Genomic DNA, 144,179 nt, shown 5'->3' on the forward strand with positions numbered 1-144,179 from the left:
GACACATCTGCTACCTTGGTGTGGCACTTTAATGTGACAGCCTTGTCAGACGTGTTCAAGATTCTGACTGGGATCCATCTCTCACCATTTATAGAAGCAACAGATTGACAGACGATGATGTTTTTCTTGTGGATTTGTTCTTCGATGGCTCAACCAGAACAGCGCTGCCTTCAGAGAAGGGTGAGACTCCAGGTAACTTACCCCAAACCAGGTGCTCTTGCACTTGAAGGCGTGGGCCATTTTAGTGAAGTGGACTGTTGCCACTAATACATCCACACTCCTTCCTTTAGCATCCTCTGCAGACCAGAAATCCAGACAGACTAGTTCCAAGGGGCTTGTGGTCTTAATACTTTCAAGCTTGGCTCTTCCTTCAGGTTCCAAGGTCTTACTGACAACACAACGCTTGCAAGTCTTGACGTACTCTCTGACATCACGCTCCATATCAGCCCAAAAGAACCTCTGCCGTACCAGAACAGCGCTGCCTTCAGAGAGGGGTGAGACTCCAGGTAACTTACCCCAAACCAGGTGCTCTTGCTTTGGGAGAAGAGTTACTGCTTGCACCAGCTTGACAGACCCGATAAAATCTGGCATAGTGTCACCTTTCCATCTGTTGATGCCAGACAACATGTTAAGAAACTGCATTATCTCAGGTGCGTTTGTAGACTGAGGTTTGCTCAGAACCTGCCAGAAATGGGGAGACTGTTTAAACTGCTTCAAGAGATATTTAATGACATTTGTGCCCAAAATCAACTGATCTTTCTGCCCCGAAACCACTAAAACAGGTACAATAAATGTACAACCATACACTTCCATCTTCAGGTTGTGAATGGATTTGGGCCTGACTTGGGTTCCACCACAGCCAACAAGCACAACATCAGGATGGGCAGAGTTGGTCTCTGATACTGAACCAACATTCTTAAGCATCTGTTCAGCCTCTTCACTAATGGTGCAAGCCATGGAGCCCGTGTCTAGCAGAGCTTGTAATGACAGTTTATCATCCACCTGTGCACTGGCATAGAATAGGCTGTCAGATTTATTGAGCTGGGTTATGTTCTGGAACAATACAATGGCACCAGGTGGAGCAGATTTTAGGCTTTCTGCATACACTGACTGCATATCTTCACTGGGATTGAGGGTCTCATCAATGTCACTCACACTGTCCCCTCCCATGCGTGAGTGATTTAGTTTCCCTGATCAGGTGAGTTGTTGCCTTGCTGAGTAGCAGTGACCTGGGGGCAATCTTTTCATCTATGTCCTAGTCCTAAGCAGCTCAAACATCTCCATTCTCTCATGAGGTGTGTTCGTGTTGAGTGGGAGCTGTTACCACAAACTCTGCATGAGGCAAACTGAGCTGATGGGATGAACTGAGGTTGATGTTCATCGATGACCTCCTGCTCCTTTGTGAGAGACCAGTTACTTATGGGCCTTCACTTGAAAACACAAGCAAGACTGGGGTCAGGACAGTTTCTAATGAACATCATAGCTATTTCTGCATCCATATTGTCCATTTTGCTCCCTTGGCACTTCAGGTGTCTGTCTGCTGCCTCAGCAGCTGTATTTAGCCTAACCCAATAATCTACTGGTGTTTCTTTTGCCGCTGGCTGTGTGGCATAAAAGTCAGCCAATGGTAAACAAGACCCAGGGGTTTCACTGAAATAACCTCTCAGTATGCTGTAGATTGTCTCGGGATTAACAACTGTGTCAGATGACGAACTGCTCTTCAGTCCTACTTTGACAATACTTTTAGCTTTGCCAAGAAGATGACTCAGAATCTCATCTCTATGTTCGTGGGTCGAGAACTGTTTCTTGTGCAAATACACCTCCATCATATCAATCCACTCCTGAATGGAATATTTTTCATCTCCATCGCCACGATACATGGGAGGTTCCTTCACATCTGATCTGACGACCAGGCTCACCTTGGAAAGGTCAATGGTCGTTTCTTGTGCTTCAACCCTTGCTGAACTAGCTGCAGGGGACTGCTGTGAGGTGAATGGGGACTGACTGGCTAGTAGACGACTGGCTATTGATTCACCTATCTGGCTCCCCAACTCACCAATGAGATCACGTAGCTGTTGGACTGTGTTCTCAGTGTTAGCAGCAGGTGTGGAAAACAAGGGCTCAAGTGGAGGGGTGTCAGTGAAATCATCTGAATCTAAGGGCTCTTCATTAATTAACACTGTAGACTTACTACGAACTACCCCATCTGTGTTGAATAAACCCCTGTTCCTATCAAAAGCTGGCGTAGATACATTAAAGGTATTCTGACCTCTGCCTGCCATATCACACAAATTTAATGCACATATACAATAATGGGAAAAAACCCCTCAGAAATAAGTTTTACAGATATCACAGAAAATGCAACTTGTATCAATATGACTCCTTGGTTAGTTATTGATTTTTTTTCTGAATGCCTGTGTTAAACAGTCTTAGCAAACACTTCAGCAACTAACAGGATCCACAGGTACAGCGATCGGTGGCGGCTGACCAATGGATCCGGGTCACGGCACCAGTCTTATGTAGCAGTTGTGAAATGGTTGCTTATAGGCTGAAGGATGACAACACCAGGGATCGGAGTTTGTTCATTTATTCTGCAAAGGCAGCACAGGGCAGAGTCAGGAAACACACAGTTGCGGGTAGGAACAGGCTGCCTCCACAACAAGAGCAGCCATATTTTTGCCGGGAGTTTGGTCCGACGTCACCCACGTACCCCTATGTGTGTTACCCCAATAAGGCTCCCCCTTGCTACAGGTGAACCCGGAACTTAGAAATAGAACTGATATAAAACAATGCAGGAAATTTGAACTTTTTTTTTTTTTTAGATAATATTAGCATTGACCAGGTTTTGAGAATGTTCACCATAATTAATTAGGAAAATAAATAAATAATGACAATAATAATGATGAATAATGAATGATCAGATGAATAAAACAAAGTAAACATTGACCCAGCTACACATGTAATCATCCATCCATAATAGGGTGACTTGATGCGGGGTCAGAGGTGCACTGACTCCAATGGTCATCGCTATGCCCATCAAGATTTCATTGGGGCGGGGGCGTGTCAACATGGCCACTGTGTAGACACGTCTTTGCCAGCTCCTGTATATTTAATCATTAATAGCACACCAAACGTCATTTTACTGGACTACTTCGGTTGTTTTTTATTTTATGACGATGTATGAAACATTCAGGTATGGCTGGGAAAGCTAACTCTCGCCTAGACCGCTCAAATCGAGCTCAACCTCGGCACGTTAGCGAGAAGGCTAACCACCCGCCGTCACCCAAGCATGGCGACGAGGAGGAGGAGGGGGACCTGTGCCTGTCAGCCGTTATCAAACTTATTGAAACTTTCCGCAGTGAAACCCGCTCTTCGATGAGCACTCTGCAGTCTGTTATAGAGTCATTCGGGGTACGTATGACAGTGGTGGAAACCTCGCTACAGGATTGTGATGACAGGATTACTACACTGGAGGCGAAGTGTGAGACTTTGGAGAAGTGCAACAAGCTGCTAATGACGAAAACCAAGGACCTCGAGTCAAGGAGCCGCCGCCAGAATTTACGCGTGGTTGGTATCCCGGAGGACATGGAGGGGCCTAGAGTCACGACATTCATGACCGACTTCTTCGCTGAGACGCTGGGCATGGATATTCCCGAGGGACCGGAGATGGTGGACGGGGCGCACCGCCTCGCTTCGCGCCCGGCGCGGGCTCCAACACTCCTCCCAGACCAATGATCTTGAAGGTGTACCATTTCGGAGTAAAGCAGCAAATCCTCCAGCTGGCCAGGGAGAAAGGCCCGCTCACATTTCGTGGAAAATCAGTGCATATCTTCCTGGACTTTACTACTGAAGTCGCTAAACGGAGGGCATCTTTTAACAATGTCAAGCAGAAGATCCAGGCTGCCCACATCCGATATGGTCTGCTGTTCCCGGCTCGGCTGCAGGTGACCTTCAACGGCGGGAGATACAGCTTCGCTGCTCCGGACGAGGCAGAGAGATTTTACGCGGAGACCATCGCCCCAACGCTCCCGGCGGGTCGAGCTGACGGCACCACCGACAACGGGTGACTCTTCACGGGCTCACGGTTTGTTTCTCCCCATGACAGCCCCACAGACTATCCAATATGGGTGGCTTAAATCTGTTTCACAACTGTTTAAAACTGTGTTTTCCCATTTAAAGCCGCCATTTCAATTCAATTCAATTTAATATATTATATTAAGTGTGATGAGTGCTGAAAGTATTTCATTTTGAATCTGTATACAGATAATGTCCATGACAAGTTTTCTTTTCTTTTTCTCTAGACGTTTGGTGTTATATATTGTTAGGTTTGGAGCACTGGTTTAGTGCAGTTAGGATACACCGTGTGAGGTGTAGTAGACGCTTCGTTTGGGGAGGCGTTTGGGGTGTAGAGGGTGGGTGGGCTGGGGTTTTGTTCTTCTCCACACTGTTTTCACTGTTTTTATGTCTTATTTTTTGTTTGGTCAGAAGGTTTTCTCCACAGAGTCTTGACATAATATCGGGGGTTTCGGCCAGATTTATTGTACCTTGTTCTCAGATTGGATTGTTGAACCCTCTCTCATTGCTGGCGACTTTAACTGTTACCTAAATCCACGGCTGGATAGATCTAGTAAAAAAGTTCAATCTAATATAGGGCAGGGCCAGTCTTTACTTGGCTGCTGCAATGACATCCATTTTATAGATACGTGGAGGACTCTCCATCCCACCGATAGGCAGTATACATTTTATTCTAAGGTTCATAATTCATCCTCTAGAATTGATTATTTTTTTACTCCTAAATCTGCACTGCAGAATGTGCGCTCCTGTTCGATAGGTAATATTATCATTAGTGATCACTCACCAGTATTTTTAGTCATGTCCAGTAAAGTACAATGCCCCAAGGCACAGTGGCGGTCCCCAAATCATCTTCTGAAAAACCCTAATTTTAAATCGCATCTTACTGAACAGTTCAAATATTTTATCACTGAAAATGACACCCCTGGTGTTTCTCCTAGTCTGCTTTGGGAAACCGCTAAGGCTGTTATCCGTGGTCTTACTGTATCATTCTCAGCAAGCGTAAAGAAAAAACAGAGGGCAGAACAGCAGAAGCTTGAACAACAATTATGTAATCTGCAGGGAGAGTTTAACCTCAACCCGTCAGAGGATTTGAGACTTCAAATTGATGTTACTACTGCAGCTCTGGACACTCTCCTCTCTAAAGAGGCTCAAAGATCCATTTTGTTTGCGAAGCAAAGGATGCATGAATTCGAGAACAAATCAAGTAAATACTTAGCAAATTTAGTTAAGGCAAGGGCTGATTCCTAGGCCATCCCAGTTATAAAAGACAGATCAGGCAAAAAAGTCTATGATAACAAGAATATTAACAACTCATTTTCAGAATTCTATGAAGGTTTATATAATTCTGAATCTGGTAGTAATTTGGAGACCCTGATGAATACATTTTTGTCATCCATCAATCTTCCTCGAGCTTCTGATACACAAAAAGAGCTGCTGAACAAGCCGATTACAAAAGAGGAAGTCATGCAGGCTGCCAAGAATTTACAAAATAACAAGACCCCAGCGCCGGACGGTTTGACTCCTGAATTCTATAAAGCTTTCCAGAACCTGCTGAGTGATCCCTTGCTCAAGATTCTGTCTTACTCCTCTGAATCTGGAGCTCTTCCTAAGACTATGATGGACACAAATATTTCATTAATCCTTAAAAAAAACAAGTCTGCGGATGAATGTGCTTCCTACAGGCCAATTGCTCTGCTGGATGTGGACCGAAAATTACTTGCTAAAATACTGGCCAGAAGGCTTGAAAGTATCCTCCCAGATATTATTTCATTAGACCAGACTGGTTTTATTCTAGGTCGTAAGAAGGGGGTAATGTAAGAAGACTCCTAAATCTTATACAACATAGCACACAGTCAAAAGTCAAATCTCTTGTGATTTCCCTTGACGCAGAGAAGGCCTTCAACAGGATTGAATGGCCTTACCTGTTATATGTTCTCTCTAAATTTAACTTTGGTGATAATTTTATTAAATGGATATCGCTTCTATATGCTGCCCCTCGTGCCTCGGTTATTACAAATGGCATGAGATCCCCTGCATTCACAGTGAGGTGGGGCACTAGACAGGGCTGTCCAATCTCCCCTCTTTTGTTTGCTCTCGCCATGGAGCCCTTGGCAGAGGCCATTAGAACTGATCCATTAGTGACTGGCATACAGGTGGGTCCTCTGCAGCACAAAATTTCGCTTTACGTGGACGACGTCCTTCTCTATCTGTGTAACCCTGAGGCTTCTATTGTAAGAGCAGTGGAGATAATTAGATCTTTCGAAAAAAATTTCAGGCTATAAGGTTAATTACTCTAAATCCGAGGCAATGCCAATGACCCCTTATGTGTCATGGTCTTCAAATTGCTCTGTCCCTTTTCGTTGGTCCCCATCAGGTTTTGTCTACTTGGGCATACATATTACTCCCTCCATCTCTGGCCTGTACAAAGCCAACTTCGTGCCCCTAATTCGTAGGATTAAAGAAGACTTAGCCCGCTGGACGGCTCTTCGACTGTTCTCTTCTGGGGAGAGTAAACCTCTTCAAAATGAACATACTTCCTCGGTTGTAATACCCCTTTCAAATGATCCCGGTTCTTTTAACAAGGAAATCACTTTCAGTTTTAAATAGCTCTCTATCTTCCTTTCTCTGGAGAAATAAACGTGTTAGGCTGAAACTCACCACCCTACATCGCCCTTTCGAGGAAGGGGGTCTGGCGGTGCCGAATATTAAACGTTACCAAATTGCTTGCCTTTGTAGTTATTTATGGCATTGGTTCAGAGGTGACCCTGATTCTACATGGCTCACTCTAGAAGCTACCCCAGTGGCCCCTATTCCTCTCCGTAACATTTTATATGTGTCTAAGAAATGGACACAGCCTAATGTAAAAGGCAACTTTTTGTTACAGAATGCTATAAGGGTCTGGAGACTGGCAAGAAAACTTGAGGGCCAGGAGGGCTTCATTTCTCGCTTTGTACCTATCCGCTTAAATCCAGACTTCCGCCCTGGCTTGATAGACCACGCCTTCTCCTTGTGGTCCAGTAAGGGTATAGAGACTGTGGGTGATTTGTTGATAGATGATGTTGTGGTGTCTTTTGCGCAGCTGAGAGACAAATATAATCTCCCACAGAACCATCATTTTAGATACCTACAAATACGTAGCTTTATTACCTCTATTATTAAACTACACCCTAATGGGTTTTCTCTTTCGGCTGTGGAGGAGGCCATCCAAAACCCAGGCTCCAGAAAACTTATTTCCAGGTTTTATAGGGCCCTATCAAGCCCAAATAACGTATGTACGGCTCATGTTAGGGCTCTTTGGGAAGCCGATTTTGGAGAGGCTATTTCAGATGAGGAGTGGGACCGTGTTTGGTCAGTTTAAGGTTGTACACAGGCTTCAAATTACTCCTGTGAAACATAACAAATTCAATCCTCTGCTTTCAAAATACTGTAATAAATGTAAAATTACCGAAGGTTCATATTTCCACTGTATTTTTGAATGCCCTCTTATTAATGACTTTTGGATCAAAGTGTGTAAAGAAATTGATATTATTTTCAAGAGGAAACTAGCCCTGGAACCTATTTCCTGTATCCTGGGAGTACAACCAGCAGCTTTGAACCTGCTTAAGGTGCTGCTGTTTAATGCAAGGAGATGTATTCTTCTACAGTGGATTTCAGACTCTGCCCCCACAGTCTCACACTGGATCCGGAGTATTATGGAATTTCTCCCCCTAGAAGCTATAAGCTTCTGGCTTAATGATAAACGTTTTTTCAAATCTGGGACCCCTTTCTAGAACATATTGGAGACGATGGGGCCCGGGCTCTCAGGAGTGGTCTCTGTGGTCTGGCATGGACTGAGGTTTCAGGATGCATTCCTAGATCTTGATGTGCTGTCGGCGTACTGCTGTGTTTGATGTGTGACAGTTAAAGTCGCCAGCAATGACAGAGGATTCAACAATCCAATCTGAGAACAAGGAAAACACTCCAGTAAAAAAGACTGAAGAACGGACAGGGGGGGTACCCCTGATAGTACCTGCCTGCACTATCAGCTCTTACCTCCACCCAAGGGGCAAGGACTTATGAACCAGGATGGCCACACCCCTGCTCCTAGTGGTAAAAGAGGAGGTTTGATCTGCTGTGTTTGTGTTTACTTTGACTGTGTAAACCTTCTGTTTTTTTTGTTCTTTTTCGTATGTTTTTGTTTTTTGTTTTTTTTTGCGTGTATGTGTGGAGAGTAAGTTCTAAAAAACAAAAAGAATAAGAGCTATATTTGTCAGGGATGTAAGTATTTGTAGGCATCTGTGTTCATGTGTTTCATGCTGTACTGACAAAGCGAGAAATAAAGAGCTAAATCCTCAAAAAAAAAAAAAAAAAAAAAGATTTCATGGGGGCTAAGTCCCGTTGTGGAGTTTGACGTGCTGCGAATAGCATACAGCACTAGCGGAAGGGCATCAGGCCATTTTAGCCCTGTTGTCATCATAGTCTTTGTTAATGGTGGAGTTCATTCTCTCCACTTGACCTGAGCTCTGTGGGTGATAGGGAACATGCAATCTCCACTGGCTCCCCAGTATTGATGCAAGACTATTTTTTGCAACAAAAGCAGGGCCCCTATCACTATTTATTCTCATAGTTACCTATAAATGCGGGATAAGCTCTTTTATCAAACATTCTACAACTGTTCATGCATCTTCTTTTCTTCTTTTCTTGATGGATACGCTTCCTCCCATTTGGAAAACATATCAGTGATTACAAGCAAGTATTTCTACCCTTGGCAACTAGGCATATGTACAAAATCAATCTGCATATTTACAAAAGGACCTGATGGCAGCGGCAAATGGTTATGGCTGATGGTATTACCTGCTCGTCTTGTCCGTTGACATATCATGCAATTATTCACCAGTGTTTGTGCAACATTTGTAATGCCTGGTGCAAACCACTGCGATCAGATTATGTCATTTATCCCCCCTTTACCCACATGTGTAGGCCTGTGTGCAACGCAGGGTAAAACATGAAGGAGAGAGCGGGGGCAGACCGGCCAGCCATCAGGGTGGAGCCACAAGCCAGACTCCTGTTGAGAACAACCTTTCCTGATCCATGTCTTTTTCTCCTCACCGTCAGCACGGTTTTGTGACACAGTGACATCATCAAAAGAGGGGAGAACAGGAAGTTCAGGAGGTTGAACTGAAGTACATTGATGTGCCACAGAGGATGAGGAAACGGCTGCCTGTTTGGCTGTGGCATCTGAAAAACAAATACAAATAAGAAAATATCAAAAATATATTCTAGTTCATATAGCTCTAGCTGTGATGTTCACATTTGTTAAACTGGAGTTCCCTTACACCAGGAGGGACTTTCACAGCAATCTTGTCCTTCTGTTGGTCAAAAAACTGTTTAAGCATTCTATAGATCTCTTGCTTCAACAGAATAACAATTTTTAATTACTATTTTATGGCATGCACATAAACCACTTTTATCACTTACACACTATCTTAAACCACCTGGGAGGTAAAACTGTTTATTTGGTTTTTAACTATTGGGTCACTAAGAAAAATTAACAGGACAGTTTAATACTGACTGAAACTCTCCACCTGTTCTGAAATTAATTGGTTAGTCTCTTGTAAAAAAGACTGTAAAGTAACTTTTTCAAATATGAATATGTAATATATATAATATATAATAATATGTTCAAGTTTCTATTTCAATAATAAAATCCCCTTTGGGTTAATTTTCTGTGAACTGTTTAATCTCTGTGTGATGTAAAATAATGAGCAGATCAGAGGAAACTGTCAGTTTATTGTTTTGTTTATTGACCTGATGATTTTATAACAGATCAGTAACACATGTTTGTGAATCAGTTTAAACTTGAGTTTAGGAAAGATCCAGACGGTTCAGTTCTTCATGTTTTTATTGTTCAAATTTACACAAAACAGAAAAATGTCAGTGACTAATAACGATACTAAAGAAGTACAAACAATGAGTTAGTGTTGGTTAATGAGTTAAAGTACTGATTAATGACAAAAGTATTCAGCTAACTGATCTAAGATTGCAGGAAATAGTATAAATGATCTCTGGTTATGCCATTGGTTTAGTATAGGTGATGTCAGGGACAGTCATCAGGGCTGGTGTGGCCAGGGCTGTTTGGCATACTGGATGGTGTCGAGTGCAGCTCCGATGTCAGAGTTTTTGGCCAGAAGGTGTCGTGTCACCGGAGCTCGGGTGAGTCCACTCCTCATCAGTCTCTACTCACCTGAAGATGACACAGTCCCAGTCTGGTTACCTACCGGTTTGTACTGGCTCATACTAAGTAACAGATGGTTATTCTAGTCTCACATAGACCTAAGTCAGTATCAGACCAGTCTAATGTGAGTCTGATTCAACATCTGTGATTACACGATAACGTACTGGCATTCTACTGACCCTTTTTTTTCTATATGATATTTTAACTCACTATACTTTGATGTTTCTATCGTTCGATTTAGATTTAGACTCAAAGATTTTTATGTTTTTTAACCGAGTATACTAAACTACGACATTTTTATGACTTCTTATGCCATTTACCATACAACTGACCTTTGACCCCTCTATGGCACCACCCTCACTGTTGCCTCTGTCCATCTCCACATTATCCTCCTCCAGTGCAAAAAGGGGTGTGACACACTGCCTGTCCACCTCAAAAGATCCTGCATGAAGGACAACACTCAAGAGGAACGGGAAGCTGAAGTCAAAAGGGCAAAAGAGTCGCAGAGAGAGTGGACCAGGGTTGGCAGATGCTGGGAATACGAGACTTTGTCCTCCTTGGTTCCAGATAAGGCTTGCCAATCACTGGTCGAACACATGAAAATACATTTTGTCCAGGTGAAGGAAGCTGAACTGCTGCTGGTGAGTTAGTTGTTGTGAGACCATTGAAGTAAAGTAGCTATCAAGTGAGTTTCTGCCAAGCCAGGTGTGTTGAATAGGCTTGTGTTGAATGAGGAGCAAAGGACTCTTTGTGCTCAGTGAAGAAGAGGAGACACCGCAGGTTGCAGAGGGGAGGTTGGTTATGCTTATGATTTATTTGACATTTAAGCTGACTCTTTTTTGATGTGTCAAATCTACATTTCCTATATGAACCTGTGATGCATGTCAGCTCTCAGAGGAAGGAGGAGTCCTGGTCTGAGCACCGGGGTCTGCTGGAGGAGGCCACAGAATGGATCGAGGAAGCTTGCCGTAAGCTGCAAAGTAGCGAGCAGTTATCGGAGAAGCACATGACGATTTACCGGTACTTCTGCATGGCGACCCTGATGATTACGCACCGGAAATCGGAACACACAGCTGTGGATTTCAAGGTAAGCGTGCGCTTATTCTTATGTTGGCTCAGTTTCCCTGCAACTTTGACTCCCGTACATTGAAAGTTGTTTGTGTCCTTGCCTACAAAAATAATCCCCCATCACAGGTGACTGACTGGAACGACAGGCAGGTGGGCGTCGGTGCTGGGGTGTTGCTCCAGTTCAAGGAAAGACACAGTGGTAATCAGTGCAGAAGAGGATAGGGTGAGTTGAGTGTTTTTATTTTAACATTAAAGTCAAAAAAACATTTCCACAAGATGGCAGACTTGAAAAACCAGCTTGGCATTTCCTTTCCCACCGACAGTGGTTTGATGCCTACTTCACGGGCATCAGGCCGCTCTGCCTGAAGAGGCAAGCTCAAGCGCAGGGTGACAAGGGCTGCTTTTTCGTTGGTAAGAAGGGAGGTCCCGTGGCCGATGCCAGGTCCAACTTGGACCACCTCTGGAATCAGTGAGTGTACTTTACATTTCTTAAACCGGGTTGAGGCAATTTCACGTCAGACAAGGCATATTGCAACCATTGAACATCAACAACTCTGACTTAAAACTTCCTTTTCTCTCCCTCTCTCTGTTTTCCTTTTCCCCCTCTCTTCTACGACACAGCTGTAAGAAAATCAGGGAAATCTGCTGTCTGGTACATGCCAGGCCGCGGGGACGTCCTCCAGAGATCAAAGGTAAACATTGCCAGTTTCGGTGCTGTAGCAACTCATAATGTAATAATGGCTAATAATGTAATAACGGCTCATAATGTAATAATTTAAATGTAATAAAAGTTCATAATGTAATAATTGGCTCATAATGTAATGAAATCACGGACGTATAATGTAATAAGGGCTTTGCGCATAATGTAATAATGTAATAACTTATTACATTAAGAGCCTTATTGATACCGCTCATAATGTAATAACAGCTCATAATGTAATAATAGCTCATGTAGTGAGAAAAGTGTTGCATTATCATCATTTTACCTCTCAGATAAAGCTGCAAGTAAAGCAAAAGGCATGGGCTTCAGTGCATTAGTAAACTAAATTAGTGAAACCAAGTATTTAATAGTAATTGCATTCTGACATTTTATTGATGTATAAAGTTGAGCCACTAGGTGGCACCCATGAGAGTTATTTTGGGCCTTTGAGAATGCCGTGCTCACTTCTACTGTGACTATTGCGGGTAAGCAGCACTATTTGTGACCTTTTAAAGTTCAATTAATATCTTTGTTAAACCAAGCCATCCACCTTATCTGTTTAAATATTCTGTGTATTAAGATGTTTGTTGGGATAATGTTGTATGCTTTAGCTAGCGGCTAGGCTCCATCACCTATATTATTTATATTTTTCGTGTGTCAACACAAAATGTTTTCAGCCATTTTTGTAGTATAAAGAGCCAAAAGTCTGGGATAGGCGGATTGGTCGGGCCAAGCCAGGTATTGGCGGGCATACACCTTATCATGAAGCAAGTTTTCTCTGCTCTACCTTTTCAGTCTGCCATCTGCCATCAACCAGCAACACTTAGAGGTACATCAAGGACCTTTGAAGCAGAGGGTGCTTCTTTATAATACTGGCTCTGATGCTGTCCCTGACTCTGACCACCATTCAAACCCTGACTCTGACCATCACTCTGACCCCAACAATGACCCTCATGGTGATTCCAGTGATGTCTTTCATGGTGACTCATGTGATGTCCCTTATGGTGACCCCAGTGATGTCCCACATGGTGACCCCAACGCCGTCCGTCACACTGACCCTGATATTGTTCCTTCTGCATGTCCTACAGTGCCAAAACATATCTTTCATGCTGACCCTGACACTCCCTTCATTGCTAGCCCTAATTTGCCTTTGCGCGTACTGTCACCCATTATCCAGTATTGCCCGTTGATGGATATGACAATGCTGGGCACCTTCAACAGAGTTTCCAACTTGTTCAGAGAGCTAACACTGCCATTCCTATCAAGAATTTATATACGGGATTCTTTGGTGGAATGTTTAAATATTGTGATGGATGAAGACTGCTGCAGTAGGGTTAAGTGTGCTGCAAGTATTTGTAGGTTATATAAATCAGCTGGAATAGTAATAGTGGCCTTGCATCCAACATCAGGCAGCTCTTCAGCCAAAATGCCAGGTGGATTACAGCATGTTTGTGATTCGACACATATCCTTTGGATGGATCCATATTAAAGACATTCATTGGTGCCAGTCCGACATCACAACTACCTGATGGCGACATGTACTTTTCTTTTCTTGCAGTTCTCCATCTGTGAAAGTCCCACCTGAGGACCAATGGGAAGCTTTCATCAAATACTTCCCCGTAACAACAGGAGCCCTCGCCCCCTCCAAAGATGACAGGGTCAGTGCCGGATTCGGAGATGACCGTTCATTTTACTTCAAGTGGAGGTGTATGCAACTTGAACAGCGTTTGCTACATGTCTCAGGTAGGCACCAGCATTGTCTTTGGTACAGGTACTGTATGCTGTCTGTAAAAAATGCTTAGTGTCTTACTTTGATTGCACTCACTCATTGTTTGCAGAGAGGATGCTGCCCTAGCACAAATTATTCACATGTTTGAAAGTGGGATCGACACTGAGACAATGGATATGAGAGCTGAGAAGCCGGAGGTAGCCCTACTCTTACGAGAGCGATCAAAACTACCCTTGATGGATGGCGTGTTGTGCCGCAGGGTTCTCAACCAAAGAGGTGAAGCTTTTCATCAACTTGTCATACCTAGTAGTCACAAGGTGTTCATGATGAAGTGGGGCATGTGGACATTGAAAGAATTTCGGAACTAGCCAGAGCTAGATTCTATTGGCCGATAATGGCTAGGTACATTGAGACAAAATGTAAAAGCTGTGATAGATGTGTTAGACGGAAAGCTAGAGTGCAAAAGGCATCAAAACTGGTTAACATCAAAGTCAGTGGTCCCCTCGAGTTGATTTGTATAGATTTTCTGTCAATAGAACCTGACTCAAGAGACACTAGAAACGTACTGGTCATAACTGATCACTATACAAAATATGCACAGGCATATCCAACAAGAGACCAGACATCCAAAACTGCTGCCACAGTGTTATGGGAGAACCTGTTTTGAGTCAGAAGTTGTAGCAGAGCTTTGTAGGCATGCTGGAATCTCCAAGTCTCGCACAACACCCTACCACCCGAGAGGGAATCCGGTAGAACGATTCAACAGAACGCTTGATCTCTTGGGAACTCTGGAGGAGAAAAAGAAGGAGGAATGGAGGAAATATGTTAGGCCCCTAGTACACGCGTATAATTGTACAAGAAATTATGTGACTGGGGAAGCTCCTTTTCTTCTCATGTTCGGCAGAGAGCCGCGTCTTCCCATTGACCTATGTTTGGGCATCAGCCCTCAAGGCCACAACCCCAAAATGCACTCACAATATGTGCGTGACCTGAAGAAAAGACTGAGACATGCATATGAGCTAGCTTCAAGAAATGCTGAGAAAAGGCAGCTGTTGAACAAATGGCGCTGGGATGCTAAAGTGACTGCTCTGCCTTTGGAAGTGGGGGACAGGGTCCTTGTAAGGACCCTGAGTCTCGGAAAGAAGCACAAAATCTCAGACAAGTGGGAGTCCACTGTTCATGTTGTTGTCAAACAGCCAGATGAGAGTATCCCTGTCTATGTGGTCAAGCCTGAGGATGGAGAGGGCAGAGAACGGGTCCTGCATCATGACATGCTCCTTCCCTGTGGGTTCTTACCTACAATCTTGGAAGCGGATCGTGAAAATACTGAGGATTCCTTTCATTTTGAGTTGAAGACCATCTGGTGTTGAATTGTTCAGAAATGTAAACAATCATTTGTTTCCACAAAGAAAGAAAGAGAGAAATATATTTTGTGTTTTTATTTTTATTTCAATCTAGTGATAAAGATTTAAGGTCATGCAGTTGTGGTTGTGTGTTGATGAAGTGTTGTGAAGATGAAGTTGATGCATTTCAGTTCAGAAGTTAATAGTTGTGAATAAACTGGATAGGTAGTATACTGCTACCATAACCCTGGTAAATCCACTTATTGGTTACATAAACAGTGCGGAATGCAATATGTGGGTTAAACAGGTAAAACAATGCTTACCAGGTTCATCCAACACAGATGTAATATTTCTAAAAAGAAAAACGCACAGACTCTTTTGGTAAAACACTTTGTAGAACACGACTGGTCTTCACTTACCTCCACAGTATTACAGTGTAATCCAAGATGGTCCACAGCCCAGAGAAGGAAAATAGATACAACATAAATATTTATTTTAAAAGCATAAATATGGTTATTTTGTTAAGAAGCATAAATGTGTTTTTGGATTAAAATGCATACATTTCATTAAGAGCCACTTAACACAGATTTGGCAATAATTTAATGGAAATGATTAAAAAAATGCCTTTAAGAAATGTGATGACGCTTCCCCTTTAAGGCACTCGTTGCCCTGTGTTTACGCATGCTCCTGGCAGAGCTGAGCAGCAGAGCCAAGAGCAGAGAGGAAGCGAAGAGAAGCAGAGAAACTAATGAGTGAAATAGTTACAAAGACAGTTGCTTTAACGCCTGGAAAATAATACCCATCTACTTGGTGTTTCATGAGGACCATGTCTGAATAAGCCACAGCGGTTTTGGTGAGTTTCAGCTCGTTTTATGCTTCCTTGTACTGTTTGCACTTGAGTGAGTGACTGGTCGCTAGCAAAGCGCTAATAGCCTTAGCTAAAAAATGTGCGGAGAAAAGTCAAACTAAACTGTTTAGCGGCTAATAGTCTGCGGTTTATCAACCAAAGAGTTTTATTTCATGTAAAAAGAGGAGTTATACGGCCCAGCGGCAGGAGGAAAAGTACCCATGTCACTGTGTGGGGCCCGGTTACACCACGTAACAGTAACATTATGATTTAAACTCGCTGTAAAAGGTTATTTCATTTGCATGGACAGAGTAATTTATTTTGTTTATGGCCTGTTGTACAGGTCAGGTTTTTTTGCTTGCTCCTGAATGAAGTTTGACCAAAGAGAGACACTCTTCCTAGGTGCGGGAGACCACACATACGCACGCAGCCGTGGGACACAAGATGGCGAGCCAAACCCACAGACTTCGTTCGTAAAAGACATCTTCATCTTCACCTTCATATTCATCGCTTCAATGAGGATTTGCCGGATGGATTACTGGTAAACTCGCTGCCGGAGAGGTAGGAGTGTTGGAGATATTTCTTTTGAACTGAACTGAGTTGGAAAAATAACTGAACTGAACTTAAACTTTATTGAACTTGAACTGAAGTGTTACACCCTACTGAAGTGTTACACCCTAACCCATACCTGCAGGATACCTTAGACACTGTCTGAACACTGTTATGTTTATTGTTCTTGTTTACTTTAAGTAAAGTACTGGCTTTAATTTTAAAGAACCTGGTCTCTGGTCTAATTTTAACCTGTCGCCCCACTCCATCAGAACCTAGAACTGGTCCAGTGGCTTTAATAGTGTGTCTGGCGGACACTAGTGCTACACACCTCCCGTGCCTTTTGGGGCGCGGGCTCAGTTCCCCTGCCCAAACCCTAAAATAATAAATCATACTTACCTAAAAAAGTTAACAACAATTCATACATACCTTAAAGACTCTACATTTATCTAAATTCATATGGAGATTATAACATTGGAGGAAAGGGGGAGGGACAAATGAAGTGAAAAGGACAATCTAAGAAGAAACCACTAAAGCTTAAGGGACACAAAATCGGGAGGGTGTAAAAGGAGGCTTGTAGGAGAGAGAGCTCACTTCTGCTCTGACCACAGGAAGAGAAGCACCTCAGTCAGCCAGTCAAGAACAGCCAACTTGTTTTCTTTTTAGTGTACCTTGGCTTGAGGAAGTACTACAGGTCGAAACGTTGCCCTTGGCACACACTTTTTTCATTTATATACTTAAAAACAATTTAATTTCTTTTCATCTTACACACAAATTATTATTTTTCATTTCATAGATCATTTTAGTTAGTTAAAAAATGCATAAATAAATGTATTTTCATTTCTTAGAGACTTAGACTTAGACAGATTTTATTGTCATTCTGTGAGCAACAAATGAACAAAATTTTGTTTCAGAGGCTCAGCATAGAAATTAAAATGAAAGTATATCAAAAAATACCACAATAAGAAATAAATATCAAAAACAGAAACATACTAAAAAGTGCAAATTACTGAAAGCAGTCTGATGACAAGGGGGGAAAAAGCTGTTATAGAACCTTGTGGTCCTGCACTGAAAGCTGCAGAACCTCTTTCCAGAGGCCAGCGCGGAAAACAGTCCATGGTAAGGGTGGGAGGAGTCTCTGATAATATTTCCAGCTCGGGACATGCAGCACTTGGGAGCAATGTCCTGAATGGAGGGGAGAGAAGTCCCAATGATCTTCTCCGCTGTCCTCCACATGGAAATGCAGCTGGTCAGGATGCTCTCTATGCACCTCCCGTTAGTGATGGGAATTCCAGCTGTTATAAGAGAGCCGGTTCTTATGACTCGGCTCACTGAAATGAGCTGGCTCTTTCCCAAGTGGCTCCTCCAATTTTTTGTTGCTTAAATTAATTAATTTATTACAAAAAAATATGTATAAATTTAATTACTAATGTACAAATATTTCACCCATTCTTGAGAATTGGGACAAATCATGTCCTACCAAAAAAACTTAAAATTATTAATTATCAACACACTAATTCCATTTATTTTTTGGTGAAAATTTCCTTTTAAAGGATTTATATATATGAAATAAATGATTTATAAAATGTATTGGTGTGCTTTTTTTTTTTTTTTAACTTGCCATGCCAGAAAACACCGTTGTCCAAGACAGGAATTTACAACTTCAAACGATTAAAAAATTTGTTAAAAGTCTTCAAAATCGGGGAGTCACGTGATGCAGGCAGCAGAGATGGCAGCTTAGTCGGAGGCTCTGCAGTTGAGTAGTTTATTTTATTTAAATGAAGGGTTACACGTTGCTTTATTTTGACATGTGTGTGACACATTTTTACGTTGGAGTATTTTGAAACTACATTCGTTGAGTTACGATGCCTGGCCAGCAGCAAAAGCCCGCAACATGAAGCCAAGAGGCAGCTAGCAAACCCGGCGAAGCTAGTAACACAGCTAAAGCAGGTAACACTGCGGCTATAAACAACTCGCCGTTGCCCTCCAAAACTCCCAGCGACAGAGCTACCCCCCCCCAACCAGATGGTTAAGGACATATCGAGCATCTATGCACTTTTAAAAGAAACCTCAGAGTCTCAAGAGCGCAAGCTTAATGCCATTCAGTCAGCAACTCGGGCTGTGGAGGCCAAGCTGTCTGACATTGCTACACGCCTGAACAATGTTGAGTCTCGCATAGATTTCCTTGAAGACGCTCATCAGGCGCTAGAAACTAATCCTCCCACCACTCAAACTGAGGTGGAAATCTAGCGACAGAAGCTGGACGACCTGGAAAATAGGAGCTGGCGGAACAATCTGCGCTTTGTTGGTTTCCTGCAGGGATGCGAGGGCCCGGACACACTCGTGTTTCTACGCAAAGTTATCCCACAGATGCTGAACATTGATTTTCAGGGGGACCTCAAAATTGACCGCACGCACCGGACCCTTGCCAGATGCAGACCTGACGGCCAGCCTCCTAGACCGATCCTTGCTCGTTTCCTGAGATTCCAGGACAGGGAACGGATCGCTGAAGCTGCGCGGAAGATGGGAAAGGTGCACTGGGACAAGCATCACATCATGGTCTTTCCTGACTACTCCAAACTTGTCACCGAGAAACAGGCTTCTTTTAATCAATGCAAATGCCTGCTTCACGAGCGTCGGATCAAGTTCTCCATGATGTATCCAGCTGTGCTCTCCCTGAGGACGGTGGACGGTAGACGTGAGTTCACAGACCCCAAAAAAGCACTGGAATTCATTCGCTCTCTGCCCCCGTGAAAGCATATTCATATTCTGCCCTTAAGTTACCTAGAACCATCCAGTTGAACTGTACACGTCTCTCATTTACACTGTTAAACACATCTGAATATGAAAGAGATATTTCATTTACTATTTTGGATGGAGGCATTATGGCTTTTATTATACCTATCATTTTTGGTTGTGCTCTGATTCAGATTGTTATTTGTCTATACTGTTGGCATTAGAGTTGCTATAGTAGGGGGAGCATATCTGTAATGTATGTCACTCCCTGAACTTACTGGTGTACCTTTATTTTATTACTCACCCACTTATTATTTCACCTGTTTTTGGGGTGGAGAAATACATTTGTTTTGTTTTGTCTTCTTCCGCTCCGTCCCACCATTTCCATTAGCACTATAGACCAACCCAGAGCTGATAAGGGCATAATGGGGAGACATATGCCTCAGATAGACATTACTAGATGAGTGGAGAGATACTTAAAACTAACTTGTTCAAGTATTTTGGTTATATTTGACTATTTATTGCTTATGACCGTTACACAGTTCTTGTAGCCCTTACTAATTTGTAGCTACATAATTAAAGCTGCATGACTGCCCTCTTCGCGAGCTGTTAGACTGTTCAAAGTCACGGACCAAGTTTTTTGTGTGTTAGGTTTGGTGCTTTTTGAGCACCTGCAGGTGACGACAGTTCACGGTCACCATGTATCAGTATGTATACACGTCTTTTTTTCCTGTCATATTGTTTTCTTTTTTCTTTTTCTTTTTTTCCCAATTCTTTTCCTGCCCATGTACATGATGCTTGTTGCTCAGTGATGGTGGTTCCTAATGATAGGTTACATCCCCTACATGCATCGGTTGCTAGACCTACTCCAATCTAATGATGCAGGCTGATAAAGGAAGGACCTTGAAACTAATGACATGGAACGTGCAAGGTCTTAACCACCCTATCAAAAGGAAAAAAGTCATAACATTTATTAAGCCGAAAAGATGTGATATAGCATTTCTGCAGGAGACTCACTTATTAACTCAGGAATCTAGAAAGCTTTGCAGAGATTGGGTTGGTCATGTCTCCGCCTCGTGCTGGAATGGTCATAGCAGGGGGGTAGCAATTCTAGTCCACAAACAAATGCAATTCAAATGTATTAGGGAAAGTATTGATGATGCTGGATGGGTTTTGTTACTTCTCGCTGAGATTCAGGGCCATAAAGTAATATTAGCTAATGTTTACGCCCCTAATATTGATGATCCCACATTCTTTGGGCAACTAAAGTGTAAACTCAAAGATATGGGAGACTACCCGATTTTGATGGGGAGTGACTTTAATCAGGTTATGGATAACATATTGGATCGTAGCACCCCATCACAGCGTCAATGCAAATCAGCCTCCATTATGCACAAAATGGGCAAAGCTTCTGATCTAGTTGATGTCTGGCGGTTATTAAACCCAACCACAAGAGATTATACTTTCTATTCCCCGCGTCACAATACATTTTCTAGGATCGATTATTTTTTTGTTTCTGGATTTGGTATCGCCTCCATAGTATCTAGCTCTATCGGTAGCATTCTCCTCTCGGATCATGTTCCTGTGTTTCTTTGTGTAACCCCTTTTTGCAATACCCCTAAGTCCCCCAGGTGGAGGCTCAATTCCAGCCTTTTGCTTGACCTAAGTTTCAAAGAATCTTTAAGGACTCAAATTAATCTTTTTATAGAAACTAATTTGGCGTCAGCACCATCTGCTGGTGTGGAATGGGAAGCGTTCAAGGCCTTTATTAGAGGTCATGTAATACAACGTGCTTCTTTCAAAAAGAAATCTAACATAACAAAAAAACTTGATTTGGAGAAGGAGATTTATGCAGCTGAAGCTGTATTTAAGCAAAATATGACCCCCTCAAATCTCACTAATCTGACCAGACTAAAATATGAACTTAACTCCATTCTGACTCAGAAGGCAGAGTTCTCTCTTTTCAGAGCTAGGCAAAAATACTTAGAAGAGGGCGACAAAGCAGGAAGATTGCTGGCTAGATTAAACAGAGAGAGTCTCAGAGCACAATAGCAGCAATTAGGACAGAAGGTGGTGCTGTTGCGCGTGATCCCAAAGAGATAAATAAGATATTCAGAGAGTTTTAGGCAACGCTTTACTCGTCAGAAACGCAAGTTGACCAGCAAGAGATGCATGCATTTCTGACCTCCCTCACTCTCCCCACCTTATCAGTGGACCAGGTAGATTTGCTTGACGCGCCAATCACTAGGGAGGAGATTGTGGATGTTATTAGAGGCCTTCCATCTAGCAAGGTGCCAGGCCTGGGTGGCTTCACAGCAGAATTTTTTAAGGTGTATGCTGAGGAACTCTCCCCTCTACTTCTGCAAATGTATAGTGAAGCACTGGATAAGGGCAGCCTACCCCCCACACTGTCTGAGACTGTAGAAGCTATAGACCAATCAGTTTGATTGGCTGTGACAGTAAAATTCTTGCTAAGATTCTAGCTGTAAGGTTAGATAAGGTGATGACCAACCTGATTCACCCCGACCAAGTTGGCTTTATTTGCACTCGGAGCTCAGCTGATAATATTAGTAATATTAGACCTAGTAATTTCTAATGACTTCCTATGGTAAGCAAGCATACTACATCACAGAAAGTGCTGGGAATAATTAAGTTCTCAGCTTTCCAATGACTTCACTTCATAACGTTCCCAAGGCAACAGGAGGAAAATGGCTGCTCTTGTGTGAAGTAAACGCAACATTTTTCAACTTTCTGCGAAGATGTATGTGACTTTTTTTCAACGAAAATGTGGGGATTATGAAATCATGCAAGCCCCGCATATTTTGTGCATTTTGCGCGGAAATTGGCGATTTATGCGGCCAAAGTGTGGTGTCTTTGAAAAAAAGTGCGGCCCCTGCATAAATGTGCGGACTTTGGCTGATTATGCGTTGAATTATGCGATCGCATAATCGTGTTTTTCTGGAGGGACTGATGTGTGTTAAGACCTTTTGCACAACTTCTGGTGGAAATGGAAGAAGAGCCACCATCAGGCCCTGAGGGCACATCCACAGGAATAACTGCTGAGAGTATTAAACCTGGGGACTGGATGGCAGTAGTTTATGAAGAGCACTGGTGGTTGGCCAGAGCTGTTTCTGTGGATGGTGAAAACCAGGATGTGAGAGTGGAATTCCTGCATCCCCAATTTTCTGACCTATACATGTCCTTACATTTTTGTATTGCAATATTGAATTTAGATATGTCGTCCCATCCCTAGTTGTAATAAATGGTGGCTGTTTAATTCAGGGGAAAATAGGTCTTTCACAGTTATTGTTATTTAGTTTGAAAGTTGATCAGTTTGGTTACAAAGTTTCTCAATCTTCTCAGATTTTTTTAAGGTATCGATGAATTAGCTGATTTCAAGTCAAAATCTGAAACAATCAAAAAGAGAAGATTCATGTTTGGAATGGCTTTCTGTGTGCTTCCAGTTTTTAAGGTTTGTGTACTATTATGTTTCATATGACGTCAACTCCGTCAGTTGGCTGTCAACTCCGTCATAGAGAAGTCACCTCCGTCAAACGGACTTTTTCTGTGATATTCATGAAATATATGTTCATAATGGTTTATAAAATGAGTTCATGTCAATAAAAAGTGTCTTTGGTACACCTAATGTGTGTCCTTTGTGTTATAAATTATATTATATGTTGTTTATCACGAAGACAAATGACATTATTAACAAAAATTGTAAGTTGGCAACATTATAATGGTATTTATTTCTTGAATAAGAAAATATTAAACGTTTTGATTATACAGCTAATTAAATCATCTTGTATTTAATGCAACAAAAATCATTAAACATTTCCTTAATGTTTTATATTATAATACTATGACTTTTTGTGTGCCTGACGGAGTTGACAAAGTTCAAGTCCTCAGCTGCAAAAAATGCTATTTAAGAAAAAATTAAATCACTGGGTGGTTGGCCCATTACAAGGTTTAATAGCCAAGACTTTGATCTTTTAAAATATATCTTCCAAGCATGATTGAAGGTTAAAATAATTTAAAGGTGACATATTATGCTCATTTCTGCTTGTTGACATGGTTCCTTGATGTCTAAATGGAATGAAAGTAACATGCTTTGGTCGAAAAAACCGAAGGATTGAGCACAGCAGGGGTGTTTACACACCAGTTTCACAGCCCTGTTTTAAGCGGCAGGTTTGAGTGACTTTCCCTTTTATGCTAATGAGCTACTGCGTGCGCCGCCCACCTCTTCCTGCCGGGTGGAAGACGTGAGGACAGCATCGCGTGACCATGGCAACGAGCTATACACATTTGCGAAGCAACTTTTCTGTGTCCATGCCTGCATATAACTGATAGTAGCACAGCAGACATGTAGCAGCTAACCCCTGTCTCCGGCTCCAAAACAAAGTAGTGATTGCTTGACTGCAGGTAACGTGCAGGTCACTGTCCTTTAGCACAACATGCTAATGAATTAATGTAGCTCACCATCAGCGAACAACTGAGACATTTCACCCCGTCTCCTCTGCGTGTTCACGGAGGAACAGTACCTCACCGTCCGCTAACAACCGAGACATTTCACCCCGTCTCCTGTGCTTGTTCACGGAGGAACAGTACCTCACCGTCCGCTAACAACCGAGACATTTCACCCCGTCTCCTCTGCGTGTTCACGGAGGAACAGTACCTCACCGTCCGCTAACAACCGAGACGATTTCATACAATCTCCTCTGCTTGTTTACGGCCGAGCAGTGGTTCACCGGCCGGTTAGAAGCGATAAAATCTCAATATCCTAATTCATTTTCTCAATTCACTGTCATGTTTTAAAAGAGTGCTGATATGACAAATCGTGAATCCTACGGCCAGTAAGCCCAACGTTGATAACTTCACGTTAGCCTCATATTTACATCGACGGTTAGCGTTAGCGTTAGCGTTAGCATTAGCGTTAGCGTTAGCTCATGTGCTAAACGGCCAAAGTAACACAAACTACGCTGTTTTTTAAATACTTACAGTTCCATCATTGACAGTGGGTATGGATCCATCTTTTAAGGGACAATCTTGTTGCCAGTCCAGCGTCCAGTCCTGACCCTGGTTGCTGAAGCAGTCCGACGTGAAGTGACTGGCACAGACCGTAATGCTTTGCTCACTGAAGCTGGGACGTTTCCCTGATAAATAAAATGTAGCCGCTTCGCTCTGATATCCTCTTTGATAGGGAGGCCATGTAGCGAAACAGGAGGATCCGTGCATCCGACAACAGAGCAGCAGTGCTCGGCTTTCGGGTTGTACATGGTAGCGGTCAGGCTGTCCCGTAGAAGTTAAGCGAGAACGAGAAAAATGGCGGATCCTCGTCCAGGTAGCTGGCCAAGTGTGGGAGGAGATAGCCAGCGCCAGGACTGGAGTATGCAAAAGACCGGATTGTGACGTCACAATGCGGTCGAAATCCAAACGGCTCGTTTAGAGACCCAATCCCTGACTCCAGTAGTTTACGAAATATTGACTTAGTTGTCGAAAAATCATGCTTAAGGGGTGGGGAGGCACTCCGGATACGCAAATATACATACTAAAGCAAGGAAAAAGTGAGTTTTGCATAATATGTCCCCTTTAAAAAAAAAAAAAAAAAAGGTTTTGTCACAATTCTCAAGAATGGGTGATTTATTATGTATATGGCTTATTATACTCAACATGGAACAGAGTGCTACAAAAAATATTTTTTTAAGTACATAGCCTTTTGCACAAACTGTCTTATAGAGCTCTGGGTTGTGGTGGTGTAGTGTAGACACTGTGTAACCGCTAAGTGGAATTTATCCAGGGTTATGGTAGCAGTTTACTACCTATCCGGTTTTATTCACAATTTTCAATTTCTGAACTGAAATGCTACAAATGCTAGAAGTGGAAACCATAGAAATACACATTACCATCAACATACAACCACAACTGTATGACCTTAACTCTTTATAAATGGATTAAAATAAAAATAAAACACAAATATATTTCCCTCTTTCTTTCTTTCTTTTCTGAAAACAAATGATTGTTTACATTCTCTATAAACAATGAAATTATTATTTTTACTCTTTACAAAGGCACCGGACAAGATGCTCCTTGTCTGTTTGAATTGGGAGTCCCTTTCTCAACCCATGAGAACAATTCAATACCGGACGGTCTTCAATTCAAAATGAAAGGAAGCCTTTGTTTGTCCTTTTAATTGTCGTTAGCAAAAAAAAATATGTTTAGTACTGGCCAGCAAAAAATAAGTTATATAGAGCTCTATATGTGAAGTGCAATGTGATGTTTTGCCTGAAAATATCAGACGGGTCCAAGAGATGGCAGGCGGCAGCTGAACAGCTGCCGCCTGCCATCTCTTGGACCCGTGTGACCTCTTGACACACGTGTGTGACTGGGAGAACTCCCAGTAGCCACATTAAAAGCAGTCTCTGCTCCAATAATGACCCACTAGCAAGGAAACATTGTATTTATAAATGAAGTCAGGCTAATACAGAGCACTGATGAGCAGGACACACGTCAATACACAGCAATAATGATCTACTGGGCCCACGATCCCTACCAGAAGCACCATACTATTGGCTGTCGTAACACTGTCGTAATATGACACCATCTAAAGGGCACTACACAAAACGATACTAACTGAAAACATCAGCTGACTGAAACTACAGCTGGGTTACAACTGCAGCAGCAGCAACAGATGCAGCAGACAAACTGGCACTTTCATTAGTAGCAGGTTCACTTCCAACTGCACTGATGAATGTACAGTTCTAATGTGCCTGTGCAGGTTATTTGTAGAGCCTGCTCGATATGAGATTTTAACCTTGCATACTCTGTTCATACTTACCATAAAAGTTAAAAACAACACTTCATACTTACCTCAAAAAGTTAAAACAACAATTTATTAGTGGTGGGACTCGATTAGAAAAAATAATCTAATTAATTAGAGGCTTTGTAATTAATTAATCTCAATTAATCGCATATCAATATTTGACACAGGAAGCAAAATTTTTAAATTTAAATGGATTTTGGTATATGACTGAATCAATGAATAGACACATAAATGAGCTTAAACAACAAAATCGTGTTTATTTTCACCACTGAGTGTTAACATAAAGTGCAATATGAACAAAGAATAAAAGAATTTTCAGGACTTTTTGTAAACTTTCTATGTCTTAAACACATTTGTTTTTGTTTATTAAAATAAAAAACAGAACTTAGGTTTCCACTTTTCTGGAATGTACTGTACTAACATTGCAAAATAGTTAGAATAATATCCTTGGCATAAAATAAACAGTCCAACAGTTAAACATAAAGTGCCCTTTCTACCATAAATGGTTTTGAAAAACAACACAGAAACAAAAATGATCCATCAACTGATGACAGTCCCTACCTGTCTACCACCGAGAGTGGCTGACAGTCCACTGCAATCCACTTCGCCAGTGCGTTTGTTAATTTGTCATTCGTGGACTTACTCATTTTGGCTCTGAACCCTGTTATCTTGTCGAGTGTGGATTGGCGACACTGCCTGCTTGAACTAGGAGTGTTGTCTGTGCTAGCTGCAACATGTTTGGCATTGAGGTGGTAGCGGAGGCTGGAAGTGCTCTGGTGATAGGCAAATTCTTTCTTGCACAATTTGCACACAACTGGGCTTTTATCCAGGTTTCCACCTGGTAGTTTTTTAAAACTAAAATTTCCACCCACTGAACCCAGCAACGACTTCTCATCGGTTTCCATTTCTTGTGTTGTGTCCTGTGCATCGGTATTACGGGTTTGCCAGAACTTGTGCAACGAGCAATGTTCCACGCTGTTTGGAGTGCAAAAATAAATTGCGATTAAATGCGTTATTTTTTTTGTCGCGTTATTTTTTTTGTCGCGTTATTTTTTCTGTAATTAATTAATCGTAATTAATGTGATAAAGTCCCAGCCCCACAATTTATACTTACGTTAAAAACTTAAAACAACAATTCATACTTACCTTAACCCTCGTGTTGTCCTGGGGTTCTGACCCCAAGTTAAATTTTTTCCCGTCAAAATTTGTTTTTTATTCATCAAATGGTCTGAAAATAATGGGGGTTGTCCGATACTATGCTCTTAATGATTGAAATAAATTTGAAATAATTTGATTGAATTATTGTCCAATCGAATTACTTGTCCTTAATAATTGTCCTCTGGGGTCAAAAAGACCCTGCAGCACAAAGTGGTGCGATGGAGCAAATTGTCACACCATACTGCTTTCCAAAACATCTTTGATCTTGGATGTTTGATGTGTGGGGTCAAGCAATGGTTATTACAAAACAACAAAAAAGGTCTTTTCTCACAGGTGTTGGGGCATTTCACATTTAAGTCTGAGAGAGACAGGCAGCACAATGAGGAGGCAGAGGCGCTATACTGCACAGGAGGCTTGTGAGCTCATTTTTAACCATGTTGTGGAAAAGGGCATCGACACCTGTTCTGTTTGAGGAAATTGAGTCGCTTCCACATTGACAAATCTATCATGACTCTCTTTTACCATGCTTTTATTGAATCAGTTTTATTATTTGCACTAGCAGCCTGGTTTGGGAACCTCTCTTTGAAAAATAAAAGCTCACTCAACCAAATAGTAAAGTGGTCTAGCAGGCTGACTGGTGAGCCTCAGCTCAACGTGGAGACCTTGTATACAAAACAGCTACAGCACATATGTGGTTCAATTTTAAATGACAGTTCCCATCCATTGCACACTGAGTTTCAGCTTCTCCCCTCTGAGCGCAGGTTTACAATCCCTAGGTGTAGTACAAAAAGACACAAAAACAGTTTTGTCCCTGCAGCCATTACACTGAGGAATAAGTCATAGCCATGGATTAAAGTTCTCCATCGCTACGACGGATTTCCATCATTCAAACTTCACAGAGGCAACTTATGAGATCAATGTAGATCGGAGGAGAACAAGTGTTGGCTGATTGTTATTGACGGATTGTCACACTCTACAGCCAATGGTATCGTTAACAGTGTGTGCACGCCTGACCAATGACAGTGTAGTGAACCACACAGGGCGGGATCTCGACACGGAGCGGTGCTAAAGTTTAGCTGCTTAGCTAGCAAGGACTCGTTGCGCTGCTACGTTATCAATTAGTTTTTGAGTTTAGTCAACACGTGAGAACTCGTCTGACATGGAGAGTCTCCTGTTGTGTGCTACATGTGTGAAATAACAACTATAGTCTGGACTTTGTCTGCAGTGTATCTGTGTAAACGGCTTCATTCAGCATCTCTCCCTCCCCTCTGGCACCGTGAGTTACCATGGTTACAGGAACGCCCTGAAACTTTATAATGTGAATGTTGCCTGATTGTAGCTCAATGCTTAAATCTTGTATTATAACATATAGAACAAAGCCTCAGAGCTTCTTTGATTATTAACAGTATGTTAGTGATGACAGAAAGGTGATAACTCGCCATCAGACTGACAAGGCTGCAAAAATTGCTGCTTGTATGATGTATTTTTCTGTTAAACGATAAGAGGCTCACTTTAAACAATATTATTATTATTATTATTATTAATAATAATAATACTAATACTAATAAATAATAATAATAATAATAATAGTAATAATTATGATGATGAGAAAAAGTAGAAAAATAGCGTACTGAAAAGCTCTGTAGATGGTTGATTATTTGGAAGAGTAAAGACAGTTTGATTTCATAGATTGAAAATGACATTGAAAAGACAAAAAAAATTTTTAAGTGTGAATAGAACAGCTGTTCAGATCATCCTCCTGTAAAACACTGTTGGTCAAATATTTAAACTTTATGTCTGCATTAGAGAAAATGGTGTGGGGTGAGGCTGTAAATCTTATCTTATTTTTTAAGCACGTGTCAAGTAACGTGCCCTGTAACATGTTTCACAAATTACAAATTGGGAATATGACTTGGCTACAGCTCGACAATACATTTCAGTCAAAAGTTTTTTTTTTGCTTTAATCCATGCATAGCTGTATTTTGCACAGATGATTATTGCTGCTTTTATTTACTCCTTGCTGTATTTATTTTATTTACTTACTTATTTTCTTTTTACTATTAGTATTTTAGTTTACTTCAATATCTTATATACAATACAATATACAATATCAATATTTAATTTCCACTGTCATAAGTTGGATGATGTGTGATATGTGCCTCTTTTTTTTCGATAGGTGTGTATGAGGACTCTTCTGCAAACAAAATCTACCTCTGCGTACTAATAAAGTAACTTGAACTTGAACTTGAAATAATGATGAGGTGATAGATCCAACATGCTACTTCTTCCTCTGAAGAAGCCCCCACATCGCCTGCTGCAGAAATGGAAGAAGGGTATGAAGTGAAGGAAATGATGAACATGATGATGAGGTAGAACCTGAAGCTGAAATGGAAGAAGTGTCAGAAGTGGAGGACTGCACTTATGATGATGAAGAGGAAAAATCAACTGATGAGAAAGAATCTGAGGAAGAGGACCCAGCTGAGATAGAAGAATATTTCCAGTCAAAGGATGAAACATTGATCTGGTCTTCCATCCCTCCCAGTGACGGAGGATGCATGTTGACAGCAGAGAGAGAGAGAGAGAGACAAACTACCATGGTCCAACCGCATATGCAAGGTCTTGTATTGATGTCATAAAGCCCACTTTTGACCTGTTTCTGCCCAAGCCTATTTAAGAGGTGGTGCTGAACATGACAAACAAGGAGGGGCAACGTGTGTATGGCAACAAGTGGAGAAAGATGGATCGAATGGTCCTGCAGGCATATGTGGGTATGTTGATTCTTGCTGGCGTGTACCGATCCAGTTAAGAAGCTACAGCTAGTTTATGGCAAGCTGAGTCTGGCATGGAAATTTTCCGTGCTACCATGACACTCAAGATGTTTCATAAAATCTCAAGAGTGATTCGATTTGATGATAAAGACACAAGAGAAGATCGCCGTGCACGAGACAAACTTGCTCCCATTCGAGACTTATGGGACAAGTGGGTGTCTCTCTTGCCGTTGATGTATGATCCATGCACTGATGTGACTGTGGATGAGCACCTGGTCGCCCTTCAGAGGTCGTTGTCATTCAAACAGTACATCCCGAGTAAACCAGGGAAATATGGGATAAAAATATGGGCAGCATGCCATGCCAGGTCCAGCTATGCATGGAACATGCATGGAACATGCAGGTATTTACTGGCAAACCTGCTGGTGCGCAATCAGAAATCAGGGCATGCGAATTGTCCCTAACATTACAGAAGGGCTCCAGGGGAAAACAATCACCTGTGACAACTTCTTTACTTCACATGTCCTTGGCCTGCAGCTGCTGAAAAGAAAGCTGTACATGGTGGGAACAGTACTGAGGAATAAGCCCAAGCTACCCCCTGCACTGGTGTCAAAAACAGACAGGGCTCGGTTCTCATCGAAGTTTGCCTTCACCGAGACCCATGCTCTGGTGTCATATCGCCCCAAAAAACAGAAAAATGTTCTTCTGATGAGCACTCTGCATCGGGATGCTGCTGTGAGCAACAGGGATGACAAAAGGCCAAAAATCATCGAAGATTACAATCACAACAAAGGGGGTGTCGATAACCTTGACAAGGTAATGCACATTTATTATTCATAATATTTATATTATATATGGAAAGGAATAATGCATTGAATTTGTGTGTAGGGAAATAAACTTCCTTTCCTGAATATTTTTTGGTATGTTTCAGGTTACCAGTGTGTATACGTGCAAAAGAATGACAGCCCGTTGGTCCCTCGTTGTCTTCTACAACATTCTTGACGCGTCTGCATACAACAGGAGGAGACTGTTCTTGGAGGAGCTCGGGCGACAGCTGGTGATACCTCACAACAAGCGACGCAAGGTGAGCATTAAGCTACATTTCTGTTGCTCTTCCTTCTCCCTAATCTGAAAAGTTAATTTAGAAAAGTTAAATGTTTTGGAAATGAATGTTGACATGTTGTATATGTCAGGTAATGAGTTGGAATAAAGCTGACTAAAAAGTTGAAACACAGAGGTGGGTGATAATTTATACTTTGTTTTATAAACAGTCAAACCAGACGGGGTCATTTTTGACCCGGGATGAGAACAGGTGTGATTATTTGCTGCCATTAAAAGAAATGGTGGTTTAAAAACAGCGTCCTAACTCAACTTTGACATATACCAGTCTGTGATGATCTATCAACACACGTGACTCTGATCGTTAACTATAGTCAGAATTAGTGATGATTTTATTTATTTTTACTCAAAAACAAGGTAAAAGTTCATTTAAATGAGGTCTTATAGGCGTTAAATTTCAAATGGAATAAAGAAATGGTGTTAATGTGTTTGAATGAAGTTGTTATTAAAGGTGTAACACAGTATTGGGTAAAGTATCCACTTTATATTCTTTAAATAACAGTCAAACCAGACAGGGTCAATTTTGACCCCAGAGGACAGCAGGTGTGATTATGTGCTGCCATTAAAAAAAAATTAAAATGATTCAAAAATGGAATCCTCACTAAACTTTGACATATACCACTCTGTGATAAGTCAAATAGTCAAAATGATATAAAGTCAAAATACTTAATTGTTTCATTTTATTTTCACTCAAAAACAGGGTATACTTTTATGTAAACAAGGTATATTGGCCCTAAATACCTTAAAAAGTTAGTCCTTAATTAGATCATTTCATAAATACATAAATTCATACTTACTTTAAAAACCTACATTCAGATTATTTCATGTACAAAAAAGTTTAAATCTGTAGGGGAACTATAGTATTGCTCCGTAATGTAGAAAGGTTGCGGGACCATTGAAACACAAGAGTAGAGGGATATAAAATGATACGCTCAGGAGAAGGAGCTCACCTTCGCTCAGACCACTGAAAGGGAAGCATCTCTCCACAAGTCAGTCAGACAGTTAGCATTTGTTTGCAGGCCTGAAGAAAACCCAGACAGGGTCGAAACAATGCCCCAGGCACTCGCATTTTTTGTTTAAAACATTTAAAAACAATTTCATTTCTTTAGTTTATATCAAAATTTGAGTTTAAAAATATTAATTCAGATAAAACAGTTCATTTCATAAATGAATAACAAACATCTACGTTATTACATATATACCAAAAGGCTACACCAGAATTAAAAAACAATTGAAAAATATTTACCTACAAGGATGGGAAATTTTGATGGAGGGTGGACTGTGGGGGTCGAGTACGACCGGGGGAACGACCGTGCACCTCCTGTCCCCTTCAGGGGGCAGGCTCAGTTCCCTCAGCCTAACCCTATCTAATTTATTTTGAAAGTATGGTTTCACATAGACAGGACATGGAGCTCGGTGGGATGGTTATTTGGCCGGATTTCCCCCTCAGGGTCCTTGAACCTAGCATGCTTTGACTTATTACACCATTTTATTGCACTGGTTTTGTGTGCCTACCTGTTTTATTCGATAATTATTTGCATTCTTATTCATTAACCCTTTCTCATCTCAGGGGGGTGCAACCCACGCCATCCCCCACCCTACCGATCACAAATGAATAGAAAACCCCCCACTCCTATTACCCCTTTCCCCCTCCCTTTTTCTCTGTTTCCTCCACTTCAATCCGGCAATCATTTTACATGCCCCCACAGATTTAATGGCATCATCCCTCGATGGTGCAAGACATAACTTCCCGCTTACCACACGGGGGGACCTGGGTTCGCGTCCATCACTCAACCATGTATATAATCCTTACTGTATTTATATATTGCTCCTCCTGACCAGCACAAGGAGGAACACTCTTCCCAGAAAGACACACGGGTTCGAGTCCCACATCAACCTTCTGAGCACTCCTCCTTATGCTCACATTGACACACACCCACACATTATAGCTGAGTGGACGGGGCTTCGCTCTTCCCTGCTGCCCGTGCAAACAAACCTCCCCAGGTAACTTAACAACACTATTTCCTCTACCTAACCCTAACCCCGCTTCCATGGAAAGACTATTGTCCTAATTATTAACTCTGCCAAGGAGGTTATGTTTTTGCCAGCATTTGTTTGTTTGTCTGTCTGACTGTTAGCAAGATTACTCAAAAAGTTATGGATGGATTTTGGTGAAATTTTCAGGACTGGTAGGTTATGTCCCAAGAAACAATCCATTAAATTTTGGTGCATATCTGGATCCAGGGGAACTAAGCTGACTTGGTGGAGGTTTGTGCTTTGCCAGTAGTTCTAATTAATTTATGTGTCCCTTCTTTGTATTACAGGTTTCTGTCTTTCAGATGGAACACATGACCTCGACAGTGGACATCAAAGAAGAGCATGGTTCACCAGTGAGTACATATTCACACACACAAACACCAAATTTCTGAGTAAAGCAGTCATACTTAACACAGTATAAGATGATAAACCTTCAACTTAAATCCATTCATACTGTTCAGATTGAAGCTGGGTCAACATTTACTCCATGCGAGGAGGAGTCAGAGTGTGAGGGTGTTGAGGTAAAATGCCACACAAGCAATTTTAGTGACTTTAGTATTTAACATGCGCAAATTAAAATTGATGTGACATATACAGTAGTCCTTCAATATACAACAGAATGTGATTATATACTAAATCAAATGTCTGTCAGGCCTGGGCTAGGAAGGAGGACTCAGGAGCAGAATTAGGACAATTAGAGCAGGCTTTTATTGAGAAATTTGTTTTCTTCACTTGAACTCTTGAGCAAGGTGACAAACAAATAGGCTATAAAGCACAATATCTAATCTGCTGGCTAAAAAAAACAAGCAACAGCACTACAACAAAATGAGGCAAAACAACCTCAAAGAAAAAGGAATAAGGAAACCAAAAATCACTCCTGAGGAGGCAAATAAAAGGACTAAGAACTAAACTACTCTGGCTCACTGGCTATGAAAACTTATAACAAAAAATCACTCCAATCGGAGGAAGAAGAAAAGGCTATAAACATAAAACTACTCTCTCGACTGACTATGAAAAAGAATGAAACAAATGAGGCACTCCACCGGAGGCAAACAAATGGCTATAAACCAGACCTGGAATTCACTGAGAAAAATTACAAACAAAAAGTCACTCACTTAAGAGGATCAAGAACAGAAATACAAACTTTGACTCTTGGCGATATCAAGGCTGTGAATGAGGGCTGGGGTGCGTGACGAATACAACACTCTGGCACAGAACAAAGGGAGACGCAGACTATAAGACATCAGGTGATGGAACACAGGTGGAAACAATTAGGGATTAGGGGAGACGTCAGACTGGTGGCACATGAGGAAGGGCAAGTGACCTGAAACGAGAGGAGAGTTACTTTTTAAAATAAAACAGGAAGTTAACGAGACACAAAACCCAGGACAAGACATTCCTCACCATGGTGTGGCAATGTCCAAATTCTTAACAACTATATTCTGATTTACTGTGACAGGGTAGAGTCAGCCAGATTGCTGCAATAGTAGTTCATTGAAGGAGGAGGAGGCTAGCATTTCTAGCAGTTCAGAGGACTTGCCAACATTGGCACCACTGCCTGTGAGTGAAACACACAAATTTATACAATGTCTTTAGCACAACGATCATGGCTAGAAGTACTACAGATAAATAAATAATCCTTGTAGTGATTGTTATATAACAGTATTTTCTTTCTTTTCTCGCACATAACATGTCATTATCCACACTGGGAAAATGCAGAAGACTGACCTATCCGCCAGAGTTTGACAAGTTACTGCGACACCTGTTTGGGAAAGAACTGAAGTGCAAGGACATCAGATGCCAACGGGTAAGTTTTGTTGTTGTATGCTTTAACAACACTGTCTTGCTGCTTTTAAAATGTGTCTCTTCCATTTTATTTACTTTCCACTGTAAAAAAGAAAACTGCCCTCTGAGCTTCAAGGCCTTGGCAGGATTACCTTCAAAACAATGCACATGACAGTGTTTATTTTCCCCCTTTTGTTTGTCCACCTTTTGGATCAAAGAAGTGCTAAAGGAGTCTGCGGAGCTGGTTACAGCGGCAAAGGAGCTAAATCTGCCATTGGACAACATCCGTGGAAGGCTGAGGAAACTGTTTGTATTTGCCAGACTTCTACCAGAAGGACAGCTGGAATTGAGGTACGTTGGGGAAAAAAATGGCATAGCGTAATGTAATAAGCTCACATTACCAATTTTACTTTAAATTGCAAGGTGTAACCCTAACCAGTCCCAATGTAGCATTCCTACTCATTGAAAATATTGCACAGAAATCACTACTGTAATTACAAGGATAACTCATATTCCAAAAGTGAAATCTTAGATGCTAACTCTAATTAAAAATGGGTGAATTTTGCTAATTAGCGATCAGCATTCCCAACAAGCGATCTTTCATGCCAAACTACTTCAAAAAAAAGAGACTTGAGTGACTATTGACAACACTCCCAGAATGCTTCTTGGTACACTATTGGGGAATGTAAACTCTTTCAGACATCAAAGGGTCACAGCCTTCAAAGGAGAATATAATAATCTCTCATTGTTCCATTGAGGCATTGGCAGCCATTCAAATAAAAGATGATGATAAAAGCTTTCGAAAACTGTAATCACAGGCCTGATGGGTTGCCCATTAAGTAATCAGAAAGTGACTGGTTTAGGATATAAATTCAGGAAGTGTCTTGTTCACTGTAGACAGGCCACCAGGATTCACTTCAGAAAACAGTAAGATGAAATGATACAGATAAAATCCCAATTAGTACTGCTTTCAATTTTTGGATTTTAATCGAAAACACAAATTACCGGGGTAAAATGAAAAGCAGTGATTGTTCCAATATTGGCATTATAGCCGCCAATGAAAGGACCCATATATTACAAAATATTGAATAGAAATCTCTAATGAATCCCAATATAGCATCTATTTCCCTTTACATTCCACATATTAATTATTAATGTTATAAAATATGGTATTTTCTCTATTTCAAGGACCGTGTTGGAATGTCTTTCTCACGACCCAATTTGCCACTTAGGGATGCAAGTACGAACTGTGAAGTGAATTTTGTGTTAAATGGTTTGCAACATGTAGCGTGTTGTTGGCTTTGCTGCATATGTACACGGTAGCACTGTTCACACAATTCACAAATGTATTTCCAGCAATCTTCAGATGAAGATGTAGATTCAGGACATTAAGGAGGGAGAGGAGGAGCTAGGCTCACAGTTGACTACACATGATATAATGCGCATGCACACACACGCAACCTTAATTATTTTTTTCTTTTTTAAAGTACTTTACTAAAAGTCTGAATAAAGCAGGAAGAGTAAACAGAAGATGTGTAACTATTGACTGTTTAAATATGTGAATTTTCTTTTTGTATTGCAAGGAGCCTGGTGAGGACAAAGAGCCTGTAAAGGGCGAGTGGACCGTCCAAGTGCCTGGTATGTAACATTCCCCAAATGCCGTTTTGCTTCCTAGTGATTCCAGAGATGGAGACATATTACAAAAGCCCATCCAGCTCCCTAACCCAGTCCAAAATGGGGATAGTAGTGTCTAATTTATTTGATTATTTTGTTACATGTAGTCTCTGCTTATAGTCAGATGCCACAAACAACGATGCAAAGAACCTGGGCAGCAAGAGTCCTTGGCAGGGTGGCTGCCCCGCAAATCCCAGACACCCTTCATTGCCTTGTAAGACCAACATGTTCTTCATTTTCTTGTTAAAGTGTGCTGCATTTTAGACTCATGACATCAGTTGAAACTTAAACACTCTACATTCTCTTCCAGCCCACTGGTGATGTGCCTCCACCTCACTACCCTACTGAAAGTCTACCTCAAGCACACATTGTGGTTGTAAGGACTGGGGTGAGGGTAATACACAACAGCGTTCATGACTGTAGAGTCATACCGCTAGCTCTACGTAAGTATGTAGGGAGCAACCTTCTATTCGAATATTAGAAAGAGTATGGCCTAGACCTGCTTTATATGGAAAATGCCCCAAGATGAATGAAGAACTTATGTTATGGTTTGGCACTATAAACATCAAATAGACTTAACAATGTCCTTAGACTTTACAGGCACCCTTGAGAGACAAGAGCAGTGAGGCGCTCGAGCGTGTGTATGGTTTACTGAGTGGGTATATTGCATGTATCAATGGCCACAGGAAGGGGGTCATCACCAACCTTGCAGTGGAGGAGTTTGCCCAGGCAGAGGAGGATGAGTTGGAACGGAGGATAACTCGAGTAAGAGGATGCACCAAATTACAGCACATAGTGTAGAGTACTTCCCTTTCCACATATTGAATGTCAACTGTCAATGAATTCCAATATATCCTCTAAATTCCTTTATATTCCATGCATGGGTCACAATTTGCTATGCTTCCAAATACAGCATGAAAGTGCTCTACTTTCCACATAATGAATGAAAACTGCTAATTAATCCAAACTTAGCCTCTAACTTCCTTTACATTCCGGATATGGGCAATGATTTGCTATTATTCCACATTTCCACTACATGTCGGCGCTTGCTTGCTTGTTTCCTTCACAGGTTAAAGACCACAAAACCAAAGAGAGCTTTGGTCATGCCCTGATTCCACTTACGAAGAGATAGTACATGTGGTTTTACCGACTAATGTACAACCTACACAACTACCTAAGCGGCAACTCTGAACTGGTATTTTCCAACAACAACGGTGGCCCATATCATGAAATACTCACCGCTTTTCAGAACTGCTGGGAGTCATTTGGCCTTCCAGGGAGGCCAACGCTCTCCCTGCTTCGCAGCAGCATCAGCACGTGTAAGACATTTTCATTATTGTCAGATATTAATGACAAGCGTGCACAATTGTAATTATGCACAACTATTAATGTATTTGTAATCATTCCATTTTCTGTAGGTTGGGCGACGTTTGGAGGAGAGGAAGAAGGGAAACATCCACAGGCTGATGTGCCACTCAACAGCCACAGTAGAGAAATTCTATGAGGCTGACCTGGGCTTTGGCGAAGCTTTCCAGACGCGTGAAGACACAGCCAATCGCGCTTGCAAAGACAAACAAAAACAGGTGCAAGATCTACACCAACACGCAGGGTGAGAGCACAGAAAGAGTTGACAAGGACAACAGTGTTTCCATGACTTAAGAGGGAGCAGACAAGGGCAAGAAATGTGTTGCGAAGGAGACAGGACACAAGGAGGGCACAATGCAGTGTGACAGTGAAGCAGGAACAAGCAAGAACATAACACAGGGCAAAGGAAAGAAAATGACAAAGAGACTTATACGAGACAGTGGCAGCAGCGAAAGCTCAGAAGGAGGCAGCAGCCAAAAGCAAAAAGATGATGACAAAGAGGCTTAGAAAAGACAGAGACAATGACCCCGAGAGACCAGCTGACAATGTGGTAGAGGTTGGCTCATCTTCAGAGGAAGAGGAGGATGTAACAAAGACAACAGGGGCACCAGTTCGGGAAGATGCTGTAAGAAAGACAGTGAAACCGCACAAGGCCAAGAAACGTCCCAAGCTGTCTTGCACCCCAGTGAAGTCTACTGGGAAACATAACGAGGCCAAAAAAATTACCAGGCTTTCCTGCTCCCGAGTGAAGTCTCCTAGGACGAGAAACAAAAGCCCAAGAGCAAAGTACATTTACCTCCAAAAGAAGGTGAATGACTCTCCTCTCAAGAAACTCATCAGCCCTAGACGGCTTTGCCCACAAATGTGCCAGGTAGTGGTAAGGCAGTTGGATACCAAGGCTTTGACCTGAAGAGGCAGAGAGCAGTAAGAGCTAGAAAAGGTCTTTATCTCCAGGAACTTCAGGGGGCACCTTCTGGATCTCCTCCTTGGTCTGCTGCCTGTGCTGCGACGCCTTCTGGACCTCTTTAAGGAACTTTAAAAATGAAAGGACAAAAAAAAATGTCAACAGTTCAATTGTTGCAGTGATTGTACAAAAAAAACCCTGAAAATCACAACAGTTTTTGTTAAAGATTGTATTTGAGTTTTATTTTAATACATTTTTAAAAGATTAATAATTATTTTAGTTAAAAATGTAAAGACGTTATTTTACTTTAAATTAATTCAAAACCTTTTTTTCTATTAATAATTTTCATATGTTCAAATAAAGACTTCTGGAAAGTCAGTGTTTGACAGAAGTATTTCTTCTACAGGGATTAGCTGAAAGCATTGATAACCATTCCAAAATGTGTATTTTTATTTTCTAAACTGCAGTATCACCACAAAACATACTCTCGACTGGACCTTTTCTTTATGCTGAAGCACCATCTTTCCTCTGTGGTTTCCTGGGATATAGGATCCATCCTTATATCGGACCACTCACCAGTCTATCTTCAGCTATCTATCCCCCACCAAACAAGAACTGGAAGTTTAACTCTTCACTTCTTACAAATGTTGAAGCTTGTAACATAACAATAAGACTATGGCTTGACCAATACAGGCAAGATAATGCAGCTTCCCCTGTCGCAGCCAAAGCCGTGATTAGAGGGCAGTTGATGTCATACACATCTGCAAGAAAGAAAAATATTACCAAACAAACTGAACTACTACAAAGGAGCTTGTCAACTTGGAGACACTTCAGTCACCCACAGATGAAAACTTGAAGCTTAATGACGTCAGAAACCATCTCAACCTTACTTAAACCGAACATATAAAAAAAACTCCTGTTCTTTACTAAACAGCAATATCATGAGTATGTAAATAAACCTAGCAGGCTCTTAGCGTACCAGCTCAAAAAAGAAAGCACCGACCGCATACGCAATGCAAAAGGACAGCTAAAATATGACTTGCAGTCAATAGTCTTCTTTTATAGATTTTTATAAGCAATTATACTCATCTGAAAACCCCTCTATGATTGACATTAACATGTTTTTAGAAAATGTATCTCTCCTCTCCATCTCTGAAGAAGATTAACAACACCTGAACTCTCCATTCACCTCAAAAGAAGTTCTACAGGCAATTATGTCTCTGTCTTCTGGGAAAACTCCAGGATTAGATGGATACTGTGCAGAGTTCTATAAGACCTTTTGGCCACAGATTGAACCTCTCCTTATGCCTATGGTTACATATTTCTTTGAAAATGGGACCCTTCCCGAATCAATGAAGACAGCTGTCATATCATTGATACATAAAAAAGATAAAGACATTGCAGAATGTACATCATTCGGTCCAATTTCGTTACTACCAGTTGATTTTAAGATTATTTCTAAATTAATTGCACATAGACTAGAAGACATTCTTCCTCAGCTAATTAACCCCGACCAGGCAGGTTTTGTATAGGCATGATATGCGACATAATATTTGAAGGCTGTTAGACATAGTGTACCACTCGACCCTTTGCAACCAACCAGCTATGATAATATCCCTTGATGCAGAAAAAGTGTTTGATAGGGTCGAGTGGTCATACTTACTTAGGGTTTTGGAGAAGTTTAATTTTGGCGATAGATGTATCAGTTGGGTCAAAGCAATGTACAGTAATCCACAAGCTCAAATATGTGTTAATGGTGCTGTCTCAGAAAAATTTAACTTAAGCAGAGGCTGTCGACAGGGATGTCCCCTATGCCCGTTTTTATTTAATTTAGCGATCGAACCCCTTGCTGAAGTCATAAGGACAAGTGAAGAAATTTCCGGTATTCAGTTTGGGACAACAGATAATAGAATATCATATGCCGATGATATCATTCCGTACCTTGCCGATCCAGAGAGATCAGTCCCAGTAGTTAGATGTTATTGACAAGTTTGGAATATAGTTCACGCGAGTCTCCCTCACAGCGTTTGCACTACGGAAGCCGCACCAGACAAGATCAACGAGACTCGCGATAGATACACACCGGTATTTACATCCTGCTGTGAGTTTCAAAGTTTCAAATCACTAGTGCAGGCAGATCCCTCTTGTGTTTGTGTCAAGTTTCTTTAAGTTTTGCCATGCAATTTCCCCACTTCAAAAAGGGATGGAGTCATCTACTCAGAGGTTTAACTGGAATTCACTTAATGACCAGGCAGCTGTTCCTTTTCTTCCTTTTTATTTTCCAAGTGCCATTAGCCATCAGGCATTAGGTGAAAAACCTTTCAAACAGAACACACAAAAAGAAAACATGTTTAAATTCTGTACATAATGCCAATGATATCTCAAATGACTGTAATAGGAAAGTATACAAAAGACCAGAAAAATACCTAAATAAATCAATACTGTGAAACCCAAAACTGTTTATATTACATTGCAAATTAAGTGCAAATCAAGTTACCCACAGCTGTCAATTGTTTTAGCATGTTGTCAGGTAAGTATGAATTTCACTTTTTTAATGTTTGTTAGTCTTTTTATTTTTTAATGCATTTTAACAAATTGTCTCAATTTCAACTGTATTTTAACATGAATTACTTTTTAACCTCAATCACATTTTATGGTCAGATTTAATAAATAAAGTGAAATTAGTCTTTACACAAGTATGAAATGCTCAAATCATGCTATACTTAAATTGCTTTTGTGATTAACACACAACCCAATCAATTTTCATTTCATAATTTACCAAGTTTCAAGATCAAAGTGAAACCCTCAGATGTGCTCAATACATAAGTACCAGTTAATCTTTACATTCTACATATGGTACATTCTCAACACATTTCATTAGACTCAGGACGTTAACAAACAATCAGCACACGTGGGCATTAAGTGTTTAATAAGCCACGCGTTACTGGGCAACCAACCCCGTGGCTAAGCTAGCGCTAACACAAACAATCAGCAATTGAACCTCCGTAGCAAGAGTCTCTGTTCACGCGTCTTACCGGCTGCCTCTCTGGTGTTTGTAGAAGCTCTCTTCTGCATGGGCTCACTGCAGGGTTCAGGCGACGAGAGAACTGTCTCTTTCCCTGCCGCTGTTTGCGTGTGATTGATTGATGATGATCTGCACCTGCGATGATGTGCGCCGGTTTTTACGGTCCGGCCAGCAACTGTGCAATGGTTCCTCCTTCAGTTTTTTTTGTAGTTCTTTTGCAGTTTTTTTGTAGTTCTTTTTAATTATCACTCGTTTAACTTCAGTTTGACTTGACAGTTTGTGTGTCGCTCGGTCGCTCACAGCAGAATGTAAATACCGGTGTGTGTTTATGGCGGTCTCGTTGATCTTGTCTGGCGCGGCTTCCATAGTGGTCTGGATGTCGCCACTTCAGGACACTTGGATTGCAGCGGACGAGCAGTATGGAGGCATATTATAATCTAAAATACAAAAAGGTAACAAGAACAGAGAAAAAAACAAGATAAATAAATGAAATACAGTATATAAACACCAATGTAAATTGCACAAATCCTTCATCACAGGATCTAATAACCATGCTTGAAAAATTCCTGAAGAAAGCTAAAAAAATATTGTATTGTCATTAGTATACATGTTATTCACAGCATTCATAGCGTTTACAAAAGTAAAAAAATATGCAAAAACACACACAAACACCCACCCACACACACACACACACCTGAGGAGTCCTGCAAGGAACATTACATGTGGCTGAGGAGGTAGATGGCTCCAGGACCATCCCTGAAGAGGCCTGTGTGGCTGCAGAGGTAGATGGCTCCTCATCAGACTCCAGGACCATGTCTGTGGCTGCTGTGGAAGTATCTGACTCCTCATTTTGGCCAGTGGGTGCTCCAGCTCCAAAATACTTCAGAAGTGCCCCTGAATTTACAATTAAGATACAATATGTAAGTTAGATCACACTTACATCACACATGCATCAGTTACCCAATTAAAATGAGTTATTTAACATTTGTTAACATCCTATTAACTAAGCATAACACACTACAAATTATTCAAAAAGCTATATCACATGTAGCTTATGTATGCCATGTCAATGTATATTAGAAGTAATTTAAGTTAGCATATAGCGTATAGCATTACAAATTCCACAAGTGAATTTGCACTTGTTGTGTTGCAAACACAAACTAGCCTAGTTTGCCTATGGGTGAAATTAGTTGCATGGCATGATGCCTCAATTCTAATAGCTGCTAGTTCAGCAAAACTAAAAACCTTCTGTGGCTAAGTAGCAACATATTAGCAAGAGGCTAATAAATAGCCTATAGGCTACTGTCACTAACGTCACTCAGAAATCTGCATACCTTTATCTTTTGCCCGTTTCTCCTCTTCTTCTTTTCTTCTTTTTCTGAACTGGGCACCTGATGGCTTCTTTAGTCTTTTACTTTGATCCATGATGAAGATGAAGACTCGACATCATTACCTTTTTTTATTACCTTTTGCCAACACCGTCCGTTCGCCCGTTAAACAACCGGAGTCACGTGATGTAAACAAATTCATGTAGATGCATGCACAGATTTTTTAAACTTTTTTTTTTTTTTTTTTTTACATTTTTCACATAACCCAATTAATTACATGTAGGTATATGGGTCTATATTAATTTTAGGAATGAAATACAATTTATTTGGAAGCAGTTTGTGTTGTGTGGCCTGGGATCATCAGTCTATCCCTCTCCCCCTCCCCCTTGCTTTGATCCAACCTCTTCAGTTGCAAGTTGATCCCCCGCCCCCTTACCTCTTCTGACACACACAACCTGTGTGACTCTCAGTAGTAAGTTGATGTGACAATGAGGGCGCCCCAGCGCCCACTCCACTGACTTGACATGGAAATGAGTGGTAGTCTAGAAAACTGGCGAGTTTTGTTTTGTCTTTTTTTTTTTTTTTTTTTGAGGGCGCTCGTGCGCCCTCACATAGATTGCACCCTGGGCAGTCGCCCACATTGCCCATAGCAAAAACTAGCCCTGGTCTCGGATGCCATCAACGCTCGTTACATGGATTATTGCTGCCGGAGGGTACCCCCGCGGGTCTCCAGCTGCACTTTGAGGAATAAGAAACTACACCAGACTTCTCATCAGCATGAAGGTGAGTCGATAATGACTGAATTTCGTTCTAGAGTGAACTATTCCTTTAAGGCCTGGCTAGATGTTAAGAGGTTCTGTGGGTCTTCTGCTAGAATTTCTTTGTTAGCTCTTTTATCCTCTAACCCGGACTTGCCATCCTCAACCGGAAAGTCCTTGCTTACAAAATGGAAAGATCATGGTTTACACAATTTTAAAGACATATTCAATGAAGGCTTTGAATTAAGGTCGGAGTTTAAAATCCCTAAACAAGACTTTAATAAATATTTACAAATTTGTCACCTAGTTACTACTCTAGAAAGATCTGGATGGTTGTGTTTGGGGCTAACAAGTCTGGAAGAAATTTTGAATAGTGCTACTTCGTTGAAGGGAAAATCTCTTTGATTTACAATACTCTGCTAGACCATCATAGTTCTTCCTTTACGCCACTTAGAAATATATAGCAAAAAAGTTCTGGGATGCAACCTAAGTAGAGATCAATGGGACGCTATATGTCAAAATGTATTTACATTACTGTTCTGTAATAAAATAATTGAACAGAATTATAAGTTTATGTACAGAATGTACCTTACCCCAGTTCGTTTAAACAAGATATATCCTAATTCTTCCTCTAAATGCCATCGTTGTAAAATATGTATAGGATCTGTCATTCACGTTTTCTTGGAGTGTAGACAAATAAAACGCTTCTGGTCAGAGGTACGTGATCTGACTGTTAAGGTCCTCCAAATCCCACTGGACATCTCTCCAATACGGTACCTCTTCGGAACAGAATTGGACAAGACACTAGACCCCATTTCAGCCAAACAGATTAGCATAATATCATACATAGCAAAGAAATGTATTCTGCTGAACTGGAACAAACAACAACCTCCAACCTTTGATTTGTTTATAAGAATTCTCAACGAGACATTACGATTGGAACAGCGTACTTACTCCTTGAAAAATAAAGGGGATATTTTTCTGAAGACTTGGAAACCTCTTATGGACCTCTGACAACTTCTATACTATGTACTTATTTCAATTACTGTATGTTATGACCATTTGCAGCATGCAATCATCACAATGCAAACTGCGTTTGGAAAAAGATTCTGCGATTTCAGACAGGAAAAAAACACATTATCCTTTCCCGTCACCATCCCTGTTGAATATGACTGCATTTACAGTTGTAAGTCAACCCAGTCTTGAGATCGAACTGGCCGACATAGCTGACAAAGACGTAAGGGTGTCTAAGTTAAGAAGCTTGACAGCTGATCTTGAGGATGTTGCTCATCAGAAGGCCACTCTTGCTCAGAAGAACAAATGGAATGATATTGAAAACCTCCCCAAACCAGACAAACTTGTGTTCGAAGCATGGAATGCCATTCCTGACACTTATATGAACATGAAAAAATATGCATTTGGAGTCCTGTCGATCTTTGGATCCACATACTTATGTGAGCAGGTTTTCACCCAGCATGAACTACATAAAGAGCAAACATCGCTCCCGCCTCACAGATGACAGCTTGCAATCCTGTGTGAAGATCAAAGTGACGTCTTACAGCCCTGATATTGATAAGCTGTGCAGTGAAGTTCGGGAGCAGAAATCACATTAACCAGGTGAAAGAAATCATTCATTGATCAATCATTTAATGAGCTATTATTTTGCAAATATATATTATTATATTGGACCCTGAACTGACGTAGTTGTGTTTTATTTTCATACTCTCATTCATTCTCCTGTTTATACATTCTCTCACTTTCTTTTTATACCTTTCATCCTTTGCTAAACCACCATTCAAACACCACACACCACTCCCCTCCTTTCAATTTGTTGATTTAACCTAAACTCTAACACCATGTGATCGCTGGGCGCTGTGGCTTTATATTCTACCCTACCTATCCTGTCTGCTATGCCCTTTGCTCCCAAAACTAAATCTATCCTGTTTTTTATACTATTTTTTAACACCCCCTCACCTCTTGTCTGTCTAGAAAAACCCCTCCCCTCTGGATTTCTATCTCTCCACATATCAATCAGTCTCTTCTCTCTCATCACCTGTCTCAGCACACCTCTGGATGAATCACTCCTGAAACACACAATTGATGAAGCATCCAACCTTCCCACCACACATTAAAATCACCCACAATCATACAGTTGTCACCACACATTCCTCCTACTCCCACCTTCTCTCTCTTTCCTCATTCGGTGCAAATACATTCATTAGTTAAAACTTTTCCTCCATGTGTTCAAATGTTATTCCAATCACTCATCATCCACACTCTTTCTTACATCCTCAATCACTCCCCTCTTCACCAAAATTGCCACCCCTCTTGATTTAGTTCCTCCATTGTTAACATACACTCACCCATCCATTCTCTCTCAGTCTCTCTCCAACACACTCATCATCCCAGTGAGTCTCTTGTAGGCAAATGATGTCAGCCTCACACACCAGCAAGGTTTGCTGTCTTCTGTCTCTGTCTCGGAGCCCATTCCCATTGAAGGAGGAAATATGGAGCATGATAAGCAATATTGAAAAGAGTGTCTCCATGAGTTCTTTTCACTTGCCGTCTTGTCATGGGTCTTTTCCTCATTTCTCCCACCTTCTCCATGGTACCTCCCTCACTGCCCGTAACATCAGACACCGTCCACTCTAACCCAGTCATTCTCACCCCGGTACCCTCACTTGTCTTTAGACCTGTCCTTACTCCAGCCCCCTCCTCCCGTCTGCTGCTCCGTTTTTGGCCCTGTTTTCCACATTTAAAACATGTGTCTAACAATACGTCCAGGCCGAATGCAAAGTTCCGTCCGTGATCTCCGTCCCTGGCCACATCCGTCTCCTGATTCCAGAAACAGGCTTGACTCCCCAGTCTCTTAATTTCTCCAGTATTGCCATGTCCTCAATATAAGTGGGCAAATTAATAAAAGAGACCACCATTTCGTCTATGCCCAATTCCCTCGCCATGATTATATTGTTTTTGATTTTTAGTCCGTCCATGATTTTTTAGATTTTTTTCTTCTCACCAATACACAAACTTACTACTTCACCAAAGGGGGCGTGTTCAGAGTGGTATGGCCGTAAGCCACACTTGCACCCCAAAAAAGGCCGGTAGTGCAGGTAGGATACGTCCAGAAATAAGGCAAATCCTGTTACCAGGATGAAAAATGAGCCTTCATAACAAGCTCTGCTGTCACCTGTTTTTACATTTCTAAGGCTTTCGCTGTATGAAAAACAGCTATCAGTGGATTGGTAAGCAATGACACATTATTGTCTCAGCAGCATTTTCATTGATGTATTCAATTTGATCAAATAATTACATGTTTAGAGGAGGAAAATGTACCATATTTCCCTCTGAAATGGAATGAAGTAGTAGTATAAAACAGCATACAGTGGAAATAGGAAGTGAAGGACTAGTCATTTACATTTCTCCACCTAAACAGACAGCCTGCATAACCGGAAAACAAGAAACAGGCTGCTGTTTTTTTTCAACCCTCTGTCTCCACTGAAGAAGCTGCAGCGCCCTCTGGTGTCTGTAGAGCAAAGTCAAAAAGCTTAGCACTGGCATTCCCAAGCGATCTCCCATCCAAACTCTCACCAGGACCAACACTTCTTAGCTTCGGAGATCTGGCGTGTTCAAATTGGTATGGGCGTGAGCCACACTTGCACCCCAAAACAAGCCTTTTAAAGATGCCCTCAGATTGCGTTTCATTATTTTGTCTTGGAGTGCAGGTAGGATACGTCCAGAAATGAAGCAAATCCTGTTTCTACTGTCTATTTCTACTGTGTGCTGTGTATTTCTACTGTGTATTTCCACTGTGTGCTCTGTATTTCTACAGTGTATTTCTACTGTGTGATGTGTATTTCTACTGTGTATTTCTACTGTGTGCTGTGTATTTCTACTGTGTATTTCTACTGTGTGCTCTGTATTTCTAGTGTATTTCTACTGTGTGATGTGTATTTCTATAGTGTATTACTACTGTGTGCTCTGTATTTCTACAGTGTATTTCTACTGTGTGATGTGTATTTCTACAGTGTATTATTACTATGTACTGTGTATTTCTACAGTGTATATCTACTATGTACTGTGTATTTCTACAGTGTATTTCTACTGTGATGTGTATTTCTACAGTGCATTTCTACTGTGATGTATATTTCTACTGTGTATTTCGTATTTTGACTGTGGATTTCTACTGTGTGATGTGTATTTCGACTGTGTATTTCAACTGTGTATGTGTATTTATACTCTGTACTGTGTACTGGGTATTCATACTGTGTACTGTGTATGTATACTGTGTACTGTGTGTGTATACCTTGTAATGTGTATTCATACTGCGTACTGTGTATTTATACTGTGTGCTCTGTATTTATACTGTGCAATGTGAATTTAAAGTGTGTATTTATACTTTGTACAGTTTATTTATACTGTTTCTTGTGTATTTATACTGTGTACTGTGTATGTATACTGTGTGCTGTGTATTTTGACTGTGTGATGTGTTTTTCAACTGCGTATTCTACCGTGTGATGTGTGTTTCGACTGTGTATTCCAACTGTGTGATGTGTGTTTCTACTGTGTATTTCTACTATGTGCTGTGTATTTCTACTGTGTATTTCTGCTCTGTGCTGTGTATTTCTACTGTGTATTTCTACTGTACATTTCTACTGTGATGTTTTTTTTGACTGTGTATTTCAACTGTGTGATGTTCATTTCGACTGTGTATTTCTACTGTGTGCTGTGTATTTCTGCTGTGTATTTTTACTGTGTGCTGTGCATTTCAACTGTGTATTTCTATTGTGTGCTCTGTATTTCTACTGTGTATTTCTATGTGATGTGTATTTCTACTGTGTATTTCGACTTTGTGATGTGTATTCCTACTGTGTGATGTGTGCTCTATATTTCTACAGTGTATTTCTACCGTGTGATGTGTATTTCTACTGTGTTTTTCTACTGTGTGCTGTGTGTTACTACTGTGTATTTCTAATGTGTGCTGTGTGTTTCTACTGTGTGTTTCTACTGTCTATTTCTACTGTGTGATGTGTATTTCTGCGGTGTATTAATACTCAGTGCTGTATATTTCTGCTGTGTATTTCTTCTGAGTGCTGTGTATTTCTATAGTGTATTTCTACTGCGTGCTGTGTATTATTCCTGTGCAATGTGTATTTACTGTGTTCTGTGTATATTTACTTTGTATTTCTATTGTGTGCTGTGCGTTTCTACTCTCTCTTTCTACTGTATGATGTGTATTTCTACTGTGTATTTCTACTGTGTCTTGTGTATTTCGACTGTGTGATGTGTATTTCTACTGAGTGATTTGTAAGTCTACTTTGTTTTTCTATTGTATGCTATGTATTTCTACTTTGTATTTCTATTGTGTGCTATGTATGTCTACTGTGTATTTCGACTGTGTGCTGTGCATTTTTCACTGTGTATTTCTACTGTGTGCTTAGTATTTCAACTGTATGTTTCTATTGCATGCTCTGTATTTCTACTGTGTATTTGTACTGTGTATTTCTACTGTGTCTTGTGTATTTCTACTGTGTATTTCTATTGTGTGCTCTGTATTTCTACCTTGTATTCCACATGTGTGCTGTGTATTTCTACAGTGTTTTTCAACTGTGTGATGTGTTTTTCTACTGTGTATTTCTACTGTGTGGTCTGTATTTCTAAAGTGTATTTCTACTGGGTGATGTGTATTTCTTCTGTGTGCTCTGCATTTTTACAGCGTATTTCAACTGTGTGATGTTCATTTCGACTGTGTATTTCTACTGTGTGCTGTGTATTTCTACTGTGTGCTGTGTATTTCTACTGTGTGCTGTTCATTTCGACTGTGCATTTCTACTGTGTGATGTGTATTTCTACTGTGTGCTGTGTATTTCTACTGTGTATTTCTACTGTGTGCCGTGCATTTCAACTGTGTATTTCTATTGTGAGTAAAGTAAAGACAGTGTTTACCTTCAGTGATTACTCAGTACCTTACATGGGTCATAAAACAAGTCATAAAACAAGGTCATAAAACAAAGTCACAGGTTACAGTTCATGTTAAACAGGCTCTTTGAATAGGGCTGTATAAAACTTCAATTCACATTCCTCTACATGAAGTACAAAATTCTCATCACACCACAGGTATTACAAAGTTGATTATACCACTCAAATTCAAACACTTCAATGAAAGTGGTAATCAGCAATTTTATGTGTTCAAGTGCCTCAAAAGAAGTTGGATAAATATTATGCAAAACATGATTCAGATGTTCTTTAATTCATTCTCGGTCAAAACTGGCTTATGGCAATTTTCAGCGTTTCTGAGCGAGATAAGCGTCTTGTTGCATTGTGAAGTGGATCATGCATTTCACTGACAAAAAGGCTTTTCAGGGAAGTTTTCGTACCAGGAATATTTGAAGTTGGATAAACATTCCTTTAATTCGTTTTTGGTCAAAACTCACTTCTGGCAAAATTAAGCTTTTCCCAGTCAAATAAGCGTCTTTTTGCACATGGAAAAAAGATTAAGCTGTATTTCACTGAAGCCTGGACTTGCTGAATTTGAATCTATTTCATGGCAAAGATGGTTTCACCTATCCTTTAATTCATTTTTGGTGAAAAATGGCTCATATCAATTTGTGCATTTTAGAGCGAGAGAAGCTTCTTTTTGCACTGTGCAGTAGAGTAAGCTGTATTTCACTGAAAAAGGGTTTTTCAAGGAAGTTTCCTAGCCTTAAGCTGTATTTCACTGAAAAAAGTTTTTTCAAGCAAGTTTCTTCGCCAGGAATAGTTCAATTTGGATCTATTCATGGCAAAGATGGCTTCACCTATCCTTTAATTCATTTATGGTGAAACCTCACTCATGTCAATTTTGAGTGTTTCAGAGCGAAAGAAGCCTCTTTTTGCACTGTGCAGTAGCATAGGCTGTATTTGACTGAAAAAGGGCTTTTCAAGCAAGTTCCCTAGCCTTAACTGGTTGAATTTGGATCTATTTCATGGCAAACAAGGTTTTTCCTGTCCTTTAATTCATTAAGGGTGAAAACTGGCTTATGTCAATTTTGAGCGTTTCAGAGCAAGAGAAGCCTCTTTTTGCATTGTGCAGTAGCATAAGCTGTATTTGAGTGAAAAAAGGTTTTTCACTGAGGTCTCCTTGCCTGAACTGGTTGAATTTGGATCTATTTGATGGCAAACAAGGTTTTTCCTGTCCTTTAATTCATTAAGGGTGAAAACTGGCTTATGTCAATTTTGACCGTTTCAGAGCAAGAGAAGCCTCTTTTTGCACTGTGCAGTAGCATAAGCTGTATTTGAGTGAAAAAAGGTTTTTCACTGAGGTCTCCTTGCCTGAACTGGTTGAATTTGGATCTATTTGATGGCAAACAAGATTTTTCCTGTCCTTTTATTCATTAAGGGTGAAAACTGGCTTATGTCAATTTTGTGCGTTTCAGAGCGAAAGAAGCCTCTTTTTGCACTGTGCAGTAGCATAAGCTGTATTTGAGTGAAAAAAGGTCTTCCAAGCAAATTTCCTAGCCTGAACTGGTTGAATTTGGATCTATTTCATGGAAAACATGGTCTCACCTGTCCTTTAATTCATTTATGGTGAAAACTGGCTCATGTCAATTGTTTTGCACTGTACAGTAGTGTATGCTGAATTTCACTGACAAAAGGTTTTTCAAGGAAGTTTCCTAGCATGAACTGGTTGAATTTTGATCTATTTCATGGCAAAGAGCATTTCACCTGTCTTTCAATTCATTTATGGTGAAAACTGGCTCACGTCAAACATGGTTTCACTTGTACTTTTTGCCAGTTATATTATGCAGCCCTGTGAGTATTAGCCGACCCCAAGAGTTTTCATGTGTGTGTGTGTTTGCGCGCCTGTGCGTGTGTGTGTGTGTGTGTGAGAGAGAGAGTGTGTGAATCTGTAACCAAGCATTGATCTTTTAAGGGGGAAAAAATGGCATTTTTTGAGGGTTGTGTTTCATGTGTCTTCGAAGAGGTGCTTGAGTAAAAACATGGCCTCTTGCCTTTGCTGTACTCAAAAACAAAAACAACTGTCACTGTGTTTATGCACCTGACTGCTTTCACAGCTAAAGATAAACATACAGCTTGGCTGAGCGTACTTGGGACTTCTCATCCTGGCAGGTGTGTACCGGTCCAAAGGGGACTCTACCCGCAGTCTGTGGGATGACCAGAGTGGGAGAACAGTCGTCAGGACCACTATGTCCCACAAACGATTTCATATGATAAGCGCCAGCCTCCGATTCGATGACCGACATGCTGCTGCCATGGTGGTGAAGTTACAGACCACTGTTGCTGCCCTAGCAGAAACCACCGACACCGCCATTGCCACTGCTGCCACCAGCTCGACCAGAAGGAGAGCTGAATGCTGGTTGTGCACAAGGCTAAAATAGAGGTCTTCTACCACCTGCACCAAGTGTAACAGGTGCATTTGTAGAGAGCACCAGGTCACATGCTGCAGGACCTTCTGGTCCATAAAATATGGATATTTCTGTTTCAAATTTGATCATATTTCATATGTTCTTTTGTGTTCTATTTTGTTGTGGATGGCCAAAGTTGGATTATTGCATTGTTGCAAACATGGTTTCCGTTGGTCTTTAATTCACTTTTTGCACTGTGCAGTAGAGTATGAAGTACTTCATTGAAAAAAGTTTTTTTTCAAGGAAGCTGCCTTGCCAGGAATAGTTGAATTTGGATAAATATCATGGCAAAGATGGTTTCATCTGTCCTTTAATTCATTTATGGTGAAAACTCACTCATGTCAATTTTGAGCGTTCAGAGGGATAGAAGCCTCTTTTTGCACTGTGCAGTATTTCTACTGTGTATTTGTAATGTGATGTGTATTGCTACTGTGTATTTCTACAGTGTATTTGGACTGTGTGATGTGTATTTCTACAATGTATTTCTACTGTGTGCTATGTATTTCTAGTGTATGTGTACTGTGTGCTGTGTATTTCTACTGTGTATTTCTATTGTGATGTGTATTTCGACTGTGATGTGTATTTCTACTGTGTATTTCTATTGTCTTCTCTGTATTTCTGCTGTGTATTTCGACTCTGTGCTGTGTATTTCTACTGTGTATTTCGACTGTGTGATGTTTATTTCTACTGTGTATTTCTACTGTGTATCTCTATTGTGATGTGTATTTCTACTGTGATGTGTATTTCTACTGTGATGTGTATTTCTACTGTGCGATGTTTATTTCTACTGTGAATTTCTACTGTGTATCTCTATTGTGACGTGTATTTCTACTGTGATGTGTATTTCTACTGTGCGATGTTTATTTCTACTGTGAATTTCTACTATGTATCTCTATTGTGACGTGTATTTCTACTGTGATGTGTATTTCTACTGTGCGATGTTTATTTCTACTGTGAATTTCTACTGTGTATCTCTATTGTGACGTGTATTTCTACTGTGATGTGTATTTGTAAGGTGTATTTCTATTGTCTGCTCTGTATTTCTACTGTGTTTTTCAATTGTGATGTGTATTTCTACTGTGATGTGTATTTCTTCTGTGTATTTCTATTGTCTGCTCTGTATTTCTACTGTGTATTTCAATTGTGATGTGTATTTCTACTGTGATGTGTATTTCTACTGTGTATTTCTATTGTCTCCTCTGTATTTCTGCTGTGTATTTTGACTCTGCGCTGTGTATTTCTACTGTGTATTTCAACTGTGTGATGTTTATTTCTACTGTGTATTTCTACTGTGTATCTCTATTGTGATGTGTATTTCTACTGTGATGTTTATTTCTACTGTGTGATGTTTATTTCTACTGTGAATTTCTACTGTGTATCTCTATTGTGATGTGTATTTCTACTGTGATGTGTATTTGTACTGTGTATTTCTATTGTCTGCTCTGTATTTGTACTGTGTATTTCGACTTTGTGCTATGTATTTCTAGTGTATTTGTACTGTGTTCTGTGTATTTCTACTGTGTATTTCTATTGTGATGTGTATTTCTACTGTGTATTTCTATTGTATGCTTAGTATTTCTACGGTGTATTTCGACTGTGTGCTATGTATTTCTAGTGTATTTGTACTGTGTGCTGTGTATTTCTACTGTGTATTTCTACTGTGATGTTTATTTCTAATGTGTATTTCTATTGTCTGCTCTGTATTTCTACTGTCTATTTCGACTGTGTGCTGTGAATTTCTACTGTGTATTTCGAGTGTGTGATGTTTATTTCTACTGTGTATTTCTACTGTGTATCTCTATTGTGATATGTATTTCTACGGTGCGATGTGTATTTCTGCTGTGTATATCTATTGTGATGTGTATTTCTACTGTGATGTGTACTTCTCCTGTGTATTTCGACTGTGATATGTATTTCTAGTGGGTATTTCTATTGTCTTCTCTGTATTTCTGCTGTGTATTTCGACTCTGTGCTGTGTATTTCTACTGTGTATTTTGACTGTGTGATGTTTATTTCTACTGTGTATTTCTACTGTGTATCTCTATTGTGATGTGTATTTCTACTGTGATGTGTATTTCTACTGTGCGATGTTTATTTCTACTGTGAATTTCTACTGTGCATCTCTATTGTGATGTGTATTTCTACTGTGATGTGTATTTGTAAGGTGTATTTCTATTGTCTGCTCTGTATTTGGACTGTGTATTTGGACTGTGTGCTGTGTATTTCTACTGTGTATTTCTATTGTGATGTGTATTTCTACGGTGCGATGTATATTTCTGCTGTGTATCTCTATTGTGATGTGTATTTCTACTGTGATGTGCATTTCTACTGTGTATTAATACTGTGATATGTATTTCTAGTGTATTTGTACTGTGTGCTATGTATTTCTACTGTGTATTTCAATTGTGATGTGTATTTCTACTGTGATGTGTATTTCTACTGTGTATTTCTATTGTCTCCTCTGTATTTCTGCTGTGTATTTTGACTCTGCGCTGTGTATTTCTACTGTGTATTTCAACTGTATGATGTTTATTTCTACTGTGTATTTCTACTGTGTATCTCTATTGTGATGTGTATTTCTACCGTGATGTGTATTTCTACTGTTCGATGTTTATTTCTACTGTGAATTTCTACTGTGTATCTCTATTGTGACGTGTATTTCTACTGTGATGTGTATTTGTAAGGTGTATTTCTATTGTCTGCTCTGTATTTGTACTGTGTATTTGGACTGTGTGCTATGTATTTCTAGTGTATTTGTACTGTGTTCTGTGTATTTCTACAGTGTATTTCTATTGTGATGTGTATTTCTACTGTGATGTGTATTTCTACTGTGTATTTCTATTGTCTGCTCTGTATTTCTACTGTGTATTTCAATTGTGATGTGTATTTCTACTGTGATGTGTATTTCTACTGTGTATTTCTATTGTCTCCTCTGTATTTCTGCTGTGTATTTTGACTCTGTGCTGTGTATTTCTACTGTGTATTTCAATTGTGTGATGTTTATTTCTACTGTGTATTTCTATTGTGGTGTGTATTTCTACTGTGATGTGTATTTCTACTGTGCAATGTTTATTTCTACTGTGAATTTCTACTGTGTATCTCTATTGTGATGTGTATTTCTACTGTGATGTGTATTTGTACTGTGTATTTCTATTGTCTGCTCTGTATTTGTACTGTGTATTTCGACTTTGTGCTATGTATTTCTAGTGTATTTGTACTGTGTTCTGTGTATTTCTACTGTGTATTTCTATTGTGATGTGTATTTCTTCTGTGTATTTCTATTGTATGCTTAGTATTTCTACGGTGTATTTCGACTGTGTGCTATGTATTTCCAGTGTATTTGTACTGTGTGCTGTGTATTTCTACTGTGTATTTCTACTGTGATGTTTATTTCTAATGTGTATTTCTATTGTCTGCTCTGTATTTCTACTGTCTATTTCGACTGTGTGCTGTGAATTTCTACTGTGTATTTCAAGTGTGTGATGTTTATTTCTACTGTGTATTTCTACTGTGTATCTCTATTGTGATATGTATTTCTACGGTGCGATGTGTATTTCTACTGTGTATCTCTATTGTGATGTGTATTTCTACTGTGATGTGTATTTCTCCTGTGTATTTCGACTGTGATATGGATTTGTAGTGTATTTGTACTGTGTGCTATGTATTTCTACTGTGTATTTCTATTGTGATGTGTATTTCTACTGTGATGTGTATTTCTACTGTGTATTTCTACTGTGCACCTCTATTGTGATGTGCATTTCTACTGTGATGTGTATTTGTACTGTGTATTTCTATTGTCTACTCTGTATTTCTACTGTGTATTTCGACTCTGTGCTGTGTATTTCTACTATGTATTTCGACTGTGTGATGTTTATTTCTACTGTGTATTTCTACTGTGTTTTTGTATTGTGATGTGTATTTCTACTGTGATGTGTATTACTACTGTGTATTTCTATTGTCTGCTCTGTATTTCTACGGTGTATTTTGACTGTGTGCTGTGTATTTCTACTGTTTATTTCGACTGTGTGATGTTTATTTCTACTGTGTATTTCTACTGTTTTCTCTGTATTTCTACTGTGTTATGTGTATTTTTACTTTGTGCTCTGTAATTCTACTTTGTATTTCTAATGTGTGCAGTGTATTTCTATTGTGTAATGTGTGTTACTACTGTGTATTTGTACTGTGTACTCTGTATTTCACTGAAAAAAGGTTTTTCAAGCAAGTTTCATAGCCTGGACTGGCTGAATTTGGTTCTATTTCATGACAAACCTGGTCTCACCTGTCCTCTAATTCATTTATGGTGAACACTCACTCATGTCAATTTTGAGTGTTTCAGATCGATAGGAGCACGTTTTGACACTCTGCAGTAGAGTAAGCTGTATTTCAATGAAAAAAGGATTTTCCAAGAAAGTTTCCTAGCCTGGACTTACTGAATTTAGATCTATTTCATGACAAACCTGGTCTCACCTGGTCTCACCTGTCCTTTAATTCATTTATGGTGAAAACTGGCTTATGTCAATTTTGAGCGTTTCAGAGTGATAGAAGCCTCTTTTTACACTGTACAGTAACTAAAGTTGTATTTCACTATAAAAATGTTTTTCACTGAGGTTTCCTAGCCTGAACTGGTTGAATTTGGATCTTCTTGATGGCAAACAAGGTTTTTCCTGCACTTTCATTCATTAAAGGTGCAAACTGGCTTATGTCAATTTTGAGCGTTTCAGAGCGATAGGAGCACGTTTTGGCACTCTGAAGTCGAGTAAGCTGTATTTGACTGAAAAAAGGATTTTCAAGCAAGTTTCCTAGCCTGGACTTGCTGAATTTGGATCCTTTTCATGGCAAACATGGTCTCAGCGGTCCTTTAATTCATTTATGGTGAACACTCACTCATGTCAATTTTGAGCGTTTCAGAGCGATAGAAGCCTCTTTTTGCACTGTACAGTAACTAAAGTTGTATTTCACTATAAAAATGTTTTTCACTGAGGTTTCCTAGCCTGAACTTGCTGAATTTGGATCTTCTTGATGGCAAACAAGGTTTTTCCTGCACTTTCATTCATTAAAGGTGCAAACTGGCTTATGTCAATTTTGAGCGTTTCAGAGCGAGACAAGCGTCTTTTTGGATTGTGTAATAGCATAAGCTGTATTTGACTGAAAAAAGGATTTTCAAGCAAGTTTCCTAGCCTGGACTTGCTGAATTTGGATCTTTTTCATGGCAAACATGGTCTCACCGGTCCTTTAATTCATTTATGGTGAACACTCACTCATGTCAATTTTGAGCGTTTCAGAGCGATAGAAGCCTCTTTTTGCACTGTGCAGTAACTAAAGTTGTATTTCACTACAAAAAGGTTTTTCACTGAGGTTTCCTAGCCTGAACTGGTTGAATTTGGATCTTCTTGATGGCAAACAAGATTTTTCCTGCACTTTCATTCATTAAAGGTGCAAACTGGCTTATGTCAATTTTGAGCGTTTCAGAGGAGACAAGCGTCTTTTTGCATTGTGTGATAGCATAAGCTGTATTGGACTGAAAAAAGGTTTTTCACTGAGGTTTCCTAACCTGACCTGCTTGAATTTGGATCTTCTTGATGGCAAACAAGGTTTTTCCTGAACTTTCATTCATTAAAGGTGCAAACTGGCTTATGTCAATTTTGAGCGTTTCAGAGCGAGACAAGCGTCTTTTTGCATTGTATAATAGCATAAGCTGTATTGGACTGAAAAAAGGTTTTTCACTGAGGTTTCCTAGCCTGAACTGGTTGAATTTGGATCTTCTTGATGGCAAACAAGGTTTTTCCTGCACTTTCATTCATTAAAGGTGCAAACTGGCTTATGTCAATTTTGAGCGTTTCAGAGCGATTGGAGCACGTTTTGGCACTCTGCAGTAGAGTAAGCTGTATTTGAGTGAAAAAAGGATTTTCAAGCAAGTTTCCTAGCCTGGACTTGCTGAATTTGGATCTTTTTCATGGCAAACATGGTCTCACCGGTCCTTTAATTCATTTATGGTGAACACTCACTCATGTCAATTTTGAGCGTTTCAGAGCGATAGAAGCGTCTTTTTGCACTGTGCAGTAACTAAAGTTGTATTTCACTATAAAAAGGTTTTTCACTGAGGTTTCCTAGCCTGAACTGGTTGAATTTGGATCTTCTTGATGGCAAACAAGGTTTTTCCTGCACTTTCATTCATTAAAGGTGCAAACTGGCTTATGTAAATTTTGAGCGTTTCAGAGCAATTGGAGCACTTTTTGGCACTCTGCAGTAGAGTAAGCTGTATTTGACTGAAAAAAGGATTTTCAAGCAAGTTTCCTAGCCTGGACTTGCTGAATTTGGATCTTTTTCATGGCAAACATGGTCTCAGCGGTCCTTTAATTCATTTATGGTGAACACTCACTCATGTCAATTTTGAGCGTTTCAGAGCGATAGAAGCCTCTTTTTGCACTGTGCAGTAACTAAAGTTGTATTTCACTATAAAAAGGTTTTTCACTGAGGTTTCCTAGCCTGAACTGGTTGAATTTGGACCTTCTTGATGGCAAACAAGGTTTTTCCTGCACTTTCATTCATTAAAGGTGCAAACTGGCTTATGTCAATTTTGAGCATTTCAGAGCGATTGGAGCACGTTTTGGCACTCTGCAGTAGAGTAAGCTGTATTTGACTGAAAAAAGGATTTTCAAGCAAGTTTCCTAGCCTGGACTTGCTGAATTTGGATCTTTTTCATGGCAAACATGGTCTCACCGGTCCTTTAATTCATTTATGGTGAACACTCACTCATGTCAATTTTGAGCGTTTCAGAGCGATAGAAGCCTCTTTTTGCACTGTGCAGTAACTAAAGTTGTATTTCACTATAAAAAGGTTTTTCACTGAGGTTTCCTAGCCTGTACTGGTTGAATTTGGATCTTCTTGATGGCAAACAAGGTTTTTCCTGCACTTTCATTCATTAAAGGTGCAAACTGGCTTATGTCAATTTTGAGCGTTTCAGAGCGAGACAAGCGTCTTTTTGCATTGTGTAATAGCATAAGCTGTATGGGACTGAAAAAAGGTTTTTCACTGAGGTTTCCTAGCCTGAACTGGTTGAATTTGGATCTTCTTGATGGCAAACAAGGTTTTTCCTGCACTTTCATTCATTAAAGGTGCAAACTGGCTTATGTCAATTTTGAGCGTTTCAGAGCGATAGGAGCAAGTTTTGGCACTCTGCAGTAGAGTAAGCTGTATTTGACTGAAAAAAGGATTTTCAAGCAAGTTTCCTAGCCTGGACTTGCTGAATTTGGATCTTCTTGAGGGCAAACAAGGTTTTTCCTGCACTTTCATTCATTAAAGGTGCAAACTGGCTTATGTCAATTTTGAGCGTTTCAGAGCGAGACAAGCGTCTTTTTGCATTGTGTAATAGCATAAGCTGTATGGGACTGAAAAAAGGTTTTTCACTGAGGTTTCCTAGCCTAAACTGCTTGAATTTGGATCTTCTTGATGGCAAACAAGGTTTTTCCTGCACTTTCATTCATTAAAGGTGCAAACTGGCTTATGTCAATTTTGAGCGTTTCAGAGCGAGACAAGCGTCTTTTTGCATTGTGTAATAGCATGAGCTGTATTGGACTGAAAAAAGGTTTTTCACTGAGGTTTTCTAGCCTGAACTGGTTGAATTTGGATCTTCTTGATGGCAAACAAGGCTTTTCCTGCACTTTCATTCATTAAAGGTGAAAACTGGCTTATGTCAATTTTGAGCGTTTCAGAGCGAGACAAGCGTCTTTTTGCATTGTGTAATAGCATGAGCTGTATTGGACTGAAAAAAGGTTTTTCACTGAGGTTTCCTAGCCTGAACTGGTTGAATTTGGATCTTCTTGATGGCAAACAAGGCTTTTCCTGCACTTTCATTCATTAAAGGTGCAAACTGGCTTATGTCAATTTTGAGCGTTTCAGAGCGATAGAAGCGTCCTTTTGCACTGTGCAGTAGAGAAAGCTGAATTTTACTGAAAAAAGGATTTTCAAACAAGTTTCCTAGCCTGGACTTGCTGAATTTGGATCTATTTCATGGCAAACATGGTCTCACCTGTCTTTTAATTCATTTATGGTGAACACTCACTCATGTCAATTTTGAGCGTTTCAGAGCGATAGAAGCCTCTTTTTGCACTGTGCAGTAACTAAAGTTGTATTTCACTATAAAAAGGTTTTTCACTGAGGTTTCATAGCCTGAACTGGTTGAATTTGGATCTTCTTGATGGCAAACAAGGCTTTTCCTGCACTTTCATTCATTAAAGGTGAAAACTGGCTTATGTCAATTTTGAGCGTTTCAGAGCGATTGGAGCACGTTTTGGCACTCTGCAGTAGAGTAAGCTGTATTTCACTGAAAAAGGGATTTTCAAGCAAGTTTACTAGCCTGAACTGGTTGAATTTGGATCTTCTTGATGGCAAACAAGGTTTTTCCTGCACTTTCATTCATTAAAGGTGCAAACTGGCTTATGTCAATTTTGAGCGTTTCAGAGCGATAGAAGCGTCCTTTTGCACTGTGCAGTAGAGAAAGCTGAATTTTACTGAAAAAAGGATTTTCAAACAAGTTTCCTAGCCTGGACTTGCTGAATTTGGATCTATTTCATGGCAAACATGGTCTCACCTGTCTTTTAATTCATTTATGGTGAACACTCACTCATGTCAATTTTGAGCGTTTCAGAGCGATAGAAGCCTCTTTTTGCACTGTGCAGTAACTAAAGTTGTATTTCACTATAAAAAGGTTTTTCACTGAGGTTTCCTAGCCTGAACTGGTTGAATTTGGATCTTCTTGATGGCAAACAAGGTTTTTCCTGCACTTTCATTCATTAAAGGTGCAAACTGGCTTATGTCAATTTTGAGCGTTTCAGAGCGATAGAAGCGTCTTTTTGCACTGTGCAGTAGAGAAAGCTGAATTTTACTGAAAAAAGGATTTTCAAACAAGTTTCCTAGCCTGGACTTGCTGAATTTGGATCTATTTCATGGCAAACATGGTCTCACCTGTCTTTTAATTCATTTATGGTGAACACTCACTCATGTCAATTTTGAGCGTTTCAGAGCGATAGAAGCCTCTTTTTGCACTGTGCAGTAGAGAAAGCTGAATTTTACTGAAAAAGGGATTTTCAAGCAAGTTTCCTAGCCTGAACTGGTTGAATTTGGATCTTCTTGATGGCAAACAAGGCTTTTCCTGCACTTTCATTCATTAAAGGTGAAAACTGGCTTATGTCAATTTTGAGCGTTTCAGAGCGATTGGAGCACGTTTTGGCACTCTGCAGTAGAGTAAGCTGTATTTCACTGAAAAAGGGATTTTCAAGCAAGTTTACTAGCCTGAACTGGTTGAATTTGGATCTTCTTGATGGCAAACAAGGTTTTTCCTGCACTTTCATTCATTAAAGGTGCAAACTGGCTTATGTCAATTTTGAGCGTTTCAGAGCGATAGAAGCGTCTTTTTGCACTGTGCAGTAGAGAAAGCTGAATTTTACTGAAAAAAGGATTTTCAAACAAGTTTCCTAGCCTGGACTTGCTGAATTTGGATCTATTTCATGGCAAACATGGTCTCACCTGTCTTTTAATTCATTTATGGTGAACACTCACTCATGTCAATTTTGAGCGTTTCAGAGCGATAGAAGCCTCTTTTTGCACTGTGCAGTAACTAAAGTTGTATTTCACTATAAAAAGGTTTTTCACTGAGGTTTCCTAGCCTGAACTGGTTGAATTTGGATCTTCTTGATGGCAAACAAGGTTTTTCCTGCACTTTCATTCATTAGAGGTGAAAACTGGCTTATGTCAATTTTGAGCGTTTCAGAGCGATAGAAGCGTCTTTTTGCACTGTGCAGTAGAGAAAGCTGAATTTTACTGAAAAAGGGATTTTCAAACAAGTTTCCTAGCCTGAACTGGTTGAATTTGGATCTTCTTGATGGCAAACAAGGCTTTTCCTGCACTTTCATTCATTAAAGGTGAAAACTGGCTTATGTCAATTTTGAGCGTTTCAGAGCGATTGGAGCACGTTTTGGCACTCTGCAGTAGAGTAAGCTGTATTTCACTGAAAAAGGGATTTTCAAGCAAGTTTACTAGCCTGAACTGGTTGAATTTGGATCTTCTTGATGGCAAACAAGGTTTTTCCTGCACTTTCATTCATTAAAGGTGCAAACTGGCTTATGTCAATTTTGAGCGTTTCAGAGCGATAGAAGCGTCTTTTTGCACTGTGCAGTAGAGAAAGCTGAATTTTACTGAAAAAAGGATTTTCAAACAAGTTTCCTAGCCTGGACTTGCTGAATTTGGATCTATTTCATGGCAAACATGGTCTCACCTGTCTTTTAATTCATTTATGGTGAACACTCACTCATGTCAATTTTGAGCGTTTCAGAGCGATAGGAGCAAGTTTTGGCACTCTGCAGTAGAGTAAGCTGTATTTCACTGAAAAAGGGATTTTCAAGCAAGTTTCCTAGCCTGAACTGGTTGAATTTGGATCTTCTTGATGGCAAACAAGGTTTTTCCTGCACTTTCATTCATTAAAGGTGCAAACTGGCTTATGTCAATTTTGAGCGTTTCAGAGCGATAGAAGCGTCTTTTTGCACTGTGCAGTAGAGAAAGCTGAATTTTACTGAAAAAAGGATTTTCAAACAAGTTTCCTAGCCTGGACTTGCTGAATTTGGATCTATTTCATGGCAAACATGGTCTCACCTGTCTTTTAATTCATTTATGGTGAAACCTCACTCATGTCAATTTTGAGTGTTTCAGAGCGAAAGAAGCCTCTTTTTGCACTGTGCAGTAGCATAGGCTGTATTTGACTGAAAAAGGGCTTTTCAAGCAAGTTCCCTAGCCTTAACTGGTTGAATTTGGATCTATTTCATGGCAAACAAGGTTTTTCCTGTCCTTTAATTCATTAAAGGTGCAAACTGGCTTATGTCAATTTTGAGCGTTTCAGAGGAGACAAGCGTCTTTTTGCATTGTGTGATAGCATAAGCTGTATTGGACTGAAAAAAGGTTTTTCACTGAGGTTTCCTAACCTGACCTGCTTGAATTTGGATCTTCTTGATGGCAAACAAGGTTTTTCCTGAACTTTCATTCATTAAAGGTGCAAACTGGCTTATGTCAATTTTGAGCGTTTCAGAGCGAGACAAGCGTCTTTTTGCATTGTATAATAGCATAAGCTGTATTGGACTGAAAAAAGGTTTTTCACTGAGGTTTCCTAGCCTGAACTGGTTGAATTTGGATCTTCTTGATGGCAAACAAGGTTTTTCCTGCACTTTCATTCATTAAAGGTGCAAACTGGCTTATGTCAATTTTGAGCGTTTCAGAGCGAGACAAGCGTCTTTTTGCATTGTGTAATAGCATAAGCTGTATTGGACTGAAAAAAGGTTTTTCACTGAGGTTTCCTAGCCTGAACTGGTTGAATTTGGATATTCTTGATGGCAAACAAGGTTTTTCCTGCATTTTCATTCATTAAAGGTGCAAACTGGCTTATGTCAATTTTGAGCGTTTCAGAGCGATTGGAGCACGTTTTGGCACTCTGCAGTAGAGTAAGCTGTATTTGAGTGAAAAAAGGATTTTCAAGCAAGTTTCCTAGCCTGGACTTGCTGAATTTGGATCTTTTTCATGGCAAACATGGTCTCACCGGTCCTTTAATTCATTTATGGTGAACACTCACTCATGTCAATTTTGAGCGTTTCAGAGCGATAGAAGCGTCTTTTTGCACTGTGCAGTAACTAAAGTTGTATTTCACTATAAAAAGGTTTTTCACTGAGGTTTCCTAGCCTGAACTGGTTGAATTTGGATCTTCTTGATGGCAAACAAGGTTTTTCCTGCACTTTCATTCATTAAAGGTGCAAACTGGCTTATGTAAATTTTGAGCGTTTCAGAGCAATTGGAGCACGTTTTGGCACTCTGCAGTAGAGTAAGCTGTATTTGACTGAAAAAAGGATTTTCAAGCAAGTTTCCTAGCCTGGACTTGCTGAATTTGGATCTTTTTCATGGCAAACATGGTCTCAGCGGTCCTTTAATTCATTTATGGTGAACACTCACTCATGTCAATTTTGAGCGTTTCAGAGCGATAGAAGCCTCTTTTTGCACTGTGCAGTAACTAAAGTTGTATTTCACTATAAAAAGGTTTTTCACTGAGGTTTCCTAGCCTGAACTGGTTGAATTTGGACCTTCTTGATGGCAAACAAGGTTTTTCCTGCACTTTCATTCATTAAAGGTGCAAACTGGCTTATGTCAATTTTGAGCATTTCAGAGCGATTGGAGCACGTTTTGGCACTCTGCAGTAGAGTAAGCTGTATTTGAGTGAAAAAAGGATTTTCAAGCAAGTTTCCTAGCCTGGACTTGCTGAATTTGGATCTTTTTCATGGCAAACATGGTCTCACCGGTCCTTTAATTCATTTATGGTGAACACTCACTCATGTCAATTTTGAGCGTTTCAGAGCGATAGAAGCCTCTTTTTGCACTGTGCAGTAACTAAAGTTGTATTTCACTATAAAAAGGTTTTTCACTGAGGTTTCCTAGCCTGTACTGGTTGAATTTGGATCTTCTTGATGGCAAACAAGGTTTTTCCTGCACTTTCATTCATTAAAGGTGCAAACTGGCTTATGTCAATTTTGAGCGTTTCAGAGCGAGACAAGCGTCTTTTTGCATTGTGTAATAACATAAGCTGTATGGGACTGAAAAAAGGTTTTTCACTGACGTTTCCTAGCCTGAACTGGTTGAATTTGGATCTTCTTGATGGCAAACAAGGTTTTTCCTGCACTTTCATTCATTAAAGGTGCAAACTGGCTTATGTCAATTTTGAGCGTTTCAGAGCGATAGGAGCAAGTTTTGGCACTCTGCAGTAGAGTAAGCTGTATTTGACTGAAAAAAGGATTTTCAAGCAAGTTTCCTAGCCTGGACTTGCTGAATTTGGATCTTCTTGAGGGCAAACAAGGTTTTTCCCGCACTTTCATTCATTAAAGGTGCAAACTGGCTTATGTCAATTTTGAGCGTTTCAGAGCGAGACAAGCGTCTTTTTGCATTGTGTAATAGCATAAGCTGTATGGGACTGAAAAAAGGTTTTTCACTGAGGTTTCCTAGCCTAAACTGCTTGAATTTGGATCTTCTTGATGGCAAACAAGGTTTTTCCTGCACTTTCATTCATTAAAGGTGCAAACTGGCTTATGTCAATTTTGAGCGTTTCAGAGCGAGACAAGCGTCTTTTTGCATTGTGTAATAGCATGAGCTGTATTGGACTGAAAAAAGGTTTTTCACTGAGGTTTCCTAGCCTGAACTGGTTGAATTTGGATCTTCTTGATGGCAAACAAGGCTTTTCCTGCACTTTCATTCATTAAAGGTGCAAACTGGCTTATGTCAATTTTGAGCGTTTCAGAGCGATAGAAGCGTCCTTTTGCACTGTGCAGTAGAGAAAGCTGAATTTTACTGAAAAAAGGATTTTCAAACAAGTTTCCTAGCCTGGACTTGCTGAATTTGGATCTATTTCATGGCAAACATGGTCTCACCTGTCTTTTAATTCATTTATGGTGAACACTCACTCATGTCAATTTTGAGCGTTTCAGAGCGATAGAAGCCTCTTTTTGCACTGTGCAGTAACTAAAGTTGTATTTCACTATAAAAAGGTTTTTCACTGAGGTTTCCTAGCCTGAACTGGTTGAATTTGGATCTTCTTGATGGCAAACAAGGCTTTTCCTGCACTTTCATTCATTAAAGGTGAAAACTGGCTTATGTCAATTTTGAGCGTTTCAGAGCGATTGGAGCACGTTTTGGCACTCTGCAGTAGAGTAAGCTGTATTTCACTGAAAAAGGGATTTTCAAGCAAGTTTACTAGCCTGAACTGGTTGAATTTGGATCTTCTTGATGGCAAACAAGGTTTTTCCTGCACTTTCATTCATTAAAGGTGCAAACTGGCTTATGTCAATTTTGAGCGTTTCAGAGCGATAGAAGCGTCCTTTTGCACTGTGCAGTAGAGAAAGCTGAATTTTACTGAAAAAAGGATTTTCAAACAAGTTTCCTAGCCTGGACTTGCTGAATTTGGATCTATTTCATGGCAAACATGGTCTCACCTGTCTTTTAATTCATTTATGGTGAACACTCACTCATGTCAATTTTGAGCGTTTCAGAGCGATAGAAGCCTCTTTTTGCACTGTGCAGTAACTAAAGTTGTATTTCACTATAAAAAGGTTTTTCACTGAGGTTTCCTAGCCTGAACTGGTTGAATTTGGATCTTCTTGATGGCAAACAAGATTTTTCCTGTACTTTCATTCATTAGAGGTGAAAACTGGCTTATGTCAATTTTGAGCGTTTCAGAGCGATAGAAGCGTCTTTTTGCACTGTGCAGTAGAGAAAGCTGAATTTTACTGAAAAAAGGATTTTCAAACAAGTTTGCTAGCCTAGACTTGCTGAATTTGGATCTATTTCATGGCAAACATGGTCTCACCTGTCTTTTAATTCATTTATGGTGAACACTCACTCATGTCAATTTTGAGCGTTTCAGAGCGATAGAAGCCTCTTTTTGCACTGTGCAGTAACTAAAGTTGTATTTCACTATAAAAAGGTTTTTCACTGAGGTTTCCTAGCCTGAACTGGTTGAATTTGGATCTTCTTGATGGCAAACAAGGCTTTTCCTGCACTTTCATTCATTAAAGGTGAAAACTGGCTTATGTCAATTTTGAGCGTTTCAGAGCGATTGGAGCACGTTTTGGCACTCTGCAGTAGAGTAAGCTGTATTTCACTGAAAAAGGGATTTTCAAGCAAGTTTACTAGCCTGAACTGGTTGAATTTGGATCTTCTTGATGGCAAACAAGGTTTTTCCTGCACTTTCATTCATTAAAGGTGCAAACTGGCTTATGTCAATTTTGAGCGTTTCAGAGCGATAGAAGCGTCTTTTTGCACTGTGCAGTAGAGAAAGCTGAATTTTACTGAAAAAAGGATTTTCAAACAAGTTTCCTAGCCTGGACTTGCTGAATTTGGATCTATTTCATGGCAAACATGGTCTCACCTGTCTTTTAATTCATTTATGGTGAACACTCACTCATGTCAATTTTGAGCGTTTCAGAGCGATAGAAGCCTCTTTTTGCACTGTGCAGTAACTAAAGTTGTATTTCACTATAAAAAGGTTTTTCACTGAGGTTTCCTAGCCTGAACTGGTTGAATTTGGATCTTCTTGATGGCAAACAAGGTTTTTCCTGTACTTTCATTCATTAGAGGTGAAAACTGGCTTATGTCAATTTTGAGCGTTTCAGAGCGATAGAAGCGTCTTTTTGCACTGTGCAGTAGAGAAAGCTGAATTTTACTGAAAAAAGGATTTTCAAACAAGTTTCCTAGCCTGGACTTGCTGAATTTGGATCTATTTCATGGCAAACATGGTCTCACCTGTCTTTTAATTCATTTATGGTGAACACTCACTCATGTCAATTTTGAGCGTTTCAGAGCGATAGAAGCCTCTTTTTGCACTGTGCAGTAACTAAAGTTGTATTTCACTATAAAAAGGTTTTTCACTGAGGTTTCCTAGCCTGAACTGGTTGAATTTGGATCTTCTTGATGGCAAACAAGGTTTTTCCTGCACTTTCATTCATTAAAGGTGTAAACTGGCTTATGTCAATTTTGAGCGTTTCAGAGCGATAGAAGCGTCTTTTTGCACTGTGCAGTAGAGAAAGCTGAATTTTACTGAAAAAAGGATTTTCAAACAAGTTTCCTAGCCTGGACTTGCTGAATTTGGATCTATTTCATGGCAAACATGGTCTCACCTGTCTTTTAATTCATTTATGGTGAACACTCACTCATGTCAATTTTGAGCGTTTCAGAGCGATAGAATCCTCTTTTTGCACTGTGCAGTAACTAAAGTTGTATTTCACTATAAAAAAGGTTTTTCACTGAGGTTTCCTAGCCTGAACTGGTTGAATTTGGATCTTCTTGATGGCAAACAAGGCTTTTCCTGCACTTTCATTCATTAAAGGTGAAAACTGGCTTATGTCAATTTTGAGCGTTTCAGAGCGATTGGAGCACGTTTTGGCACTCTGCAGTAGAGTAAGCTGTATTTCACTGAAAAAGGGATTTTCAAGCAAGTTTACTAGCCTGAACTGGTTGAATTTGGATCTTCTTGATGGCAAACAAGGTTTTTCCTGCACTTTCATTCATTAAAGGTGCAAACTGGCTTATGTCAATTTTGAGCGTTTCAGAGCGATAGAAGCGTCTTTTTGCACTGTGCAGTAGAGAAAGCTGAATTTTACTGAAAAAAGGATTTTCAAACAAGTTTCCTAGCCTGGACTTGCTGAATTTGGATCTATTTCATGGCAAACATGGTCTCACCTGTCTTTTAATTCATTTATGGTGAACACTCACTCATGTCAATTTTGAGCGTTTCAGAGCGATAGAAGCCTCTTTTTGCACTGTGCAGTAACTAAAGTTGTATTTCACTATAAAAAGGTTTTTCACTGAGGTTTCCTAGCCTGAACTGGTTGAATTTGGATCTTCTTGCTGGCAAACAAGGTTTTTCCTGTACTTTCATTCATTAGAGGTGAAAACTGGCTTATGTCAATTTTGAGCGTTTCAGAGCGATAGGAGCAAGTTTTGGCACTCTGCAGTAGAGTAAGCTGTATTTCACTGAAAAAGGGATTTTCAAGCAAGTTTCCTAGCCTGAACTGGTTGAATTTGGATCTTCTTGATGGCAAACAAGGTTTTTCCTGCACTTTCATTCATTAAAGGTGCAAACTGGCTTATGTCAATTTTGAGCATTTCAGAGCGATAGAAGCGTCTTTTTGCACTGTGCAGTAGAGAAAGCTGAATTTTACTGAAAAAAGGATTTTCAAACAAGTTTCCTAGCCTGGACTTGCTGAATTTGGATCTATTTCATGGCAAACATGGTCTCACCTGTCTTTTAATTCATTTATGGTGAACACTCACTCATGTCAATTTTGAGCGTTTCAGAGCGATAGAAGCCTCTTTTTGCACTGTGCAGTAACTAAAGTTGTATTTCACTATAACAAGGTTTTTCACTGAGGTTTCCTAGCCTGAACTGGTTGAATTTGGATCTTCTTGATGGCAAACAAGGTTTTTCCTGCACTTTCATTCATTAAAGGTGAAAACTGGCTTATGTCAATTTTGAGCGTTTCAGAGCGATTGGAGCACGTTTTGGCACTCTGCAGTAGAGTAAGCTGTATTTCACTGAAAAAGGGATTTTCAAGCAAGTTTACTAGCCTGAACTGGTTGAATTTGGATCTTCTTGATGGCAAACAAGGTTTTTCCTGCACTTTCATTCATTAAAGGTGCAAACTGGCTTATGTCAATTTTGAGCGTTTCAGAGCAATTGGAGCACGTTTTGGCACTCTGCAGTAGAGTAAGCTGTATTTGACTGAAAAAAGGATTTTCAAGCAAGTTTCCTAGCCTGGACTTGCTGAATTTGGATCTTTTTCATGGCAAACATGGTCTCAGCGGTCCTTTAATTCATTTATGGTGAACACTCACTCATGTCAATTTTGAGCGTTTCAGAGCGATAGAAGCCTCTTTTTGCACTGTGCAGTAACTAAAGTTGTATTTCACTATAAAAAGGTTTTTCACTGAGGTTTCCTAGCCTGAACTGGTTGAATTTGGATCTTCTTGATGGCAAACAAGGTTTTTCCTGCACTTTCATTCATTAAAGGTGCAAACTGGCTTATGTCAATTTTGAGCATTTCAGAGCGATTGGAGCACGTTTTGGCACTCTGCAGTAGAGTAAGCTGTATTTCACTGAAAAAGGGATTTTCAAGCAAGTTTCCTAGCCTGAACTGGTTGAATTTGGATCTTCTTGATGGCAAACAAGGTTTTTCCTGCACTTTCATTCATTAAAGGTGCAAACTGGCTTATGTCAATTTTGAGCGTTTCAGAGCGATAGAAGCGTCTTTTTGCACTGTGCAGTAGAGAAAGCTGAATTTTACTGAAAAAAGGATTTTCAAACAAGTTTCCTAGCCTGGACTTGCTGAATTTGGATCTATTTCATGGCAAACATGGTCTCACCTGTCTTTTAATTCATTTATGGTGAACACTCACTCATGTCAATTTTGAGCGTTTCAGAGCGATAGAAGCCTCTTTTTGCACTGTGCAGTAACTAAAGTTGTATTTCACTATAAAAAGGTTTTTCACTGAGGTTTCCTAGCCTGAACTGGTTGAATTTGGATCTTCTTGATGGCAAACAAGGTTTTTCCTGCACTTTCATTCATTAAAGGTGCAAACTGGCTTATGTCAATTTTGAGCGTTTCAGAGCGATAGAAGCGTCTTTTTGCACTGTGCAGTAGAGAAAGCTGAATTTTACTGAAAAAAGGATTTTCAAACAAGTTTCCTAGCCTGGACTTGCTGAATTTGGATCTATTTCATGGCAAACATGGTCTCACCTGTCTTTTAATTCATTTATGGTGAACACTCACTCATGTCAATTTTGAGCGTTTCAGAGCGATAGAAGCCTCTTTTTGCACTGTGCAGTAACTAAAGTTGTATTTCACTATAAAAAGGTTTTTCACTGAGGTTTCCTAGCCTGAACTGGTTGAATTTGGATCTTCTTGATGGCAAACAAGGTTTTTCCTGCACTTTCATTCATTAAAGGTGCAAACTGGCTTATGTCAATTTTGAGCGTTTCAGAGCGATAGGAGCAAGTTTTGGCACTCTGCAGTAGAGTAAGCTGTATTTCACTGAAAAAGGGATTTTCAAGCAAGTTTCCTAGCCTGAACTGGTTGAATTTGGATCTTCTTGATGGCAAACAAGGTTTTTCCTGCACTTTCATTCATTAAAGGTGCAAACTGGCTTATGTCAATTTAGAGCGTTTCAGAGCGATAGAAGCGTCTTTTTGCACTGTGCAGTAGAGAAAGCTGAATTTTACTGAAAAAAGGATTTTCAAACAAGTTTCCTAGCCTGGACTTGCTGAATTTGGATCTATATCATGGCAAACATGGTCTCACCTGTCTTTTAATTCATTTATGGTGAACACTCACTCATGTCAATTTTGAGCGTTTCAGAGCGATAGAAGCCTCTTTTTGCACTGTGCAGTAACTAAAGTTGTATTTCACTATAAAAAGGTTTTTCACTGAGGTTTCCTAGCCTGAACTGGTTGAATTTGGATCTTCTTGATGGCAAACAAGGTTTTTCCTGCACTTTCATTCATTAAAGGTGAAAACTGGCTTATGTCAATTTTGAGCGTTTCAGAGCGATTGGAGCACGTTTTGGCACTCTGCAGTAGAGTAAGCTGTATTTCACTGAAAAAGGGATTTTCAAGCAAGTTTCCTAGCCTGAACTGGTTGAATTTGGATCTTCTTGATGGCAAACAAGGTTTTTCATGCACTTTCATTCATTAAAGGTGCAAACTGGCTTATGTCAATTTTGAGCGTTTCAGAGCGATAGAAGCGTCTTTTTGCACTGTGCAGTAGAGAAAGCTGAATTTTACTGAAAAAAGGATTTTCAAACAAGTTTCCTAGCCTGGACTTGCTGAATTTGGATCTATTTCATGGCAAACATGGTCTCACCTGTCTTTTAATTCATTTATGGTGAACACTCACTCATGTCAATTTTGAGCGTTTCAGAGCGATAGAAGCCTCTTTTTGCACTGTGCAGTAACTAAAGTTGTATTTCACTATAAAAAGGTTTTTCACTGAGGTTTCCTAGCCTGAACTGGTTGAATTTGGATCTTCTTGATGGCAAACAAGGTTTTTCCTGTACTTTCATTCATTAGAGGTGAAAACTGGCTTATGTCAATTTTGAGCGTTTCAGAGCGATAGGAGCAAGTTTTGGCACTCTGCAGTAGAGTAAGCTGTATTTCACTGAAAAAGGGATTTTCAAGCAAGTTTCCTAGCCTGAACTGGTTGAATTTGGATCTTCTTGATGGCAAACAAGGTTTTTCCTGCACTTTCATTCATTAAAGGTGCAAACTGGCTTATGTCAATTTAGAGCGTTTCAGAGCGATAGAAGCGTCTTTTTGCACTGTGCAGTAGAGAAAGCTGAATTTTACTGAAAAAAGGATTTTCAAACAAGTTTCCTAGCCTGGACTTGCTGAATTTGGATCTATATCATGGCAAACATGGTCTCACCTGTCTTTTAATTCATTTATGGTGAACACTCACTCATGTCAATTTTGAGCGTTTCAGAGCGATAGAAGCCTCTTTTTGCACTGTGCAGTAACTAAAGTTGTATTTCACTATAAAAAGGTTTTTCACTGAGGTTTCCTAGCCTGAACTGGTTGAATTTGGATCTTCTTGATGGCAAACAAGGTTTTTCCTGCACTTTCATTCATTAAAGGTGAAAACTGGCTTATGTCAATTTTGAGCGTTTCAGAGCGATTGGAGCACGTTTTGGCACTCTGCAGTAGAGTAAGCTGTATTTCACTGAAAAAGGGATTTTCAAGCAAGTTTCCTAGCCTGAACTGGTTGAATTTGGATCTTCTTGATGGCAAACAAGGTTTTTCCTGCACTTTCATTCATTAAAGGTGCAAACTGGCTTATGTCAATTTTGAGCGTTTCAGAGCGATAGAAGCGTCTTTTTGCACTGTGCAGTAGAGAAAGCTGAATTTTACTGAAAAAAGGATTTTCAAACAAGTTTCCTAGCCTGGACTTGCTGAATTTGGATCTATTTCATGGCAAACATGGTCTCACCTGTCTTTTAATTCATTTATGGTGAACACTCACTCATGTCAATTTTGAGCGTTTCAGAGCGATAAAAGCCTCTTTTTGCACTGTGCAGTAACTAAAGTTGTATTTCACTATAAAAAGGTTTTTCACTGAGGTTTCCTAGCCTGAACTGGTTGAATTTGGATCTTCTTGATGGCAAACAAGGTTTTTCCTGCACTTTCATTCATTAAAGGTGCAAACTGGCTTATGTCAATTTTGAGCGTTTCAGAGCGATAGAAGCGTCTTTTTGCACTGTGCAGTAGAGAAAGCTGAATTTTACTGAAAAAAGGATTTTCAAACAAGTTTCCTAGCCTGGACTTGCTGAATTTGGATCTATTTCATGGCAAACATGGTCTCACCTGTCTTTTAATTCATTTATGGTGAACACTCACTCATGTCAATTTTGAGCGTTTCAGAGCGATAGAAGCCTCTTTTTGCACTGTGCAGTAACTAAAGTTGTATTTCACTATAAAAAGGTTTTTCACTGAGGTTTCCTAGCCTGAACTGGTTGAATTTGGATCTTCTTGATGGCAAACAAGGTTTTTCCTGCACTTTCATTCATTAAAGGTGCAAACTGGCTTATGTCAATTTTGAGCGTTTCAGAGCGATAGAAGCGTCTTTTTGCACTGTGCAGTAGAGAAAGCTGAATTTTACTGAAAAAAGGATTTTCAAACAAGTTTCCTAGCCTGGACTTACTGAATTTGGATCTATTTCATGGCAAACATGGTCTCACCTGTCTTTTAATTCATTTATGGTGAACACTCACTCATGTCAATTTTGAGCGTTTCAGAGCAATAGAAGCCTCTTTTTGCACTGTGCAGTAACTAAAGTTGTATTTCACTATAAAAAGGTTTTTCACTGAGGTTTCCTAGCCTGAACTGGTTGAATTTGGATCTTCTTGATGGCAAACAAGGTTTTTCCTGCACTTTCATTCATTAAAGGTGCAAACTGGCTTATGTCAATTTTGAGCGTTTCAGAGCGATAGGAGCAAGTTTTGGCACTCTGCAGTAGAGTAAGCTGTATTTCACTGAAAAAGGGATTTTCAAGCAAGTTTCCTAGCCTGAACTGGTTGAATTTGGATCTTCTTGATGGCAAACAAGGTTTTTCCTGCACTTTCATTCATTAAAGGTGCAAACTGGCTTATGTCAATTTAGAGCGTTTCAGAGCGATAGAAGCGTCTTTTTGCACTGTGCAGTAGAGAAAGCTGAATTTTACTGAAAAAAGGATTTTCAAACAAGTTTCCTAGCCTGGACTTGCTGAATTTGGATCTATATCATGGCAAACATGGTCTCACCTGTCTTTTAATTCATTTATGGTGAACACTCACTCATGTCAATTTTGAGCGTTTCAGAGCGATAGAAGCCTCTTTTTGCACTGTGCAGTAACTAAAGTTGTATTTCACTATAACAAGGTTTTTCACTGAGGTTTCCTAGCCTGAACTGGTTGAATTTGGATCTTCTTGATGGCAAACAAGGTTTATCCTGTACTTTCATTCATTAGAGGTGAAAACTGGCTTATGTCAATTTTGAGCGTTTCAGAGCGATAGGAGCAAGTTTTGGCACTCTGCAGTAGAGTAAGCTGTATTTCACTGAAAAAGGGATTTTCAAGCAAGTTTACTAGCCTGAACTGGTTGAATTTGGATCTTCTTGATGGCAAACAAGGTTTTTCCTGCACTTTCATTCATTAAAGGTGCAAACTGGCTTATGTCAATTTTGAGCGTTTCAGAGCGATAGAAGCGTCTTTTTGCACTGTGCAGTAGAGAAAGCTGAATTTTACTGAAAAAAGGATTTTCAAACAAGTTTCCTAGCCTGGACTTGCTGAATTTGGATCTATTTCATGGCAAACATGGTCTCACCTGTCTTTTAATTCATTTATGGTGAACACTCACTCATGTCAATTTTGAGCGTTTCAGAGCGATAGGAGCAAGTTTTGGCACTCTGCAGTAGAGTAAGCTGTATTTCACTGAAAAAGGGATTTTCAAGCAAGTTTCCTAGCCTGAACTGGTTGAATTTGGATCTTCTTGATGGCAAACAAGGTTTTTCATGCACTTTCATTCATTAAAGGTGCAAACTGGCTTATGTCAATTTTGAGCGTTTCAGAGCGATAGAAGCGTCTTTTTGCACTGTGCAGTAGAGAAAGCTGAATTTTACTGAAAAAAGGATTTTCAAACAAGTTTCCTAGCCTGGACTTGCTGAATTTGGATCTATTTCATGGCAAACATGGTCTCACCTGTCTTTTAATTCATTTATGGTGAACACTCACTCATGTCAATTTTGAGCGTTTCAGAGCGATAGAAGCCTCTTTTTGCACTGTGCAGTAACTAAAGTTGTATTTCACTATAAAAAGGTTTTTCACTGAGGTTTCCTAGCCTGAACTGGTTGAATTTGGATCTTCTTGATGGCAAACAAGGTTTTTCCTGCACTTTCATTCATTAAAGGTGCAAACTGGCTTATGTCAATTTTGAGCGTTTCAGAGCGATAGAAGCGTCTTTTTGCACTGTGCAGTAGAGAAAGCTGAATTTTACTGAAAAAAGGATTTTCAAACAAGTTTCCTAGCCTGGACTTGCTGAATTTGGATCTATTTCATGGCAAACATGGTCTCACCTGTCTTTTAATTCATTTATGGTGAACACTCACTCATGTCAATTTTGAGCGTTTCAGAGCGATAGAAGCCTCTTTTTGCACTGTGCAGTAACTAAAGTTGTATTTCACTATAAAAAGGTTTTTCACTGAGGTTTCCTAGCCTGAACTGGTTGAATTTGGATCTTCTTGATGGCAAACAAGGTTTTTCCTGTACTTTCATTCATTAGAGGTGAAAACTGGCTTATGTCAATTTTGAGCGTTTCAGAGCGATAGGAGCAAGTTTTGGCACTCTGCAGTAGAGTAAGCTGTATTTCACTGAAAAAGGGATTTTCAAGCAAGTTTCCTAGCCTGCACTGGTTGAATTTGGATCTTCTTGATGGCAAACAAGGTTTTTCCTGCACTTTCATTCATTAAAGGTGCAAACTGGCTTATGTCAATTTTGAGCGTTTCAGAGCGATAGAAGCGTCTTTTTGCACTGTGCAGTAGAGAAAGCTGAATTTTACTGAAAAAAGGATTTTCAAACAAGTTTCCTAGCCTGGACTTGCTGAATTTGGATCTATTTCATGGCAAACATGGTCTCACCTGTCTTTTAATTCATTTATGGTGAACACTCACTCATGTCAATTTTGAGCGTTTCAGAGCGATAGAAGCCTCTTTTTGCACTGTGCAGTAACTAAAGTTGTATTTCACTATAAAAAGGTTTTTCACTGAGGTTTCCTAGCCTGAACTGGTTGAATTTGGATCTTCTTGATGGCAAACAAGGTTTTTCCTGCACTTTCATTCATTAAAGGTGAAAACTGGCTTATGTCAATTTTGAGCGTTTCAGAGCGATTGGAGCACGTTTTGGCACTCTGCAGTAGAGTAAGCTGTATTTCACTGAAAAAGGGATTTTCAAGCAAGTTTCCTAGCCTGAACTGGTTGAATTTGGATCTTCTTGATGGCAAACAAGGTTTTTCATGCACTTTCATTCATTAAAGGTGCAAACTGGCTTATGTCAATTTTGAGCGTTTCAGAGCGATAGAAGCGTCTTTTTGCACTGTGCAGTAGAGAAAGCTGAATTTTACTGAAAAAAGGATTTTCAAACAAGTTTCCTAGCCTGGACTTGCTGAATTTGGATCTATTTCATGGCAAACATGGTCTCACCTGTCTTTTAATTCATTTATGGTGAGCACTCACTCATGTCAATTTTGAGCGTTTCAGAGCGATAGGAGCAAGTTTTGGCACTCTGCAGTAGAGTAAGCTGTATTTCACTGAAAAAGGGATTTTCAAGCAAGTTTCCTAGCCTGAACTGGTTGAATTTGGATCTTCTTGATGGCAAACAAGGTTTTTCCTGCACTTTCATTCATTAAAGGTGCAAACTGGCTTATGTCAATTTTGAGCGTTTCAGAGCGATAGAAGCGTCTTTTTGCACTGTGCAGTAGAGAAAGCTGAATTTTACTGAAAAAAGGATTTTCAAACAAGTTTCCTAGCCTGGACTTGCTGAATTTGGATCTATTTCATGGCAAACATGGTCTCACCTGTCTTTTAATTCATTTATGGTGAACACTCACTCATGTCAATTTTGAGCGTTTCAGAGCGATAGAAGCCTCTTTTTGCACTGTGCAGTAGAGAAAGCTGAATTTTACTGAAAAAGGGATTTTCAAGCAAGTTTCCTAGCCTGAACTGGTTGAATTTGGATCTTCTTGATGGCAAACAAGGCTTTTCCTGCACTTTCATTCATTAAAGGTGAAAACTGGCTTATGTCAATTTTGAGCGTTTCAGAGCGATAGAAGCGTCTTTATGCACTGTGCAGTAGAGAAAGCTGAATTTTACTGAAAAAAGGATTTTCAAACAAGTTTCCTAGCCTGGACTTGCTGAATTTGGATCTATTTCATGGCAAACATGGTCTCACCTGTCTTTTAATTCATTTATGGTGAACACTCACTCATGTCAATTTTGAGCGTTTCAGAGCGATAGAAGCCTCTTTTTGCACTGTGCAGTAACTAAAGTTGTATTTCACTATAAAAAGGTTTTTCACTGAGGTTTCCTAGCCTGAACTGGTTGAATTTGGATCTTCTTGATGGCAAACAAGGTTTTTCCTTCACTTTCATTCATTAAAGGTGCAAACTGGCTTATGTCAATTTTGAGCGTTTCAGAGCGATAGAAGCGTCTTTTTGCACTGTGCAGTAGAGAAAGCTGAATTTTACTGAAAAAAGGATTTTCAAACAAGTTTCCTAGCCTGGACTTGCTGAATTTGGATCTATTTCATGGCAAACATGGTCTCACCTGTCTTTTAATTCATTTATGGTGAACACTCACTCATGTCAATTTTGAGCGTTTCAGAGCGATAGAAGCCTCTTTTTGCACTGTGCAGTAACTAAAGTTGTATTTCACTATAAAAAGGTTTTTCACTGAGGTTTCCTAGCCTGAACTGGTTGAATTTGGATCTTCTTGATGGCAAACAAGGTTTTTCCTGCACTTTCATTCATTAAAGGTGCAAACTGGCTTATGTCAATTTTGAGCATTTCAGAGCGATTGGAGCACGTTTTGGCACTCTGCAGTAGAGTAAGCTGTATTTCACTGAAAAAGGGATTTTCAAGCAAGTTTCCTAGCCTGAACTGGTTGAATTTGGATCTTCTTGATGGCAAACAAGGTTTTTCCTGCACTTTCATTCATTAAAGGTGCAAACTGGCTTATGTCAATTTTGAGCGTTTCAGAGCAATTGGAGCACGTTTTGGCACTCTGCAGTAGAGTAAGCTGTATTTGACTGAAAAAAAGGATTTTCAAGCAAGTTTCCTAGCCTGGACTTGCTGAATTTGGATCTTTTTCATGGCAAACATGGTCTCAGCGGTCCTTTAATTCATTTATGGTGAACACTCACTCATGTCAATTTTGAGCGTTTCAGAGCGATAGAAGCCTCTTTTTGCACTGTGCAGTAACTAAAGTTGTATTTCACTATAAAAAGGTTTTTCACTGAGGTTTCCTAGCCTGAACTGGTTGAATTTGGATCTTCTTGATGGCAAACAAGGTTTTTCCTGCACTTTCATTCATTAAAGGTGCAAACTGGCTTATGTCAATTTTGAGCGTTTCAGAGCGATAGAAGCGTCTTTTTGCACTGTGCAGTAGAGAAAGCTGAATTTTACTGAAAAAAGGATTTTCAAACAAGTTTCCTAGCCTGGACTTGCTGAATTTGGATCTATTTCATGGCAAACATGGTCTCACCTGTCTTTTAATTCATTTATGGTGAACACTCACTCATGTCAATTTTGAGCGTTTCAGAGCGATAGAAGCCTCTTTTTGCACTGTGCAGTAACTAAAGTTGTATTTCACTATAAAAAGGTTTTTCACTGAGGTTTCCTAGCCTGAACTGGTTGAATTTGGATCTTCTTGATGGCAAACAAGGTTTTTCCTGCACTTTCATTCATTAAAGGTGCAAACTGGCTTATGTCAATTTTGAGCGTTTCAGAGCGATAGAAGCGTCTTTTTGCACTGTGCAGTAGAGAAAGCTGAATTTTACTGAAAAAAGGATTTTCAAACAAGTTTCCTAGCCTGGACTTGCTGAATTTGGATCTATTTCATGGCAAACATGGTCTCACCTGTCTTTTAATTCATTTATGGTGAACACTCACTCATGTCAATTTTGAGCGTTTCAGAGCGATAGAAGCCTCTTTTTGCACTGTGCAGTAACTAAAGTTGTATTTCACTATAAAAAGGTTTTTCACTGAGGTTTCCTAGCCTGAACTGGTTGAATTTGGATCTTCTTGATGGCAAACAAGGTTTTTCCTGTACTTTCATTCATTAGAGGTGAAAACTGGCTTATGTCAATTTTGAGCGTTTCAGAGCGATAGGAGCAAGTTTTGGCACTCTGCAGTAGAGTAAGCTGTATTTCACTGAAAAAGGGATTTTCAAGCAAGTTTTCTAGCCTGAACTGGTTGAATTTGGATCTTCTTGATGGCAAACAAGGTTTTTCCTGCACTTTCATTCATTAAAGGTGCAAACTGGCTTATGTCAATTTTGAGCGTTTCAGAGCGATAGAAGCGTCTTTTTGCTCTGTGCAGTAGAGAAAGCTGAATTTTACTGAAAAAAGGATTTTCAAACAAGTTTCCTAGCCTGGACTTGCTGAATTTGGATCTATATCATGGCAAACATGGTCTCACCTGTCTTTTAATTCATTTATGGTGAACACTCACTCATGTCAATTTTGAGCGTTTCAGAGCGATAGGAGCAAGTTTTGGCACTCTGCATTAGAGTAAGCTGTATTTCACTGAAAAAGGGATTTTCAAGCAAGTTTACTAGCCTGAACTGGTTGAATTTGGATCTTCTTGATGGCAAACAAGGTTTTTCCTGCACTTTCATTCATTAAAGGTGCAAACTGGCTTATGTCAATTTTGAGCGTTTCAGAGCGATAGAAGCGTCTTTTTGCACTGTGCAGTAGAGAAAGCTGAATTTTACTGAAAAAAGGATTTTCAAACAAGTTTCCTAGCCTGGACTTGCTGAATTTGGATCTATTTCATGGCAAACATGGTCTCACCTGTCTTTTAATTCATTTATGGTGAACACTCACTCATGTCAATTTTGAGCGTTTCAGAGCGATAGAAGCCTCTTTTTGCACTGTGCAGTAACTAAAGTTGTATTTCACTATAAAAAGGTTTTTCACTGAGGTTTCCTAGCCTGAACTGGTTGAATTTGGATCTTCTTGATGGCAAACAAGGTTTTTCCTGCACTTTCATTCATTAAAGGTGCAAACTGGCTTATGTCAATTTTGAGCGTTTCAGAGCGATAGAAGCGTCTTTTTGCACTGTGCAGTAGAGAAAGCTGAATTTTACTGAAAAAAGGATTTTCAAACAAGTTTCCTAGCCTGGACTTGCTGAATTTGGATCTATTTCATGGCAAACATGGTCTCACCTGTCTTTTAATTCATTTATGGTGAACACTCACTCATGTCAATTTTGAGCGTTTCAGAGCGATAGAAGCCTCTTTTTGCACTGTGCAGTAACTAAAGTTGTATTTCACTATAAAAAGGTTTTTCACTGAGGTTTCCTAGCCTGAACTGGTTGAATTTGGATCTTCTTGATGGCAAACAAGGTTTTTCCTGTACTTTCATTCATTAGAGGTGAAAACTGGCTTATGTCAATTTTGAGCGTTTCAGAGCGATAGGAGCAAGTTTTGGCACTCTGCAGTAGAGTAAGCTGTATTTCACTGAAAAAGGGATTTTCAAGCAAGTTTCCTAGCCTGAACTGGTTGAATTTGGATCTTCTTGATGGCAAACAAGGTTTTTCCGGCACTTTCATTCATTAAAGGTGCAAACTGGCTTATGTCAATTTTGAGCGTTTCAGAGCGATAGAAGCGTCTTTTTGCACTGTGCAGTAGAGAAAGCTGAATTTTACTGAAAAAAGGATTTTCAAACAAGTTTCCTAGCCTGGACTTGCTGAATTTGGATCTATATCATGGCAAACATGGTCTCACCTGTCTTTTAATTCATTTATGGTGAACACTCACTCATGTCAATTTTGAGCGTTTCAGAGCGATAGAAGCCTCTTTTTGCACTGTGCAGTAACTAAAGTTGTATTTCACTATAAAAAGGTTTTTCACTGAGGTTTCCTAGCCTGAACTGGTTGAATTTGGATCTTCTTGATGGCAAACAAGGTTTTTCCTGCACTTTCATTCATTAAAGGTGCAAACTGGCTTATGTCAATTTTGAGCGTTTCAGAGCGATAGAAGCGTCTTTTTGCACTGTGCAGTAGAGAAAGCTGAATTTTACTGAAAAAAGGATTTTCAAACAAGTTTCCTAGCCTGGACTTGCTGAATTTGGATCTATTTCATGGCAAACATGGTCTCACCTGTCTTTTAATTCATTTATGGTGAACACTCACTCATGTCAATTTTGAGCGTTTCAGAGCGATAGAAGCCTCTTTTTGCACTGTGCAGTAACTAAAGTTGTATTTCACTATAAAAAGGTTTTTCACTGAGGTTTCCTAGCCTGAACTGGTTGAATTTGGATCTTCTTGATGGCAAACAAGGTTTTTCCTGTACTTTCATTCATTAGAGGTGAAAACTGGCTTATGTCAATTTTGAGCGTTTCAGAGCGATAGGAGCAAGTTTTGGCACTCTGCAGTAGAGTAAGCTGTATTTCACTGAAAAAGGGATTTTCAAGCAAGTTTCCTAGCCTGAACTGGTTGAATTTGGATCTTCTTGATGGCAAACAAGGTTTTTCCTGCACTTTCATTCATTAAAGGTGCAAACTGGCTTATGTCAATTTTGAGCGTTTCAGAGCGATAGAAGCGTCTTTTTGCTCTGTGCAGTAGAGAAAGCTGAATTTTACTGAAAAAAGGATTTTCAAACAAGTTTCCTAGCCTGGACTTGCTGAATTTGGATCTATATCATGGCAAACATGGTCTCACCTGTCTTTTAATTCATTTATGGTGAACACTCACTCATGTCAATTTTGAGCGTTTCAGAGCGATAGGAGCAAGTTTTGGCACTCTGCATTAGAGTAAGCTGTATTTCACTGAAAAAGGGATTTTCAAGCAAGTTTACTAGCCTGAACTGGTTGAATTTGGATCTTCTTGATGGCAAACAAGGTTTTTCCTGCACTTTCATTCATTAAAGGTGCAAACTGGCTTATGTCAATTTTGAGCGTTTCAGAGCGATTGGAGCACGTTTTGGCACTCTGCAGTAGAGTAAGCTGTATTTCACTGAAAAAGGGATTTTCAAGCAAGTTTCCTAGCCTGAACTGGTTGAATTTGGATCTTCTTGATGGCAAACAAGGTTTTTCCTGCACTTTCATTCATTAAAGGTGCAAACTGGCTTATGTCAATTTTGAGCGTTTCAGAGCGATAGAAGCGTCTTTTTGCACTGTGCAGTAGAGAAAGCTGAATTTTACTGAAAAAAGGATTTTCAAACAAGTTTCCTAGCCTGGACTTGCTGAATTTGGATCTATATCATGGCAAACATGGTCTCACCTGTCTTTTAATTCATTTATGGTGAACACTCACTCATGTCAATTTTGAGCGTTTCAGAGCGATAGGAGCAAGTTTTGGCACTCTGCAGTAGAGTAAGCTGTATTTCACTGAAAAAGGGATTTTCAAGCAAGTTTCCTAGCCTGGACTTGCTGAATTTGGATCTATTTCATGGCAAACATGGTCTCACCTGTCTTTTAATTCATTTATGGTGAACACTCACTCATGTCCATTTTGAGCGTTTCAGAGCGATAGAAGCCTCTTTTTGCACTGTGCAGAAACTAAAGTTGTATTTCACTATAAAAAGGTTTTTCACTGAGGTTTCCTAGCCTGAACTGGTTGAATTTGGATCTTCTTGATGGCAAACAAGGTTTTTCCTGCACTTTCATTCATTAAAGGTGCAAACTGGCTTATGTCAATTTTGAGCGTTTCAGAGCGATAGAAGCGTCTTTTTGCACTGTGCAGTAGAGAAAGCTGAATTTTACTGAAAAAAGGATTTTCAAACAAGTTTCCTAGCCTGGACTTGCTGAATTTGGATCTATTTCATGGCAAACATGGTCTCACCTGTCTTTTAATTCATTTATGGTGAACACTCACTCATGTCAATTTTGAGCGTTTCAGAGCGATAGAAGCCTCTTTTTGCACTGTGCAGTAACTAAAGTTGTATTTCACTATAAAAAGGTTTTTCACTGAGGTTTCCTAGCCTGAACTGGTTGAATTTGGATCTTCTTGCTGGCAAACAAGGTTTTTCCTGTACTTTCATTCATTAGAGGTGAAAACTGGCTTATGTCAATTTTGAGCGTTTCAGAGCGATAGGAGCAAGTTTTGGCACTCTGCAGTAGAGTAAGCTGTATTTCACTGAAAAAGGGATTTTCAAGCAAGTTTCCTAGCCTGAACTGGTTGAATTTGGATCTTCTTGATGGCAAACAAGGTTTTTCATGCACTTTCATTCATTAAAGGTGCAAACTGGCTTATGTCAATTTTGAGCGTTTCAGAGCGATAGAAGCGTCTTTTTGCACTGTGCAGTAGAGAAAGCTGAATTTTACTGAAAAAAGGATTTTCAAACAAGTTTCCTAGCCTGGACTTGCTGAATTTGGATCTATTTCATGGCAAACATGGTCTCACCTGTCTTTTAATTCATTTATGGTGAACACTCACTCATGTCAATTTTGAGCGTTTCAGAGCGATAGAAGCCTCTTTTTGCACTGTGCAGTAACTAAAGTTGTATTTCACTATAAAAAGGTTTTTCACTGAGGTTTCCTAGCCTGAACTGGTTGAATTTGGATCTTCTTGATGGCAAACAAGGTTTTTCCTGCACTTTCATTCATTAAAGGTGAAAACTGGCTTATGTCAATTTTGAGCGTTTCAGAGCGATTGGAGCACGTTTTGGCACTCTGCAGTAGAGTAAGCTGTATTTCACTGAAAAAGGGATTTTCAAGCAAGTTTCCTAGCCTGAACTGGTTGAATTTGGATCTTCTTGATGGCAAACAAGGTTTTTCATGCACTTTCATTCATTAAAGGTGCAAACTGGCTTATGTCAATTTTGAGCGTTTCAGAGCGATAGAAGCCTCTTTTTGCACTGTGCAGTAGAGAAAGCTGAATTTTACTGAAAAAAGGATTTTCAAACAAGTTTCCTAGCCTGGACTTGCTGAATTTGGATCTATTTCATGGCAAACATGGTCTCACCTGTCTTTTAATTCATTTATGGTGAACACTCACTCATGTCCATTTTGGGCGTTTCAGAGCGATAGAAGCCTCTTTTTGCACTGTGCAGAAACTAAAGTTGTATTTCACTATAAAAAGGTTTTTCACTGAGGTTTCCTAGCCTGAACTGGTTGAATTTGGATCTTCTTGATGGCAAACAAGGTTTTTCCTGCACTTTCATTCATTAAAGGTGCAAACTGGCTTATGTCAATTTTGAGCGTTTCAGAGCGATAGAAGCGTCTTTTTGCACTGTGCAGTAGAGAAAGCTGAATTTTACTGAAAAAAGGATTTTCAAACAAGTTTCCTAGCCTGGACTTGCTGAATTTGGATCTATTTCATGGCAAACATGGTCTCACCTGTCTTTTAATTCATTTATGGTGAACACTCACTCATGTCAATTTTGAGCGTTTCAGAGCGATAGAAGCCTCTTTTTGCACTGTGCAGTAACTAAAGTTGTATTTCACTATAACAAGGTTTTTCACTGAGGTTTCCTAGCCTGAACTGGTTGAATTTGGATCTTCTTGATGGCAAACAAGGTTTTTCATGCACTTTCATTCATTAAAGGTGAAAACTGGCTTATGTCAATTTTGAGCGTTTCAGAGCGATTGGAGCACGTTTTTGCACTCTGCAGTAGAGTAAGCTGTATTTCACTGAAAAAGGGATTTTCAAGCAAGTTTCCTAGCCTGAACTGGTTGAATTTGGATCTTCTTGATGGCAAACAAGGTTTTTCATGCACTTTCATTCATTAAAGGTGCAAACTGGCTTATGTCAATTTTGAGCGTTTCAGAGCCATAGAAGCGTCTTTTTGCACTGTGCAGTAGAGAAAGCTGAATTTTACTGAAAAAAGGATTTTCAAACAAGTTTCCTAGCCTGGACTTGCTGAATTTGGATCTATTTCATGGCAAACATGGTCTCACCTGTCTTTTAATTCATTTATGGTGAACACTCACTCATGTCAATTTTGAGCGTTTCAGAGCGATAGGAGCAAGTTTTGGCACTCTGCAGTAGAGTAAGCTGTATTTCACTGAAAAAGGGATTTTCAAGCAAGTTTCCTAGCCTGGACTTGCTGAATTTGGATCTATTTCATGGCAAACATGGTCTCACCTGTCTTTTAATTCATTTATGGTGAACACTCACTCATGTCCATTTTGAGCGTTTCAGAGCGATAGAAGCCTCTTTTTGCACTGTGCAGAAACTAAAGTTGTATTTCACTATAAAAAGGTTTTTCACTGAGGTTTCCTAGCCTGAACTGGTTGAATTTGGATCTTCTTGATGGCAAACAAGGTTTTTCCTGCACTTTCATTCATTAAAGGTGCAAACTGGCTTATGTCAATTTTGAGCGTTTCAGAGCGATAGAAGCGTCTTTTTGCACTGTGCAGTAGAGAAAGCTGAATTTTACTGAAAAAAGGATTTTCAAACAAGTTTCCTAGCCTGGACTTGCTGAATTTGGATCTATTTCATGGCAAACATGGTCTCACCTGTCTTTTAATTCATTTATGGTGAACACTCACTCATGTCAATTTTGAGCGTTTCAGAGCGATAGAAGCCTCTTTTTGCACTGTGCAGTAACTAAAGTTGTATTTCACTATAAAAAGGTTTTTCACTGAGGTTTCCTAGCCTGAACTGGTTGAATTTGGATCTTCTTGCTGGCAAACAAGGTTTTTCCTGTACTTTCATTCATTAGAGGTGAAAACTGGCTTATGTCAATTTTGAGCGTTTCAGAGCGATAGGAGCAAGTTTTGGCACTCTGCAGTAGAGTAAGCTGTATTTCACTGAAAAAGGGATTTTCAAGCAAGTTTCCTAGCCTGAACTGGTTGAATTTGGATCTTCTTGATGGCAAACAAGGTTTTTCCTGCACTTTCATTCATTAAAGGTGCAAACTGGCTTATGTCAATTTTGAGCATTTCAGAGCGATAGAAGCGTCTTTTTGCACTGTGCAGTAGAGAAAGCTGAATTTTACTGAAAAAAGGATTTTCAAACAAGTTTCCTAGCCTGGACTTGCTGAATTTGGATCTATTTCATGGCAAACATGGTCTCACCTGTCTTTTAATTGATTTATGGTGAACACTCACTCATGTCAATTTTGAGCGTTTCAGAGCGATAGAAGCCTCTTTTTGCACTGTGCAGTAACTAAAGTTGTATTTCACTATAACAAGGTTTTTCACTGAGGTTTCCTAGCCTGAACTGGTTGAATTTGGATCTTCTTGATGGCAAACAAGGTTTTTCCTGCACTTTCATTCATTAAAGGTGAAAACTGGCTTATGTCAATTTTGAGCGTTTCAGAGCGATTGGAGCACGTTTTGGCACTCTGCAGTAGAGTAAGCTGTATTTCACTGAAAAAGGGATTTTCAAGCAAGTTTACTAGCCTGAACTGGTTGAATTTGGATCTTCTTGATGGCAAACAAGGTTTTTCCTGCACTTTCATTCATTAAAGGTGCAAACTGGCTTATGTCAATTTTGAGCGTTTCAGAGCAATTGGAGCACGTTTTGGCACTCTGCAGTAGAGTAAGCTGTATTTGACTGAAAAAAGGATTTTCAAGCAAGTTTCCTAGCCTGGACTTGCTGAATTTGGATCTTTTTCATGGCAAACATGGTCTCAGCGGTCCTTTAATTCATTTATGGTGAACACTCACTCATGTCAATTTTGAGCGTTTCAGAGCGATAGAAGCCTCTTTTTGCACTGTGCAGTAACTAAAGTTGTATTTCACTATAAAAAGGTTTTTCACTGAGGTTTCCTAGCCTGAACTGGTTGAATTTGGATCTTCTTGATGGCAAACAAGGTTTTTCCTGCACTTTCATTCATTAAAGGTGCAAACTGGCTTATGTCAATTTTGAGCATTTCAGAGCGATTGGAGCACGTTTTGGCACTCTGCAGTAGAGTAAGCTGTATTTCACTGAAAAAGGGATTTTCAAGCAAGTTTCCTAGCCTGAACTGGTTGAATTTGGATCTTCTTGATGGCAAACAAGGTTTTTCCTGCACTTTCATTCATTAAAGGTGCAAACTGGCTTATGTCAATTTTGAGCGTTTCAGAGCGATAGAAGCGTCTTTTTGCACTGTGCAGTAGAGAAAGCTGAATTTTACTGAAAAAAGGATTTTCAAACAAGTTTCCTAGCCTGGACTTGCTGAATTTGGATCTATTTCATGGCAAACATGGTCTCACCTGTCTTTTAATTCATTTATGGTGAACACTCACTCATGTCAATTTTGAGCGTTTCAGAGCGATAGAAGCCTCTTTTTGCACTGTGCAGTAACTAAAGTTGTATTTCACTATAAAAAGGTTTTTCACTGAGGTTTCCTAGCCTGAACTGGTTGAATTTGGATCTTCTTGATGGCAAACAAGGTTTTTCCTGCACTTTCATTCATTAAAGGTGCAAACTGGCTTATGTCAATTTTGAGCGTTTCAGAGCGATAGAAGCGTCTTTTTGCACTGTGCAGTAGAGAAAGCTGAATTTTACTGAAAAAAGGATTTTCAAACAAGTTTCCTAGCCTGGACTTGCTGAATTTGGATCTATTTCATGGCAAACATGGTCTCACCTGTCTTTTAATTCATTTATGGTGAACACTCACTCATGTCAATTTTGAGCGTTTCAGAGCGATAGAAGCCTCTTTTTGCACTGTGCAGTAACTAAAGTTGTATTTCACTATAAAAAGGTTTTTCACTGAGGTTTCCTAGCCTGAACTGGTTGAATTTGGATCTTCTTGATGGCAAACAAGGTTTTTCCTGCACTTTCATTCATTAAAGGTGCAAACTGGCTTATGTCAATTTTGAGCGTTTCAGAGCGATAGAAGCGTCTTTTTGCACTGTGCAGTAGAGAAAGCTGAATTTTACTGAAAAAAGGATTTTCAAACAAGTTTCCTAGCCTGGACTTACTGAATTTGGATCTATTTCATGGCAAACATGGTCTCACCTGTCTTTTAATTCATTTATGGTGAACACTCACTCATGTCAATTTTGAGCGTTTCAGAGCAATAGAAGCCTCTTTTTGCACTGTGCAGTAACTAAAGTTGTATTTCACTATAAAAAGGTTTTTCACTGAGGTTTCCTAGCCTGAACTGGTTGAATTTGGATCTTCTTGATGGCAAACAAGGTTTTTCCTGCACTTTCATTCATTAAAGGTGAAAACTGGCTTATGTCAATTTTGAGCGTTTCAGAGCGATTGGAGCACGTTTTGGCACTCTGCAGTAGAGTAAGCTGTATTTCACTGAAAAAGGGATTTTCAAGCAAGTTTCCTAGCCTGAACTGGTTGAATTTGGATCTTCTTGATGGCAAACAAGGTTTTTCATGCACTTTCATTCATTAAAGGTGCAAACTGGCTTATGTCAATTTTGAGCGTTTCAGAGCGATAGAAGCGTCTTTTTGCACTGTGCAGTAGAGAAAGCTGAATTTTACTGAAAAAAGGATTTTCAAACAAGTTTCCTAGCCTGGACTTGCTGAATTTGGATCTATTTCATGGCAAACATGGTCTCACCTGTCTTTTAATTCATTTATGGTGAACACTCACTCATGTCAATTTTGAGCGTTTCAGAGCGATAGAAGCCTCTTTTTGCACTGTGCAGTAACTAAAGTTGTATTTCACTATAAAAAGGTTTTTCACTGAGGTTTCCTAGCCTGAACTGGTTGAATTTGGATCTTCTTGATGGCAAACAAGGTTTTTCCTGCACTTTCATTCATTAAAGGTGAAAACTGGCTTATGTCAATTTTGAGCGTTTCAGAGCGATTGGAGCACGTTTTGGCACTCTGCAGTAGAGTAAGCTGTATTTCACTGAAAAAGGGATTTTCAAGCAAGTTTCCTAGCCTGAACTGGTTGAATTTGGATCTTCTTGATGGCAAACAAGGTTTTTCATGCACTTTCATTCATTAAAGGTGCAAACTGGCTTATGTCAATTTTGAGCGTTTCAGAGCGATAGAAGCCTCTTTTTGCACTGTGCAGTAGAGAAAGCTGAATTTTACTGAAAAAAGGATTTTCAAACAAGTTTCCTAGCCTGGACTTGCTGAATTTGGATCTATTTCATGGCAAACATGGTCTCACCTGTCTTTTAATTCATTTATGGTGAACACTCACTCATGTCCATTTTGGGCGTTTCAGAGCGATAGAAGCCTCTTTTTGCACTGTGCAGAAACTAAAGTTGTATTTCACTATAAAAAGGTTTTTCACTGAGGTTTCCTAGCCTGAACTGGTTGAATTTGGATCTTCTTGATGGCAAACAAGGTTTTTCCTGCACTTTCATTCATTAAAGGTGCAAACTGGCTTATGTCAATTTTGAGCGTTTCAGAGCGATAGAAGCGTCTTTTTGCACTGTGCAGTAGAGAAAGCTGAATTTTACTGAAAAAAGGATTTTCAAACAAGTTTCCTAGCCTGGACTTGCTGAATTTGGATCTATTTCATGGCAAACATGGTCTCACCTGTCTTTTAATTCATTTATGGTGAACACTCACTCATGTCAATTTTGAGCGTTTCAGAGCGATAGAAGCCTCTTTTTGCACTGTGCAGTAACTAAAGTTGTATTTCACTATAACAAGGTTTTTCACTGAGGTTTCCTAGCCTGAACTGGTTGAATTTGGATCTTCTTGATGGCAAACAAGGTTTTTCATGCACTTTCATTCATTAAAGGTGAAAACTGGCTTATGTCAATTTTGAGCGTTTCAGAGCGATTGGAGCACGTTTTTGCACTCTGCAGTAGAGTAAGCTGTATTTCACTGAAAAAGGGATTTTCAAGCAAGTTTCCTAGCCTGAACTGGTTGAATTTGGATCTTCTTGATGGCAAACAAGGTTTTTCATGCACTTTCATTCATTAAAGGTGCAAACTGGCTTATGTCAATTTTGAGCGTTTCAGAGCCATAGAAGCGTCTTTTTGCACTGTGCAGTAGAGAAAGCTGAATTTTACTGAAAAAAGGATTTTCAAACAAGTTTCCTAGCCTGGACTTGCTGAATTTGGATCTATTTCATGGCAAACATGGTCTCACCTGTCTTTTAATTCATTTATGGTGAACACTCACTCATGTCAATTTTGAGCGTTTCAGAGCGATAGGAGCAAGTTTTGGCACTCTGCAGTAGAGTAAGCTGTATTTCACTGAAAAAGGGATTTTCAAGCAAGTTTCCTAGCCTGGACTTGCTGAATTTGGATCTATTTCATGGCAAACATGGTCTCACCTGTCTTTTAATTCATTTATGGTGAACACTCACTCATGTCCATTTTGAGCGTTTCAGAGCGATAGAAGCCTCTTTTTGCACTGTGCAGAAACTAAAGTTGTATTTCACTATAAAAAGGTTTTTCACTGAGGTTTCCTAGCCTGAACTGGTTGAATTTGGATCTTCTTGATGGCAAACAAGGTTTTTCCTGCACTTTCATTCATTAAAGGTGCAAACTGGCTTATGTCAATTTTGAGCGTTTCAGAGCGATAGAAGCGTCTTTTTGCACTGTGCAGTAGAGAAAGCTGAATTTTACTGAAAAAAGGATTTTCAAACAAGTTTCCTAGCCTGGACTTGCTGAATTTGGATCTATTTCATGGCAAACATGGTCTCACCTGTCTTTTAATTCATTTATGGTGAACACTCACTCATGTCAATTTTGAGCGTTTCAGAGCGATAGAAGCCTCTTTTTGCACTGTGCAGTAACTAAAGTTGTATTTCACTATAAAAAGGTTTTTCACTGAGGTTTCCTAGCCTGAACTGGTTGAATTTGGATCTTCTTGCTGGCAAACAAGGTTTTTCCTGTACTTTCATTCATTAGAGGTGAAAACTGGCTTATGTCAATTTTGAGCGTTTCAGAGCGATAGGAGCAAGTTTTGGCACTCTGCAGTAGAGTAAGCTGTATTTCACTGAAAAAGGGATTTTCAAGCAAGTTTCCTAGCCTGAACTGGTTGAATTTGGATCTTCTTGATGGCAAACAAGGTTTTTCCTGCACTTTCATTCATTAAAGGTGCAAACTGGCTTATGTCAATTTTGAGCATTTCAGAGCGATAGAAGCGTCTTTTTGCACTGTGCAGTAGAGAAAGCTGAATTTTACTGAAAAAAGGATTTTCAAACAAGTTTCCTAGCCTGGACTTGCTGAATTTGGATCTATTTCATGGCAAACATGGTCTCACCTGTCTTTTAATTGATTTATGGTGAACACTCACTCATGTCAATTTTGAGCGTTTCAGAGCGATAGAAGCCTCTTTTTGCACTGTGCAGTAACTAAAGTTGTATTTCACTATAACAAGGTTTTTCACTGAGGTTTCCTAGCCTGAACTGGTTGAATTTGGATCTTCTTGATGGCAAACAAGGTTTTTCCTGCACTTTCATTCATTAAAGGTGAAAACTGGCTTATGTCAATTTTGAGCGTTTCAGAGCGATTGGAGCACGTTTTGGCACTCTGCAGTAGAGTAAGCTGTATTTCACTGAAAAAGGGATTTTCAAGCAAGTTTACTAGCCTGAACTGGTTGAATTTGGATCTTCTTGATGGCAAACAAGGTTTTTCCTGCACTTTCATTCATTAAAGGTGCAAACTGGCTTATGTCAATTTTGAGCGTTTCAGAGCAATTGGAGCACGTTTTGGCACTCTGCAGTAGAGTAAGCTGTATTTGACTGAAAAAAGGATTTTCAAGCAAGTTTCCTAGCCTGGACTTGCTGAATTTGGATCTTTTTCATGGCAAACATGGTCTCAGCGGTCCTTTAATTCATTTATGGTGAACACTCACTCATGTCAATTTTGAGCGTTTCAGAGCGATAGAAGCCTCTTTTTGCACTGTGCAGTAACTAAAGTTGTATTTCACTATAAAAAGGTTTTTCACTGAGGTTTCCTAGCCTGAACTGGTTGAATTTGGATCTTCTTGATGGCAAACAAGGTTTTTCCTGCACTTTCATTCATTAAAGGTGCAAACTGGCTTATGTCAATTTTGAGCATTTCAGAGCGATTGGAGCACGTTTTGGCACTCTGCAGTAGAGTAAGCTGTATTTCACTGAAAAAGGGATTTTCAAGCAAGTTTCCTAGCCTGAACTGGTTGAATTTGGATCTTCTTGATGGCAAACAAGGTTTTTCCTGCACTTTCATTCATTAAAGGTGCAAACTGGCTTATGTCAATTTTGAGCGTTTCAGAGCGATAGAAGCGTCTTTTTGCACTGTGCAGTAGAGAAAGCTGAATTTTACTGAAAAAAGGATTTTCAAACAAGTTTCCTAGCCTGGACTTGCTGAATTTGGATCTATTTCATGGCAAACATGGTCTCACCTGTCTTTTAATTCATTTATGGTGAACACTCACTCATGTCAATTTTGAGCGTTTCAGAGCGATAGAAGCCTCTTTTTGCACTGTGCAGTAACTAAAGTTGTATTTCACTATAAAAAGGTTTTTCACTGAGGTTTCCTAGCCTGAACTGGTTGAATTTGGATCTTCTTGATGGCAAACAAGGTTTTTCCTGCACTTTCATTCATTAAAGGTGCAAACTGGCTTATGTCAATTTTGAGCGTTTCAGAGCGATAGAAGCGTCTTTTTGCACTGTGCAGTAGAGAAAGCTGAATTTTACTGAAAAAAGGATTTTCAAACAAGTTTCCTAGCCTGGACTTGCTGAATTTGGATCTATTTCATGGCAAACATGGTCTCACCTGTCTTTTAATTCATTTATGGTGAACACTCACTCATGTCAATTTTGAGCGTTTCAGAGCGATAGAAGCCTCTTTTTGCACTGTGCAGTAACTAAAGTTGTATTTCACTATAAAAAGGTTTTTCACTGAGGTTTCCTAGCCTGAACTGGTTGAATTTGGATCTTCTTGATGGCAAACAAGGTTTTTCCTGCACTTTCATTCATTAAAGGTGCAAACTGGCTTATGTCAATTTTGAGCGTTTCAGAGCGATAGAAGCGTCTTTTTGCACTGTGCAGTAGAGAAAGCTGAATTTTACTGAAAAAAGGATTTTCAAACAAGTTTCCTAGCCTGGACTTACTGAATTTGGATCTATTTCATGGCAAACATGGTCTCACCTGTCTTTTAATTCATTTATGGTGAACACTCACTCATGTCAATTTTGAGCGTTTCAGAGCAATAGAAGCCTCTTTTTGCACTGTGCAGTAACTAAAGTTGTATTTCACTATAAAAAGGTTTTTCACTGAGGTTTCCTAGCCTGAACTGGTTGAATTTGGATCTTCTTGATGGCAAACAAGGTTTTTCCTGCACTTTCATTCATTAAAGGTGAAAACTGGCTTATGTCAATTTTGAGCGTTTCAGAGCGATTGGAGCACGTTTTGGCACTCTGCAGTAGAGTAAGCTGTATTTCACTGAAAAAGGGATTTTCAAGCAAGTTTCCTAGCCTGAACTGGTTGAATTTGGATCTTCTTGATGGCAAACAAGGTTTTTCATGCACTTTCATTCATTAAAGGTGCAAACTGGCTTATGTCAATTTTGAGCGTTTCAGAGCGATAGAAGCGTCTTTTTGCACTGTGCAGTAGAGAAAGCTGAATTTTACTGAAAAAAGGATTTTCAAACAAGTTTCCTAGCCTGGACTTGCTGAATTTGGATCTATTTCATGGCAAACATGGTCTCACCTGTCTTTTAATTCATTTATGGTGAACACTCACTCATGTCAATTTTGAGCGTTTCAGAGCGATAGAAGCCTCTTTTTGCACTGTGCAGTAACTAAAGTTGTATTTCACTATAACAAGGTTTTTCACTGAGGTTTCCTAGCCTGAACTGGTTGAATTTGGATCTTCTTGATGGCAAACAAGGTTTATCCTGTACTTTCATTCATTAGAGGTGAAAACTGGCTTATGTCAATTTTGAGCGTTTCAGAGCGATAGGAGCAAGTTTTGGCACTCTGCAGTAGAGTAAGCTGTATTTCACTGAAAAAGGGATTTTCAAGCAAGTTTACTAGCCTGAACTGGTTGAATTTGGATCTTCTTGATGGCAAACAAGGTTTTTCCTGCACTTTCATTCATTAAAGGTGCAAACTGGCTTATGTCAATTTTGAGCGTTTCAGAGCGATAGAAGCGTCTTTTTGCACTGTGCAGTAGAGAAAGCTGAATTTTACTGAAAAAAGGATTTTCAAACAAGTTTCCTAGCCTGGACTTGCTGAATTTGGATCTATTTCATGGCAAACATGGTCTCACCTGTCTTTTAATTCATTTATGGTGAACACTCACTCATGTCAATTTTGAGCGTTTCAGAGCGATAGGAGCAAGTTTTGGCACTCTGCAGTAGAGTAAGCTGTATTTCACTGAAAAAGGGATTTTCAAGCAAGTTTCCTAGCCTGAACTGGTTGAATTTGGATCTTCTTGATGGCAAACAAGGTTTTTCCTGCACTTTCATTCATTAAAGGTGCAAACTGGCTTATGTCAATTTTGAGCGTTTCAGAGCGATAGAAGCGTCTTTTTGCACTGTGCAGTAGAGAAAGCTGAATTTTACTGAAAAAAGGATTTTCAAACAAGTTTCCTAGCCTGGACTTGCTGAATTTGGATCTATTTCATGGCAAACATGGTCTCACCTGTCTTTTAATTCATTTATGGTGAACACTCACTCATGTCAATTTTGAGCGTTTCAGAGCGATAGAAGCCTCTTTTTGCACTGTGCAGTAACTAAAGTTGTATTTCACTATAAAAAGGTTTTTCACTGAGGTTTCCTAGCCTGAACTGGTTGAATTTGGATCTTCTTGATGGCAAACAAGGTTTTTCCTGCACTTTCATTCATTAAAGGTGCAAACTGGCTTATGTCAATTTTGAGCGTTTCAGAGCGATAGAAGCGTCTTTTTGCACTGTGCAGTAGAGAAAGCTGAATTTTACTGAAAAAAGGATTTTCAAACAAGTTTCCTAGCCTGGACTTGCTGAATTTGGATCTATTTCATGGCAAACATGGTCTCACCTGTCTTTTAATTCATTTATGGTGAACACTCACTCATGTCAATTTTGAGCGTTTCAGAGCGATAGAAGCCTCTTTTTGCACTGTGCAGTAACTAAAGTTGTATTTCACTATAAAAAGGTTTTTCACTGAGGTTTCCTAGCCTGAACTGGTTGAATTTGGATCTTCTTGATGGCAAACAAGGTTTTTCCTGTACTTTCATTCATTAGAGGTGAAAACTGGCTTATGTCAATTTTGAGCGTTTCAGAGCGATAGGAGCAAGTTTTGGCACTCTGCAGTAGAGTAAGCTGTATTTCACTGAAAAAGGGATTTTCAAGCAAGTTTCCTAGCCTGCACTGGTTGAATTTGGATCTTCTTGATGGCAAACAAGGTTTTTCCTGCACTTTCATTCATTAAAGGTGCAAACTGGCTTATGTCAATTTTGAGCGTTTCAGAGCGATAGAAGCGTCTTTTTGCACTGTGCAGTAGAGAAAGCTGAATTTTACTGAAAAAAGGATTTTCAAACAAGTTTCCTAGCCTGGACTTGCTGAATTTGGATCTATTTCATGGCAAACATGGTCTCACCTGTCTTTTAATTCATTTATGGTGAACACTCACTCATGTCAATTTTGAGCGTTTCAGAGCGATAGAAGCCTCTTTTTGCACTGTGCAGTAACTAAAGTTGTATTTCACTATAAAAAGGTTTTTCACTGAGGTTTCCTAGCCTGAACTGGTTGAATTTGGATCTTCTTGATGGCAAACAAGGTTTTTCCTGCACTTTCATTCATTAAAGGTGAAAACTGGCTTATGTCAATTTTGAGCGTTTCAGAGCGATTGGAGCACGTTTTGGCACTCTGCAGTAGAGTAAGCTGTATTTCACTGAAAAAGGGATTTTCAAGCAAGTTTCCTAGCCTGAACTGGTTGAATTTGGATCTTCTTGATGGCAAACAAGGTTTTTCATGCACTTTCATTCATTAAAGGTGCAAACTGGCTTATGTCAATTTTGAGCGTTTCAGAGCGATAGAAGCGTCTTTTTGCACTGTGCAGTAGAGAAAGCTGAATTTTACTGAAAAAAGGATTTTCAAACAAGTTTCCTAGCCTGGACTTGCTGAATTTGGATCTATTTCATGGCAAACATGGTCTCACCTGTCTTTTAATTCATTTATGGTGAGCACTCACTCATGTCAATTTTGAGCGTTTCAGAGCGATAGGAGCAAGTTTTGGCACTCTGCAGTAGAGTAAGCTGTATTTCACTGAAAAAGGGATTTTCAAGCAAGTTTCCTAGCCTGAACTGGTTGAATTTGGATCTTCTTGATGGCAAACAAGGTTTTTCCTGCACTTTCATTCATTAAAGGTGCAAACTGGCTTATGTCAATTTTGAGCGTTTCAGAGCGATAGAAGCGTCTTTTTGCACTGTGCAGTAGAGAAAGCTGAATTTTACTGAAAAAAGGATTTTCAAACAAGTTTCCTAGCCTGGACTTGCTGTCCACGTTTTGGTACTCTGCAGTAGAGTAAGCTGTATTTCACTGAAAAAGGGATTTTCAAGCAAGTTTACTAGCCTGAACTGGTTGAATTTGGATCTTCTTGATGGCAAACAAGGTTTTTCCTGCACTTTCATTCATTAAAGGTGCAAACTGGCTTATGTCAATTTTGAGCGTTTCAGAGCGATAGAAGCGTCTTTTTGCACTGTGCAGTAGAGAAAGCTGAATTTTACTGAAAAAAGGATTTTCAAACAAGTTTCCTAGCCTGGACTTGCTGAATTTGGATCTATTTCATGGCAAACATGGTCTCACCTGTCTTTTAATTCATTTATGGTGAACACTCACTCATGTCAATTTTGATCGTTTCAGAGCGATAGAAGCCTCTTTTTGCACTGTGCAGTAACTAAAGTTGTATTTCACTATAAAAAGGTTTTTCACTGAGGTTTCCTAGCCTGAACTGGTTGAATTTGGATCTTCTTGATGGCAAACAAGGTTTTTCCTGTACTTTCATTCATTAGAGGTGAAAACTGGCTTATGTCAATTTTGAGCGTTTCAGAGCGATAGGAGCAAGTTTTGGCACTCTGCAGTAGAGTAAGCTGTATTTCACTGAAAAAGGGATTTTCAAGCAAGTTTACTAGCCTGAACTGGTTGAATTTGGATCTTCTTGATGGCAAACAAGGTTTTTCCTGCACTTTCATTCATTAAAGGTGCAAACTGGCTTATGTCAATTTTGAGCGTTTCAGAGCGATAGAAGCGTCTTTTTGCACTGTGCAGTAGAGAAAGCTGAATTTTACTGAAAAAAGGATTTTCAAACAAGTTTCCTAGCCTGGACTTGCTGAATTTGGATCTATTTCATGGCAAACATGGTCTCACCTGTCTTTTAATTCATTTATGGTGAACACTCACTCATGTCAATTTTGAGCGTTTCAGAGCGATAGGAGCAAGTTTTGGCACTCTGCAGTAGAGTAAGCTGTATTTCACTGAAAAAGGGATTTTCAAGCAAGTTTCCTAGCCTGAACTGGTTGAATTTGGATCTTCTTGATGGCAAACAAGGTTTTTCCTGCACTTTCATTCATTAAAGGTGCAAACTGGCTTATGTCAATTTTGAGCGTTTCAGAGCGATAGAAGCGTCTTTTTGCACTGTGCAGTAGAGAAAGCTGAATTTTACTGAAAAAAGGATTTTCAAACAAGTTTCCTAGCCTGGACTTGCTGAATTTGGATCTATTTCATGGCAAACATGGTCTCACCTGTCTTTTAATTCATTTATGGTGAACACTCACTCATGTCAATTTTGAGCGTTTCAGAGCGATAGAAGCCTCTTTTTGCACTGTGCAGTAACTAAAGTTGTATTTCACTATAAAAAGGTTTTTCACTGAGGTTTCCTAGCCTGAACTGGTTGAATTTGGATCTTCTTGATGGCAAACAAGGTTTATCCTGTACTTTCATTCATTAGAGGTGAAAACTGGCTTATGTCAATTTTGAGCGTTTCAGAGCGATAGGAGCAAGTTTTGGCACTCTGCAGTAGAGTAAGCTGTATTTCACTGAAAAAGGGATTTTCAAGCAAGTTTACTAGCCTGAACTGGTTGAATTTGGATCTTCTTGATGGCAAACAAGGTTTTTCCTGCACTTTCATTCATTAAAGGTGCAAACTGGCTTATGTCAATTTTGAGCGTTTCAGAGCGATAGAAGCGTCTTTTTGCACTGTGCAGTAGAGAAAGCTGAATTTTACTGAAAAAGGGATTTTCAAACAAGTTTCCTAGCCTGGACTTGCTGAATTTGGATCTATTTCATGGCAAACATGGTCTCACCTGTCTTTTAATTCATTTATGGTGAACACTCACTCATGTCAATTTTGAGCGTTTCAGAGCGATAGGAGCAAGTTTTGGCACTCTGCAGTAGAGTAAGCTGTATTTCACTGAAAAAGGGATTTTCAAGCAAGTTTCCTAGCCTGAACTGGTTGAATTTGGATCTTCTTGATGGCAAACAAGGTTTTTCCTGCACTTTCATTCATTAAAGGTGCAAACTGGCTTATGTCAATTTTGAGCGTTTCAGAGCGATTGGAGCACGTTTTGGCACTCTGCAGTAGAGTAAGCTGTATTTCACTGAAAAAGGGATTTTCAAGCAAGTTTACTAGCCTGAACTGGTTGAATTTGGATCTTCTTGATGGCAAACAAGGTTTTTCCTGCACTTTCATTCATTAAAGGTGCAAACTGGCTTATGTCAATTTTGAGCGTTTCAGAGCGATAGAAGCGTCTTTTTGCACTGTGCAGTAGAGAAAGCTGAATTTTACTGAAAAAAGGATTTTCAAACAAGTTTCCTAGCCTGGACTTGCTGAATTTGGATCTATTTCATGGCAAACATGGTCTCACCTGTCTTTTAATTCATTTATGGTGAACACTCACTCATGTCAATTTTGAGCGTTTCAGAGCGATAGAAGCGTCTTTTTGCACTGTGCAGTAGAGAAAGCTGAATTTTACTGAAAAAAGGATTTTCAAACAAGTTTCCTAGCCTGGACTTGCTGAATTTGGATCTATTTCATGGCAAACATGGTCTCACCTGTCTTTTAATTCATTTATGGTGAACACTCACTCATGTCAATTTTGAGCGTTTCAGAGCGATAGAAGCCTCTTTTTGCACTGTGCAGTAACTAAAGTTGTATTTCACTATAAAAAGGTTTTTCACTGAGGTTTCCTAGCCTGAACTGGTTGAATTTGGATCTTCTTGATGGCAAACAAGGTTTTTCCTGTACTTTCATTCATTAGAGGTGAAAACTGGCTTATGTCAATTTTGAGCGTTTCAGAGCGATAGGAGCAAGTTTTGGCACTCTGCAGTAGAGTAAGCTGTATTTCACTGAAAAAGGGATTTTCAAGCAAGTTTCCTAGCCTGCACTGGTTGAATTTGGATCTTCTTGATGGCAAACAAGGTTTTTCCTGCACTTTCATTCATTAAAGGTGCAAACTGGCTTATGTCAATTTTGAGCGTTTCAGAGCGATAGAAGCGTCTTTTTGCACTGTGCAGTAGAGAAAGCTGAATTTTACTGAAAAAAGGATTTTCAAACAAGTTTCCTAGCCTGGACTTGCTGAATTTGGATCTATTTCATGGCAAACATGGTCTCACCTGTCTTTTAATTCATTTATGGTGAACACTCACTCATGTCAATTTTGAGCGTTTCAGAGCGATAGAAGCCTCTTTTTGCACTGTGCAGTAACTAAAGTTGTATTTCACTATAAAAAGGTTTTTCACTGAGGTTTCCTAGCCTGAACTGGTTGAATTTGGATCTTCTTGATGGCAAACAAGGTTTTTCCTGCACTTTCATTCATTAAAGGTGAAAACTGGCTTATGTCAATTTTGAGCGTTTCAGAGCGATTGGAGCACGTTTTGGCACTCTGCAGTAGAGTAAGCTGTATTTCACTGAAAAAGGGATTTTCAAGCAAGTTTCCTAGCCTGAACTGGTTGAATTTGGATCTTCTTGATGGCAAACAAGGTTTTTCATGCACTTTCATTCATTAAAGGTGCAAACTGGCTTATGTCAATTTTGAGCGTTTCAGAGCGATAGAAGCGTCTTTTTGCACTGTGCAGTAGAGAAAGCTGAATTTTACTGAAAAAAGGATTTTCAAACAAGTTTCCTAGCCTGGACTTGCTGAATTTGGATCTATTTCATGGCAAACATGGTCTCACCTGTCTTTTAATTCATTTATGGTGAGCACTCACTCATGTCAATTTTGAGCGTTTCAGAGCGATAGGAGCAAGTTTTGGCACTCTGCAGTAGAGTAAGCTGTATTTCACTGAAAAAGGGATTTTCAAGCAAGTTTCCTAGCCTGAACTGGTTGAATTTGGATCTTCTTGATGGCAAACAAGGTTTTTCCTGCACTTTCATTCATTAAAGGTGCAAACTGGCTTATGTCAATTTTGAGCGTTTCAGAGCGATAGAAGCGTCTTTTTGCACTGTGCAGTAGAGAAAGCTGAATTTTACTGAAAAAAGGATTTTCAAACAAGTTTCCTAGCCTGGACTTGCTGTCCACGTTTTGGCACTCTGCAGTAGAGTAAGCTGTATTTCACTGAAAAAGGGATTTTCAAGCAAGTTTACTAGCCTGAACTGGTTGAATTTGGATCTTCTTGATGGCAAACAAGGTTTTTCCTGCACTTTCATTCATTAAAGGTGCAAACTGGCTTATGTCAATTTTGAGCGTTTCAGAGCGATAGAAGCGTCTTTTTGCACTGTGCAGTAGAGAAAGCTGAATTTTACTGAAAAAAGGATTTTCAAACAAGTTTCCTAGCCTGGACTTGCTGAATTTGGATCTATTTCATGGCAAACATGGTCTCACCTGTCTTTTAATTCATTTATGGTGAACACTCACTCATGTCAATTTTGATCGTTTCAGAGCGATAGAAGCCTCTTTTTGCACTGTGCAGTAACTAAAGTTGTATTTCACTATAAAAAGGTTTTTCACTGAGGTTTCCTAGCCTGAACTGGTTGAATTTGGATCTTCTTGATGGCAAACAAGGTTTTTCCTGTACTTTCATTCATTAGAGGTGAAAACTGGCTTATGTCAATTTTGAGCGTTTCAGAGCGATAGGAGCAAGTTTTGGCACTCTGCAGTAGAGTAAGCTGTATTTCACTGAAAAAGGGATTTTCAAGCAAGTTTACTAGCCTGAACTGGTTGAATTTGGATCTTCTTGATGGCAAACAAGGTTTTTCCTGCACTTTCATTCATTAAAGGTGCAAACTGGCTTATGTCAATTTTGAGCGTTTCAGAGCGATAGAAGCGTCTTTTTGCACTGTGCAGTAGAGAAAGCTGAATTTTACTGAAAAAAGGATTTTCAAACAAGTTTCCTAGCCTGGACTTGCTGAATTTGGATCTATTTCATGGCAAACATGGTCTCACCTGTCTTTTAATTCATTTATGGTGAACACTCACTCATGTCAATTTTGAGCGTTTCAGAGCGATAGGAGCAAGTTTTGGCACTCTGCAGTAGAGTAAGCTGTATTTCACTGAAAAAGGGATTTTCAAGCAAGTTTCCTAGCCTGAACTGGTTGAATTTGGATCTTCTTGATGGCAAACAAGGTTTTTCCTGCACTTTCATTCATTAAAGGTGCAAACTGGCTTATGTCAATTTTGAGCGTTTCAGAGCGATAGAAGCGTCTTTTTGCACTGTGCAGTAGAGAAAGCTGAATTTTACTGAAAAAAGGATTTTCAAACAAGTTTCCTAGCCTGGACTTGCTGTCCACGTTTTGGCACTCTGCAGTAGAGTAAGCTGTATTTCACTGAAAAAGGGATTTTCAAGCAAGTTTACTAGCCTGAACTGGTTGAATTTGGATCTTCTTGATGGCAAACAAGGTTTTTCCTGCACTTTCATTCATTAAAGGTGCAAACTGGCTTATGTCAATTTTGAGCGTTTCAGAGCGATAGAAGCGTCTTTTTGCACTGTGCAGTAGAGAAAGCTGAATTTTACTGAAAAAAGGATTTTCAAACAAGTTTCCTAGCCTGGACTTGCTGAATTTGGATCTATTTCATGGCAAACATGGTCTCACCTGTCTTTTAATTCATTTATGGTGAACACTCACTCATGTCAATTTTGATCGTTTCAGAGCGATAGAAGCCTCTTTTTGCACTGTGCAGTAACTAAAGTTGTATTTCACTATAAAAAGGTTTTTCACTGAGGTTTCCTAGCCTGAACTGGTTGAATTTGGATCTTCTTGATGGCAAACAAGGTTTTTCCTGTACTTTCATTCATTAGAGGTGAAAACTGGCTTATGTCAATTTTGAGCGTTTCAGAGCGATAGGAGCAAGTTTTGGCACTCTGCAGTAGAGTAAGCTGTATTTCACTGAAAAAGGGATTTTCAAGCAAGTTTACTAGCCTGAACTGGTTGAATTTGGATCTTCTTGATGGCAAACAAGGTTTTTCCTGCACTTTCATTCATTAAAGGTGCAAACTGGCTTATGTCAATTTTGAGCGTTTCAGAGCGATAGAAGCGTCTTTTTGCACTGTGCAGTAGAGAAAGCTGAATTTTACTGAAAAAAGGATTTTCAAACAAGTTTCCTAGCCTGGACTTGCTGAATTTGGATCTATTTCATGGCAAACATGGTCTCACCTGTCTTTTAATTCATTTATGGTGAACACTCACTCATGTCAATTTTGAGCGTTTCAGAGCGATAGGAGCAAGTTTTGGCACTCTGCAGTAGAGTAAGCTGTATTTCACTGAAAAAGGGATTTTCAAGCAAGTTTCCTAGCCTGAACTGGTTGAATTTGGATCTTCTTGATGGCAAACAAGGTTTTTCCTGCACTTTCATTCATTAAAGGTGCAAACTGGCTTATGTCAATTTTGAGCGTTTCAGAGCGATAGAAGCGTCTTTTTGCACTGTGCAGTAGAGAAAGCTGAATTTTACTGAAAAAAGGATTTTCAAACAAGTTTCCTAGCCTGGACTTGCTGAATTTGGATCTATTTCATGGCAAACATGGTCTCACCTGTCTTTTAATTCATTTATGGTGAACACTCACTCATGTCAATTTTGAGCGTTTCAGAGCGATAGAAGCCTCTTTTTGCACTGTGCAGTAACTAAAGTTGTATTTCACTATAAAAAGGTTTTTCACTGAGGTTTCCTAGCCTGAACTGGTTGAATTTGGATCTTCTTGATGGCAAACAAGGTTTATCCTGTACTTTCATTCATTAGAGGTGAAAACTGGCTTATGTCAATTTTGAGCGTTTCAGAGCGATAGGAGCAAGTTTTGGCACTCTGCAGTAGAGTAAGCTGTATTTCACTGAAAAAGGGATTTTCAAGCAAGTTTACTAGCCTGAACTGGTTGAATTTGGATCTTCTTGATGGCAAACAAGGTTTTTCCTGCACTTTCATTCATTAAAGGTGCAAACTGGCTTATGTCAATTTTGAGCGTTTCAGAGCGATAGAAGCGTCTTTTTGCACTGTGCAGTAGAGAAAGCTGAATTTTACTGAAAAAGGGATTTTCAAACAAGTTTCCTAGCCTGGACTTGCTGAATTTGGATCTATTTCATGGCAAACATGGTCTCACCTGTCTTTTAATTCATTTATGGTGAACACTCACTCATGTCAATTTTGAGCGTTTCAGAGCGATAGGAGCAAGTTTTGGCACTCTGCAGTAGAGTAAGCTGTATTTCACTGAAAAAGGGATTTTCAAGCAAGTTTCCTAGCCTGAACTGGTTGAATTTGGATCTTCTTGATGGCAAACAAGGTTTTTCCTGCACTTTCATTCATTAAAGGTGCAAACTGGCTTATGTCAATTTTGAGCGTTTCAGAGCGATTGGAGCACGTTTTGGCACTCTGCAGTAGAGTAAGCTGTATTTCACTGAAAAAGGGATTTTCAAGCAAGTTTACTAGCCTGAACTGGTTGAATTTGGATCTTCTTGATGGCAAACAAGGTTTTTCCTGCACTTTCATTCATTAAAGGTGCAAACTGGCTTATGTCAATTTTGAGCGTTTCAGAGCGATAGAAGCGTCTTTTTGCACTGTGCAGTAGAGAAAGCTGAATTTTACTGAAAAAAGGATTTTCAAACAAGTTTCCTAGCCTGGACTTGCTGAATTTGGATCTATTTCATGGCAAACATGGTCTCACCTGTCTTTTAATTCATTTATGGTGAACACTCACTCATGTCAATTTTGAGCGTTTCAGAGCGATAGAAGCGTCTTTTTGCACTGTGCAGTAGAGAAAGCTGAATTTTACTGAAAAAAGGATTTTCAAACAAGTTTCCTAGCCTGGACTTGCTGAATTTGGATCTATTTCATGGCAAACATGGTCTCACCTGTCTTTTAATTCATTTATGGTGAACACTCACTCATGTCAATTTTGAGCGTTTCAGAGCGATAGAAGCCTCTTTTTGCACTGTGCAGTAACTAAAGTTGTATTTCACTATAAAAAGGTTTTTCACTGAGGTTTCCTAGCCTGAACTGGTTGAATTTGGATCTTCTTGATGGCAAACAAGGTTTTTCCTGTACTTTCATTCATTAGAGGTGAAAACTGGCTTATGTCAATTTTGAGCGTTTCAGAGCTATAGGAGCAAGTTTTGGCACTCTGCAGTAGAGTAAGCTGTATTTCACTGAAAAAGGGATTTTCAAGCAAGTTTCCTAGCCTGAACTGGTTGAATTTGGATCTTCTTGATGGCAAACAAGGTTTTTCCTGCACTTTCAATCATTAAAGGTGCAAACTGGCTTATGTCAATTTTGAGCGTTTCAGAGCGATAGAAGCGTCTTTTTGCACTGTGCAGTAGAGAAAGCTGAATTTTACTGAAAAAAGGATTTTCAAACAAGTTTCCTAGCCTGGACTTGCTGAATTTGGATCTATTTCATGGCAAACATGGTCTCACCTGTCTTTTAATTCATTTATGGTGAACACTCACTCATGTCAATTTTGAGCGTTTCAGAGCGATAGAAGCCTCTTTTTGCACTGTGCAGTAACTAAAGTTGTATTTCACTATAAAAAGGTTTTTCACTGAGGTTTCCTAGCCTGAACTGGTTGAATTTGGATCTTCTTGATGGCAAACAAGGTTTTTCCTGCACTTTCATTCATTAAAGGTGCAAACCGGCTTATGTCAATTTTGAGCGTTTCAGAGCGATAGAAGCGTCTTTTTGCACTGTGCAGTAGAGAAAGCTGAATTTTACTGAAAAAAGGATTTTCAAACAAGTTTCCTAGCCTGGACTTGCTGAATTTGGATCTATTTCATGGCAAACATGGTCTCACCTGTCTTTTAATTCATTTATGGTGAACACTCACTCATGTCAATTTTGAGCGTTTCAGAGCGATAGAAGCGTCTTTTTGCACTGTGCAGTAGAGAAAGCTGAATTTTACTGAAAAAAGGATTTTCAAACAAGTTTCCTAGCCTGGACTTGCTGAATTTGGATCTATTTCATGGCAAACATGGTCTCACCTGTCTTTTAATTCATTTATGGTGAACACTCACTCATGTCAATTTTGAGCGTTTCAGAGCGATAGAAGCCTCTTTTTGCACTGTGCAGTAACTAAAGTTGTATTTCACTATAAAAAGGTTTTTCACTGAGGTTTCCTAGCCTGAACTGGTTGAATTTGGATCTTCTTGATGGCAAACAAGGTTTTTCCTGCACTTTCATTCATTAAAGGTGCAAACTGGCTTATGTCAATTTTGAGCGTTTCAGAGCGAGACAAGCGTCTTTTTGCATTGTGTAATAGCATAAGCTGTATTGGACTGAAAAAAGGTTTTTCACTGAGGTTTCCTAGCCTGAACTGGTTGAATTTGGATCTTCTTGATGGCAAACAAGGTTTTTCCTGTACTTTCATTCATTAGAGGTGAAAACTGGCTTATGTCAATTTTGAGCATTTCAGAGCGATAGGAGCAAGTTTTGGCACTCTGCAGTAGAGTAAGCTGTATTTCACTGAAAAGGGGATTTTCAAGCAAGTTTACTAGCCTGAACTTGTTGAATTTGGATCTTCTTGATGGCAAACAAGGTTTTTCCTGCACTTTCATTCATTAAAGGTGCAAACTGGCTTATGTCAATTTTGAGCGCTTCAGAGCGATAGAAGCGTCTTTTTGCACTGTGCAGTAGAGAAAGCTGAATTTTACTGAAAAAAGGATTTTCAAACAAGTTTCCTAGCCTGGACTTGCTGAATTTGGATCTATTTCATGGCAAACATGGTCTCACCTGTCTTTTAATTCATTTATGGTGAACACTCACTCATGTCAATTTTGAGCGTTTCAGAGCGATAGAAGCCTCTTTTTGCACTGTGCAGTAACTAAAGTTGTATTTCACTATAAAAAGGTTTTTCACTGAGGTTTCCTAGCCTGAACTGGTTGAATTTGGATCTTCTTGATGGCAAACAAGGTTTTTCCTGCACTTTCATTCATTAAAGGTGCAAACCGGCTTATGTCAATTTTGAGCGTTTCAGAGCGATAGAAGCGTCTTTTTGCACTGTGCAGTAGAGAAAGCTGAATTTTACTGAAAAAAGGATTTTCAAACAAGTTTCCTAGCCTGGACTTGCTGAATTTGGATCTATTTCATGGCAAACATGGTCTCACCTGTCTTTTAATTCATTTATGGTGAACACTCACTCATGTCAATTTTGAGCGTTTCAGAGCGATAGAAGCGTCTTTTTGCACTGTGCAGTAGAGAAAGCTGAATTTTACTGAAAAAAGGATTTTCAAACAAGTTTCCTAGCCTGGACTTGCTGAATTTGGATCTATTTCATGGCAAACATGGTCTCACCTGTCTTTTAATTCATTTATGGTGAACACTCACTCATGTCAATTTTGAGCGTTTCAGAGCGATAGAAGCCTCTTTTTGCACTGTGCAGTAACTAAAGTTGTATTTCACTATAAAATGGTTTTTCACTGAGGTTTCCTAGCCTGAACTGGTTGAATTTGGATCTTCTTGATGGCAAACAAGGTTTTTCCTGTACTTTCATTCATTAGAGGTGAAAACTGGCTTATGTCAATTTTGAGCGTTTCAGAGCGATAGGAGCAAGTTTTGGCACTCTGCAGTAGAGTAAGCTGTATTTCACTGAAAAAGGGATTTTCAAGCAAGTTTCCTAGCCTGAACTGGTTGAATTTGGATCTTCTTGATGGCAAACAAGGTTTTTCCTGCACTTTCAATCATTAAAGGTGCAAACTGGCTTATGTCAATTTTGAGCGTGTCAGAGCGATAGAAGCGTCTTTTTGCACTGTGCAGTAGAGAAAGCTGAATTTTACTGAAAAAAGGATTTTCAAACAAGTTTCCTAGCCTGGACTTGCTGAATTTGGATCTATTTCATGGCAAACATGGTCTCACCTGTCTTTTAATTCATTTATGGTGAACACTCACTCATGTCAATTTTGAGCGTTTCAGAGCGATAGAAGCGTCTTTTTGCACTGTGCAGTAACTAAAGTTGTATTTCACTATAAAAAGGTTTTTCACTGAGGTTTCCTAGCCTGAACTGGTTGAATTTGGATCTTCTTGATGGCAAACAAGGTTTTTCCTGCACTTTCATTCATTAAAGGTGCAAACTGGCTTATGTCAATTTTGAGCGTTTCAGAGCGAGACAAGCGTCTTTTTGCATTGTGTAATAGCATAAGCTGTATTGGACTGAAAAAAGGTTTTTCACTGAGGTTTCCTAGCCTGAACTGGTTGAATTTGGATCTTCTTGATGGCAAACAAGGTTTTTCCTGTACTTTCATTCATTAGAGGTGAAAACTGGCTTATGTCAATTTTGAGCATTTCAGAGCGATAGGAGCAAGTTTTGGCACTCTGCAGTAGAGTAAGCTGTATTTCACTGAAAAGGGGATTTTCAAGCAAGTTTACTAGCCTGAACTTGTTGAATTTGGATCTTCTTGATGGCAAACAAGGTTTTTCCTGCACTTTCATTCATTAAAGGTGCAAACTGGCTTATGTCAATTTTGAGCGCTTCAGAGCGATAGAAGCGTCTTTTTGCACTGTGCAGTAGAGAAAGCTGAATTTTACTGAAAAAAGGATTTTCAAACAAGTTTCCTAGCCTGGACTTGCTGAATTTGGATCTATTTCATGGCAAACATGGTCTCACCTGTCTTTTAATTCATTTATGGTGAACACTCACTCATGTCAATTTTGAGCGTTTCAGAGCGATAGAAGCCTCTTTTTGCACTGTGCAGTAACTAAAGTTGTATTTCACTATAAAAAGGTTTTTCACTGAGGTTTCCTAGCCTGAACTGGTTGAATTTGGATCTTCTTGATGGCAAACAAGGTTTTTCCTGCACTTTCATTCATTAAAGGTGCAAACTGGCTTATGTCAATTTTGAGCGTTTCAGAGCGATAGAAGCGTCTTTTTGCACTGTGCAGTAGAGAAAGCTGAATTTTACTGAAAAAAGGATTTTCAAACAAGTTTCCTAGCCTGGACTTGCTGAATTTGGATCTATTTCATGGCAAACATGGTCTCACCTGTCTTTTAATTCATTTATGGTGAACACTCACTCATGTCAATTTTGAGCGTTTCAGAGCGATAGAAGCGTCTTTTTGCACTGTGCAGTAGAGAAAGCTGAATTTTACTGAAAAAAGGATTTTCAAACAAGTTTCCTAGCCTGGACTTGCTGAATTTGGATCTATTTCATGGCAAACATGGTCTCACCTGTCTTTTAATTCATTTATGGTGAACACTCACTCATGTCAATTTTGAGCGTTTCAGAGCGATAGAAGCCTCTTTTTGCACTGTGCAGTAACTAAAGTTGTATTTCACTATAAAAAGGTTTTTCACTGAGGTTTCCTAGCCTGAACTGGTTGAATTTGGATCTTCTTGATGGCAAACAAGGTTTTTCCTGTACTTTCATTCATTAGAGGTGAAAACTGGCTTATGTCAATTTTGAGCGTTTCAGAGCGATAGGAGCAAGTTTTGGCACTCTGCAGTAGAGTAAGCTGTATTTCACTGAAAAAGGGATTTTCAAGCAAGTTTCCTAGCCTGAACTGGTTGAATTTGGATCTTCTTGATGGCAAACAAGGTTTTTCCTGCACTTTCATTCATTAAAGGTGCAAACTGGCTTATGTCAATTTTGAGCGTTTCAGAGCGAGACAAGCGTCTTTTTGCATTGTGTAATAGCATAAGCTGTATTGGACTGAAAAAAGGTTTTTCACTGAGGTTTCCTAGCCTGAACTGGTTGAATTTGGATCTTCTTGATGGCAAACAAGGTTTTTCCTGTACTTTCATTCATTAGAGGTGAAAACTGGCTTATGTCAATTTTGAGCATTTCAGAGCGATAGGAGCAAGTTTTGGCACTCTGCAGTAGAGTAAGCTGAATTTTACTGAAAAAAGGATTTTCAAACAAGTTTCCTAGCCTGGACTTGCTGAATTTGGATCTATTTCATGGCAAACATGGTCTCACCTGTCTTTTAATTCATTTATGGTGAACACTCACTCATGTCAAATTTGAGCGTTTCAGAGCGATAGAAGCCTCTTTTTGCACTGTGCAGTAACTAAAGTTGTATTTCACTATAAAAAGGTTTTTCACTGAGGTTTCCTAGCCTGAACTGGTTGAATTTGGATCTTCTTGATGGCAAACAAGGTTTTTCCTGCACTTTCATTCATTAAAGGTGCAAACCGGCTTATGTCAATTTTGAGCGTTTCAGAGCGATAGAAGCGTCTTTTTGCACTGTGCAGTAGAGAAAGCTGAATTTTACTGAAAAAAGGATTTTCAAACAAGTTTCCTAGCCTGGACTTGCTGAATTTGGATCTATTTCATGGCAAACATGGTCTCACCTGTCTTTTAATTCATTTATGGTGAACACTCACTCATGTCAATTTTGAGCGTTTCAGAGCGATAGAAGCGTCTTTTTGCACTGTGCAGTAGAGAAAGCTGAATTTTACTGAAAAAAGGATTTTCAAACAAGTTTCCTAGCCTGGACTTGCTGAATTTGGATCTATTTCATGGCAAACATGGTCTCACCTGTCTTTTAATTCATTTATGGTGAACACTCACTCATGTCAATTTTGAGCGTTTCAGAGCGATAGAAGCCTCTTTTTGCACTGTGCAGTAACTAAAGTTGTATTTCACTATAAAAAGGTTTTTCACTGAGGTTTCCTAGCCTGAACTGGTTGAATTTGGATCTTCTTGATGGCAAACAAGGTTTTTCCTGTACTTTCATTCATTAGAGGTGAAAACTGGCTTATGTCAATTTTGAGCGTTTCAGAGCGATAGGAGCAAGTTTTGGCACTCTGCAGTAGAGTAAGCTGTATTTCACTGAAAAAGGGATTTTCAAGCAAGTTTCCTAGCCTGAACTGGTTGAATTTGGATCTTCTTGATGGCAAACAAGGTTTTTCCTGCACTTTCAATCATTAAAGGTGCAAACTGGCTTATGTCAATTTTGAGCGTTTCAGAGCGATAGAAGCGTCTTTTTGCACTGTGCAGTAGAGAAAGCTGAATTTTACTGAAAAAAGGATTTTCAAACAAGTTTCCTAGCCTGGACTTGCTGAATTTGGATCTATTTCATGGCAAACATGGTCTCACCTGTCTTTTAATTCATTTATGGTGAACACTCACTCATGTCAATTTTGAGCGTTTCAGAGCGATAGAAGCGTCTTTTTGCACTGTGCAGTAACTAAAGTTGTATTTCACTATAAAAAGGTTTTTCACTGAGGTTTCCTAGCCTGAACTGGTTGAATTTGGATCTTCTTGATGGCAAACAAGGTTTTTCCTGCACTTTCATTCATTAAAGGTGCAAACTGGCTTATGTCAATTTTGAGCGTTTCAGAGCGAGACAAGCGTCTTTTTGCATTGTGTAATAGCATAAGCTGTATTGGACTGAAAAAAGGTTTTTCACTGAGGTTTCCTAGCCTGAACTGGTTGAATTTGGATCTTCTTGATGGCAAACAAGGTTTTTCCTGTACTTTCATTCATTAGAGGTGAAAACTGGCTTATGTCAATTTTGAGCATTTCAGAGCGATAGGAGCAAGTTTTGGCACTCTGCAGTAGAGTAAGCTGTATTTCACTGAAAAAGGGATTTTCAAGCAAGTTTACTAGCCTGAACTTGTTGAATTTGGATCTTCTTGATGGCAAACAAGGTTTTTCCTGCACTTTCATTCATTAAAGGTGCAAACTGGCTTATGTCAATTTTGAGCGCTTCAGAGCGATAGAAGCGTCTTTTTGCACTGTGCAGTAGAGAAAGCTGAATTTTACTGAAAAAAGGATTTTCAAACAAGTTTCCTAGCCTGGACTTGCTGAATTTGGATCTATTTCATGGCAAACATGGTCTCACCTGTCTTTTAATTCATTTATGGTGAACACTCACTCATGTCAATTTTGAGCGTTTCAGAGCGATAGAAGCCTCTTTTTGCACTGTGCAGTAACTAAAGTTGTATTTCACTATAAAAAGGTTTTTCACTGAGGTTTCCTAGCCTGAACTGGTTGAATTTGGATCTTCTTGATGGCAAACAAGGTTTTTCCTGCACTTTCATTCATTAAAGGTGCAAACTGGCTTATGTCAATTTTGAGCGTTTCAGAGCGATAGAAGCGTCTTTTTGCACTGTGCAGTAGAGAAAGCTGAATTTTACTGAAAAAAGGATTTTCAAACAAGTTTCCTAGCCTGGACTTGCTGAATTTGGATCTATTTCATGGCAAACATGGTCTCACCTGTCTTTTAATTCATTTATGGTGAACACTCACTCATGTCAATTTTGAGCGTTTCAGAGCGATAGAAGCCTCTTTTTGCACTGTGCAGTAACTAAAGTTGTATTTCACTATAAAAAGGTTTTTCACTGAGGTTTCCTAGCCTGAACTGGTTGAATTTGGATCTTCTTGATGGCAAACAAGGTTTTTCCTGTACTTTCATTCATTAGAGGTGAAAACTGGCTTATGTCAATTTTGAGCGTTTCAGAGCGATAGGAGCAAGTTTTGGCACTCTGCAGTAGAGTAAGCTGTATTTCACTGAAAAAGGGATTTTCAAGCAAGTTTCCTAGCCTGAACTGGTTGAATTTGGATCTTCTTGATGGCAAACAAGGTTTTTCCTGCACTTTCAATCATTAAAGGTGCAAACTGGCTTATGTCAATTTTGAGCGTTTCAGAGCGATAGAAGCGTCTTTTTGCACTGTGCAGTAGAGAAAGCTGAATTTTACTGAAAAAAGGATTTTCAAACAAGTTTCCTAGCCTGGACTTGCTGAATTTGGATCTATTTCATGGCAAACATGGTCTCACCTGTCTTTTAATTCATTTATGGTGAACACTCACTCATGTCAATTTTGAGCGTTTCAGAGCGATAGAAGCGTCTTTTTGCACTGTGCAGTAACTAAAGTTGTATTTCACTATAAAAAGGTTTTTCACTGAGGTTTCCTAGCCTGAACTGGTTGAATTTGGATCTTCTTGATGGCAAACAAGGTTTTTCCTGCACTTTCATTCATTAAAGGTGCAAACTGGCTTATGTCAATTTTGAGCGTTTCAGAGCGAGACAAGCGTCTTTTTGCATTGTGTAATAGCATAAGCTGTATTGGACTGAAAAAAGGTTTTTCACTGAGGTTTCCTAGCCTGAACTGGTTGAATTTGGATCTTCTTGATGGCAAACAAGGTTTTTCCTGTACTTTCATTCATTAGAGGTGAAAACTGGCTTATGTCAATTTTGAGCATTTCAGAGCGATAGGAGCAAGTTTTGGCACTCTGCAGTAGAGTAAGCTGTATTTCACTGAAAAAGGGATTTTCAAGCAAGTTTACTAGCCTGAACTTGTTGAATTTGGATCTTCTTGATGGCAAACAAGGTTTTTCCTGCACTTTCATTCATTAAAGGTGCAAACTGGCTTATGTCAATTTTGAGCGCTTCAGAGCGATAGAAGCGTCTTTTTGCACTGTGCAGTAGAGAAAGCTGAATTTTACTGAAAAAAGGATTTTCAAACAAGTTTCCTAGCCTGGACTTGCTGAATTTGGATCTATTTCATGGCAAACATGGTCTCACCTGTCTTTTAATTCATTTATGGTGAACACTCACTCATGTCAATTTTGAGCGTTTCAGAGCGATAGAAGCCTCTTTTTGCACTGTGCAGTAACTAAAGTTGTATTTCACTATAAAAAGGTTTTTCACTGAGGTTTCCTAGCCTGAACTGGTTGAATTTGGATCTTCTTGATGGCAAACAAGGTTTTTCCTGCATTTTCATTCATTAAAGGTGCAAACTGGCTTATGTCAATGTTGAGCGTTTCAGAGCGATAGAAGCGTCTTTTTGCACTGTGCAGTAGAGAAAGCTGAATTTTACTGAAAAAAGGATTTTCAAACAAGTTTCCTAGCCTGGACTTGCTGAATTTGGATCTATTTCATGGCAAACATGGTCTCACCTGTCTTTTAATTCATTTATGGTGAACACTCACTCATGTCAATTTTGAGCGTTTCAGAGCGATAGAAGCCTCTTTTTGCACTGTGCAGTAACTAAAGTTGTATTTCACTATAAAAAGGTTTTTCACTGAGGTTTCGTAGCCTGAACTGGTTGAATTTGGATCTTCTTGATGGCAAACAAGGTTTTTCCTGCACTTTCATTCATTAAAGGTGCAAACTGGCTTATGTCAATTTTGAGCGTTTCAGAGCGAGACAAGCGTCTTTTTGCATTGTGTAATAGCATAAGCTGTATTGGACTGAAAAAAGGTTTTTCACTGAGGTTTCCTAGCCTGAACTGGTTGAATTTGGATCTTCTTGATGGCAAACAAGGTTTTTCCTGTACTTTCATTCATTAGAGGTGAAAACTGGCTTATGTCAATTTTGAGCGTTTCAGAGCGATAGGAGCAAGTTTTGGCACTCTGCAGTAGAGTAAGCTGTATTTCACTGAAAAAGGGATTTTCAAGCAAGTTTACTAGCCTGAACTGGTTGAATTTGGATCTTCTTGATGGCAAACAAGGTTTTTCCTGCACTTTCATTCATTAAAGTTGCAAACTGGCTTATGTCAATTTTGAGCCTTTCAGAGCGATAGGAGCGTCTTTTTGCACTGTGCAGTAGAGAAAGCTGAATTTTACTGAAAAAAGGATTTTCAAACAAGTTTCCTAGCCTGGACTTGCTGAATTTGGATCTATTTCATGGCAAACATGGTCTCACCTGTCTTTTAATTCATTCATGGTGAACACTCACTCATGTCAATTTTGAGCGTTTCAGAGCGATAGAAGCCTCTTTTTGCACTGTGCAGTAACTAAAGTTGTATTTCACTATAAAAAGGTTTTTCACTGAGGTTTCCTAGCCTGAACTGGTTGAATTTGGATCTTCTTGATGGCAAACAAGGTTTTTCCTGCACTTTCATTCATTAAAGGTGCAAACTGGCTTTTGTCAATTTTGAGCGTTTCAGAGCGAGACAAGCGTCTTTTTGCATTGTGTAATAGCATAAGCTGTATTGGACTGAAAAAAGGTTTTTCACTGAGGTTTCCTAGCCTGAACTGGTTGAATTTGGATCTTCTTGATGGCAAACAAGGTTTTTCCTGTACTTTCATTCATTAGAGGTGAAAACTGGCTTATGTCAATTTTGAGCGTTTCAGAGCGATAGGAGCAAGTTTTGGCACTCTGCAGTAGAGTAAGCTGTATTTCACTGAAAAAGGGATTTTCAAGCAAGTTTACTAGCCTGAACTGGTTGAATTTGGATCTTCTTGATGGCAAACAAGGTTTTTCCTGCAGTTTCATTCATTAAAGGTGCAAACTGGCTTATGTCAATTTTGAGCGTTTCAGAGCGAGACAAGCATCTTTTTGCATTGTGTAATAGCATAAGCTGTATTGGACTGAAAAAAGGTTTTTCACTGAGATTTCCTTGCCTGAACTGGTTGAATTTGGATCTTCTTGATGCCAAACAAGGTTTTTCCTGCACTTTCATTCATTAAAGGTGCAAACTGGCTTCTGTCAATTTTGAGCGTTTCAGAGCGAGACAAGCGTCTTTTTGCATTGTGTAATAGCATAAGCTGTATTGGACTGAAAAAAGGTTTTTCACTGAGGTTTCCTAGCCTGAACTGGTCGAATTTGGATCTTCTTGATGGCAAACAAGGTTTTTCCTGCACTTTCATTCATTAAAGGTGCAAACTGGCTTATGTCAATTTTGAGCGTTTCAGAGCGAGACAAGCGTCTTTTTGCATTGTGTAATAGCATAAGCTGTATTGGACTGAAAAAAGGTTTTTCACTGAGGTTTCCTAGCCTGAACTGGTTGAATTTGGAACTTCTTGATGGCAAACAAGGTTTTTCCTGCACTTTCATTCATTAAAGGTGCAAACTGGCTCATGTCAATTTTGAGCGTTTCAGAGCGAGACAAGCTCTTTTTGCATTGTGTAATAGCATAAGCTGTATTGGACTGAAAAAAGGTTTTTCACTGAGGTTTCCTAGCCTGAACTGGTTGAATTTGGATCTTCTTGATGGCAAACAAGGTTTTTCCTGCACTTTCATTCATTAAAGGTGTAAACTGGCTTATGTCAATTTTGAGCGTTTCAGAGCGATAGAAGCGTCTTTTTGCACTGTGCATTAGAGAAAGCTGAATTTTACTGAAAAAAGGATTTTCAAACAAGTTTCCTAGCCTGGACTTGCTGAATTTGGATCTATTTCATGGCAAACATGGTCTCACCTGTCTTTTAATTCATTTATGGTGAACACTCACTCATGTCAATTTTGAGCGTTTCAGAGCGATAGAAGCCTCTTTTTGCACTGTGCAGTAACTAAAGTTGTATTTCACTATAAAAAGGTTTTTCACTGAGGTTTCCTAGCCTGAACTGGTTGAATTTGGATCTTCTTGATGGCAAACAAGGTTTTTCCTGCACTTTCGTTCATTAAAGGTGCAAACTGGCTTCTGTCAATTTTGAGCGTTTCAGAGCGAGACAAGCGTCTTTTTGCATTGTGTAATAGCATAAGCTGTATTGGACTGAAAAAAGGTTTTTCACTGAGGTTTCCTAGCCTGAACTGGTTGAATTTGGATCTTCTTGATGGCAAACAAGGTTTTTCCTGCACTTTCATTCATTAAAGGTGCAAACTGGCTTATGTCAATTTTGAGCGTTTCAGAGCGAGACAAGCGTCTTTTTGCATTGTGTAATAGCATAAGCTGTATTGGACTGAAAAAAGGTTTTTCACTGAGGTTTCCTAGCCTGAACTGGTTGAATTTGGATCTTCTTGATGGCAAACAAGGTTTTTCCTGCACTTTCATTCATTAAAGGTGCAAACTGGCTTATGTCAATTTTGAGCGTTTCAGAGCGATAGAAGCGTCTTTTTGCACTGTGCAGTAGAGAAAGCTGAATTTTACTGAAAAAAGGATTTTCAAACAAGTTTCCTAGCCTGGACTTGCTGAATTTGGATCTATTTCATGGCAAACATGGTCTCACCTGTCTTTTAATTCATTTATGGTGAACACTCACTCATGTCAATTTTGAGCGTTTCAGAGCGATAGAAGCCTCTTTTTGCACTGTGCAGTAACTAAAGTTGTATTTCACTATAAAAAGGTTTTTCACTGAGGTTTCCTAGCCTGAACTGGTTGAATTTGGATCTTCTTGATGGCAAACAAGGTTTTTCCTGCACTTTCATTCATTAAAGGTGCAAACTGGCTTCTGTCAATTTTGAGCGTTTCAGAGCGAGACAAGCGTCTTTTTGCATTGTGTAATAGCATAAGCTGTATTGGACTGAAAAAAGGTTTTTCACTGAGGTTTCCTAGCCTGAACTGGTTGAATTTGGATCTTCTTGATGGCAAACAAATTTTTTCCTGCACTTTCATTCATTAAAGGTGCAAACTGGCTTTTGTCAATTTTGAGCGTTTCAGAGCGAGACAAGCGTCTTTTTGCATTGTGTAATAGCATAAGCTGTATTGGACTGAAAAAAGGTTTTTCACTGAGGTTTCCTAGCCTGAACTGGTTGAATTTGGATCTTCTTGATGGCAAACAAGGTTTTTCCTGCACTTTCATTCATTAAAGGTGTAAACTGGCTTATGTCAATTTTGAGCGTTTCAGAGCGATAGAAGCGTCTTTTTGCACTGTGCATTAGAGAAAGCTGAATTTTACTGAAAAAAGGATTTTCAAACAAGTTTCCTAGCCTGGACTTGCTGAATTTGGATCTATTTCATGGCAAACATGGTCTCACCTGTCTTTTAATTCATTTATGGTGAACACTCACTCATGTCAATTTTGAGCGTTTCAGAGCGATAGAAGCCTCTTTTTGCACTGTGCAGTAACTAAAGTTGTATTTCACTATAACAAGGTTTTTCACTGAGGTTTCCTAGCCTGAACTGGTTGAATTTGGATCTTCTTGATGGCAAACAAGGTTTTTCCTGCACTTTCGTTCATTAAAGGTGCAAACTGGCTTCTGTCAATTTTGAGCGTTTCAGAGCGAGACAAGCGTCTTTTTGCATTGTGTAATAGCACAAGCTGTATTGGACTGAAAAAAGGTTTTTCACTGAGGTTTCCTAGCCTGAACTGGTTGAATTTGGATCTTCTTGATGGCAAACAAGGTTTTTCCTGCACTTTCGTTCATTAAAGGTGCAAACTGGCTTCTGTCAATTTTGAGCGTTTCAGAGCGAGACAAGCGTCTTTTTGCATTGTGTAATAGCACAAGCTGTATTGGACTGAAAAAAGGTTTTTCACTGAGGTTTCCTAGCCTGAACTGGTTGAATTTGGATCTTCTTGATGGCAAACAAGGTTTTTCCTGCACTTTCATTCATTAAAGGTGCAAACTGGCTTATGTCAATTTTGAGCGTTTCAGAGCGATAGAAGTGTCTTTTTGCACTGTGCAGTAGATAAAGCTGAATTTTACTGAAAAAAGGATTTTCAAACAAGTTTCCTAGCCTGGACTTGCTGAATTTGGATCTATTTCATGGCAAACATGGTCTCACCTGTCTTTTAATTCATTTATGGTGAACACTCACTCATGTCAATTTTGAGCGTTTCAGAGCGATAGAAGCCTCTTTTTGCACTGTGCAGTAACTAAAGTTGTATTTCACTATTAAAAGGTTTTTCACTGAGGTTTCCTAGCCTGAACTGGTTGAATTTGGATCTTCTTGATGGCAAACAAGGTTTTTCCTGCAGTTTCATTCATTAAAGGTGCAAACTGGCTTATGTCAATTTTGAGCGTTTCAGAGCGAGACAAGCATCTTTTTGCATTGTGTAATAGCATAAGCTGTATTGGACTGAAAAAAGGTTTTTCACTGAGATTTCCTTGCCTGAACTGGTTGAATTTGGATCTTCTTGATGGCAAACAAGGTTTTTCCTGTACTTTCATTCATTAGAGGTGAAAACTGGCTTATGTCAATTTTGAGCGTTTCAGAGCGATAGGAGCACGTTTTGGCACTCTGCAGTAGAGTAAGCTGTATTTGACTGAAAAAAGGATTTTCTAGCAAGTTTCCTAGCCTGGACTTGCTGAATTTGGATCTATTTCATGGCAAACATGGTCTCACCGGTCCTTTAATTCATTTATGGTGAACACTCACTCATGTCAATTTTTAGCGTTTCAGAGCGATAGAAGCCTCTTTTTGCACTGTGCAGCAACTAAAGTTGTATTTGACTGAAAAAGGGTTTTTCACTGAGTTCTCCTAGCCTGAACTGGTTGAATTTGGATCTTCTTGATGGCAAACAAGGTTTTTCCTGCACTTTCATTCATTAAAGGTGCAAACTGGCTTATGTCAATTTTGAGCGTTTCAGAGCGATAGGAGCACGTTTTGGCACTCTGCAGTAGAGTAAGCTGTATTTGAGTGAAAAAAGGATTTTCAAGCAAGTTTCCTAGCCTGGACTTGCTGAATTTGGATCTTTTTCATGGCAAACATGGTCTCACCTGTCTTTTAATTCATTTATGGTGAACACTCACTCATGTCAATTTTGAGCGTTTCAGAGCGATAGAAGCCTCTTTTTGCACTGTGCAGTAACTAAAGTTGTATTTCACTATAAAAAGGTTTTTCACTGAGGTTTCCTAGCCTGAACTGGTTGAATTTGGATCTTCTTGATGGCAAACAAGGTTTTTCCTGCAGTTTCATTCATTAAAGGTGCAAACTGGCTTATGTCAATTTTGAGCGTTTCAGAGCGAGACAAGCATCTTTTTGCATTGTGTAATAGCATAAGCTGTATTGGACTGAAAAAAGGTTTTTCACTGAGATTTCCTTGCCTGAACTGGTTGAATTTGGATCTTCTTGATGCCAAACAAGGTTTTTCCTGCACTTTCATTCATTAAAGGTGCAAACTGGCTTCTGTCAATTTTGAGCGTTTCAGAGCGAGACAAGCGTCTTTTTGCATTGTGTAATAGCATAAGCTGTATTGGACTGAAAAAAGGTTTTTCACTGAGGTTTCCTAGCCTGAACTGGTTGAATTTGGATCTTCTTGATGGCAAACAAGGTTTTTCCTGCACTTTCATTCATTAAAGGTGCAAACTGGCTTTTGTCAATTTTGAGCGTTTCAGAGCGATAGGAGCACGTTTTGGCACTCTGCAGTAGAGTAAGCTGTATTTGACTGAAAAAAGGATTTTCTAGCAAGTTTCCTAGCCTGGACTTGCTGAATTTGGATCTTTTTCATGCAAACATGGTCTCACCGGTCCTTTAATTCATTTATGGTGAACACTCACTCATGTCAATTTTTAGCGTTTCAGAGCGATAGAAGCCTCTTTTTGCACTGTGCAGCAACTAAAGTTGTATTTGACTGAAAAAGGGTTTTTCACTGAGTTCTCCTAGCCTGAACTGGTTGAATTTGGATCTTGTTCATGTCAAAGAACATTTCACCTGTGTTTCAATTCATTTATGGTGAAAACTGGCTCACGTCAAACATGGTTTCACTTGTACTTTTTGCCATTTATATTATGCAGCGCTGTGACTATTAGCCGACCCCAAGAGTTTTCTTGTGTGTGAGTGTGTGTGTGTTTGCGCGCCTGTGCGTGTGTGTGTGTGTGTGTGAGAGAGAGAGAGAGTGTGTGTGAATCTGTAACCACGCATTGATCTTTTAATGGTGAAAAAATGGCATTTTTTGAAAGATGTCTTTCATGTGTCTTTGAAGAGCCGCTTGAGTAAAAACATGGCCTCTTGCCTTTGCTGTACTCCAAAACAAAAACAAAAACAACTGTCACTGTGTTTATGCACCTGGCTGCTTTCACAGGCAAAGATAAACATGCAGCTTGGCTGAGGAGTCATTTCATTAGTGAGCAGAGAAGGAGAAAGACCTGCAGCCTTTATCTGCCAGCGAGCTGCAGGACTCATCTGCAGAAGACACAATCTCGAGGGGGAGTCTGACACAGAATGCTCACTGGAGCCCACTTCTGTGAGTTCCTCTGAAAGTGGAGAAGACACTGGGGAATCTGCCGATCCTTACAGTGAGTGGACAGCGAATAACAGGCAAGTCTAGTCTCCATCTCATGCCGAGACGCTGCGCTACATTCAGGCTAACCTGCATGATGCCAGGGCCCACGAGATATGCCATATCAAGAATCCATGATGTGTCATCCTCTTTTGACCCTTTCTTCACTCCTGACATGATCCAGCTGATTTTGCAAATGACAAACCTTACACGGAGGCGTACAGTGTCAGGATGGAGTGATATGGATGCCCATAATATTCGACTTCTCATCCTAGCAGGTATGTACCGGTCCAAAGGTCTGTGGGAGACCAGTCTTCAGGGCCACCATGTCCCACAAACGATTTCAAATGATAAGCGCCAGCCTCCGATTCGATGACCGACATGCTGCTGCCATGGTGGTGAAGTTACAAACCACTGTTGCTGCCCTAGCAGAAACCACCGACACCGCCATTGCCCCTGCTGCCACCAGCTCGACCAGAAGTAGAGGTGAGTGCTGGTTGTGCACAATTCTAAAATAGAGGTCTTCTACCCACCTGCACCAAGTGTAACAGATGGATTTGTAGAGAGCACGAGGTCACATGCTGCAGGACCTGCTGGTCTGCTGCTGGAAATGAACTATAAAATATGATATTTCTGTTTCAAATTTGATCATATTTCATATGGAAAAACCTTGTTTGCCATCAAGAAGATCCAAATTCAACCAGTTCAGGCTAGAAAACTTACTCGAAAAACCTTTTTTCAGTCCAATACAGCTTATGCTATTACACAATGCAAAAAGACGCTTGTCTCGCTCTGAAACGCTCAAAATTGACATAAGCCACTTTGCACCTTTAATGAATGAAAGTGCAAGACAAACCTTGTTTGCCATCAAGAAGACCCAAATTCAACCAGTTCAGGCTAGGAAACCTCAGTGAAAAACTTTTTTCAGTCCAATACAGCTTATGCTATTACACAATGCAAAAAGACGCTTGTCTCGCTCTGAAACGCTCAAAATTGACATAAGCCACTTTGCACCTTTAATGAATGAAAGTGCAGGAAAAACCTTGTTTGCCATCAAGAAGATCCAAATTCAACCAGTTCAGGCTAGAAAACTTACTCGAAAAACCTTTTTTCAGTCCAATACAGCTTATGCTATTACACAATGCAAAAAGACGCTTGTCTCGCTCTGAATCGCTCAAAATTGACATAAGCCAGTTTGCACCTTTAATGAATGAAAGTGCAGGAAAAACCTTGTTTGCCATCAAGAAGACCCAAATTCAAGAAGACCCAAATTCAACCAGTTCAGGCTAGAAAACTTACTCGAAAAACCTTTTTTCAGTCCAATACAGCTTATGCTATTACACAATGCAAAAAGACGCTTGTCTCGCTCTGAAACGCTCAAAATTGACATAAGCCAGTTTGCACCTTTAATGAAAGAAAGTGCAGGAAAAATCTTGTTTGCCATTAAGAAGATCCAAATTCAACCAGTTCAAGCTAGAAAACTTACTCGAAAAACCTTTTTTCAGTCCAATACAGCTTATGCTATTACACAATGCAAAAAGACGCTTGTCTCGCTCTGAAACGCTCAAAATTGACATAAGCCAGTTTGCACCTTTAATGAATGAAAGTGCAGGAAAAACCTTGTTTGCGATTAGGAAGACCCAAATTCAATCAGTTCAAGCTAGAAAACTTACTCGAAAAACCTTTTTTCAGTCCAATACAGCTTATGCTATTACACAATGCAAAAAGACGCTTGTTTCGCTCTGAAACGCTCAAAATTGACATAAGCCAGTTTGCACCTTTAATGAATGAAAGTGCAGGAAAAACCTTGTTTGCCATCAAGAAGACCCAAATTCAACCAGTTCAGGCTAAGAAACCTCAGTGAGAAACCTTTTTTCAGTCCAATACAGCTTATGCTATTACACAATGCAAAAAGACGCTTGTCTCGCTCTGAAACGCTCAAAATTGACATAAGCCAGTTTGCACCTTTAATGAATGAAAGTGCAGGAAAAACCTTGTTTGCCATCAAAAAGATCCAAATTCAACCAGTTCAGGCTATGAAACCTCAGTGAAAAACCTTTTTTCAGTCCAATACAGCTTATGCTATTACACAATGCAAAAAGACGCTTGTATCGCTCTGAAACGCTCAAAATTGACATAAGCCAGTTTGCACCTTTAATGAATGAAAGTGCAGGAAAAACCTTGTTTGCCATTAAGAAGATCCAAATTCAACCAGTTCAAGCTAGAAAACTTACTCGAAAAACCTTTTTTCAGTCCAATACAGCTTATGCTATTACACAATGCAAAAAGAGCTTCTCTTGCTCTGAAACGCTTAAAATTGACATAAGCCAGTTTGCACCTTTAATGAATGAAAGTGCAGGAAAAACCTTGTTTGCCATCAAGAAGACCCAAATTCAACCAGTTCAGGCTAGAAAACTTAGTCGAAAAACCTTTTTTCAGTCCAATACAGCTTATGCTATTACACAATGCAAAAAGACGCTTGTCTCGCTCTGAAACGCTCAAAATTGACATAAGCCAGTTTGCACCTTTAATGAATGAAAGTGCAGGAAAAACCTTGTTTGCCATTAAGAAGATCCAAATTCAACCAGTTCAAGCTAGAAAACTTACTCGAAAAACCTTTTTTCAGTCCAATACAGCTTATGCTATTACACAATGCAAAAAGACGCTTGTCTCGCTCTGAAACGCTCAAAATTGACATAAGCCAGTTTGCACCTTTAATGAATGAAAGTGCAGGAAAAACCTTGTTTGCCATCAAGAAGACCCAAATTCAACCAGTTCAGGCTAGGAAACCTCAGTGAAAAACCTTTTTTCAGTCCAATACAGCTTATGCTATTACACAATGCAAAAAGACGCTTCTCTCGCTCTGAAACGCTCAAAATTGACATAAGCCAGTTTGCACCTTTAATGAATGAAAGTGCAGGAAAAACCTTGTTTGCCATCAAGAAGACCCAAATTCAACCAGTTCAGGCTAGGAAACCTCAGTGAAAAACCTTTTTTCAGTCCAATACAGCTTATGCTATTACACAATGCAAAAAGACGCTTCTCTCGCTCTGAAACGCTCAAAATTGACATAAGCCAGTTTGCACCTTTAATGAATGAAAGTGCAGGAAAAGCCTTGTTTGCCATCAAGAAGATCCAAATTCAACCAGTTCAGGCTAGGAAACCTCAGTGAAAAACCTTTTTTCAGTCCAATACAGCTTATGCTATTACACAATGCAAAAAGACGCTTCTCTCGCTCTGAAACGCTCAAAATTGACATAAGCCAGTTTGCACCTTTAATGAATGAAAGTGCAGGAAAAACCTTGTTTGCCATCAAGAAGATCCAAATTCAACCAGTTCAGGCTAGAAAACTTACTCGAAAAACCTTTTTTCAGTCCAATACAGCTTATGCTATTACACAATGCAAAAAGACGCTTGTCTCGCTCTGAAACGCTCAAAATTGACATAAGCCAGTTTGCACCTTTAATGAATGAAAGTGCAGGAAAAACCTTGTTTGCCATCAAGAAGACCCAAATTCAACCAGTTCAGGCTAGGAAACCTCAGTGAAAAACCTTTTTTCAGTCCAATACAGCTTATGCTATTACACAATGCAAAAAGACGCTTCTCTCGCTCTGAAACGCTCAAAATTGACATAAGCCAGTTTGCACCTTTAATGAATGAAAGTGCAGGAAAAACCTTGTTTGCCATCAAGAAGACCCAAATTCAACCAGTTCAGGCTAGGAAATCTCAGTGAAAAACCTTTTTTCAGTCCAATACAGCTTATGCTATTACACAATGCAAAAAGACGCTTGTCTCGCTCTGAAACGCTCAAAATTGACATAAGCCAGTTTGCACCTTTAATGAATGAAAGTGCAGGAAAAACCTTGTTTGCCATCAAGAAGACCCAAATTCAACCCGTTCAGGCTAGAAAACTTACTCGAAAAACCTTTTTTCAGTCCAATACAGCTTATGCTATTACACAATGCAAGAAGACGCTTGTCTCGCTCTGAAACGCTCAACATTGACATAAGCCACTTTTCACCCTTAATGAATGAAAGTGCAGGAAAAACCTTGTTTGGCATCAAGAAAACCCAAATTCAACCAGTTCAGGCTAGAAAACTTACTCGAAAAACCTTTTTTCAGTCCAATACAGCTTATGCTATTACACAATGCAAAAAGACGTTTGTCTCGCTCTGAAACGCTCAAAATTGACATAAGCCACTTTGCACCTTTAATGAATGAAAGTGCAGGAAAAACCTTGTTTGCCATCAAGAAGATCCAAATTCAACCTGTTCAGGCTAAGAAACCTCAGTGAAAAACTTTTTTTCAGACAAATACAGCTTATGCTATTGTACAATGCAAAAAGACGCTTCTCTCGCTCTGAAACGCTCAAAATTGACATAAGCCACTTTTCACCCTTAATGAATGAAAGCACAGGAAAAACCTTGTTTGCCATCAAGAAGATCCAAATTCAACCAGTTCAGGCTAGGAAACCTCAGTGAAAAACCTTTTTTCAGTCCAATACAGCTTATGCTATTACACAATGCAAAAAGACGCTTGTCTCGCTCTGAAACGCTCAAAATTGACATAAGCCAGTTTGCACCTTTAATGAATGAAAGTGCAGGAAAAACCTTGTTTGCCATCAAGAAGATCCAAATTCAACCTGTTCAGGCTAAGAAACCTCAGTGAAAAACCTTTTTTCAGACAAATACAGCTTATGCTATTTTAAAATGCAAAAAGACGCTTCTCTCGCTCTGAAACGCTCAAAATTGACATAAGCCACTTTTCACCCTTAATGAATGAAAGCACAGGAAAAACCTTGTTTGCCATCAAGAAGATCCAAATTCAACCAGTTCAAGCTAGAAAACTTACTCGAAAAACCTTTTTTCAGACAAATACAGCTTATGCTATTGTACAATGCAAAAAGACGCTTGTCTCGCTCTGAAACGCTCAAAATTGACATAAGCCAGTTTGCACCTTTAATGAATGAAAGTGCAGGAAAAACCTTGTTTGCCATCAAGAAGACCCAAATGCAACCAGTTCAGGCTAGGAAACCTCAGTGAAAAACCTTTTTTCAGTCCAATACAGCTTATGCTATTACACAATGCAAAAAGACGCTTCTCTCGCTCTGAAACGCTCAAAATTGACATAAGCCAGTTTGCACCTTTAATGAATGAAAGTGCAGGAAAAACCTTGTTTGCCATCAAGAAGACCCAAATTCAACCAGTTCAGGCTAGGAAACCTCAGTGAAAAACCTTTTTTCAGTCCAATACAGCTTATGCTATTACACAATGCAAAAAGACGCTTCTCTCGCTCTGAAACGCTCAAAATTGACATAAGCCAGTTTGCACCTTTAATGAATGAAAGTGCAGGAAAAACCTTGTTTGCCATCAAGAAGACCCAAATTCAACCAGTTCAGGCTAAGAAATCTCAGTGAAAAACCTTTTTTCAGTCCAATACAGCTTATGCTATTACACAATGCAAAAAGACGCTTGTCTCGCTCTGAAACGCTCAAAATTGACATAAGCCAGTTTGCACCTTTAATGAATGAAAGTGCAGGAAAAACCTTGTTTGCCATCAAGAAGACCCAAATTCAACCAGTTCAGGCTAGAAAACTTAGTCGAAAAACCTTTTTTCAGTCCAATACAGCTTATGCTATTACACAATGCAAAAAGACGCTTGTCTCGCTCTGAAACGCTCAAAATTGACATAAGCCAGTTTGCACCTTTAATGAATGAAAGTGCAGGAAAAACCTTGTTTGCCATCAAGAAGATCCAAATTCAACCAGTTCAGGCTAGAAAACTTACTCCAAAAACCTTTTTTCAGTCCAATACAGCTTATGCTATTACACAATGCAAGAAGACGCTTGTCTCGCTCTGAAACGCTCAACATTGACATAAACCACTTTTCACCCTTAATGAATGAAAGTGCAGGAAAAAGCTTGTTTGCCATCAAGAAGATCTAAATTCAACCAGTTCAGGCTAGAAAACTTACTCGAAAAACCTTTTTTCAGTCCAATACAGCTTATGCTATTACACAATGCAAAAAGACGTTTGTCTCGCTCTGAAACGCTCAAAATTGACATAAGCCACTTTGCACCTTTAATGAATGAAAGTGCAGGAAAAACCTTGTTTGCCATCAAGAAGATCCAAATTCAACCTGTTCAGGCTAAGAAACCTCAGTGAAAAACTTTTTTTCAGACAAATACAGCTTATGCTATTGTACAATGCAAAAAGACGCTTCTCTCGCTCTGAAACGCTCAAAATTGACATAAGCCACTTTTCACCCTTAATGAATGAAAGCACAGGAAAAACCTTGTTTGCCATCAAGAAGATCCAAATTCAACCAGTTCAGGCTAGGAAACCTCAGTGAAAAACCTTTTTTCAGTCCAATACAGCTTATGCTATTACACAATGCAAAAAGACGCTTGTCTCGCTCTGAAACGCTCAAAATTGACATAAGCCAGTTTGCACCTTTAATGAATGAAAGTGCAGGAAAAACCTTGTTTGCCATCAAGAAGATCCAAATTCAACCTGTTCAGGCTAAGAAACCTCAGTGAAAAACCTTTTTTCAGACAAATACAGCTTATGCTATTTTACAATGCAAAAAGACGCTTCTCTCGCTCTGAAACGCTCAAAATTGACATAAGCCACTTTTCACCCTTAATGAATGAAAGCACAGGAAAAACCTTGTTTGCCATCAAGAAGATCCAAATTCAACCAGTTCAAGCTAGAAAACTTACTCGAAAAACCTTTTTTCAGACAAATACAGCTTATGCTATTGTACAATGCAAAAAGACGCTTGTCTCGCTCTGAAACGCTCAAAATTGACATAAGCCAGTTTGCACCTTTAATGAATGAAAGTGCAGGAAAAAGCTTATTTGCCATCAAGAAGACCCAAATTTAACCTGTTCAGGCTAGGAAACCTCAGTGAAAAACCTTTATTCTGCCAAATACAGCTTATGCTATTTTACAATGCAAAAAGACGCATCTCTCGCTCTGAAACGCTCAAAATTGACATAAGCCAGTTTGCACCTTTAATGAATGAAAGTGCAGGAAAAACCTTATTTGCCATCAAGAAGATCCAAATTCAACCTGTTCAGGCTAAGAAACCTCAGTGAAAAACCTTTTTTCAGACAAATACAGCTTATGCTATTACACAATGCAAAAAGACGCTTCTCTCGCTCTGAAACGCTCAAAATTGACATAAGCCAGTTTGCACCTATAATGAATGAAAGTGCAGGAAAAACCTTGTTTGGCATCAAGAAGACCCAAATTCAACCAGTTCAGGCTAGAAAACTTACTCGAAAAACCTTTTTTCAGTCCAATACAGCTTATGCTATTGTACAATGCAAAAAGACGCTTCTCTCGCTCTGAAACGCTCAAAATTGACATAAGCCACTTTTCACCCTTAATGAATGAAAGTGCAGGAAAAAGCTTGTTTGCCATCAAAAAGATCCAAATTCAACCAGTTCAGGCTAGAAAACTTACTCGAAAAACCTTTTTTCAGTCCAATACAGCTTATGCTATTACACAATGCAAAAAGACGCTTGTCTCGCTCTGAAACGCTCAAAATTGACATAAGCCACTTTTCACCCTTAATGAATGAAAGTGCAGGAAAAAGCTTGTTTGCCAGCAAGAAGATCCAAATTCAACCAGTTCAGGCTAGAAAACTTACTCGAAAAACCTTTTTTCAGTCCAATACAGCTTATGGTATTACACAATGCAAAAAGACGCTTCTCTCGCTCTGAAACGCTCAAAATTGACATAAGCCACTTTTCACCCTTAATGAATGAAAGTGCAGGAAAAACCTTGTTTGCCATCAAGAAGATCCAAATTCAACATGTTCAGGCTAAGAACCTCAGTGAAAAACCTTTTTTCAGACAAATACAGCTTATGCTATTGTACAATGCAAAAAGACGCTTCTCTCGCTCTGAAACGCTCAAAATTGACATAAGCCACTTTTCACCCTTAATGAATGAAAGCACAGGAAAAACCTTGTTTGCCATCAAGAAGATCCAAATTTAACCTGTTCAGGCTAAGAAACCTCAGTGAAAAACCTTTTTTCAGACAAATACAGCTTATGCTAATGTACAATGCAAAAAGACGCTTCTCTCGCTCTGAAACGCTCAAAATTGACATAAGCCAGTTTGCACCTTTAATGAATGAAAGTGCAGGAAAAACCTTGTTTGCCATCAAGAAGATCCAAATTCAACCAGTTCAAGCTAGAAAACTTACTCGAAAAACCTTTTTTTCAGACAAATACAGCTTATGCTATTGTACAATGCAAAAAGACGCTTCTCTCGCTCTGAAACGCTCAAAATTGACATAAGCCACTTTTCACCCTTAATGAATGAAAGTGCAGGAAAAACCTTGTTTGCCATCAAGAAGACCCAAATTCAACCAGTTCAGGCTAGGAAACCTCAGGGAAAACCTTTTTTCAGTCCAATACAGCTTATGCTATTACACAATGCAAAAAGACGCTTGTCTCGCTCTGAAACGCTCAAAATTGACATAAGCCAGTTTGCACCTTTAATGAATGAAAGTGCAGGAAAAACCTTATTTGCCTTCAAGAAGACCCAAATTCAACCTGTTCAGGCTAGGAAACCTCAGTGAAAAACCTTTTTTCAGACAAATACAGCTTATGCTATTGTACAATGCAAAAAGAGGCTTCTCTCGCTCTGAAACGCTCAAAATTGACATAAGCCAGTTTGCTCCTTTAATGAATGAAAGTGCAGGAAAAACCTTATTTGCCATCAAGAAGACCCAAATTTAACCTGTTCAGGCTAGGAAACCTCAGTGAAAAACCTTTATTCTGACAAATACAGCTTATGCTATTTTACAATGCAAAAAGACGCTTCTCTCGCTCTGAAACGCTCAAAATTGACATAAGCCACTTTTCACCCTTAATGAATGAAAGTGCAGGAAAAACCTTGTTTGCCATCAAGAAGATCCAAATTCAACCAGTTCAGGCTAAGAAACCTCAGTGAAAAACCTTTTTTCAGACAAATACAGCTTATGCTATTGTACAATGCAAAAAGACGCTTGTCTCGCTCTGAAACGCTCAAAATTGACATAAGCCACTTTTCACCCTTAATGAATGAAAGTGCAGGAAAAACCTTGTTTGCCATCAAGAAGATCCAAATTCAACCAGTTCAGGCTAGAAAACTTACTCGAAAAACCTTTTTTCAGTCCAATACAGCTTATGCTATTACACAATGCAAGAAGACGCTTGTCTCGCTCTGAAACGCTCAACATTGACATAAGCCACTTTTCACCCTTAATGAATGAAAGTGCAGGAAAAACCTTGTTTGGCATCAAGAAAACCCAAATTCAACCAGTTCAGGCTAGAAAACTTACTCGAAAAACCTTTTTTCAGTCCAATACAGCTTATGCTATTACACAATGCAAAAAGACGTTTGTCTCGCTCTGAAACGCTCAAAATTGACATAAGCCACTTTGCACCTTTAATGAATGAAAGTGCAGGAAAAACCTTGTTTGCCATCAAGAAGATCCAAATTCAACCTGTTCAGGCTAAGAAACCTCAGTGAAAAACTTTTTTTCAGACAAATACAGCTTATGCTATTGTACAATGCAAAAAGACGCTTCTCTCGCTCTGAAACGCTCAAAATTGACATAAGCCACTTTTCACCCTTAATGAATGAAAGCACAGGAAAAACCTTGTTTGCCATCAAGAAGATCCAAATTCAACCAGTTCAGGCTAGGAAACCTCAGTGAAAAACCTTTTTTCAGTCCAATACAGCTTATGCTATTACACAATGCAAAAAGACGCTTGTCTCGCTCTGAAACGCTCAAAATTGACATAAGCCAGTTTGCACCTTTAATGAATGAAAGTGCAGGAAAAACCTTGTTTGCCATCAAGAAGATCCAAATTCAACCTGTTCAGGCTAAGAAACCTCAGTGAAAAACCTTTTTTCAGACAAATACAGCTTATGCTATTTTAAAATGCAAAAAGACGCTTCTCTCGCTCTGAAACGCTCAAAATTGACATAAGCCACTTTTCACCCTTAATGAATGAAAGCACAGGAAAAACCTTGTTTGCCATCAAGAAGATCCAAATTCAACCAGTTCAAGCTAGAAAACTTACTCGAAAAACCTTTTTTCAGACAAATACAGCTTATGCTATTGTACAATGCAAAAAGACGCTTGTCTCGCTCTGAAACGCTCAAAATTGACATAAGCCAGTTTGCACCTTTAATGAATGAAAGTGCAGGAAAAACCTTGTTTGCCATCAAGAAGACCCAAATGCAACCAGTTCAGGCTAGGAAACCTCAGTGAAAAACCTTTTTTCAGTCCAATACAGCTTATGCTATTACACAATGCAAAAAGACGCTTCTCTCGCTCTGAAACGCTCAAAATTGACATAAGCCAGTTTGCACCTTTAATGAATGAAAGTGCAGGAAAAACCTTGTTTGCCATCAAGAAGACCCAAATTCAACCAGTTCAGGCTAGGAAACCTCAGTGAAAAACCTTTTTTCAGTCCAATACAGCTTATGCTATTACACAATGCAAAAAGACGCTTCTCTCGCTCTGAAACGCTCAAAATTGACATAAGCCAGTTTGCACCTTTAATGAATGAAAGTGCAGGAAAAACCTTGTTTGCCATCAAGAAGACCCAAATTCAACCAGTTCAGGCTAAGAAATCTCAGTGAAAAACCTTTTTTCAGTCCAATACAGCTTATGCTATTACACAATGCAAAAAGACGCTTGTCTCGCTCTGAAACGCTCAAAATTGACATAAGCCAGTTTGCACCTTTAATGAATGAAAGTGCAGGAAAAACCTTGTTTGCCATCAAGAAGACCCAAATTCAACCAGTTCAGGCTAGAAAACTTAGTCGAAAAACCTTTTTTCAGTCCAATACAGCTTATGCTATTACACAATGCAAAAAGACGCTTGTCTCGCTCTGAAACGCTCAAAATTGACATAAGCCAGTTTGCACCTTTAATGAATGAAAGTGCAGGAAAAACCTTGTTTGCCATCAAGAAGATCCAAATTCAACCAGTTCAGGCTAGAAAACTTACTCCAAAAACCTTTTTTCAGTCCAATACAGCTTATGCTATTACACAATGCAAGAAGACGCTTGTCTCGCTCTGAAACGCTCAACATTGACATAAACCACTTTTCACCCTTAATGAATGAAAGTGCAGGAAAAAGCTTGTTTGCCATCAAGAAGATCTAAATTCAACCAGTTCAGGCTAGAAAACTTACTCGAAAAACCTTTTTTCAGTCCAATACAGCTTATGCTATTACACAATGCAAAAAGACGTTTGTCTCGCTCTGAAACGCTCAAAATTGACATAAGCCACTTTGCACCTTTAATGAATGAAAGTGCAGGAAAAACCTTGTTTGCCATCAAGAAGATCCAAATTCAACCTGTTCAGGCTAAGAAACCTCAGTGAAAAACTTTTTTTCAGACAAATACAGCTTATGCTATTGTACAATGCAAAAAGACGCTTCTCTCGCTCTGAAACGCTCAAAATTGACATAAGCCACTTTTCACCCTTAATGAATGAAAGCACAGGAAAAACCTTGTTTGCCATCAAGAAGATCCAAATTCAACCAGTTCAGGCTAGGAAACCTCAGTGAAAAACCTTTTTTCAGTCCAATACAGCTTATGCTATTACACAATGCAAAAAGACGCTTGTCTCGCTCTGAAACGCTCAAAATTGACATAAGCCAGTTTGCACCTTTAATGAATGAAAGTGCAGGAAAAACCTTGTTTGCCATCAAGAAGATCCAAATTCAACCTGTTCAGGCTAAGAAACCTCAGTGAAAAACCTTTTTTCAGACAAATACAGCTTATGCTATTTTACAATGCAAAAAGACGCTTCTCTCGCTCTGAAACGCTCAAAATTGACATAAGCCACTTTTCACCCTTAATGAATGAAAGCACAGGAAAAACCTTGTTTGCCATCAAGAAGATCCAAATTCAACCAGTTCAAGCTAGAAAACTTACTCGAAAAACCTTTTTTCAGACAAATACAGCTTATGCTATTGTACAATGCAAAAAGACGCTTGTCTCGCTCTGAAACGCTCAAAATTGACATAAGCCAGTTTGCACCTTTAATGAATGAAAGTGCAGGAAAAAGCTTATTTGCCATCAAGAAGACCCAAATTTAACCTGTTCAGGCTAGGAAACCTCAGTGAAAAACCTTTATTCTGCCAAATACAGCTTATGCTATTTTACAATGCAAAAAGACGCATCTCTCGCTCTGAAACGCTCAAAATTGACATAAGCCAGTTTGCACCTTTAATGAATGAAAGTGCAGGAAAAACCTTATTTGCCATCAAGAAGATCCAAATTCAACCTGTTCAGGCTAAGAAACCTCAGTGAAAAACCTTTTTTCAGACAAATACAGCTTATGCTATTACACAATGCAAAAAGACGCTTCTCTCGCTCTGAAACGCTCAAAATTGACATAAGCCAGTTTGCACCTATAATGAATGAAAGTGCAGGAAAAACCTTGTTTGGCATCAAGAAGACCCAAATTCAACCAGTTCAGGCTAGAAAACTTACTCGAAAAACCTTTTTTCAGTCCAATACAGCTTATGCTATTGTACAATGCAAAAAGACGCTTCTCTCGCTCTGAAACGCTCAAAATTGACATAAGCCACTTTTCACCCTTAATGAATGAAAGTGCAGGAAAAAGCTTGTTTGCCATCAAAAAGATCCAAATTCAACCAGTTCAGGCTAGAAAACTTACTCGAAAAACCTTTTTTCAGTCCAATACAGCTTATGCTATTACACAATGCAAAAAGACGCTTGTCTCGCTCTGAAACGCTCAAAATTGACATAAGCCACTTTTCACCCTTAATGAATGAAAGTGCAGGAAAAAGCTTGTTTGCCAGCAAGAAGATCCAAATTCAACCAGTTCAGGCTAGAAAACTTACTCGAAAAACCTTTTTTCAGTCCAATACAGCTTATGGTATTACACAATGCAAAAAGACGCTTCTCTCGCTCTGAAACGCTCAAAATTGACATAAGCCACTTTTCACCCTTAATGAATGAAAGTGCAGGAAAAACCTTGTTTGCCATCAAGAAGATCCAAATTCAACATGTTCAGGCTAAGAACCTCAGTGAAAAACCTTTTTTCAGACAAATACAGCTTATGCTATTGTACAATGCAAAAAGACGCTTCTCTCGCTCTGAAACGCTCAAAATTGACATAAGCCACTTTTCACCCTTAATGAATGAAAGCACAGGAAAAACCTTGTTTGCCATCAAGAAGATCCAAATTTAACCTGTTCAGGCTAAGAAACCTCAGTGAAAAACCTTTTTTCAGACAAATACAGCTTATGCTAATGTACAATGCAAAAAGACGCTTCTCTCGCTCTGAAACGCTCAAAATTGACATAAGCCAGTTTGCACCTTTAATGAATGAAAGTGCAGGAAAAACCTTGTTTGCCATCAAGAAGATCCAAATTCAACCAGTTCAAGCTAGAAAACTTACTCGAAAAACCTTTTTTTCAGACAAATACAGCTTATGCTATTGTACAATGCAAAAAGACGCTTCTCTCGCTCTGAAACGCTCAAAATTGACATAAGCCACTTTTCACCCTTAATGAATGAAAGTGCAGGAAAAACCTTGTTTGCCATCAAGAAGACCCAAATTCAACCAGTTCAGGCTAGGAAACCTCAGGGAAAACCTTTTTTCAGTCCAATACAGCTTATGCTATTACACAATGCAAAAAGACGCTTGTCTCGCTCTGAAACGCTCAAAATTGACATAAGCCAGTTTGCACCTTTAATGAATGAAAGTGCAGGAAAAACCTTATTTGCCTTCAAGAAGACCCAAATTCAACCTGTTCAGGCTAGGAAACCTCAGTGAAAAACCTTTTTTCAGACAAATACAGCTTATGCTATTGTACAATGCAAAAAGAGGCTTCTCTCGCTCTGAAACGCTCAAAATTGACATAAGCCAGTTTGCTCCTTTAATGAATGAAAGTGCAGGAAAAACCTTATTTGCCATCAAGAAGACCCAAATTTAACCTGTTCAGGCTAGGAAACCTCAGTGAAAAACCTTTATTCTGACAAATACAGCTTATGCTATTTTACAATGCAAAAAGACGCTTCTCTCGCTCTGAAACGCTCAAAATTGACATAAGCCACTTTTCACCCTTAATGAATGAAAGTGCAGGAAAAACCTTGTTTGCCATCAAGAAGATCCAAATTCAACCAGTTCAGGCTAAGAAACCTCAGTGAAAAACCTTTTTTCAGACAAATACAGCTTATGCTATTGTACAATGCAAAAAGACGCTTGTCTCGCTCTGAAACGCTCAAAATTGACATAAGCCACTTTTCACCCTTAATGAATGAAAGTGCAGGAAAAACCTTGTTTGCCATCAAGAAGATCCAAATTCAACCAGTTCAAGCTAGAAAACTTACTCGAAAAACCTTTTTTCAGACAAATACAGCTTATGCTATTGTACAATGCAAAAAGACGCTTGTCTCGCTCTGAAACGCTCAAAATTGACATAAGCCAGTTTGCACCTTTAATGAATGAAAGTGCAGGAAAAAGCTTATTTGCCATCAAGAAGACCCAAATTTAACCTGTTCAGGCTAGGAAACCTCAGTGAAAAACCTTTATTCTGCCAAATACAGCTTATGCTATTTTACAATGCAAAAAGACGCATCTCTCGCTCTGAAACGCTCAAAATTGACATAAGCCACTTTTCACCCTTAATGAATGAAAGTGCAGGAAAAAGCTTGTTTGGCATCAAGAAGACCCAAATTCAACCAGTTCAGGCTAGAAAACTTACTCGAAAAACCTTTTTTCAGTCCAATACAGCTTATGCTATTGTACAATGCAAAAAGAAGCTTCTCTCGCTCTGAAACGCTCAAAATTGACATAAGCCACTTTGCACCTTTAATGAATGAAAGTGCAGGAAAAACCTTGTTTGCCATCAAGAAGACCCAAATTCAACCAGTTCAGGCTAGGAAACCTCAGTGAAAAACCTTTTTTCAGTCCAATACAGCTTATGCTATTACACAATGCAAAAAGACGCTTCTCTAGCTCTGAAACGCTCAAAATTGACATAAGCCAGTTTGCACCTATAATGAATGAAAGTGCAGGAAAAACCTTGTTTGGCATCAAGAAGACCCAAATTCAACCAGTTCAGGCTAGAAAACTTACTCGAAAAACCTTTTTTCAGTCCAATACAGCTTATGCTATTGTACAATGCAAAAAGACGCTTCTCTCGCTCTGAAACGCTCAAAATTGACATAAGCCACTGTTCACCCTTAATGAATGAAAGTGCAGGAAAAAGCTTGTTTGCCATCAAGAAGATCCAAATTCAACCAGTTCAGGCTAGAAAACTTACTCGAAAAACCTTTTTTCAGTCCAATACAGCTTATGCTATTACACAATGCAAAAAGACGCTTGCCTCGCTCTGAAACGCTCAAAATTGACATAAGCCACGTTGCACCTTTAATGAATGAAAGTGCAGGAAAAAGCTTGTTTGCCATCAAGAAAATCCAAATTCAACCATTTCAGGCTAGAAAACTTACTCGAAAAACCTTTTTTCAGTCCAATACAGCTTATGCTATTACACAATGCAAAAAGACGCTTGTCTCGCTCTGAAACGCTCAAAATTGACATAAGCCAGTTTGCACCTTTAATGAATGAAAGTGCAGGAAAAACCTTATTTGCCATCAAGAAGATCCAAATTCAACCTGTTCAGGCTAAGAAACCTCAGTGAAAAACCTTTTTTCAGACAAATACAGCTTATGCTATTACACAATGCAAAAAGACGCTTGTCTCGCTCTGAAACGCTCAAAATTGACATAAGCCAGTTTTCACCCTTAATGAATGAAAGTGCAGGAAAAAGCTTGTTTGCCATCAAGAAGATCCAAATTCAACCAGTTCAGGCTAGAAAACTTACTCGAAAAACCTTTTTTCAGTCCAATACAGCTTATGCTATTACACAATGCAAAAAGACGCTTCTCTCGCTCTGAAACGCTCAAAATTGACATAAGCCACTTTTCACCCTTAATGAATGAAAGTGCAGGAAAAACCTTGTTTGCCATCAAGAAGATCCAAATTCAACATGTTCAGGCTAAGAACCTCAGTGAAAAACCTTTTTTCAGACAAATACAGCTTATGCTATTGTACAATGCAAAAAGACGCTGCTCTCGCTCTGAAACGCTCAAAATTGACATAAGCCACTTTTCACCCTTAATGAATGAAAGCACAGGAAAAACCTTGTTTGCCATCAAGAAGATCCAAATTTAACCTGTTCAGGCTAAGAAACCTCAGTGAAAAACCTTTTTTCAGACAAATACAGCTTATGCTAATGTACAATGCAAAAAGACGCTTCTCTCGCTCTGAAACGCTCAAAATTGACATAAGCCAGTTTGCACCTTTAATGAATGAAAGTGCAGGAAAAACCTTGTTTGCCATCAAGAAGATCCAAATTCAACCAGTTCAAGCTAGAAAACTTACTCGAAAAACCTTTTTTTCAGACAAATACAGCTTATGCTATTGTACAATGCAAAAAGACGCTTCTCTCGCTCTGAAACGCTCAAAATTGACATAAGCCACTTTTCACCCTTAATGAATGAAAGTGCAGGAAAAACCTTGTTTGCCATCAAGAAGACCCAAATTCAACCAGTTCAGGCTAGGAAACCTCAGGGAAAACCTTTTTTCAGTCCAATACAGCTTATGCTATTACACAATGCAAAAAGACGCTTGTCTCGCTCTGAAACGCTCAAAATTGACATAAGCCAGTTTGCACCTTTAATGAATGAAAGTGCAGGAAAAACCTTATTTGCCATCAAGAAGACCCAAATTTAACCTGTTCAGGCTAGGAAACCTCAGTGAAAAACCTTTATTCTGACAAATACAGCTTATGCTATTTTACAATGCAAAAAGACGCTTCTCTCGCTCTGAAACGCTCAAAATTGACATAAGCCACTTTTCACCCTTAATGAATGAAAGTGCAGGAAAAACCTTGTTTGCCATCAAGAAGACCCAAATTCAACCTGTTCAGGCTAGGAAACCTCAGTGAAAAACCTTTTTTCTGACAAATACAGCTTATGCTATTGTACAATGCAAAAAGACGCTTCTCTCGCTCTGAAACGCTCAAAATTGACATAAGCCACTTTTCACCCTTAATGAATGAAAGTGCAGGAAAAACCTTGTTTGCCATCAAGAAGATCCAAATTCAACATGTTCAGGCTAAGAAACCTCAGTGAAAAACCTTTTTTCAGACAAATACAGCTTATGCTATTGTACAATGCAAAAAGACGCTTCTCTCGCTCTGAAACGCTCAAAATTGACATAAGCCACTTTTCACCCTTAATGAATGAAAGTGCAGGAAAAACCTTGTTTGCCATCAAGAAGATCCAAATTCAACCAGTTCAAGCTAGAAAACTTACTCGAAAAACCTTTTTTCAGACAAATACAGCTTATGCTATTGTACAATGCAAAAAGAAGCTTCTCTCGCTCTGAAACGCTCAAAATTGACATAAGCCACTTTGCACCTTTAATGAATGAAAGTGCAGGAAAAACCTTGTTTGCCATCAAGAAGACCCAAATTCAACCAGTTCAGGCTAGGAAACCTCAGTGAAAAACCTTTTTTCAGTCCAATACAGCTTATGCTATTACACAATGCAAAAAGACGCTTCTCTAGCTCTGAAACGCTCAAAATTGACATAAGCCAGTTTGCACCTATAATGAATGAAAGTGCAGGAAAAACCTTGTTTGGCATCAAGAAGACCCAAATTCAACCAGTTCAGGCTAGAAAACTTACTCGAAAAACCTTTTTTCAGTCCAATACAGCTTATGCTATTACACAATGCAAAAAGACGCTTGCCTCGCTCTGAAACGCTCAAAATTGACATAAGCCACGTTGCACCTTTAATGAATGAAAGTGCAGGAAAAAGCTTGTTTGCCATCAAGAAAATCCAAATTCAACCATTTCAGGCTAGAAAACTTACTCGAAAAACCTTTTTTCAGTCCAATACAGCTTATGCTATTACACAATGCAAAAAGACGCTTGTCTCGCTCTGAAACGCTCAAAATTGACATAAGCCACTTTGCACCTTTAATGAATGAAAGTGCAGGAAAAACCTTGTTTGCCATCAAGAAGACCCAAATTCAACCAGTTCAGGCTAGGAAACCTCAGTGAAAAACCTTTTTTCAGACAAATACAGCTTATGCTATTGTACAATGCAAAAAGACGCTTCTCTCGCTCTGAAACGCTCAAAATTGACATAAGCCAGTTTGCACCTTTAATGAATGAAAGTGCAGGAAAAAGCTTGTTTGCCATCAAGAAGATCCAAATTCAACCAGTTCAGGCTAGAAAACTTACACGAAAAACCTTTTTTCAGTCCAATACAGCTTATGCTATTACATAATGCAAAAAGACGCTTGTCTCGCTCTGAAACGCTCAAAATTGACATAAGCCACTTTGCACCTTTAATGAATGAAAGTGCAGGAAAAACCTTGTTTGCCATCAAGAAGATCCAAATTCAACCAGTTCAAGCTAGAAAACTTACTCGAAAAACCTTTTTTCAGTCCAATACAGCTTATGCTATTACACAATGCAAAAAGACGCTTCTCTCGCTCTGAAACGCTCAAAATTGACATAAGCCAGTTTGCACCTATAATGAATGAAAGTGCAGGAAAAAGCTTGTTTGGCATCAAGAAGACCCAAATTCTACCAGTTCAGGCTAGAAAACTTACTCGAAAAACCTTTTTTCAGTCCAATACAGCTTATGCTATTGTACAATGCAAAAAGACGCTTCTCTCGCTCTGAAACGCTTAAAATTGACATAAGCCACTTTTCACCCTTAATGAATGAAAGTGCAGGAAAAAGCTTGTTTGCCATCAAGAAGACCCAAATTCAACCAGTTCAGGCTAGGAAACCTCAGTGAAAAACCTTTTTTCAGTCCAATACAGCTTATGCTATTACACAATGCAAAAAGACGCTTGTCTCGCTCTGAAACGCTCAAAATTGACATAAGCCACTTTTCACCCTTAATGAATGAAAGTGCAGGAAAAAGCTTGTTTGCCATCAAGAAGATCCAAATTCAACCATTTCAGGCTAGAAAACTTACTCGAAAAACCTTTTTTCAGTCCAATACAGCTTATGCTATTGTACAATGCAAAAAGACGCTTCTCTCGCTCTGAAACGCTCAAAATTGACATAAGCCACTTTTCACCCTTAATGAATGAAAGTGCAGGAAAAACCTTGTTTGCCATCAAGAAGATCCAAATTCGACCAGTTCAGGCTAGGAAACCTCAGTGAAAAACCTTTTTTCAGTCCAATACAGCTTATGCTATTACACAATGCAAAAAGACGCTTGTCTCGCTCTGAAACGCTCAAAATTGACATAAGCCAGTTTGCACCTTTAATGAATGAAAGTGCAGGAAAAACCTTGTTTGCCATCAAGAAGACCCAAATTCAACCAGTTCAGGCTAGGAAACCTCAGTGAAAAACCTTTTTTCAGACAAATACAGCTTATGCTATTGTACAATGCAAAAAGACGCTTCTCTCGCTCTGAAACGCTCAAAATTGACATAAGCCACTTTTCACCCTTAATGAATGAAAGTGCAGGAAAAAGCTTATTTGCCATCAAGAAGACCCAAATTCAACATGTTCAGGCTAAGAAACCTCAGTGAAAAACCTTTTTTCAGACAAATACAGCTTATGCTATTGTACAATGCAAAAAGACGCTTCTCTCGCTCTGAAACGCTCAAAATTGACATAAGCCAGTTTGCACCTTTAATGAATGAAAGTGCAGGAAAAAGCTTGTTTGCCATCAAGAAGATCCAAATTCAACCAGTTCAGGCTAGAAAACTTACTCGAAAAACCTTTTTTCAGTCCAATACAGCTTATGCTATTACACAATGCAAAAAGACGCTTGTCTCGCTCTGAAACGCTCAAAATTGACATAAGCCAGTTTGCACCTTTAATGAATGAAAGTGCAGGAAAAACCTTATTTGCCTTCAAGAAGACCCAAATTCAACCTGTTCAGGCTAGGAAACCTCAGTGAAAAACCTTTTTTCAGACAAATACAGCTTATGCTATTGTACAATGCAAAAAGAGGCTTCTCTCGCTCTGAAACGCTCAAAATTGACATAAGCCAGTTTGCTCCTTTAATGAATGAAAGTGCAGGAAAAACCTTATTTGCCATCAAGAAGACCCAAATTTAACCTGTTCAGGCTAGGAAACCTCAGTGAAAAACCTTTATTCTGACAAATACAGCTTATGCTATTTTACAATGCAAAAAGACGCTTCTCTCGCTCTGAAACGCTCAAAATTGACATAAGCCACTTTTCACCCTTAATGAATGAAAGTGCAGGAAAAACCTTGTTTGCCATCAAGAAGACCCAAATTCAACCTGTTCAGGCTAGGAAACCTCAGTGAAAAACCTTTTTTCTGACAAATACAGCTTATGCTATTGTACAATGCAAAAAGACGCTTCTCTCGCTCTGAAACGCTCAAAATTGACATAAGCCACTTTTCACCCTTAATGAATGAAAGTGCAGGAAAAACCTTGTTTGCCATCAAGAAGATCCAAATTCAACATGTTCAGGCTAAGAAACCTCAGTGAAAAACCTTTTTTCAGACAAATACAGCTTATGCTATTGTACAATGCAAAAAGACGCTTCTCTCGCTCTGAAACGCTCAAAATTGACATAAGCCACTTTTCACCCTTAATGAATGAAAGTGCAGGAAAAACCTTGTTTGCCATCAAGAAGATCCAAATTCAACCAGTTCAAGCTAGAAAACTTACTCGAAAAACCTTTTTTCAGACAAATACAGCTTATGCTATTGTACAATGCAAAAAGAAGCTTCTCTCGCTCTGAAACGCTCAAAATTGACATAAGCCACTTTGCACCTTTAATGAATGAAAGTGCAGGAAAAACCTTGTTTGCCATCAAGAAGACCCAAATTCAACCAGTTCAGGCTAGGAAACCTCAGTGAAAAACCTTTTTTCAGTCCAATACAGCTTATGCTATTACACAATGCAAAAAGACGCTTCTCTAGCTCTGAAACGCTCAAAATTGACATAAGCCAGTTTGCACCTATAATGAATGAAAGTGCAGGAAAAACCTTGTTTGGCATCAAGAAGACCCAAATTCAACCAGTTCAGGCTAGAAAACTTACTCGAAAAACCTTTTTTCAGTCCAATACAGCTTATGCTATTACACAATGCAAAAAGACGCTTGCCTCGCTCTGAAACGCTCAAAATTGACATAAGCCACGTTGCACCTTTAATGAATGAAAGTGCAGGAAAAAGCTTGTTTGCCATCAAGAAAATCCAAATTCAACCATTTCAGGCTAGAAAACTTACTCGAAAAACCTTTTTTCAGTCCAATACAGCTTATGCTATTACACAATGCAAAAAGACGCTTGTCTCGCTCTGAAACGCTCAAAATTGACATAAGCCAGTTTGCACCTTTAATGAATGAAAGTGCAGGAAAAACCTTATTTGCCATCAAGAAGATCCAAATTCAACCTGTTCAGGCTAAGAAACCTCAGTGAAAAACCTTTTTTCAGACAAATACAGCTTATGCTATTACACAATGCAAAAAGACGCTTGTCTCGCTCTGAAACGCTCAAAATTGACATAAGCCAGTTTGCACCTATAATGAATGAAAGTGCAGGAAAAACCTTATTTGCCATCAAGAAGATCCAAATTCAACCTGTTCAGGCTAAGAAACCTCAGTGAAAAACCTTTTTTCAGACAAATACAGCTTATGCTATTACACAATGCAAAAAGACGCTTCTCTCGCTCTGAAACGCTCAAAATTGACATAAGCCATTTTGCACCTATAATGAATGAAAGTGCAGGAAAAACCTTGTTTGGCATCAAGAAGACCCAAATTCAACCAGTTCAGGCTAGAAAACTTACTCGAAAAACCTTTTTTCAGTCCAATACAGCTTATGCTATTGTACAATGCAAAAAGACGCTTGTCTCGCTCTGAAACGCTCAAAATTGACATAAGCCACTTTGCACCTTTAATGAATGAAAGTGCAGGAAAAACCTTGTTTGCCATCAAGAAGACCCAAATTCAACCAGTTCAGGCTAGGAAACCTCAGTGAAAAACCTTTTTTCAGACAAATACAGCTTATGCTATTGTACAATGCAAAAAGACGCTTCTCTCGCTCTGAAACGCTCAAAATTGACATAAGCCAGTTTGCACCTTTAATGAATGAAAGTGCAGGAAAAAGCTTGTTTGCCATCAAGAAGATCCAAATTCAACCAGTTCAGGCTAGAAAACTTACACGAAAAACCTTTTTTCAGTCCAATACAGCTTATGCTATTACATAATGCAAAAAGACGCTTGTCTCGCTCTGAAACGCTCAAAATTGACATAAGCCACTTTGCACCTTTAATGAATGAAAGTGCAGGAAAAACCTTGTTTGCCATCAAGAAGATCCAAATTCAACCAGTTCAAGCTAGAAAACTTACTCGAAAAACCTTTTTTCAGTCCAATACAGCTTATGCTATTACACAATGCAAAAAGACGCTTCTCTCGCTCTGAAACGCTCAAAATTGACATAAGCCAGTTTGCACCTATAATGAATGAAAGTGCAGGAAAAAGCTTGTTTGGCATCAAGAAGACCCAAATTCTACCAGTTCAGGCTAGAAAACTTACTCGAAAAACCATTTTTCAGTCCAATACAGCTTATGCTATTGTACAATGCAAAAAGACGCTTCTCTCGCTCTGAAACGCTTAAAATTGACATAAGCCACTTTTCACCCTTAATGAATGAAAGTGCAGGAAAAAGCTTGTTTGCCATCAAGAAGACCCAAATTCAACCAGTTCAGGCTAGGAAACCTCAGTGAAAAACCTTTTTTCAGTCCAATACAGCTTATGCTATTACACAATGCAAAAAGACGCTTGTCTCGCTCTGAAACGCTCAAAATTGACATAAGCCACTTTTCACCCTTAATGAATGAAAGTGCAGGAAAAAGCTTGTTTGCCATCAAGAAGATCCAAATTCAACCATTTCAGGCTAGAAAACTTACTCGAAAAACCTTTTTTCAGTCCAATACAGCTTATGCTATTGTACAATGCAAAAAGACGCTTCTCTCGCTCTGAAACGCTCAAAATTGACATAAGCCACTTTTCACCCTTAATGAATGAAAGTGCAGGAAAAACCTTGTTTGCCATCAAGAAGATCCAAATTCGACCAGTTCAGGCTAGGAAACCTCAGTGAAAAACCTTTTTTCAGTCCAATACAGCTTATGCTATTACACAATGCAAAAAGACGCTTGTCTCGCTCTGAAACGCTCAAAATTGACATAAGCCAGTTTGCACCTTTAATGAATGAAAGTGCAGGAAAAACCTTGTTTGCCATCAAGAAGACCCAAATTCAACCAGTTCAGGCTAGGAAACCTCAGTGAAAAACCTTTTTTCAGACAAATACAGCTTATGCTATTGTACAATGCAAAAAGACGCTTCTCTCGCTCTGAAACGCTCAAAATTGACATAAGCCACTTTTCACCCTTAATGAATGAAAGTGCAGGAAAAAGCTTATTTGCCATCAAGAAGACCCAAATTCAACATGTTCAGGCTAAGAAACCTCAGTGAAAAACCTTTTTTCAGACAAATACAGCTTATGCTATTGTACAATGCAAAAAGACGCTTCTCTCGCTCTGAAACGCTCAAAATTGACATAAGCCAGTTTGCACCTTTAATGAATGAAAGTGCAGGAAAAAGCTTGTTTGCCATCAAGAAGATCCAAATTCAACCAGTTCAGGCTAGAAAACTTACTCGAAAAACCTTTTTTCAGTCCAATACAGCTTATGCTATTACACAATGCAAAAAGACGCTTGTCTCGCTCTGAAACGCTCAAAATTGACATAAGCCACTTTGCACCTTTAATGAATGAAAGTGCAGGAAAAACCTTGTTTGCCATCAAGAAGATCCAAATTCAACCAGTTCAAGCTAGAAAACTTACTCGAAAAACCTTTTTTCAGTCCAATACAGCTTATGCTATTACACAATGCAAAAAGACGCTTGTCTCGCTCTGAAACGCTCAAAATTGACATA

This window comes from Pagrus major, chromosome 24 (genome assembly GCF_040436345.1).
Source record: "Pagrus major chromosome 24, Pma_NU_1.0".
Lineage (NCBI taxonomy): Eukaryota > Metazoa > Chordata > Actinopteri > Spariformes > Sparidae > Pagrus > Pagrus major.